We start from the raw sequence: 105,472 nt of genomic DNA, 5'->3' as shown, positions 1-105,472 counted from the left end.
GTCAACTTTGATGAATTTATGAATCGGTCAATGAGTGTATGGAAATATTCAAATCAAGTTATGGACTGTGGAAGAGATGTATGCGACCAGAATGAACACTCATTTCCAGCAGATTTTACCACCTAGTACTTGTCCCTATTGTAAATGCAGCTAACAGTGGAAAAATTATGGAATAGAATATATATATTTTTGTTTGGTTGCAGCAGCAAGGAGTATAAAGCAATAATCCCTGGCAGGATGCATGTAATACGCTATCCATAGTGCGATAGCTCACCCGTACACAAATTGCAGATAAGAGAGGTAATATTGGAGAATATAAAATAAACTTTGACTGTCCCTGAAAGGGTTTATTTTGGACATGGCACTTGAACACATGCTTGTGGAAGGTGGGGACAGCACACTGGGAGAAATAGTGGTGGCTGGGGACAGAGTACTGAGGGATGGCTGCCGCCATGAGGTTGCATAAAGCTTCCCTCTCCACAAGCCTAAAAGGCAACATTTCCAGTGCAAGCAGTCTGGAAATGTGGCAGTTTAGTATTGTGGCCTGTGGGAGGGTGGCTGCGTATTTGCGCTTGCGTTCCAAGGACCAAGGACTTGGGTAGAGACAACTGTATGCTGCGCTGAGACAAGGATGTGGACGTGGTTGCTTATGGTGGTGGTTGTAAATGTGCAACGACAGGTGCAGGATGCGAGGAATTTTCACCTACGTCATGGACAGGGGATTGGCGTGCACGCACAACAGCGGAAGAGGCAGTGGTGTCACCTGCAGACTCTCTTTCTGGACCCTGGCGTTCGACCCAACTAGTCGGGTGCTTTGCTGTCATGTGCCTGAGCATGCTAGTGGTGGTAAGGCTGATAGTTTTGCTGCTCCTGATGATGCTGGTATGGCAGATGTTGCAAATGGCTTTTTTGGGGTTTACTGGACAGTCTTTAAAAAAGAGCCAGACTTGGGAAGACCTAACAGTTGGAATGGCAACTTCCCTCGTGTTGGTGTTCTGGGGTACAGTTGCCCACCTTGTGTCTGTGGCCACCCCACTGCTTCTTCCTTCCTGCCTGTTGTGGTGCTACGGCTCCCTACCCCTCTGCGCTGCTGTCCTCACTATGCATGTCACCTTCCCAGGTTGGGTCAGTGACTTCATTGTGCACCACGTCTTCTTCCAGGCACACACCCTGGTCCTCCTCCTGACTTTCTGGCAATTGTGACTCATCGCCATTCACCTTTTGCAACAGTAATTGCACTTTCCCACTGTCACCTTCTTGTGGCTGTGGCTGCTCAAATATTTGGGCATCGCTACATACGATCTCCTCCTGCCCTGCTTGAAGCAGACAGAGCAAAAGGCCGGAATCTATAAATAGAAATGTGAACAGCTCTCAGGAATGTCCAAATTTGGGATCACTTGTCTCTAGGCACTCGGCATGGTGGGAGGAAGGAGGATCAGGGTGAGGAATATGTGGTCCAGACTCACGACTACTGAGACTGGACCGTGTGGTAAACACGGTGGTGGTGGCAAACTTACTGGAAGCATTATCTGCTAATCAACCTACAAGCTTTTCACACTGGTCTGGCTTCAAGAGTGGTGGTCCGTGGCCCCCTAGAAAGTGGGATAGGAAGCTAGGTCGACATGATGTGCTTGTGGTGCTCCGCAGCAGGCACAGTTTCGACTTCCCCACAGCATCGGCCTCTGCATGCACCATCATCACGTCCACTTCTGTCACGCGTGTGTCAGAGGTGACAGACAGTCACCCTGCAGTGGGTTGCAGGAGATCTCTACATTTGGTATTGCAGACTTCTTAGATAAGAGGCTGTCTTTAGGACCGAGCGGCTACCTCTCTCTTGCTAATTAGCTCTCTGGCCTGGGTGTATATGTACCTGGTGTGTCTGAGAGGGAGTCGCCGGCTATATTCATTTCTACTTGTGAGGCTTAGCAGGAGCAGCACTTCGTCCTCTCTGGAGCTTGAGGCCATGTGCATATTTGGAGTCATCTAAAGCTAAGCAATTTCCCCCTGTTTTGTCTTCCCTTGTTGTCTATAGTGCTTAGTGGAGGTTGACTAGTGCTCTTCTCCTTCCATCCCTAGCAGTAGCCATACACCAGGGAAAGTAGGCCGAGGCACGCATGTGGCGATTGCTGAAGAGGCAATATAGGGACGATAGTTGAGACAGGGTGACGCTAGACCAGACTAGGAAGTCTCCACTTCCCCCTTTCCCTAGTGTCTGGGCTCCCTTTCCATTTTCCCTCTGTGTTGCACTAACACCTGGCGTGACAACTTCCCTGTCAATTACCACATGCCTTGCCAAATTTAAATGGAGTATAATATTTGGCAGCTTGCAAAAAATGTCATAATTATTACCGCAGTAACATTTGATCACCTCTGATGACCAAGTTTTTGTGCAGTGGCAGTATAGTGATGCTATCGGTCAGCGATCAAGTGAGAATATGTTTTGAACACACAACTGGCACACTTTAAATTGAGTATAATATTTGGCAACTTCCAAAAAAACTCAGGATTATTACCGCAGGAATATTTGACCACCTGAGATGACAGACAAGTTTCTCTGCTTGCACTATACAGAAATGCTATTCAAATCAAGCAAATTAGGCTGTATGCTGTTAACAAGCAAATGGAGCAGTATAAATGGTGTATTACAGTGTTGAGCAAGTATATAACATTAACCCTTTTGGCGAGCATGCTCGGGTGCCCGCCGAGTATTTTGGCATGCTCTGCATTTTTTTACTGTCGCCGCGGCTACAAGTGTCACGGCTGTTAGACAGCTGTGACACATGCAGAGATTGCCTGTTCGACTAACTCATATTACCCACGTCTATTCACTTTCAGTCTTTTTACACGATAAACAACAAAGTTGTCATAATTAATAAATTACTAAATGGCATTACAGAAAACAAAAATAAAATTTATAAGATTACAGAGATGTTCGCGAATTCAAAAAGTGAATTGCTCAGGGCAGATCGCGTGAAAACCTACTGAAATAGACACTGGCGTTTTTTTCAGCCACCGCAGGCTAAATTCTCCATCTCAACATTAAAGTGCCTTTTGGTACGCAACGTTCTGAGTGAATACTCTTTCACAATTTTCGATCAATCTTCCTTGTGTGGGGGTATCCAATACCTTCACCCTTACATCTGCTCTCCTATGAACTCTTGAAAAGGCCACATATATATGGCCATGTCCAAACATGGGCTCAGGCAAATAAATGCCGACTTGTTCAAATGTTTGTCTTTGAGACTTATTTGCTCTGCGGCAGATTGTTTGAAAAAAATAGTTAAAAGTGTTTATTTGCTCTGGCTTTAATAAAAGCCAAGGCAAATAGGTGCAGTATAATATACAAAGCACCCTGGCCACACGCAAATGAAAAAAATTGTATATGTGTTTTATGCTAAAGAATTAATTTGGCAGCTTGGATTTCTAGCACATGCATTATTGTAAGATGGAAATCCCTTAATAAAACTTCATATTTCTGGAACCACTTCCAATTTAAAAAAAAACAACTAATTACATTTCTGGATTCCCCGCATTTAAATACGTATTTCATAAACAGCTTGATTCTGTGTTGTAGCATTAAGTTTTGAGTTAATCAGAAAAGAACAGATCAGAAGAAGCTGTGTTGGTAAGTTAATGTTGTTGATTGCAATAACGGCAGAGCCAGAGTAAATCGGACTCACCTCAACATTAAGCTCTTTATGTAGTAAGGTCCGGTCCCCAGGCTCTGAGTCACTTCCCTCGTCAAAGCCAAGCGGCGAAACATAAGTCGGGATTTGCTTCAAATGTGAGGTCTGTATGATTCCACAATATACTTTTCATTTATGTATTGATCACATATTGATTGTATAGTACACTGCTCAAAAAAATAAATGGAACACTCAAATAACACATCCTAGATCTGAATGAATGAAATATTCTCATTGAATACTTTGTTCTGTACAAAGTTGAATGTGCTGACAACAAAATCACACAAAAATCATCAATGGAAATCAAATTTATTAACCAATGGAGGCCTGGATTTGGAGTCACCCCAAAAATTAAAGTGGAAAAACACACTACAGGCTGATCCAACTTTGATGTAATGTCCTTAAAACAAGTCAAAATGAGGCTCAGTATTGTGTGTGGCCTCCACGTGCCTGTGACCTCCCTACAACGCCTGGGCATGCTCCTGATGAGGTTGGGGATGGTCTCCTGTGGGATCTCCTCCCAGACCTGGACTAAAGCATCCGCCAACTCCTGGACAGTCTGTGGTGCAAAGTGACGTTGGTGGAAGGAGCGAGACATGATGTCCCAGATGTGCTCAATCGGATTCAGGTCTGGGGAACGGGCGGGCCCTGGGTTCCTCCTAATGCAGGACAATGCCAGACCTCATGTGGCTGGAGTGTGTCAGCAGTTCATGCAAGATGAAGGCATTGAAGCTATGGACTGGCCCGCCCGTTCCCCAGACCTGAATCCGATCCCGCCCAAACATTCAAAAATACTCGCCGAGTGATGAGCATCTCGAGCACTGTGATGCTCGGGCGAGTAACGAGTAGTGACGAGCATGCTCGCTTATCATTACCAAGTACCCTATGTTCTTTACATGCACTATTACCATTTACTTATTTACTACTGGGTATTTGCTCATTCTGTTTTTATTTCAGGTTTAGTAAGGATAAATGTGTAGTGAGAATGGACTTTTTGGGGCATCATACTATGTGGAGGGCTAGCATAGGTGTGTCATACAATGTGCACGCCCTGGAAGGTATATCGTACTTGGTGGGACACAAGGGAACATAACCACTTTTGCATGAAAAACATCTTATCTGTCTTTAACCCCTTAAGGATGGAGCCAATTATATCCTTAATGACCAGGCCAAATTTTACAATTCTGACCAGTGTCACTTTATGAGGTAATTACTCTGGAACGCTTCAACGGATCCCACTGATTCTGAGAATGTTTTTTCGTGACATATTGTACTTCATGATAGTGGTAAAATTTCTTCGATATCACTTGCGTTTACTTGTGAAAAAAATGGAAATTTGGCAAAAATTTAGAAAATTTAGCAATTTTCAAACTTTGAATTTTCATGCCCTTAAATCAGAGAGATATGTCACACAAAATAGTTAATAAATAACATTTTCCACATGTCTACTTTACATCATTTTTGTAACCAAAATTTTTTTTTCTTCGAAGGTTATAAGGGTTAAAAGTTGACCAGCAATTTCTCATTTTTCAAACAAAATTTACTAAGTCATTTTTTTTAGGGACAACATCACATTCGAAGTCACTTTGAGGGATGTACAGTACAGACCAAAAGTTTGGATACACCTTCTCATTTAAAGATTTTTCAGAATTTTCATGACTATGAAAATTGGACATTCACACTGAAGGCATCAAAACTATGAATTAACACATGTGGAATTATATACTTAACAAAAAAGTGTGAAACAACTGAAAATATGTCTTATATTCTAGGTTCTTCAAAGTAGCCACCTTTTGCTTTGATGACTGCTTTTCACACTCTTGGCATTCTCTTGATGAGCTTCAAGAGGTAGTCACAGGAAATGGTCTTCCAACAATCTTGAAGGAGTTCCCAGAGATGCTTAGCACTTGTTGGCCCTTTTGCCTTCACTCTGCGGTCCAGCTCACCCCAAACCATCTCGATTGGGTTCAGGTCTGGTGACTGTGGAGGCCAGGTCATCTGGCGTAGCACCCCATCACTCTCCTTCTTGGTCAAATAGCCCTTACACAGCCTGGAGGTGTGTTTGGGATCATTGTCCTGTTGAAAAATAAATGATGGTCCAACTAAACGCAAACCGGATGGAATAGCATGCCGCTGCAAGATGCTGTGGTAGCCATGCTGGTTCAGTATGCCTTCAATTTTGAATAAATCCCCAACAGTGTCACCAGCAAAGCACCCCCACACCATCTCACCTCCTCCTCCATGCTTCACGGTGGGAACCAGGCAAGTAGAGTCCATCCGTTCACCTTTTCTGCGTCGCACAAAGACACGGTGGTTGGAACCAAAGATCTCAAATTTGGACTCATCAGACCAAAGCACAGATTTCCACTGGTCTAATGTCCATTCCTTGTGTTCTTTAGCCCAAACAAGTCTCTTCTGCTTTTTGCCTGTCCTTAGCAGTGGTTTCCTAGCAGCTATTTTACCATGAAGGCCTGCTGCACAAAGTCTCCTCTTAACAGTTGTTGTAGAGATGTGTCTGCTGCTAGAACTCTGTGTGGCATTGACCTGGTCTCTAATGTGAGCTGCTGTTAACTTGCGATTTCTGAGGCTACTGACTCGGATAAACTTATCCTCAGAAGCAGAGGTGACTCTTGGTCTTCCTTTCCTGGGGCGGTCCTCATGTGACCCAGTTTCTTTGTAGCGCTTGATGGTTTTTACAGCTGCACTTGGGGACACTTTCAAAGTTTTCCCAATTTTTCAGACTGACTGACCTTCATTTCTTAAAGTAATGATGGCCACTTGTTTTTCTTTACTTAGCTGCTTTTTTCTTGCCATAATACAAATTCTAACAGTCTATTCAGTAGGACTATCAGCTGTGTATCCACTAGACTTCTGCACAACACAACTGATGGTCCCAACCCCATTTATAAGGCAAGATATCCCACTTATTAAACCTGACAGGGCACACCTGTGAAGTGAAAACCATTTCCGGTGACTACCTCTTGAAGCTCATCAAGAGAATGCCAAGAGTGTGCAAAGCAGTCATCAAAGCAAAAGGTGGCTACTTTGAAGAACCTAGAATATAAGACATATTTTCAGTTGTTTCACACTTTTTTGTTAAGTATATAATTCCACATGTGTTAATTCATAGTTTTGATGCCTTCAGTGTGAATGTACAATTTTCATAGTCATGAAAATACAGAAAAATCTTTAAATGAGAAGGTGTGTCCAAACTTTTGGTCTGTACTGTATATGGCAGAAAATACCCAAAAGTGACACTATTCTAAAAACTGCACCCCTCACGGTGCTCAAACACATTCAAGAAGTTTATTAACCCTTCACGTGCTTCAAAGGAACTGAAGTAACGTGGAAGGAAAAAACGAGCATTTAACCATTTAACTTTTTTTCATAAAAATGTTTACTTGAGATCCATTTTTTTTATTTTCACAAGGGTAACAAAAGAAAATAGAACACAAAATTTGTTGTGCAATTTCTCCTGAGCACGCCGATACCCCATATGTGGGGGAGAAAAACACTGTTTGGGTGCACGGCAGGGTTCAGAAGGGAAGGAGAACCATTTGACTTTTTGAATGTAAAATTTGCTTGAATAATTAGCAGACGCCATGTCGTGTTTGGGGAGCCCCTGATGTGCCTAAACAGTGGAAACCCCCCACAAGTGATCCCATTTTGGAAACTAGACCCCTCAGGGAACTTATCTAGATGTGTGGGGAGCACCTTGAACCACCAGGTGCTTCACACAAGTTTATAGCGTAGAGCCGTGAAATTAAGGAATCAATTTTTTTTTTCCACAAAAATGTACTTTTAATCCCAATTTTTTTATTTACACAAGGGTGACAGGAGAAAATGGACCACAAAATTTGATGTGAAATTGCTCCTGAGTATGGACATAACCCATATGTAGGGGAAAACTATTGTTTGGGCGCACGGCAGGGCTTGGAAAGGAAGGAGTGACGTTTGGAAACCAGACTTTGATGGAATGGTCTGCGGGTGTCATGTCACGTTTGGAGAGCTCCTGATGTGCCTCACCAGTGGAAAACCCAGACAAGTTACCCCATTTTGGAAACTACACTCCTGAAGGATGTTATCCAGGGGTATAGTGAGCATTTTGAACCCACAGGTATTACAAAGAATTTGATAAAATTAGGTCGTCATACTGAAAATTTTCATTTTCACAAAAATGTCGTTTTAGCCCCAAATTTGTAATTTTTGCAATGAATAATAGAAGAAAACGGACCTAATTTGTTATGCTATTTCTCCTGAACGCGATGATGCCCCATAGGTCGTCAGAAATTACCCTTACTGGGCTGAGAATGAAGGAGCACTATTTGGCTTTTGGAGCATAGATTTTGGTAGAATAGTTTGTGGGCGACATTTGCTGAGCCCTGAAGGTGCCAGAACAGCAGAAAAACCCCAAAAGTGACCCCATTGTAGAAATTACACATCTCAATGAATTCATCTACTGCTGCAGTGACTATTATGTAACATCCATGACAGGCTTTATGCTGGAGAATTCCAAATATGCCAGTTTAGTGCCCATGAATGTTAAGTTATGAGTTGAACTAGATTGATGGACTTAGTCTTCCTTCAACCTTAAAAACTATTTTACTATGTACATTATGACCCCATGAAGTGTAGTGCGCCCGTACATTTCACCTGGTGACACACACCTCATAAATTAAGTGCTCTCCCAACTACAATAATGCCAAACGTGTGGCCGCTTACTGCGGTTTAGGCACGGTGGGGCTCAGAAGGAGGGGACATTTGGGAGTGCAGAATTCACTGGATTTCATTTGAGGGGGTGGGAGCCATGTCGCTTTTCCAGAGTCTTTGTTCTACCAGTAACATGAGACCCCCTCCCAGTAACAGATGACGGACCTGAGAGGGGGCTGATTTTGTGTGGGATAAATTAGGGGTTTTATTGGTAACATTTTGGGGTACTTAATTTTCGACTGCTTCCAGAATAAGACTGGATCGCCAGCCTACGCTGAGCACTTACGACAGGGTTTCTGTGTAAATCCCACAAAAATGCGATTCAGACTATACCCTCAACGGAACCACCCACCACAAAGAAGAAGACGGAGACACTTTGGAGTCCGTTTGACATCTGCTCCGGTGGTCTCCATCTTTTTAGGCATGCACAGATCTGTGGTCGTCCACACTTGTGCGCTAAAAAAAAGCCTAAAATGATGGTACGCCGCCGGAACAGAGAACAGTCCATAGTGACTCCATCGGCCTCATAAGTGAGTGGCTTCATTTGGGCTTTTTGTCTGAATTGCAGTTTTGGTGACTTTACACGGAAACCCCAACTTAAGCTCTCAGCGGAGAGTGCAGGATAAACGTAAGCCGAGCCTTATTCCGATATTTTTGGAGGCAGAATGAAGGAATAGACAGCAGTGCGAGAATAGTTCTTATTTTTATTTTTGCGCGGTTCACAAAAAACATTGTTTTACATAAAAAGAACTTCATTTTGCATCGTCATATTCTGAGAGCTGCAACTTTTTTTTGTTTTTGCCGAATAAGATATATTATGCCTTGTTTTCTTGCGGGACAGCTTGGCGTTTTTATTTCTATAATTTTGTTTTACGTACGACTTTTTGATCGCTTTTTATTCACTTTTTTTGGAAGCGAGTTTGATGAAAAAGCGTCATTTTTGGTGTGTTTATTCATTTTTTTAACGGCATTCGCCAAAAGGACTAAATAACGCAACAGTTTTATAGAGCGGGTCGTTCCAGACTCGGCAATACCAATTATATATACGTTTTTTTCGTTTATTTTTGTTTTATCATAAAAGCTGCATTTTGAGCAGCGAAACTGATTTTAGCGATTTGTGTGTTCTGTGTTTTTTTTTACTTTTATTTTACATATTTTATACTTTTTTTTTACCTTTTCACTAACTCACTCTGCCTGTGAGATCCAGTTTATTGCTGAATCTCACAAGTCACCGTACCCTGGCATCATCACATGATCTCAGGGTACCGTGGCAACCATTGGGACCCGAGATTCTCATGGGGGGAGGTCCGATGGTTACTAAGGGGGTCGTAAGACCCCCTTGTGAGCACTTAAATACCGCTGACAAGGCGCTGTGGAATAAGTACCCTTAATGACCGCCGTAAAAATGAGCTATGGCGGTCGTTAAGGGGTTAAAAGTTGTGAATTATATTGTTCATGACCGTTGTAAATAGTTGTTTTGTTTGGGAGGGTGAGGCGTTTGAAAGAGTTTCTAAACCAGATTTTTCATTTTTTATTTGAGACCCCATGTTTTCTATAAAGACTCCTGGTCACATCAAACTATCAGGTCACCCGGGGGGCGTGGCCTGGGCTCTGGCATGGCTGGTTGTGTTTGATCATTGCTCCTGCTCCCAGGTTACGAAAAGTGCTAAAAAAAAACGGCTTTTTTTATTGTTTTGGGAGCTGTAACCCCTGGTGACCTCTCTGTGGAGACACCGGATCGTTTTTGCCTCGGTGTCGGCTGGGAAGAGCGAGGAGGACATTGAGGAGACCTTGGAGCGATGCGGCTGGAGCAGTTGTGGGGCTCCCCGCCCGGTCTGTACTGCCTGCTCCACACCGGGTGAACTGCCGGCGCAGCTGTGAGACGTGCAGCTCCGGGAGTCCCTGAGAGATTGTTCCGGCCGGTCCACCAGCAATCAAGGAGAGCCGGCGCGGAGGGCGGCTGCAGGGTCCGAGCTACCTGGTGAGCACGAGACAAGAGGGCGGTGACGACTTACCCGACTTTGCTCCCTGAACGGAGGAGGAGCCGTCGGCTGGTGTCCGGGGTTCTGTGCCCGCAACGGACAGAAGGGGAACAGTAGGTGAGGCCCGGTAGTGGATGTCCCTGCTTACCCTGGAGTGCGGGAATCCGGCGCCATCTCCCCCTGTATAGCTCCGCCCATGAAGCCCAAGGAGCGGGAGAGGCGCCATCATACTGGTGCTTCAGTTCCTGTTGCTGTTCTCTTCAGCTGAGGGCTCAGTTAACCTCCAAGCGCCTGGAGAGGAACTTGCTAAGACTTTGGCACCATTTCATAGTCACCTGAACCCTGCGAACAACTGAATTGATTATTCTTTATCCCCTAACTACACGGTGGGGAAGCAGTCCACAGTGTCTGAGGCAACAATAAGATATAAATTCTGATAGCACTTTTGGAGGTGCACATCTGTGTGATAGTGACAATCTGCAGGAGGGGAAGAGCCGAGACCCTCTTATTGTGCTTTGACCATATACAGGCAGTTTCCATTTCAGATTCTCTTATACACATCTTCTCTGACCACGTGCTGGGTCTCAACAATTTGTGGAGTGTGAGCTCCACCTGCTGGAAGAACTGGGTTACTACATTTCTACAATGTTGGGTTTATAAACTTCATAATTATGCCCAAAGCCGCATAAATATGCTGATATATTGACTTTTTTGATGTAACCAAGTGGTGTCTATATCCGCCCGTAATCAGCCGCTTTATAATGGTTCGCACAGATCAAAAAATACGGGCAAAAAGCCTTCAACGACAAACCTCTACAACTCTGTCTACCACATCTAAGGGAGACTTGGATAAATTCCTAAAAAAAAAATTGGGAATGTCGCAACCATCAGACAAACAGAAAGACCGTAATGAGGAGACTTCTGTGGCTAATGATTTCTCTGACGAAGGCCCAGGCGACTCGGACTGCGGGTCCACTTCGGAAGACTCTGCTCCTCTCTTTAGGTCTTATATGAAATCTTTGCTGGAATCTACTGTACAACCCTTGCTCAAGGAATTGGCTGAACTTAGATCGGATGTAAGACATATAGGGCATAGGGTTGAAACACTTGAGAACACACAGACGGACTTAATAGACTCCTCTAACACCCTTGGTGAACATATCCTTGTCCACCAGCAACACCTTAATTCCGAATATCTGGCGCTGGAGGACCAAGAGAACAGGAGCAGGAGAAAAAACGTGCGCCTCCGCAGCATCCCCGAGTTGTTTGCACCAGAATCCCTTAAAAAGGTGTCCAAAGAAATATTCACGGCTATACTGGGCACTGAAAGGGCGGACGCTATTATCATCGAGAGGGTTCATAGGGCTCTTAGACCAAAACCCAAACCTAATGAACTCCCAAGGGATATAATTTGTGGTCTCCTCAGCTATGTCGACACGGGAAAAATCACCCCTGACGTATGGAGACGTCAACTTTCAAATTTTCCAGGATATCTCGCCAGCTACACTGGTCAAGAGAAAAATCCTCAAACCATTGACAGATGCAGTATTAGGCCAAGGCCTACGATTCAGGTGGTTGTTCCCCTTTGGAGTGGGTATCACTAAAGAAGATCGTCAGATCATCATCCGCACCCCGGAAGACCTGGAAGCAGCCTGGGAACCTTTACAAATGGATCCCATATCCATTCCCTCGTGGATGCCACTTGACATCGGTTTACCCATTCCACGGCTTGATAAGCCCGACGACTAGTCGAACAAAAAAAAGTCGACAACACTTAAGGCCAAAAAGCAAGCGAATAGGCAGCAACATACATGAATGTGACTATCACCTTTCTTTAATTGGACTTCAAGACCGATCGCCCATGCTGTCTTTTTCCCCTCAGGGGTTACTATGTTACGGTGGGGATTTCTCATACTTTTGCCTATAACATGTATAGAATTCTGTTTTGAATTTGTTTCATTCCCACTACAGGTCTATTTTGCAGGTTGAGATCACCGATGATATATCTGAATATGGCTAGTGTCGCTGGGAAAGGCTCGCTCACTGTGGCGTCCCTCAACACAAAGGGACTGAATAGCCCCTCCAAACGTAGCCAGATCTTGTCCCTTCTGAATAAAGCTTACTCCCAGGTAATTTTTTTTTTCCAGGAAACACATTTTAAGAGGGGTAGATCTCCCAACATGTCCTTCTCTAAATACCCAATTTGGTTCCATAGCTGTCCAGGGTCGGCTTCTAAGGGGGTCAGTATAGCCTTAAAGAGGGGACTTCCTTTCACCTTAAAAGATAGCATCACGGACTCGGAGGGCAGATACGTTTTTGTGAAGGGTTTTCTGACTAATACCCCAATTACATTTGCAAACGTTTATGCTCCGAACAAGGGCCAGGTGGAGTGGTTGTCAGATACTTTGGACACGCTCTCACTGTTCATGGAAGGACTATTAGTTTTGGGGGGAGACTTTAATTTGACGTTACAACCAGACCTGGACTCTTCCTCAGGGAAGTCTAAAATCTCTCATAAAGACCGGAGAAAATTGATTAATAAATTGCAAACTATCCACTTATTAGATCCCTGGAGATTGGCCCACCTCAATGAAAAGGATTATACGTTTTATTCTTCCCCTCATGACACGTACCATAGAGTCGATTATTTATTAGTTCAATCCTCGGCCATTAAATTGATCACTTCTACTTCAATCGGATCCATAACATTATCAGATCACGCCCCCATCTTCCTGTCAGTTAAAATAGATTCTTTATCGCGACATCCTCCCTCTTGGCGTCTGAATGAAACACTCTTAGGTAACGCTGATAATGTTTCCCAGACTGCCTCCTCACGCAAAGGTTCTTTAGGGAGAATAAGGTCAATGGGAAAATTACCCCCATGGTATGGGAAGCCCATAAAGCTGTCTTAAGGGGGGAACGGATTTCCCTGGGTTCCCACATAAAAAAGAAAAGAGACAAAGAAATTTTCTCTCTTTTGAATCAAATTAATGTTATGGAGCGTTTACATAAACAAAAAAAAAAACGGATAGCAGATCCTTACGATCTGTGGTCCTCCTTACCACTTAAACCCATTTTACATCTGCTTCAGGGGAAAATTCCGTGTGTTAATGGTTGGCCATTGGCTGCGGGGAAAAGCCCCCTCAATTTTCTACAACACTTACATATTGCCCACTATATGAACTTGATCACAAAATTACCTCAACCCCACACCAAATGGCTTTGGCTTGAGATTCTAACAAAAGTCAATCATCTTGTTCTGAAAATTGTTTCTAAACTTTACTCTAATTTCGCAAACATGACAGACAATGCCCCACCGATATTCTTACACTCTTGGGAATCTGAACTGAATATCCAACTCTCCCCAAAAGATAAACAAATGATATGCCTCAATTCACATGGTTTTTCATGATGTGTGGTGTCCCAGGAAATGGCGTACAAATTGCTCTCGCAATGGTACTACACACCGGATAAACTTTATCATTTGGGATTATCTAGCTCTCCTCAATGCTGGAGGTGTGAGGGGTCGCGAGGTACTTTGTCCCATGTCTTCTGGTTCTGTCCGGTCCTTCAACAATTTTGGTCTGAGGTTTTGGGGGTTATGCATTTTCTCAAACTACTTGTTACAGATTTGACGGCAGTAGAAGTGCTTTTGTCCCTTCCACCCTAAAAAGCATGAGTTGGCCCCACTGATGTTAGGGGCTGCGAAACAACTGATAGCCTTCAACTGGAAGCAGCAAACCCCACCAACTTTGGATGAATGGAAATGTAAAATGAGAGACCTATTTAGGCTGGAGGAACTGACGAGTTGGGATTCCCGGATGCACGAGAAGTTTAAGAAGATCTGGGCCCCGTGGATACAATATATGGGGGGCATCGCCTCTTAGTCCATGAGTGTCTGGGGGGCACCACAGTGGTCAGTTTAGTATCAAATCACTGTTAGGTGTTGTGTATAATAATACTAACCCTTCACATATATTGCCAAATTTTGCAGGGAAAATTGGGAGTATGCTGCCCTTTGGGCATTGGTCTAATGGAGGACGGGAATTGCAGATTTCTCTAATGTATACTCAACATCGGTATATCTCAAGAATTACTTAATTTCTAGGAATGAGCTATGCTTTATTGATAATCTCCTGTAATTGGGAATGTTTTGAACTGTTTCGATTAATATTATTTCTCTGCTTGTTAAGAGAAAATTGTTAAAAACTGTATTTACTGTATTAAGACTGTGTAACGCAGTGATTTTGTCTTCTTTACTATCAGTACCGATATGTGTCTCTGTGTTGCATAGTATTCCTTCTTTATTGCAAAATTAAAATAAAGAATTGAAAAAAAATACCTATCAGGTCACCCTATGAATTGGATGAGTATTGGATGATTACCTTACCAACTGTATTAATCATGTATAGGAGCAGCTCTTGATTGTTGATGTGAAACAAGATGGAAAAAAGCATCACTTGACACCCTTTTTAAGCTGCAGTTGTAATGTAATGGTAAAATATATTATACACATTGCTTATATATAACAGATTCAATTGGATACTAATTAGTTTTCAACAAAAAATGGTCAAAGGTAATTGTGTACATTTTTAAAAAATTACTGCTCTGAATAATTTTCCCCTTCATTTGGAAAATTTACTGTGACATGTATTTAGATATTTTTTTTACATTGTATCAATAAAACAATTAAAAAAAGAAAATGACTGGGTGGAGGGGGCATATGTGCATATGACCGAATGAGGATGCACATCATCAGCATTTTCCGTATAATCACCGGCATCCACTACCCAACATGGGTAGTGGAAAACACCTCTAAGATGACAAGGACCCATTCCTTAATGAGGGCACCTCCCCTCCAGGGGTCATTGAAGTTTTCATAACACTCATCAGATGCCACCGGACTCCGATGCCCCTGATATCTGTGCTACTGCTGTGACAGAGAAACCAGGTGAGTCATCCACAAGGTATCCCTGCCAAACACCCTTGTGGAGAGGCTCTCTCTGATCCCACCATCATCCAATATCCCCAGCAGACCGTCACTGTGATGATTGCGGGTAGAGTAGCACCATTACAAGATGGCTGTCGCCCCATGCCAGCAGCGATGCAGGTACAGCAACCCACAATCTCTTACTGCACATCGGCTCAAATTTCCTCTGATCCTCAGAGCCTGACTTCATCTTTGGGAGGGCTGACATCACTGCTGAGGTATGGGGTTTGCCTCATGGAAAACATCCTTTGCCCCTGGGAACCAAGGGGTCCACCTCTTCACAGTCAGTGTCACCAAGCATCAGTCACAACAGGGAAGCACAGGTTCCAGAGGGCTCCATCCAAATTAGAAGGTACATGCATCACTAACATGGGGTTGAACTCGTATCATAGGTTTCCTCTCTGCAATTACCTATATCCCACATCCGTGGCTTTAACCCATTGCACATTAGAGACCTGACCTGGCACACCACCATTGGTGAATCAACCCCACTTGCCAGCACGGTGATCTACTGTTTCCTAATGGGGCACCTCACCTCTACACCCCTCTGTAACTACCACCCCAATTCCAGAACCACACTGTGGTACATTTACTTATTTACCATTGAACCCCTTCCAACCTGTGCGTGTCATATGTGCAAGGGGAGGGCTTTATTATATAAGCCCGTTATGCAATTCCATCCAGCTTTATAAGACCAAATTCATCTGGCTGGCCTCCTACCCCTCATGTCCTCACTTTTGGACAAAAACAGGTCTGCATCTCTAGCTTCTTCAAGGGCATCTCCGCTTTGGCCAATCAAGTAATAGTCGAATGTGAACAGGAATTTACCCAGTTCCAGTCCAAACTTTCCACACTCACAACCAGAGTGGACACTTGCAAGACTTACAAGAAACAGTGAGAAGTCACTTCTATCACTTCAACAAAACCTAGATGACTTGAACAGTAACAGGAGGAACAACCTCCAAATTTGGGGATTACCAGAATAAACTGCCTCCTCTGACATTCCCTTCATCATTCTATGGATCTTCAATGGTCTACTTGGATGTCCTCTGGGGGCCCCAATAAAGATTGACAGAGCGCACAGGGCTCTCCGCCCTCCTAACCCAGAAGATCCCCAACCCAGAGACGTAATTTGTCATATCCACTTCTTTGCCATCAAGAAATCTATCCTTCAAGTGGCACGGAAGAAGAAAAGCTCACAACAGGCCAATCCAAATTTTTCCAGATATTTCTTGCTACAGCTGCGAGACAAGAACATTCCCTTTCGTTGGTGTCCCCTTTTCCCTGACAGTACAGAAGGGATCTCAATTAGTGATGAGCGAGTATGTTCGGTTAACCCTTTCGCCGAGTATACTCGGCCGAGCACCGAGTATTTATAGAATGCTCGGGCTTTAAGTTTTCGTCGCTCCGTGAACATCATCAGCAACTCTTTGACAGATTTAATACACGTGAGTAATGCTGGAAAAACAGGCATTTCTCACATGCATTAAATCTGTCAAACAGTGAAACCGAAAGGGTTAACCGAACATATTCGCTCAACACTAATCTCAATCAATTATGTTTTGCTCCCCCAGAGGAACTTCCAGCAAGTTTCCTGGGCTCCGGAGGTCGACAGAGAAACCACATGACCCATTCCGCAGCTTCTCTATGTGGAGGACTCCCACCAAAGGAAGGCCAAAGGTAACAAAAGGCAACCCACCCCACTGATCCTTTAGTGTTTGGCCTCCTATTTTACCTAACCCCACACTAATAGATGCATTATGTAAAATAGGAGGCAGGTCACTGAAGGATCAGTAACCTGTCATAAGAGCATACAGCTGAATAAGAAAGCAGAGCACCAGATAGAGCCCACCCCACAACCCACCCCAGAGAACGAGAATATCATTATCTCCAAACTGAAAGTAAAGATTATACAAAAACCACAGGACAGATTTAATCAACCAATGTATCATTATAATCAGTGTAATGGCACCCACCTGACAGTGTCTGTAGTTTACTTAGCCTAATCCTGCTGAGAGGTGCGCTTTAAAGCATATGAGTAAAGATAATCATGGTATAAGTATCATGAAACCAATGTAGTATATGGACAAGCAGGACAGATTTCGTCAATCAAGGTATAATAATTTTAATCAGTGTAATGGAGCACTCCTGACAGTGTATTTCGTTTACTGAGCACAATTCTGCTGACAGGTGCACTTTATTGCTTTATGTAATCAAGTCTATATATCCCTTTTGATTTTCTGTTTATTGTTACATTATGTTGTTACAAAATCAATAAAACTTTGAATTTAAAATAAGAAAATGGCTACTTTCTTTTATGAGTTTTTAGATGTGCAACAAGATTTCTTTTCCGATTAAAACATTTCCCACATTCTGAACATGAAAATGGCTTCACCCCTGTGTGAATTCTCTGATGTGCAACAAGAGTTGATTTCTCTGTAAAACATTTCCCACATTCTGAACAAGAAAATGGTTTCTCCCCTGTGTGAATTCTCTGATGTGTGACAATATATGATTTGTGTGCAAAACATTTACCACATTCAGAACAAGAAAATGGCTTCTCCCCTGTGTGAATTCTGCTATGTATAACAAGTGCGGATTTCTCTCTATAACTTTTCCCACATTCTGAACATGAAAATGGCTTCACCCCAGTGTGATTTTTCAGATGTGCAACAAGATTTATTTTCTGATTAAAACATTTCCCACATTCTGAACATGAAAATGGTTTCTCCCCTGTGTGTATTATCTGATGTGCAACCAGGTGGTGTTTCATTGCAAAACATTTCCCACATTCTGAACATGAAAATGGTTTCTCCACTGTGTGAGTTTTCATATGTACATCAAGATGTGTTTTACGATTAAAACATTTCCCACATTCTGAACATGAAAATGGCTTCTCCCCTGTGTGTATTATCTGATGTCTAACAAGATGTGATTTTGTTGTAAAATATTTCCCACATTCTGAACATGAAAATTGATTCTCTCCTATGTGGGCTATGTCATGTTGAACAGCCATCCTGTGACTTTTGATTTCAGCAGATTCTTGTCTCATCAAGGACAAATATGCAAAAGGATCAGATGGCAGATTTTTTCTGATAACATCTTGAGGTGTATCTGGTATAATGACATGTTCTTCACATTTATCAGATAGGATACCAAGATTATCTGCTGAAAAAGTTGAGTGTATCAAACGTCCCTCTGAGCTCCTGGTACAGTCACCTGCTAAGAATAAAAATTATTTATATTACTATTTATATTATATACTTTATAGCATTTCTGTGCAAACTGCAATATAATTCAATTATTAATAGACTAAGACACTAGACCACAAAGAGGAACTGAGACTACAGTGATAGTACAGATAGAAATCTGTAGACATCTCTCATTATGCTCATGGCTGATTATTTTCTAACTACAAGGGTGACGGGTGGCTTTTTACTTTGGAAAGAACACTTTATACTAATAATGTCTTAACCCCTTCCCGACCTTTAACATACCCAGTACGTCGTGGAAGGGAAGTACTTCCCGACATATGATGTACTGGGTATGTCATGGCGATTTTACTCGCACAGAAGCTGTGCACGTGCGATAGCCGCTGGGTGTTCAGTTAACATCATAGCTGACACACCCGGCTCTCGCTGCCAGGAGTGGTGCCCGCAACACTCCTGGCAGTTTACCCCATAAATGCTGTAATCGATATCCCTCCCTCTCCCCCCCCGCCTCGGCGCCCCCGCGACATCATTGCAGGGGCCCGATCACTGCCATGATGACCAGAGGTCGTCATGATGACATCCAGGTCACCAGGATACAGCAAGCCACTTAGACCATGTGCAGAATATGGTCTAGGGGGCTTGGGTCACTGAACAACTGACAGTTATAAAGCGTTATAATGCTCGTACATTGCAGTGCTTTATAACTGTGTTCAGACTGTAAAAAGTGAAAGTCCCATAGAGGGACTAAGTAATAAAGTGTAAAAAAGTAAAAAAAATAAAATAAAAATTGTTAAAATATATATTTAAAAAAAAAATAATCACAAAATAGAAAAAAAAACTAAAAATATATTGTACCTATAAATTTGTATTTGTATGTAAAAAAAACAAACATAAGTATATGTTTGGTATCACCATGCCTGAAGGACCTGCCCCATAAAACTGTCACACTAGTTAACCCCTTCAGGTAAAAAAAAAAACAAAAAAAAAAACAAGGCAAAATAACTTTTTTCATCATACCACCCAACAAAAAATGAAATAAAACCCGAAAAAAGAACGTAAATAAAAATGGTGCCTCTGAAAACATCTCGTCCCGCAAAAAACAAGCCGCTATACAACTCTATCAGCAGAAAAAAAAAAAAAAGTTATAGCTCTTAGAATACAGCAATGCAAAAATAAGTTATTTTTTTCTATAAAATCGTTTTTTATTGTGTAATAGCACCAACACATAAAAAAAACTATATAAATTTGGTATCGCTGTAATTGTACTGACCAGAAGAATAAAGCGGTCTTATCAATTTTACCACACGCAGAACGAAATAAAAAAAAAAATAATAATAATTCTTGAACGGCTGGTTTTTGTTCATTCTGCCTCCCAAAAATCGAAATAGAAAACGATCAAAAAAACAATATGTGCCCGAAAATGGTACCAATAAAAACATCAACTCGCCCCACAAAAACAACAAGCCGTCACATGATTATCGGCAGAAATATGGAATAATTATAGCTCTCAAAATATGGCGATGCGAAAACTTGTTTTTGCAGTAAAAAGTGGCAGTTGTCACACACTAAGACCATCATAAAAACTCCGATATAAATCTGGTATCGCTGTAATCGCACCGACCTGATGAATAAAGACGCCTAATCACTTATACTGCAAGAGGAACGGCGTAAAAAATAAATAAAACCAATTCTTCACCTGCTGATTTTTTCATTCTGCCTCCCAAAGATCGCAGTAAGGCTTGGCTCACATTTATCCTGAGCTCTGCGCTGAGTGCTTTCATCGAGGTTTCCATTAAAATCTCTGAAATACGCGATTCAGACAGAACACCCGGTGAAAGATTCTCTATAATGTGGCAGATGGAGACACTGTGGACGCCATCTGTTTCTGTGAACCAGCGTGTTCATCTTTTGCGCACCTATGCAAAGGACACCGCTGAACAGAGGCCAGACGGAGTCCTGTGTAACTCTGCTAACTCATCATAGTGAATAGATGCCTCGGGAGTTTCATCTGAATCACAAAACCATACCGTGAGATTTAGATGAAAACCCCAAAGTGCTCAGTGTAGAGCGCAAGATAGATAAATGTGATCCAAAATGTTATGTAAAATGTTCCTAACAGAAGCATCAGATGGGCACAATGTAATGGACTACAATATAATGGGCACTACAGGGGCAGTTTCATTCAGCAACATCCACTGCTGCTTGTTTATGGAAAATACTCATGGAGACAAAATCGTTACTACACTTGTAGACAAATTCCCAAATGGGTATAATTTCCAAAATAGGGTCAATTGAGGGGGATTCTGCTCTTCTAGCACTTAGGGGCTCTATATATGGAGTCCGCAAACAATTCTAGGAAAATCTGTGCTCCAGGAGGCAAATAGCGCTTTGTCGCTCCCGAGTCTCGCTGTGTGGCTAAACAGTGCTGTAACGGTATTTCCATGTTCAGCTGAAATTGCGTGACAAATGTTGGCGCCATTTTTACCCATTTCCCCTTGTGAAAAACTAAAATCTGATCCTACAACAAAATTTTGGTGGTAAAAATGTAATTATTTTTTCTTCACTGCCAAATAGTATAACATTCTGTGACACACGTGTGGTGTCAATATGATCACTGCACTCCTTCATTCATTGAGAGGTGTAGTTTGTAAAACAGGATCACTTATGGTGGGATTCTGCTTTTCTGGCACCTCAGGGGCCATGACCTCAGTGGGTCATGGCACCAGGAAACCAGAACAGTAAATCTGCACTATAATATGGCACTCCTCTTCTGAACTTGGCACTGTGCCTGAAAAGTATTTCCCGATTACATGTAGGGTATTGGCGGAAAAATAGCACTTCAAACTGAGGTCTATTTTTTTCCTACTAGCGCTTATAAAAAATAAAAACTTGGGGCTAAAACAACATTTTAGTGGTAAAAATGTAATTATTCTTTCTTCACCGCCCAATGGTATAAAATTCTGTGAGGAACATGTGGTGTCAACATGCCACCACACTCCTAGATGAATTCATTATGGGGTGTAGTTTATAAAATAACGTCACTTATGGGGGTTTCTGCTGGTCTAGCATCTCAGGGGCTCTGCCAAGGTGACATGGCACCCTTAAACCAGTCCAGCAAAATCTAAAAAGTAGTTTTCGACCACATGTGGGGTATCTGCGTACTCAAGAGAAAGTGCACAACACATTTTTTTGATCCATTTTCTCCTGCTATCCTTGTAAAAATGAAAAATTTGGAGGCTAAAACATTTTTGTGGAAAAATATATTTTTTCATTTTCACAGTTCAACATTGTAAAATTCTGTGAAGTACCTGTTGATACAAAGTGCTCACCACACAATCTATATAAATTCCTTGATGGGTCTAATTTCCAAAAAGGGGTCACTTGTTAAAACCCATTACTTGCCAAATTATCAATTTTCTTTTTTGTTTTTTTGGACCTAATTGGACCTAATTAGAAAATCTTAGTTGCTAGAAGCAAAAAATTAGGCGTACCAAAAAAAGGACATTGGTAGATAATGGGTTAAGGCGTTTCCACTGTTGAAGCACATCAGGGACTCTCCAAAAGCGGCAGGACCATTCCTTCCTTTCTGAGCCCTGCTATGCGCCAAACAATAGTGCTCCCCAACATATGGGATATCTGCGTACTCGAGAGAAAATGGAACCCAAAATTTGTTGCGCAATTTCTCTTGTTACCTTTGTGAAAATAAAAAAATTGGGGCCTAAATACATTTTTGTGGGAAAAATTTGATTTTTTATTTTCACTGATCTATGTTCTAAATTTCTTTGAAGCACCTGGGAGTTAAAAGTGTTCACCACACATCTAGATAAGTTCCTTGAAGGGTCTAGTTTCCAAAATGGGGTCACTTGTGGGTGGATTCCACTGTTTAGGCACATCAGGGGTTATCCAAATGTAACATGGCTTCTGCTAATGATTCCATTTTGCGCTCCAAAAGTCAAATGGCGATCCTTCCCTTCGAAGCCCTGCCAGGGACCCAAACAGTGGTTTTTCTCCACATATGGGGTATTGGTGTCAATCCTCTCATCCCCTCAAGATGGCTGTACCATCATTGTAAATAAGCCCCTGTACTTTGAGTCACCCAGCTTTTACGAGCAGGGTCGTCATTATTTTTGCTTTAATTATTGTATTATCTTTAGCTATCGTATTTTTCGGACTATAAGACGCATCGGACCATAAGACAAACCTAGGTTTTAGAGGAGGAAAATAGAAAAAAAATTTAAGCAAAAAATGTGGTCATGATGCCCTGGTTAAGGGGGAGGGGGTCTGCTGTTGAGACTGTTATAGGGGTAAAGTCCCCCAAATCTGTTAATATCCCCCATCATGGTATATATGGCCCCCTCCTTCCTGTTATATGTGGCCCTCATCCCCATCCTGGTATGCATGGCCCCTCTCATCCCTCTTCCAGGTATGTATGACACCCTTCATCCTGGTATATATGGCCCCCGCCCATCACACCCATCCTGGTATGTATGGCACCTTTATTCCTCTTCCTGGTATGTATGGCACTCATCATCCCTGTATGTGTGGCCCCCCTCATCCCTCTATGTATGACCCCCCTCATCCTGGTATGCTTGGCACCCCCTGGTCCCCGTCGTGCTGCACAGAAAAAAAATAAACAATTATACTCACCTCCTGTCTCCTCCAGCACTGTGTCCTGCTCTGTGCCAGAATAGTCACTGCTCCCCACACCGGGACTGTGTGCGTGGGGAGCAGTGACCATTCATTCTCTTAAAGTCCATGAATATTCACCACACCCATGGGAGTGGTGAATATTCATGGACTTAATAGCGGACACACTGACCACTGAGCGCAGCAGGAGCCGCGCTGCGGCTACAGTGTGGGTGCTATCAGAGAGAATGAATGGTCACTTCTCCCCACGCGCACAGTCCCGGCGTGGGGAGCAGTGACTATTCCAGCACAGAGCGCCCCATGGGCGTGGGAAGGAGTGAATATTCATTTTCTTTAGTAGCGGGCATAGTGTAGGCTGCAGCAAACAGCTGCTGCCTCCTGTGCCCCGCCGCTGTCGCTTCCCCCACCACCCACAGCCACAGTATTTATGTATATCGGACTATAAGACTCACCCCCCACTTTCCTCCAAAATTTTGGAGGAAAAAGGTGCGTCTTAGAGTCCAAAAAATACGGTATGTTACTTACGACTGTTGTATATGAACCTCTGAATAGTAAAGCGCTGCGGAATATGTTGGCGCTATATAAATAAAGATTATATTATTGGTGCACTCAGGAGAAATTATACAACAAATTGTATCGTGCATTTTCTCCTGTTACCCTTGTAAAAATAAAAATTTGGGGCTAAAAGAACATTTTTGTGGGAAAAATGTGATTTTCTATTTTCACAGCTCTACGTTATAAATGGAGACGAATGAATCTATCAAAGTTCGGTTCAGATTGGCGAACTTCCTGATGTGCGCCGAACAGTTCGTTGAACATATCCGAACCCCAATGAATTCAATGGGAGGCAAAACGATTAGAAAACTACACTTCCAGGGGGGGCCAAAAGCTGCCAAAACAGCTCAAATTGGGGGCAGACACCAGGAAAAGTGGCATCAATTGACCCACAGTAGAAATGTTATAATAGCACAACAGCAGTCAGGCATGGGCCATGCATGAGACAGGGTCTGGGCCAGTATTTACAGCTTTGAATTTAATTTAAAATTAAGACGAGGTGGGTGAGGGACCAGTGTAGGCCTGCTGTGCTGGGAGCCCTGATACCTCATGCAACATCTCAAACTGCTTTTCTGCTCAGCCACACTCAGGTGGAACAAACATCAGCTTCGTAGACTACTACTGTTAGAAAAATTTAAGGATAGTAACACAGGTAGTGGTCTGAAAGTAAGTGCTGGCCTGCTGGTCTGGAAGCCCTATAGCTACAGGCAACACACATGAAGGAGACCCAACTTGGAATCCAAACATTTCCAAAAATTATGGGCAGACACCACTAAAGTGGCATCAATTTCACCAGAGTAGAAATAGTATAATGGGGCTCTGACACCCCTTCCAATACAGGCAATCCACCAGAAGGAAACCCAACTTGGAGTCTCCGCATTTCAAAAAATTTCTAGTAACATCAGCTGCAGTAGCAACAGCAGGCGCAGAAGCCATGACAAAGTTGTCACAGACAGCAATAACGCGAGATCAGTGCAGCACAGTAAAAACTACACTGCCCAGTCTGCGACTGGGGTGCGAAAGTCATTGGAGATCCATGACTTGTTCATCTTGATGAAAGTTAGGCAGGCTACACTTTCAGGGGACAGCCGGAAATGCTTATCCGTCAGGATACCATCAGCAGCGCTTAAGACATGTTCTTAGAGAACGATGGCTGCTGGGCATGACAAAACCTCCAAGGCCTGACATGCAAGATCAGGCCACTATTCCATTATTGAAGACCAAAATGCAAAAGGGTCCAATCCACACCCCTGATGGCATTGATATCGAGCTTTAGATACTCCTCCACCATCCTCTCCAGTCGTTCACTATGTGTCAGACTTGTACTCTGTTCTGCTGGTGCACGGACTGGTCTAAAAAATATGTAGGAAAGACTCACAGAAATTGCTTCGGCCACTTACACTGTTGCGGCTGCTAATGTTTTTGCGTTGACTACGCGACGTTCCCAGGGTTGGAAGTCTAGAACTGTGATGCACACTGTGTGCCTCACTGCTGTCTTGGGGAAAACCACTCTTAAGATTTTCTACAAGTGTGTTTCGATACTCCAGCATGCACGTATCCTTTTTCAGGGGGGAAAGCATCTGGCCAAATTTTCTCTTGTACTACGGATCTAACAGAGTGACAACCCAGTAGTCAGCACTATTTCTAATCCTAACAATACAGGCATCATGTTTTAGATAGTGCAGCAAGAGGGCGCGCACGTGTCGGGCTTGTCCATGAGGTCTAAGCCCATGGTGTGTTGGTGGCAGGATAACACTGAAGATTGCTTCCTCCGTCCCCTCCCAGCAACCACAAACAAAGAGGGGATCGTTATCCTTTTCATCTCCTGACTGTTGCACACCCATCACCTCTTCCTCCTAGTCCTCCTCCATTTGTTCCTCAGCTACTGCACCTTCACTAACAGTTTGTCTGGTATCATGAGCCCCCCTCGATTGTGTTCCACCCTCCCCTGGCATCTGCCGGTGCGAAGACAGTCCAGAACTCAGATATGGTTATCCCTCCCTTCTGGGACCACCACCTCCTCCCGCAGAGTATTCTGTGCTCCAGCATGTAGATGACCAGAATTGTGATGCGGATGACGGCATTGTCAACGCTAACCATCTAAGCAGCCCTTTTGAAACTGTGCCCACTCAGCAAGGGTGATTTGCACCACATACGTATTGCATTGGCCCAGGATATGCAAAATGACATACTGCACCAGGGCTCATCGCTGCAACACGTGCAAAGTGGAATTCCACCGTGTTGGCACATTGCATATCAATTGCTAAACCGGTAGGCCGAAAGACCCCTGTAGTGATGCAAGTCGATGACCCACGAGATGCGAACAGAGAAAGTGAGCACACAGCGACCGTGTTTTCTGCAGCAGCGCATCCAGGCCTGAATAGGGGCGGAGAAATTGCTGTACCACCAGGTAGAGGATGTGAACCATGCAAGACGTGTGTGAGGTTGCCCCAGCGTAGGGCCGCCACCAGGTTCACACCATTATTGCACATGGCATTCTCTGGCTCCAGGTTCATTGGAGACATCCATTGCTCAAACTGGGCCTGGATAGCTGTCCACAACTCTTGAGCTGTGTGACTGCGATCTCCAAAGCATATTAATTTAAAAACACTGCCTCATTGCGGTGAGCCCTGACTGCGCAGTCTGGAGGTGGGGGGGATTCTCTCTGCACTGTTGGAACGCGTGTCTCATTAATGGAACAGTTGAGGGAGCAGGAGGAGGCTCTAGAGGAGGTGAATGAGGCAGAAGCAGTGGAGGAACTGTTAAATGCAGAGGTTTGTGCCGCAAGCCTTGGGGATTCCAAGACTTGTGGAGCAATACCTTTCTCGCCTGCCCCCAGAGCCACCAGTGCAGAGTCAGCGAGATTTTAACACCCCTGGCCATGCTTGCTCATCCAGGTGTCAGTGGTGAAATGTACCCTGTCAGACATAGAATTTTTCAAGGAATGAGTGATGCTGTCTGCGACATGCAGGTGTAGCACAGCTTTCATAGAGAAGTAATGGCGACTGGGCAACAAGCAGAAAGGCAGCATTTCCATGGCCAACAGATTGGAGATGGTGAAGTTCAAGCTCTTGGCTTTGGCATGTGTAGGAGGAAACAATCTTTTATGTGACCACAACTACAGGACAGAGGGCTGGATGCTGTGCTGAGAGAAGGTGGACTAGGGTGATCATGAGAAAATGCTGGACTGTGAGTAGAGTGCAGGTGGAGATGTTATGGTGGATTGAGAAAGATGTGGTGTGCTCTGTGTCTGAGATCGGTCAAAAACAGTAGGCACGTCCACTTCCGTAACAGCTGACGGGCTCCCACTCACCCCGACTGTAGCGAGTAAGCAAGGAGGTTCTGCAGCCAGAGACCTGTGTGAGAACACTTGGCACGGTGATGGAGGAGGAATAAGCAGCAGATGCGGTTGATGGGGCGGCCGGTGGTTGGTGAAGCCCACTAGTCTGCATTTTATCGCAGGGAGATTCCCAGACTAACATGTTGATCGTGCATGTGCCAGTTCATGCATGTAGTATACAAAATGAATGGATTTTTTCCTGTACTGAGTCTTTGTACCAAGCCGGCAGATAACGCGAGTTAGGTCATCCTTTGTGGTCTCAAATAAGGCCCAGGCTAGGCAAGCCTTGCTGCTCCTGCAAACTGCAGTTAAGCAAACCGCTGCTGGCCACAGCCAGAGTTGTGGCTGATGATGCAGTGCTTGCTATGGTTGCATCACTCAGTATCTGTGCAGGAAGCCGCAAAATAACCTCCTCCTCCTCTGCGGAGCCACAGTGCAGCGTGCCTCAGGGTTCACACCAAGTGGGATCTACAACCTCATCATCTTCCTCTCTATTCTCCCACTCCTCGCCCTGAGAGTCACCCTCCTTTTCTTTCTGCTCTGACAGCACAGTCCACGTGCACCTCAGGTATTTGAGTCTCATCGGGATCATCTCCATCCTCGGGGGTTAATGTCTGGTGATGAGGGTCTAGATTCTCCTTGGACCCTACTATGTCCAGCCCCGGATCCAACTGAAAAAAATTTGGGGCATCGGAGCCAGGGCCGGCTCCAGGTTTTTGTGGGCCCTGGGCGAAAGAGTCTCAGTGGGTCCCTTTAACAGATACCACAATTCACAATGCACAGATACCGCAGAGAAATATAGCTATAGTACAAGGCCAAAGATTTGACTTGCTTCTTAAATTTAGTGATATCTATTGTAAATTCTACAATAGCTCAGAAACCAGCGAATCCTCACAGCGCAAAGTGCAGACAGGACAATATAGTCCTCCATACAGTATTATGGGCCCCATATAATACTCCATACAGGATACTGGCCCCCATATTATGCTCCATACAAAATACTGGCCCCCTTCCAAAGCTCCATGCAGAATACGGGCCCCCTTCCAACGCTCCATACAGAATATTGGCCCCCATATAACGCCCCATGCAGACTGGACCCCCATATAACGCCCCATGCAGGCTGGGCCCCCATATAACGCCCCATGCAGGCTGGGCCCCCATATAACGCCCCATGCCCCCATACAGGGCCCTGGCACTTGCGCCGGGTTCTGACCCCGGGCCTGATCGGAGCAGATGCTTTCCCCACAGTTAGTTGGGCGGTTGGAGAGTTGTGACGTTGGGGAAAACAAGGGTAATTGGGGTGCCACCTCTGAGGACTGTACTGTGTGTGATGTTAAGGTGGAGGAAGAGGAGGACAGGCCACTTGATGCAGCGCTTGCCATCCAGTGGCACACGCTTTCTGGCCCTCATCTACAAGGCTTACTGCTGTGCCGCTGCCGAAGAAAGGAAGTCGAGTTGCCCGTCCAGTAACAAAAGTTGTCAGTTGTCCTTTAATAGGATGAGACGCTGTTTGTTCAGAAGAGCTTTCAGTAACATTACCACCTACCCCACATACACCTCGAACACCAAGCCTATTCCCCCTTCCACCAGGACCTCACTTTTTCCCCACTCATTTTGGATGTACTCTTCCCCTCTTTTTTTTTTAATCAGATCATTTTTTATTGTGAAAGATATTAAGATACATTTTAATTTTTAATTTGTTTTTAGAAACAATCAAAACTAAATAACAGAAACACACAAATAAAAAAACATAAGTTAACCAAGTACAAACCGGTTCCTATTAACGGTCATCGTAGGTAGGTATTATAATTCGTTTACTATAAATTACATATATGAATACAAATATAAATGAATACCCTCTGACTACTTGTAGTTAACCATTGTTCCCATATCTTTATAAATTTTTTAAGGGCGTTTCTTTTAATATATGTTCACCTTTCCATACATAAGACATTGTTTAGTTTGGATTTCAATTCTTCTATCGCTGGGGGGGGGGGTTCTATCCAATGTAGTGCCAAAAGTTTTCTAGCTTGAAATAGTACTTGGGAGATAGCTATAGCTATAGGGGAACCCGAATCCAGCCCCTCCTCCAACCGACCAAGTATGCAGATTCTGGGATCCAGCAGTATATGGATTCCAAACACAGATTTTATTAATAACTACCCCCTTCCAATAGTTTCCAATGTTTACACACTCCCATATCATGTGCATTAAATGAGTGTCGTTTTTCCTGCATCTTGGACACAGGTTGTCCACTTGTATACCAACTTTAAATAAGATACTCAGGGTCTTATATACTCAATGAATAAGAAAGATTTGGGACAGTCTTTTTGATTCGGACAAGGATAATTTAGGAATTAGAGCCAGCACCTCTTCCCATTGTTCTTCAGATAGGTGACCCAAATCTCTTTCCCACTTTACTTTGGCTGTGATGGGATACTTTTCTAAATGCACAGCCATAAGCTGCTTATATATATGGGAAATTAAACCCTTCGTGTCTATCACAGAAGCAATTGTATCAATTATAGAGTGTTTATTTATAATGTCATTTGCTCTGAGTTGTGCATTATACGCATGACGTATTTGCAAAAATTGATAAAAAAACATTTTGCGAGTAAGATTGTAGTCTGCTCTTATTTGTTCGAAGTTTTTAAATATTCCCTCAGTTAGAAGTTGCGACAAAAGAAAAATCCCATCTTCCCAATTGCTGAAGCCATTTAGCTTATATACCTCTGGCATGTTGTAGTTATACCATAGAGGGGTGTAGTTTGTGAATTTCCCAATTCCTAGCATATTCTTCCCTCTATCCCATACTTTATATATCAGGTTCAGCGTGGGACAGTTTGGGACATTCTCTCGAGGGGGACCCATGTCTAGCACTGACATTGGCAGTTTCCATATAGTTCCTTCTCTAACTAGTTGACCTGATATTCCATAGTGTTCTGTTGTTCCCCAACCGTGAAACTGTTGCATTTGTGAGGCCAAGAAGTAGATCCAGGCATTTGGGATAAATAATCCACCATTATCTTTTCCTCTCTGCAGGGCCTCTTTTTTAATTCTGGCCTGTTTCTTTTTCCATAAAAGTTCTCGGAACAAGCTATGTATTTTATAAAAGAAAGTTGTGGGGATCCATACTGGGGTATTATGTAGGAGATATAAAAGTTGAGGCATGAGAATCATTTTTATTAAATTGCCTCTCCCGATTACGGACATTGGAAGTCGACACAAAGTGATTATTTTAGTTCAGAATTTTATCAATATGGGAACCAGGTTAAGAGAATAGTATTCCTGGGGCCTGGCGGTAACCACTACCCCAAGATAGTTAAAAGTATTTGCTACCTGTATCCGAGAATTCTCCAGGGATAAATCTGTTGTAAGGGATCTACGGGCATGAGGACTGATTTATTCCAATTAATTGTTAATCCTGACCAAGTTCCAAATATTTTAATAAGATTCATTGCTGGAAAAATGGAGGAGACCACATTTCCTAAAAACAAAAGCATGTCATCCGCATATAAAGAGATCCTCATCTCCAGTGACCCACAACGGAAGCCAGTTATTTCAGTAGAAGAGCGTATTAAACAAGCTAACGGCTCTATGGCAATCGCAAAGAGAAGGGACGACAGGGGGCATCCCTGCCTGGTTCCCCTCCCGATCGTGAACGTCGCTGATACACAACCATTTACCCTAAGTTTCGCCCTAGGAGATACATTTATTTCATATATCTAGCTGTTATATGCATCACCAAACCCCCTGCCTCTCAAGACTGCCCACAGGAAATTCCACTCTATGACGTCAAACGCTTTGGCAACGTCAAGAGAAAAGACCGCTCTGGACCCGGTAGACTCTAAGCTTAGCTGTAAACCCAAAAAAACACGTCTCAAATTAACTGATGTGGATTTGTTTGGCATAAAGCCTGTTTGGTCATCATTAATCACTTTGGTAATTACTTTTGACAGTCTGTTGGCTAATGCTTTTGACAGTAATTTGACATCGGTTGAGAGAAGGGAGATTGGTCTGTAGAAATCAGACTGACAGGGGTCTTTGCCAGGTTTTAATAATAGGATTATTACAGCTTCCTTCATAGGTTCTGGAAGAGATCCAGTTTTAACTGATTCTTCAAGGACATTTAACAATTTAGGTAATATTTCGTGGTACATTTTAAAGAATTCCCCTGGTATCCCATCTAAAACTGGGGCCTTTTCATTTTGAACCCCTTGAAGTGCCTCTTCTAATTCCTCTAAGTTTAGAGGTTTTTCTAGTAAGCTTCTATCTTCAAATGTTAATTGTGTTATGGGATGTTTTTTAGGAACTCTTCGATATCTTCATTTGTGGCAGTGCTTTCAGATGAATATATGGAAGAGTAATAACTATGTAAAGTTTGAAGGATTTCCTCATCCTCTGTGACCACTACGCCATTTTCAGAGATTAGTCTAAGTACATATGATGTTCCACTTTGGACTTGGCAATAGTTGCCAATAAACGTCCAGCACTTTCTCCCTCTGCAAAGAATGCCTGTTTCATAAAGTCTCTTTTGTGTAGCTAAGTCAATGATGTGATCTTTCAACATTATTTGAGCCTTCTCTAGCTCTTTGGCTTTATAAATGGAGGGGTCTGCAATGAATAGTAACTCAGAGTGGATAACATCCTCTTGTAATATTTGCATGAGTTCCCTTGATTTAGATTTTCTTTTACTAATCTCATTTATGTATAAACCTCTGACATATGCCTTCATTGCATCCCAGACGATTAGAATGGAGGCTGAATCTGTGTTCACTGCAAAGCATTCAGTTATCCTCTCATACAGAGAACTTCAAGTCTTCCCCTCTTTTAACCAGCTGTTTCACAATCTTAGGCCCAGACCTGTCACCAAATTAACAATCCGTATATATTTGCTGAGACAGTGTGGCTGGACCACACAATGAGCACAAAGGATTTAGATGCTGATATGTGGACTGGTGGCGGGACCACACAATTTGCACAAAGGTTTGGTATGCTGGAAGGTCGACTTGACACAGGATCCTAAAGTGGGTACAGAAAGTATTCAGATCCCTTTCAATTTTTCACTCGTTGTTTCATTGCAGCCATTTGGTAAATTCTAAATGTTCATTTTTTTCTCATTAAAGTACACTCTGCACCCCATCTTGACTGAAAAAAAAACAAAATGTAGAAATGTTTGCAAATTTATTAAAAAAGAAAAACTGAAATATCACATGGTCATAAGTATTCAGACCCTTTGCTCAGTACTGACTAGAAGCACCCTTTTGAGCTAGTACAGCTATGAGTCTTCTTGGGAATGATGCAACAAGTTTTTCACACCTGGATCTGGGGATCCTCTGCCATTCTTCCTTGCAGATCCTCTCCAGTTCCGTCAGGTTGGATGGTGAACGTTGGTGGACAGCCATTTTCAGGTCTCTCCAGAGATGCTGAATTGGGTTTAGGTCAGGGCTCTGGCTGGGCCAGTCAAGAATGGTCAGAGAGTTGTTCTGAAGCCACTCCTTTATTATTTTAGCTGTGTGCTTAGGGTCATTGTCTTGTTGGAAGGTGAACCTTCGGCCAAGTCTGAGGTCCAGAGCACTCAGGAAGGTTTTCATCCAGGATATCTCTGTACTTTGCCGCATTCATGTTTCCTTCAATTAAAACCAGTCATCCTGTCCCTGCAGCTGAAAAGCACTCCCATAGCATGATGCTGCAACCACCATGTTTCACTGTTGGGATTGTATTGGGCAGGTGATGAGCAGTGCCTGGTTTTCTCCCCCCATACCACGTAGAATTATCACCAAAAAGTTCTATCTTCATCTCATCAGACCAGAGAATCTTATTTCTCATAACCTGGGAGTCCTTCATTTGTTTTTGAGCAAACTCTATGTCGGCTTTCATATGTCTTGCACTGAGGAGAGGTTTCCGTCGGGCCACTCTGCTATAAAGTCCCAACTGGTGGAGGGCTGCAGTGATAGTTGACTTTGTGGAACTTTCTCCCATCTCCCTACTGCATCTCTGGAGCGCAGCCACAGTGATCTTGGGGTTCTTCTCTCTCACCAAGGCTCTTCTCCCACGATTGCTCAGTTTGGCTGGACGGCCAAGTCTAGGTAGACTTCTGGAGGTCCCAAACTTCTTCCATTTAAGGATTATGGAGGCCACTGTGCTCTTAAGAACCTTGAGTAATGCAGAAATTCTTTTGTAACCTTGGCCAGATCTGTGTCTTGCCACAATTCTGTCTCTGAGCTCCTTGGACAGTTCCTTTGAGATCATGATTCTCATTTGGTCTGACATGCACTGTGAGCTGTGAGGTCTTATATAGACAGGTGTGTGTCTTTCCAAATCAAGTCCTATCAGTTTAATTAAACACAGCTGGACTCCAATGAAGGAGTAGAACCATCTCAAGGAGTATTACAAGGAAATGGAAAGCATATGACTTAAATAAGAGTGTCTGATCAAAAGGTCTGAATACTTCTGACCATGTGATATTTCATTTTTTCTTTTTTAATAAATTTGCAAAAATTTCTACATTTCTGCTTTTTTTCAGTCAAGATGGGGTGCAGAGTGTACTTTAATGAGACAAAATAATGAACTTTTTAGAATTTACCAAATGGCTGCAATGAAACAAAGTGAAAAATGTAAAGGGGTCTGAATACTTTCCGTACGCACTGTATCTATCTGAACTAGCTCACAAACCACCCAGCTAACTATTTGACTACTTGCAGCAGCAGCCTCACTACTGTAACACTGACAAAATTGCGCAGAAGCCACATGTCCGCTTTTTATATGTAGAAGGACATGTGACTTTGGCAGCCAATGACACAAATCCTTGTGTCTGGGTGTTATGGATGGTTTCTGTGCCTTGAGTGGCTGCTGGAATTTTCCACACATTAAGTTAATAAAAAAAAAAACAGAATAATAGTCCGCCGTTTCTCTGACTTCTCCCCACCCCCTCCCCTCATTAAACAAGTCTCTCCCACTCACCATACAGCAAAACTATCCTAGCCAAAGTCCTAACACAAAAGCATTAGTGGAAACTCGATCACTTACAAAACTTAGGCCGAATTTTGCAGATCTTGAGGAAAATGCTCTGGAATCCTAACATGAATCCGAATGTGCAATGTTCATGCTGACTTTGAAATTGGCAAAAGTTTTCCGAATAAGTTTGCTCTTCTGTAGTTATAAACGTCTGTGAAGCAACTGGGGGATCAAGGTGCTAACCACACATCTAGATATATTCCTTGAGGGGGTCTAGTTTCCAAAATGTGGTCACTTGTGGGAGGTTTCACATTAAGGGCTCTCCAAATGCGACATAGCGTCCGCTCTAGATTCCAGCAATTTGTGCGTTCAAGAAGTCAAACGGTGCTGCTTCCCTTCCGAGCCCTGCCATTAGCCCAATCAGTAGTTTTCCCCCACATATGGGGTATTGGAGTACTCAGGAGAAAATACACAACAAATTTTGTGGTCTATTTTCTCATGTTACCCTTATAAAAAGTAAACAATTTGAGGCTAAAGCAAAATGTTTGTGAAAAAAAGTAAAAATATTCATTTTTCCCTTAATTAATTCCATTAATTCCTGTGAAGCACCTGAAGGGTTAATAACCTTCTTGAAAGTGGCTTTGAGTACCTTGAAGGGTGCAGGTTTTAAAATGGTGTCACTTTTGGATATTTTCTGTAAATAGGCCCCCCAAAGTCACTTCAAATGTTGTCCCTAAGAAAAATGGTTTTGGAAATTTTGTTGTAAAAATGAGAAATTGCTGATAAACTTTTAACCCTTCTAACTTCCGAGCAAAAAAAGAAAAATTAAGTCTAAAAAAGGGTGCAGATTAACCCTACCACAGCTCTGATGTTGCCCTACCTTACTGCGGAGGTTGACACCTTATACACGTGCAGTGGCGCCCCCTCTCGGACGTCGTCTCTCCCTATCTGACCCTATAAGGCCCTGAAAAGGGAGACAAGGTAAGAAAAAGGAATAATTAAAACAACAGGTAAACCAGATATTACTTGATGATATCTAGAGAAGTGGAATAAGATATAACCAGATATATTCAAATAAATCCAATGTTTCAAAAAAATATATATCAAATTGATGATCTAAAGGATCAGAAAGATAATAAACCCTAGATTTTGGTCTAAAATATCCTTACCTTGCTGTGGAGGTTGGCACCCTACACCTGCAGTGGCGCCCCTGCTTGACGTCGACTCTCCCTAACTGACCCTAACGGGCCCTAGGAGAGAAGGTGAAAGAAAAAGAAATGAACAAAAACAGACTATGCTAATATCCTATAGTGGATTAAGAGTCGGTTGTTGGTGGGATATTGGCAACTCCTACAAAATATAGAATGGGTTCTTAAGTAGGTAGTGTATATACTCGTCCAGAGGTTATTCAAACAATATTGAACAATATAAGGTACAAAAAGGTCTAATGTCCCTATTTTAAGGTGTATATCACACAAGGTTGAAAACCACATGTCATAGTGGTAGGATATTCACCAGTGTCCCTATATACAGGTGTATGTTACACAAAATTGGGGATCACAAGTCATAGAGACTTCTATAAATATTGCATTTAGCGAAGATGTAGACAAAATACAAAATCACTCAAGTTATTGCACCTAATCCCACTCAGTTATGACATAGGCTATAAAGATATCTCAATATTGATCTCTACAAGCCTAATAATCACAGCAAGGTCTACATATACACAAAACCCATCCAAATAGTCATAATTTGCACAAAGTATGCATATACTGCTCGATGCGTTTCCCCTTCAATGAGTTCATCAGGAGAGCATACTGAAAGATAACATGCATATAAAGCTTTTGAAAATGACATGCAATATTTATAGAAGTCTCTATGACTTGTGATCCCCAATTTTGTGTAACATACACCTGTATATAGGGACACTGGTGGGTATCCTTATAGCCGATATCATAACCCAGCAAAATAAGGTGCAACAGCTTACAAGACTATATATTTTTGTACAGTCTAGGGCTAAGTGCAATATTTATGTGGTTTTCAACCTTGTGTGATATACACCTTGAAATAGGGACATTAGACCTTTTTGTACATTATATAGTTAAATATTGTATGAATAACATCTGGACGAGTATATACATTACTTAAGAACCCATTCTGTATTTTGTAGGAGTTACCACTATGACACCAACGGTCTACTCCTGGTCCACTATAGGATATTAGCATAGTCTGTGTTTGTACTTTTTGCTCATTTCTCTCTTTCATCTTCTCTGCTAGGGCCCGTTAGGGTCAGTTAGGGAGAGTGGGGGCACCAGTGCATAGGCGTAGGGTACCTCGGCAGCAAGGTAAGGTTATTTTAAACCAAGATCTAGGGTTTATTATTTTTCTGATCCTTTGGATCATCAATTTGAAATATTTTTTGGAAACATTGGATTTGACTAAGGGAATATATCTTGTTCCACTTCTTTAGATATCAATTAATATCTGGTTTACCCATTGTTAAATTATTCCTTTTTCTTACCTTGCCTCCCTTTGCAGGGGTCATATAGGGAGAGACAACATCCGAGCGGGGGCGTCACTGAGTAGGTATAGATTGCCAACCTCTGAGGTAACGTAAGGCAACATCAGAGCTGTGGTTATCTGCACCCTTTCCTTCTCAACTTTGCCCTTAAGAGTAGTGGATAGTATTGGCCATTATAATACTGTGAACAACATTAAGATATTTAATACATCTTTAGTAAAAGTGATGTTTTATGATTACATTGTTATATATTGACATATATCCAATGCCCCGTGTTGACGAGCCTATTGAAATGCTAGGGTCAGCCTGATACATTACTACTCTGGACCTCATGAAAGGGTATTGGCAGATTTCTCTGTACAAAGAGGCCAAGGAGAAGACAGCATTTTTAACAGCAGATGGTTGTTTCCAGTATGGCAGGTTGCAATTTTGGTTTCAAGGTGCTTCAGCCACCTACCAGAGAGCCATAGACCGAATCTTAGATTCCCACAAGACAAACACTGCAGCTTACCTGGGTGACATCATGATCTCAAGCCAGAATTGGGGAAGCCATCTAGGCAAAGTCCAGGCAATATTTGATGATTTAAGGAAGGGACGGTTTTCCATCAACCCGAAGAAATTGCCATGGGGATGGAAGAAGCCAATTACTTGGGCTATGTCATAGGGAAAGGCGAGAATTGGCCACAGCCGCTCCCAAAGAAGAAGGTCAGAGCGTTTCTAGGCATCATGGGCTACTATCGTCAGTTCATTCCTAATTTCACCATGATAGCAGAAACTCCGACAGACCTACTTAAGTGTACGAAGTTGGCAACAGCCAAGCAGTCTCCATAAGCAGAGACAACATTCCCAGAACTGAAGCTAGCTCTGTGTAAACAGCCAGTGTTCGTAGCTCTGGACTCCTCCAAGGAGTTTGCGATCCAGACGGACGCATCAGAAGTCGGATTAGGTGCGGTCTTGTCTCAGGAAGTGAACAGAGAAGAACACCCGATAATGTACCCGAGTTGGAAACGGTCTTCCTCCAAAGAGAGCGACTTCATCGTGGATAGGGAGTGTTTGGCCATAAAGTGGGAGTTGAACACTTAGATACTACCCATTAGGCAGGAAGTTCAGGTTAGTGTCAAACTATGCCCGCTGAGATGGATGCGAGAGAATAAGGGGAACAATACCCAAGTGACCAAGTGGTTTTTAGCTCTTCAGTATTTTAGTTTCCATGTAGAGTTTAGGCCCAAAAAACTATATGGTAATACTAATCCTTGGTCTAAAGTCCACTACTGTATGATGGCTGAAGGTGCCATGTGGTTGACCTCAGTGATGTAAGCCCAAAAGCAAGCTCCAGCATGTATGGTGCTGAGATCATTAATAAGGCGTGGCAACTGCCAGATTTACAAGCAGTCAGAGAGATGAGTGCTCACATCTCCCCTCCTCAGAGTGTGGTATGGAGGGTATAAGTAAGTCCAGATGAATCATTATTGCACAATGTGTGGAGGTAAGAAGGCCTCCTGTGTGATGTCTCCAGACTAAGATGGTATACTGGATGCTATCCATCCTGAGTGTCCTAGACTATCACTAAAGTGCCGTTATTTGAACTGAAAGGCCATTTATTTCCTTTGCTTGTTGCATGGTTTATGGAGTCTTAATAAACCAGCCTGAACTTTTTACTTAAACCGCTTCCTGTGCCTACCTCAAGCATAACAGAGTGAGTAAAAACTTTACACTTCTCCCATCAACTGCTCAGTGAAGAACAAACAGCACTCAGATGAGACACAGATCTCAGAAGAAGATACAAAAGGAACATTGGGGTCCTTCTAGCTTCCGATATGTGTCCAATTTTAGAAAACAAAGTTGTGCAATGATGATCTTATTTTATAGTTATCCAAATTGACACGAATAAAAAAAATCAACTATTTTTAGTCACACAATTTATCGATCACCATAAATAATTTGTTCGCTTAATTGTAACGATTACACAATGTCCTATTTATTGTAATTGCTTTGCATCTTTATTGTATCTTCTAATGTACTGGAATATAGAGATCTGTATAGACCAGTATATTATCACATGTAATGAAGAATGCTATTGAGGTTTTTAGGCTGAGAAAATTCTCTTGTACATAACAGTGAAGCCTGTGGCTGGTAATGTTTCTGCCTTATATATCAGAGGTCACCAACACTAACATACTTCAAAATATGTTTAGAGACATCCATTGTGCACAGTGACCTGTGATGGACAGGACTGTGAATACAGAGCGTATCTCCTCTGCAGCAGCTCAGAAATGTGCTATGGATGCAGTTGAGAAACATTCGTACAAAATGCTGTAAAAAACAAAGTGAAACACTGAAAAGTCACAAACTTTTTGCAGAACTTTTTGGCATTTTCACACCATTCTAAGGAAGGTGTGCCAAAGTGGTGGAGCATGAACAGGGCTTGCTGGTGCCCACTAAATTCATCGCTAGGGGCATAACTTACACCCATCAGAAACATTGCTCCAATCCATCCTTGACTTGGGTACCATTTCTGGCGAGGCACACAGAAGGGCGCACCACTGAGAAGTAGTGTGTGCACGTCTGAATAAACTCAGCATTACTTACCCCACCGCCCCCCTTCATTAAAGGCTGGTGTGCATAGTGCCAAGACTTTTTTTTTCTTTTTTTTTTTTTTACTATGGGCGGAAAAACTAAATAGATAGGTATTTGCTAACAGAGGCAGTTACCTCCCTGCTGCACTCTGTGCTGGGTCAGAGTAGTCACCAACCGCTCCTGCCGGTGATTCAGCTGCTCCACGTCAGCGAGCAGCTTTTCTTCTGCCAGGCTGCTCTTTCGATAAGGTATTACTTCCGATATTATGGTGATTAACAGCCGGCTTCCAACAATTAAACTATCAATCAGCATGACATCAGCAGTCACACCCCATCAACAGAGCAGAGTGGAAGAGAAGCCGAATCACCACTAGAGCCGTCTGTGTAGTTAGAGATCGGCAGCAGGCACAAAAGGTAGGAAGGAAGAGATTACCTGCGTGATAGTTCTTAGCACATTGTAAAAATAAAAAAAAAAGAATAGTCCTGGATAACTCCATAATAAATCAGCCCCTACATCCACAACAAAAGTATCATGTGAACACACCCAAAACCACCACCCCCCCCCCCCAAACATCTAATGTTACTCTACAAGTCAGTGACTGATTAGAACCTGTAACTTCTCGGCATTTAGTAGTCACTACTCACCTGTGCGGTTATCTGTAGGAATCTCCTCTTTACACCACTCATCACCCCTCACATATGTCTCTATAGTATTAATATGGGGCAGATCTTCACCCTAAAAGAAATATTGTAAACGTTACAGACTGATGGAGACATTTGAGAAGATCCAGACAACATCTAATGTCTATGATCAGCTTTATCCTATCATCTCCACCAGAAATAAAACATACACTGAATGGCCACTTTACTAGAGACACCCATCTAGTAGCACGTAGGATCTTCTTTCCCCTTCAGAACCTTAATTACGTCATAGATTGCACAAGGTGCTGAGATTGTTCCCCAGGAATACTGAATGGCCCATGCCAACAGGATAGGTTCTTGCAGTTGCTGAAATTAGATGAAGGTGCTGAGATGCTCTGAACAACCCATTGTACCTCGTCCCAGAGATGCTTTAAAGGGTCAAATCTTCCTAACTACCTACTAGGTAAATGTAGCAGTGGCAGGACCTGAGGCAGAAGGCATTTTGGCACATGTCCTACCACCACGAGAATTGCTGGATATTTATCTGTCTAGGTTGCCTCCTCCTCCTACTCCGGATCATCCAATGCCTCCTCATCCGATCAGCTAACACTTGCACCACCAACTGCAGCGCAGCCAGGGGGAAATGACAGCAGGCTGTTCTTAAAGTCATCTATTTGAGCAAAAGATCCCACACCGTGCAGGAGCTGTGTAGGGGTAGAAAACATAGAAATATAGAAAGGTATAGTTGGAAGGGACCTACAGGGTCATCTGGTGCAACCCACTGCTCAATGCAGGATTCACTAAATCATCCCAGACTGATCTCTGTCCAGCCTCTGTTTAAAGACTTCCATTGAAGGAGAACTCACCACCTCTTGTGGCTGCCTGCTCCACTCGCTAATCACCCTCACTGTGAAAATGTGTTTTCTAACATCTAATCTATCTTCTCCCATTCAGTTCTTCTCCCAAACAACAGAACGATGAGCGATTTGTGTCGCTGAACCTCAAGCCAGGCCTGGTAGTGTGAGATAACGGGCAAAATCTCTTAGCAGCTCTGAGCCTAGCCAGTGTGATGCACATCCATTGCCTGGCGTATGTGCTGAACTTGCAGAGCTTCCTTAAAAATTATCCACATGTCAGAGGTAAAAGTGCAGGCCGTCTGTGTGCACTTACGGCGTTCTCACCCTGCTGTTGCTCGCCTGTCTGCACTGCAACGTCACCTCTGCCTTCCTGTTCACAGCCTCATATGCAACGTATCCACAAGGTGGAACTCCATCTTGCATATGTTGGAGAGACTGCGTGAGCAACAGCAGGCTCGGGGGCGCCGGCACCACCTTGGAAGGGAGAATTAGTATGGCCGGAATGTGGAAAGCCTTCCTCAGCATGTCACAACACCTTGCCCCACCAACTGATACTGTCCGTATTAGCAGGAGGCAGCATTTCAATAACACGGTGGAAGGGTACGTGTCCACAAGTCTCCACGTACTAAGTGATGGGTCTGCCCCATTTACCTTCTGAGTCTCCAAATTGCACACATGGCCTGAGCTTGACTTTTACGCCTTGGATGTGCTGGCCTGCCCTGCGGCAAGTGTACTGTTGGAACATGTGTTTAGCATGGCACGGGGTGTGATCACAGACAGGCGCATCCACCTGTCCACAGCCAACGTGTGCAAGCTCACAATCATTAAAATGAACCAGGCATGGATCTCACCAGACTCGTCAGTACCTTCAGCTGACTAGAGAAGTAGACCAGCTGCACGCAGTCATTGTTATAGTCCACGGTAGTTTGTTTGATCTATTTGCCATTCCCAAAGTTTTGTGGCCTCCCCAAATTTTAAGAAAAAAAAAAGAAACCATGGTGTCATGCTTGGGCCGGGAGAGCCGCCGGCCAGTTTGAGCATTGTGATGCAATACCAGTCTGAGTTATACGGCCACCTGAATCTTCAATTATACTGGTGGATAATAGAAGACTGAACATAAAACCTTCACAGCCGTCTACACATCATAGGGAAGATCTCATGACACTTTCTATCCATCTACCTGATGATCCTGAGAAACATTGGGATCTTCTTGTTTACAGTCCTGTGGAAGAAGAGGATGGGGACATCTCTCTGGTGTTGTCCTCTTACCGGATACAACTGGAGGAAACACATACAGGGACTGAATTCATTCTTTACATACAGATTATAGGCAGTGTGTATTTAATCCTGTCTATTACCTGGTGATGTGAGGGGCTGGGGAACCTCCATCATGATGTCCTTGTATAGATCTTTGTGTCCTTCTAAATACTTCCACTCCTCCATGGAGAAATAGACGGTGACATCCTGACACCTTATAGGAACCTGACACATACAAAGATACAGTCATGCCCCGATCCCTTCATAGCGTTACTGTATAATGTCCCAGCATTCCCAGTAGTGTCACCTCTCCAGTCAGCAGCTCAATCATCTTGTAGGTGAGTTCTAGGATCTTCTGGTCATTGGTGTCCTCGTGTATCAGCGGGTGAGGTGGAGGCCCTCTGATTGGGCTCAGGGGTCTTCCCCATCCCTCAGACACAGGGGCCTGACAGCGCTCCCTAGAGGTCTTCTTCACTACTGTGTAATCCTGGTTATGGAGAGATACATTAATAAATCTCACTACAGACATTTCCAGAGTCCTCACCTCTCCAGTTCTGTCCATCTGTTATTCCCATAGATAAGAATGATGTAATGTGACGTCATCAGAATCTCTCACCTCTCCAGTAAGCCGGAAGAGGATCTCTAGGGTGAGGTGTAATATCCTCTCCACCATCTTGTCCCTGTCCCTATCCATCCTTGATGGGTCAATCAGGAAAATTCTCTCATAAAGAAGATCTCCACTGAGAAAATCTGATATTCTAGGGACCTGAATGGGGAGAAGATGACGATGTAACATCATAAAGATCCCATGTAAGAAATCTCCGGAGCTGTTACCGGCTTCACATGATCACTACATCCAGTCATGGCCCCGTCCTGCCCCCGGTATAACACACAATCACATTATAGTCACACACAGAGATTTAGCACAGAATATCTCCATTCCAGTACCAAAAACACAGAACAAATCTAAGAAGAAAAGTCTAAATGATGTGAATCTTAATTTTGTTCTCGTGGAATATTTAACAAAGTCATAAAGTCCCGGGAACATCCACAGAGATCGGGACGGCAGAACCGGGGACGTCAGTAACAGATAATGATAGAACATTAATATAAAACGACAGAAAATTGTAATTCCAGTAAATGTGATTGATGCAATGCCTTTCTGGGACAGTCGAAAAAGAAAAAAAAAGGGGCAGAAATAATGATAATTTTTTAGTAATTAGTCTCAACACAACAGTATTAAACTGTGCACACACAGAGCGGCCAAGATAACTAACAATGCAGTACAGGGTCAAAGATATCAGGATTAACAGTAAAGAGGGCGGGTGTTGAGGATATTAACCCCATATATAGGAGTTAGCCCAGTACAGGTAGTAGAGTGGGATTGGAAGGAAAGCAGGAAAAAGAAAAAAAGAAGGGGGGAAGAGGGTGGAAGATACTAAAGAGACCATACAAAGAGAGATAAAATTAATAAAGGATTTATGCTATGTGCCCACGACGCAGAAATGCTCCGGATTTTTTCCTGAGCGTTTATGCATCTCCCTGGCAGGAAAAACGCATGCGGATTGTACATGCGGATTGTACATGCGGATGTGAAGCGTTTTTGCATGCATTTCTGCATGTGGGTTATCAAGCGCTTTTCCAAGCGATTTTAGCATCACTTAGAAAGTGGTTGTCAACTTGGTCACACTATATAAATCCGTGCAAACGGCAAAAAAGTTGGTGAGTGCTGCTTTTCCTTCACTTCTATTTACTTGGACAAGTTTTCCCCTATTTTTTAAACTACTTGTCTTTTTACGTACTATTTTTATTTAATCAAATATAGTAATTTAGTACCTTTTCTTGGCTGTACACAATTCTTGCAGGTTCTTTGTATATTAGTTATTCCACAGTCACCCATTATTTTTTGTTACAAGCAGAACTTTGGTGTTTTTAATTAAAGGGGTTGTCCACTTTAATAACTCCTTCTTAAAATAAATGTTCAGCCCCGATAAAATAAAAAAACCTATACTCACCTCCAGTGCTGGCTCCGTTCCAGCATTGTCGGCACTCGTGGTCCCAGGATCAGCTACAGCCCTGGCTTCCTCTCCATGTTCAGTTTGTCTGAAGGCGGGGACAGTGACACCAGCGATGATTGGGCGCTGGGCATCATGTGTCATTCCACCGCATCACAGCCCCGGGACCGCGAGTGCCGACACAGCTGGAACGGAGCCAGCACAGGAGGTGAGTATAGGTTTTCTTATTTTATTGGGGCAGAACATTTTTGTAATAGTAGTGGACAACCCCTTTAATGTAACCCATTTATTACTACTTTATCACTATTTATGCACCATTTTGCGGTACTGCCCCTTATGTTCCCAGTACAGGTAGTAGAGGGGGACTGGGAACTGAGAAAAAAAAGGGGGTGGAGGATGATATTGAATAGACCATACAAAGAAATATATATATATTACTTTATGAATTCTAAAGAGATCAGCAATAACATACAGACAAACTGACGTCATTGTGATCTCAATGTAAAAAGTAATACAAAAAAGATTAACCCCTTCACCCCTGGGCGATTTCCAATTTGTGCGCTTTTGTTTAATTAGCTCCCCTTCTTCCAACCATAATTTTATTGTTTTTCGGTCAATATGGCCATGTGAGGGCTTATTTTTTATGGGACAAGTTGCACTCTTGAAAAACATATTAGTTTTAACATATTGTGTACTGTAAAACAGGGAAAAAAATTAAAAGTGCGGTGAAATTGCAAAAAAAGTGCAATTCCAATTGTTTGTTTTTTTACCACGCTCACTAAATGCTAAAACTGACCTGCCATTATGATTCTCCAAATCATTACGAGTTTGTAAATACCAAACACGTATAGGTTCTTTTTTATTTAAGTGGAGAAAAAACAAAACAAAAGTTTGTTAAAAAAAAAATACAATGAAAAGGACGCAATTTTCCGAAACAGGTAGCATCTCCATTTTTCGGGATCGGAGCCTGCGTCAAAGGGAGAGACACGCCTTGTGCCGTAAATGTATGGCACGTCATAAAGGGGTTAAACAAAATAATAAGCTTGCAGAGATACCTTTTAATGGCTAACAAAAATAAAATAAATGATGTTTCAAGGCAAGCTTTTGAGACTTCTTAGGTCCCTTCATCAGGCATGGTAGAACAAAGTATCTGAAAAGGGACGAGCGAACCCAAACTGTTTAGTTCGAGTTCCGTATCAGACACCTAGTCCTTCATATAGTATAATGCAACCCCATGGTCCTCCACACAATATAATACATCCCCCATGGTCCTCCACACAATATAATGCACCCCACATACTGTATTATGGCTACCAGTCACTGATTTTGAAAAAAAAAAAAACTACTCTTATCTCCTGGTTCCATCTGATGCTCCAGTCTCCTTGCCGAAAATCTCAGAGCAGCGAGCGCCCCGTAGTGACATCATCGCGCCCGTAGCTCTGAGAAGTCGGACGCCAAGAAACAATGATGGGGGTTCATGGGTCTGCTGATGCTCCCTCCCCCATCATCATAGCTTGCCCTGGTCCCCCCTCCGGCCGTCAGCGCAAGCAATGATGATGGAGGAAGGAGCATCAGCAGACGCTTCCTCCCCCATCATTCTGTGAGGACGGGTAGTGCAGGTGCTGAGGTGGGTCCCTTCGGCTCATGGGCCCCATAGCAGTGGCGTGGCCTGCCACCATTGGTGGTACGCCACTGATGAGTTATCTATATTCAAAGCACTAGCTGAAGTGGAGTACACACCAGAAAAACCAGGGAAGATCTGAGACTCCTCCTGCTCCCTCTTCTGCTGGAGTCTCAGCCACTTCCTCCCGCTTCCAATGAACAGGGACACCTGGCTCCACGCAAAGAGAGCATATAAGATCACCATCACCACCAGCGGTGTCATCGAGCATCTCAACACCATCCCATGGAAGCCTTTGGCTGTCCATCCCCAAAACACTGGAGAGAAAACACTAAATTACTTACCGGTAATGTGATTTTCCTGAGCCCATGACAGCACCACAACGAGAGAGGGACAGGACAGGAAACCTACAGCATTTCAAAATTCCTGGCCTTTGAAATGCTGCCATTCTGGCAGGTGGAGCAGGAAGCACGGCAAAGGACGTTATATGTCACTAATTACCCACTGGGTAAATGTAGTAGCAGCTGGGCCTGAGGCAAAAGGTGTTCCTGAAAATGTACTAACACCAAGGAAGACTAGACGTTTCTCTGTCCATGTTGCCTCCTCCTCCTACTTCGATTCCTCCAGTCATCCTAACACCTGCACCACCAACGTAAGAACAGGCAAGGGGGAAACGACAGCAGGCTGTTCTGAAATTAACCTGGGGGAAAGATTACACACCACGCAGGAGCTGTGGAGGAGGATCAAACAATAGAACGATGAGTGGTTGGTGCCTCAAGCCCGGCCTGGTGATGTGCGATAACAGGCAAAATCTCATAGCAGCTCTGGGCCTAGCCGTTTTTACACACATCCCTTGCCTGGTGCATGTGTTGAATTTAATAGTGCAGAGCTTCCTTAAAAATTACCCCACTATGTCAGAGCTGCTGCTGAAAGTGCGGGCCATCTGTGTGCGCTTTTGGCGTTCTCACCCTGCTGCTGGCCGCCTGTCTACGCTGCGTCACTTCTACCTTCCCGCACACCTCCTCCTATACGACATAGCCACAAGGTGGAACTCCACCTTGAATATGCTGGAGAGACTGTGCAAGCAGCATGCAATAGTGGAGTTTCAGCTACAGCATGCACGGGTGAGTCGCACTGCTGAACAACACCACTTCATCACCAACGAATGGGCCTCCATACTGGACACGTGTGCCATGTTGCGCTATTTTGAATATTCCACCAACATAGCCAGCGCTGATGAAGCCAGCATCAGCGTTACTATCCCACTTCTATGCCTGCTTTAAAAAATGCTCCAGGCGATGACGGATGAGGTGGTGGCACAGGCGGAAGAGAAGGAAAGACAGGGAACATTCACACCATTATCGGGCTAGTTGCCCACACACGGCTTGGAGGGTGGGTTCCTGTACCAACAGAGGAAAGGTACACAACTGTTGAGCCAGCGTCAGCTTTGGAGGATGGTGAGGAAGAGAAATTGGGTTCACAACATGGTGGCACTGAAAGAAACTCACGGGCATGACTGTAGCTTGGTTGTGGGGATACAGAGGACCCATACGATATAACTCCCATCGATGACAGATTGTCGTTGCCTCTGGGCAGCCTGACACATGTGTCAATACATGTTGCTGTGCCTGTGCAACGATCACCAAGTTGCCAGGATTGTTGCCAGTGCTGATTACTGGGTGGCCACCCTGCTGGATCCCCGCTACAAGGACAATGTACCATCCTTACTTGCGTTACTGGAGCGGGATCGGAAAATGAGGGATTACAAGTGCACGCTGGTAGATGCACTACTAACAGCGATCCTACTTGACAGCGGGGGGCTGAGTGAAAAAAACAAAAGGAGTGAAAAATTAGGAAGTCGCCAACACAGCTGGGGCACCAGCACCACCACATAAAGGAGGGTTAACTTTGCCGGAATGTGGAAACCCTTCCTCAGAACATCACAACATCTGGCACCATCATCTGATACAGTCTATATTAGGAGAAGGCAGCATTTCAACAACATGGTGGAAGAGTAAATGTCCACACATCTCCATGTACTAAGTGATGGGTCGATCCCATTTACCTTCTGCGTCTCCAAATTGGACACATGGCCAGAGATTGTCCTTAACACCTTGGAGATGCTGGCCTGCCCTGCGGCAGGTGTACTGTTGGAACGTATGTTTAGTACGGCCGGGGTGCGATCACAGACAAGTGAATCCGCCTGTCCACAGCTAACGTGGGCAAGATCACAATCATTATAATGAACCAGGCATGGATCCCATGGGACTTTTCCGTACCTTTGGCTGACTAGAGAAGAGGACCAGCAGCACCGATCCACCTCCTCCTCCACTTGGACTCTACCTCCTTGTTTAACATTATTATTTATTATTATTATTTGTTATTTTATGTATTTTTTCCTATCCACATTTATTTTCAGAGCAATTGTCATACTCTTACTCCCATTTTGCTTCTTTTAGCAGCCCTCTAGCCCTTACTACGACCATTTTACAGCACAAAAGTTCAGGTCCCCATTGACTTCTATTGGGGTTGATTTGGGTTTGGCGAGCACTTGCACTCAACACTAATCGTTATATTGTCAAATTTTTTTTAACTTTTAAAAAAAAACTAATACAAACCCAAAATGCAAAGAAAGAAATTAATAAAAATTAAACAAAGGGGTTGACATACCAATTATTGGCTTTTGATCACAGTGATCAAAATTAACCCATAAGAAAATTTACTGCTGTTGCTGGGTGCCAGTCGATAGATCTCTGCAAACGCACTGAGAATGCGGCGCCTTTTTTTTTCAGGAAGAGGATGCGGACGGCCGGTGCAAGGAAAAGGAGGGACCCTGTTCCCTCACTACCAGTCCCCAGTGCAGAGTCCCGGTGCTTCCCCCAGGACGGAGTCCTGTCCCCTCTATCACACAGTCCCAGCTCCCTCATTACTGGTCCCCAGTGCAGAGTCCCGGTGCTTCCCGCAGGACTGAGTCCTGTCCCCTCTATCACACAGTCCCAGCTCCCTCATTACCGGTCACCAGTGTAGAGTCCCAGTGCTTCCTCCAGTACGGAGTCCTGTCCCCTCTATCACACAGTCCCTACTCCCTCATTACCGGTCCCCAGTGCAGAGTCTCGGTGCTTCGCCCAGGACTGAGTCCTGTCCCCTCGATCACACAGTCCTTGCTCCCTCATTAACGGTCCCCAGTGCAGAGTCCCGGTGCTTCCCCCAGAACTGAGTCCTGTCCCCTCTATCACACAGTCCCTGCTCCCTCATTACCGGTCCCCAGTGCAGAGTCCCGATGCTTCCCCCAGGACTGAGTCCTGTCCCCTCTATCACACAGTCCCTGCTCCCTCATTACCGGTCCCCAGTGCAGAGTCCCGGTGCTTCCCCCAGGACTGAGTCCTGTCCCCTCTATCACACAGTCCCTGCTCCCTCATTACCGGTCCCCAGTGCAGAGTCCCGGTGCTTCCTCCAGGACTGAGTCCTGTCCCCTCTATCACACAGTCCCTGCTCCCTCATTACCGGTCCCCAGTGCAGAGTCTCGGTGCTTCGCCCAGGACTGAGTCCTGTCCCCTCTATCACACAGTCCCTGCTCCCTCATTACCGGTCCCCAGTGCAGAGTCCCGGTGCTTCCCCCAGGACTGAGTCCTGTCCCCTCTATCACACAGTCCCTGCTCCCTCATTACCGGTCCACAGTGCAGAGTCCCGGTGCTTCCCCCAGGACTGAGTCCTGTCCCCTCTATCACACAGTCCCTGCTCCTTCATTACAAGTCTCCAGTGCAGAATCCCGATGCTTCCCCTAGGACTGAGTCCTGTCCTCTCTATCACACAGTCCCTGCTCCCTCATTACCAGTCCCCAGTGCAGAGTCCGGGTGCTTCCCCCAGGACTGAGTCCTGTCCCCTCTATCACACAGTCCCTGCTCTCTCAATACATTACCGGTCACCAGTGCAGAGTCCCGGTGCTTCCCCCAGGACTGAGTCCTGTCCTCTCTATCACACAGTCCCTGCTCCCTCATTACCGGTCCCCAGTGTAGAGTCCCGGTGCTTCCCCCAGGACTGAGTCCTGTCCCCTCTATCACACAGTCCCTGCTCCCTCATTACCGGTCCCCAGTGCAGAGTCCCGGTGCTTCCTCTAGGACTGAGTCCTGTCCCCTCTATCACACAGTCCCCGCTCCCTCATTACCGGTCCCCAGTGCAGAGTCCCGGTGCTTCCCCCAGGACTGAGTCCTGTCCCCTCTATCACACAGTCCCTGCTCGCTCATTACCGGTCACCAGTGCAGAGTCCCGGTGCTTCTCCCAGGACTGAGTCCTGTCCCCTCTATCACAAAGTCCCTGCCCCCTCATTACCGGTCCCCAGTGCAGAGTCCCGGTACTTCCCCCAGGACTGAGTCCTGTCCCCTCTATCACACAGTCCCTGCTCCCTCATTACTGGTCCCCAATTCAGAGTCCCGGTGCTTCTCCCAGGACTGAGTCCTGTCCCCTCTATCACACAGTCCCTGCTCCCTCATTACCGGTCCCCAGTGCTTCCCCCAGGACTGAGTCCTGTCCCCTCTATCACACAGTCCCTGCTCCCTCATTACCGGTCCCCAGTGCAGAGTCCCGATGCTTCCCCAAGGACTGAGTCCTGTCCCCTCTATCACACAGTCCCTGCCCCCTCATTACCAGTCCCCAGTGCAGAGTCCAGATGCTTCTCACAGGACTGAGTCCTGTCCCCTCTATCACACAGTCCCTGCTCCCTCATTACAGGTCCCCAGTGCAGAGTCCCGGTGCTTCCCCCAGGACTGAGTCCTGTCCCCTCTATCACACAGTCCCAGCTTCCTCATTACCAGTCCCCAGTGCAGAGTCCCGGTGCTTCCCCCAGGACTGAGTCCTGCCCCCTCTATCACACAGTCCCTGCTCCCTCATTACCGGTCACCAGTGCAGAGTCCCGATGCTTCCCCCAGGACTGAGTCCTGTCCCCTCTATCACACAGTCCCTGCTCCCTCATTACCAGTCCCCAGTGCAGAGTCCCGGTGCTTCCTCTAGGACTGAGTCCTGTCCCCTCTGTCACACAGTCCCTGCTCCCTCATTACCGGTCCCCAGTGCAGAGTCCCGGTGCTTCCTCTAGGACTGAGTCCTGTCACCTCTATCACACAGTCCCCGCTCCCTCATTACCGGTCCCCAGTGCAGAGTCCCGGTGCTTCCCCCAGGACTGAGTCCTGTCCCCTCTATCACACAGTCCCTGCTCGCTCATTACCGGTCACCAGTGCAGAGTCCCGATGCTTCCCCCAGGACTGAGTCCTGTCCCCTCTATCACAAAGTCCCTGCCCCCTCATTACCGGTCCCCAGTGCAGAGTCCCGATGCTTCCCCCAGGACTGAGTCCTGTTCCCTCTATCACACAGTCCCTGCTCCCTCATTACCGGTCCCCAGTTCAGAGTCCCGGTGCTTCTCCCAGGACTGAGTCCTGTCCCCTCTATCACACAGTCCCTGCTCCCTCATTACCGGTCCCCAGTGCTTCCCCCAGGACTGAGTCCTGTCCCCTCTATCACACAGTCCCTGCTCCCTCATTACCGGTCCCCAGTCCAGAGTCCCGATGCTTCCCCCAAGACTGAGTCCTGTCCCCTCTATCACACAGTCCCTGCCCCCTCATTACCAGTCCCCAGTGCAGAGTCCCGGTGCTTCTCCCAGGACTGAGTCCTGTCCCCTCTATCACACAGTCCCTGCTCCCTCATTACCGGTCCCCAGTGCAGAGTCCCGGTGCTTCCCCCAGGACTGAGTCCTGTCCCCTCTATCACACAGTCCCTGCTCCCTCATTACCGGTCCACAGTGCAGAGTCCCGGTGCTTCCCCCAGGACTGAGTCCTGTCCCCTCTATCACACAGTCCCTGCTCCTTCATTACCAGTCTCCAGTGCAGAATCCCGATGCTTCCCCTAGGACTGAGTCCTGTCCTCTCTATCACACAGTCCCTGCTCCCTCATTACCAGTCCCCAGTGCAGAGTCCGGGTGCTTCCCCCAGGACTGAGTCCTGTCCCCTCTATCACACAGTCCCTGCTCTCTCAATACATTACCGGTCACCAGTGCAGAGTCCCGGTGCTTCCCCCAGGACTGAGTCCTGTCCTCTCTATCACACAGTCCCTGCTCCCTCATTACCGGTACCCAGTGTAGAGTCCCGGTGCTTCCCCCAGGACTGAGTCCTGTCCCCTCTATCACACAGTCCCTGCTCCCTCATTACCGGTCCCCAGTGCAGAGTCCCGGTGCTTCCTCTAGGACTGAGTCCTGTCCCCTCTATCACACAGTCCCCGCTCCCTCATTACCGGTCCCCAGTGCAGAGTCCCGGTGCTTCCCCCAGGACTGAGTCCTGTCCCCTCTATCACACAGTCCCTGCTCGCTCATTACCGGTCACCAGTGCAGAGTCCCGGTGCTTCTCCCAGGACTGAGTCCTGTCCCCTCTATCACAAAGTCCCTGCCCCCTCATTACCGTTTCCCCAGTGCAGAGTCCTGGTACTTCCCCCAGGACTGAGTCCTGTCCCCTCTATCACACAGTCCCTGCTCCCTCATTACTGGTCCCCAATTCAGAGTCCCGGTGCTTCTCCCAGGACTGAGTCCTGTCCCCTCTATCACACAGTCCCTGCTCCCTCATTACCGGTCCCCAGTGCTTCCCCCAGGACTGAGTCCTGTCCCCTCTATCACACAGTCCCTGCTCCCTCATTACCGGTCCCCAGTGCAGAGTCCCGATGCTTCCCCAAGGACTGAGTCCTGTCCCCTCTATCACACAGTCCCTGCCCCCTCATTACCAGTCCCCAGTGCAGAGTCCAGATGCTTCTCACAGGACTGAGTCCTGTCCCCTCTATCACACAGTCCCTGCTCCCTCATTACAGGTCCCCAGTGCAGAGTCCCGGTGCTTCCCCCAGGACTGAGTCCTGTCCCCTCTATCACACAGTCCCAGCTTCCTCATTACCAGTCCCCAGTGCAGAGTCCCGGTGCTTCCCCCAGGACTGAGTCCTGCCCCCTCTATCACACAGTCCCTGCTCCCTCATTACCGGTCACCAGTGCAGAGTCCCGATGCTTCCCCCAGGACTGAGTCCTGTCCCCTCTATCACACAGTCCCTGCTCCCTCATTACCAGTCCCCAGTGCAGAGTCCCGGTGCTTCCTCTAGGACTGAGTCCTGTCCCCTCTGTCACACAGTCCCTGCTCCCTCATTACCGGTCCCCAGTGCAGAGTCCCGATGCTTCCTCTAGGACTGAGTCCTGTCCCCTCTATCACACAGTCCCTGCCCCCTCATTACCAGTCCCCAGTGCAGAGTCCAGATGCTTCTCACAGGACTGAGTCCTGTCCCCTCTATCACACAGTCCCTGCTCCCTCATTACAGGTCCCCAGTGCAGAGTCCCGGTGCTTCCCCCAGGACTGAGTCCTGTCCCCTCTATCACACAGTCCCAGCTTCCTCATTACCAGTCCCCAGTGCAGAGTCCCGGTGCTTCCCCCAGGACTGAGTCCTGTCCCCTCTATCACACAGTCCCTGCTCGCTCATTACCGGTCACCAGTGCAGAGTCCCGATGCTTCCCCCAGGACTGAGTCCTGTCCCCTCTATCACAAAGTCCCTGCCCCCTCATTACCGGTCCCCAGTGCAGAGTCCCGATGCTTCCCCCAGGACTGAGTCCTGTTCCCTCTATCACACAGTCCCTGCTCCCTCATTACCGGTCCCCAGTTCAGAGTCCCGGTGCTTCTCCCAGGACTGAGTCCTGTCCCCTCTATCACACAGTCCCTGCTCCCTCATTACCGGTCCCCAGTGCTTCCCCCAGGACTGAGTCCTGTCCCCTCTATCACACAGTCCCTGCTCCCTCATTACCGGTCCCCAGTGCAGAGTCCCGATGCTTCCCCAGGACTGAGTCCTGTCCCCTCTATCACACAGTCCCTGCCCCCTCATTACCAGTCCCCAGTGCAGAGTCCCGGTGCTTCTCCCAGGACTGAGTCCTGTCCCCTCTATCACACAGTCCCTGCTCCCTCATTACCGGTCCCCAGTGCAGAGTCCCGGTGCTTCCCCCAGTACTGAGTCCTGTCCCCTCTATCACACAGTCCCTGCTCCCTCATTACAGGTCCCCAGTGCAGAGTCCCGGTGCTTCCCCCAGGACTGAGTCCTGTCCCCTCTATCACACAGTCCCTGCTCCTTCATTACCAGTCTCCAGTGCAGAGTCCCGGTGCTTCCCCTAGGACTGAGTCCTGTCCTCTATATCACACAGTCCCTGCTCCCTCATTACCAGTCCCCAGTGCAGAGTCCCGATGCTTCCCCCAGGACTGAGTGCTGTCCCCTCTATCACACAGTCCCTGCTCCCTCATTACAGGTCCCCAGTGCACAGTCCCGGTGCATCCCCCAGGACTGAGTCCTGCCCCCTCTATCACACAGTCCCTGCTCCCTCATTACCGGTCCCCAGTGCAGAGTCCCGGTGCTTCCCCCAGGACTGAGTCCTGTCCCCTCTATCACACAGTCCCCGCTCCCTCATTACCGGTCCCCAGTGCAGAGTCCCGGTGCTTCCCCCAGGACTGAGTCCTGTCCCCTCTATCACACAGTCCCTGCTCGCTCATTACCGGTCACCAGTGCAGAGTCCCGGTGCTTCTCCCAGGACTGAGTCCTGTCCCCTCTATCACAAAGTCCCTGCCCCCTCATTACCGGTCCCCAGTGCAGAGTCCCGGTACTTCCCCCAGGACTGAGTCCTGTCCCCTCTATCACACAGTCCCTGCTCCCTCATTACTGGTCCCCAATTCAGAGTCCCGGTGCTTCTCCCAGGACTGAGTCCTGTCCCCTCTATCACACAGTCCCTGCTCCCTCATTACCAGTCCCCAGTGCTTCCCCCAGGACTGAGTCCTGTCCCCTCTATCACACAGTCCCTGCTCCCTCATTACCGGTCCCCAGTGCAGAGTCCCGATGCTTCCCCAAGGACTGAGTCCTGTCCCCTCTATCACACAGTCCCTGCCCCCTCATTACCAGTCCCCAGTGCAGAGTCCCGATGCTTCTCACAGGACTGAGTCCTGTCCCCTCTATCACACAGTCCCTGCTCCCTCATTACAGGTCCCCAGTGCAGAGTCCTGGTGCTTCCCCCAGGACTGAGTCCTGTCCCCTCTATCACACAGTCCCAGCTTCCTCATTACCAGTCCCCAGTGCAGAGTCCCGGTGCTTCCCCCAGGACTGAGTCCTGCCCCCTCTATCACACAGTCCCTGCTCCCTCATTACCGGTCACCAGTGCAGAGTCCCGATGCTTCCCCCAGGACTGAGTCCTGTCCCCTCTATCACACAGTCCCTGCTCCCTCATTACCAGTCCCCAGTGCAGAGTCCCGGTGCTTCCTCTAGGACTGAGTCCTGTCCCCTCTGTCACACAGTCCCTGCTCCCTCATTACCGGTCCCCAGTGCAGAGTCCCGGTGCTTCCTCTAGGACTGAGTCCTGTCACCTCTATCACACAGTCCCCGCTCCCTCATTACCGGTCCCCAGTGCAGAGTCCCGGTGCTTCCCCCAGGACTGAGTCCTGTCCCCTCTATCACACAGTCCCTGCTCGCTCATTACCGGTCACCAGTGCAGAGTCCCGATGCTTCCCCCAGGACTGAGTCCTATCCCCTCTATCACAAAGTCCCTGCCCCCTCATTACCGGTCCCCAGTGCAGAGTCCCGATGCTTCCCCCAGGACTGAGTCCTGTCCCCTCTATCACACAGTCCCTGCTCCCTCATTACCGGTCCCCAGTTCAGAGTCCCGGTGCTTCTCCCAGGACTGAGTCCTGTCCCCTCTATCACACAGTCCCTGCTCCCTCATTACCGGTCCCCAGTGCAGAGTCCCGGTGCTTCCCCCAGTACTGAGTCCTGTCCCCTCTATCACACAGTCCCTGCTCCCTCATTACAGGTCCCCAGTGCAGAGTCCCGGTGCTTCCCCCAGGACTGAGTCCTGTCCCCTCTATCACACAGTCCCTGCTCCTTCATTACCAGTCTCCAGTGCAGAGTCCCGGTGCTTCCCCTAGGACTGAGTCCTGTCCTCTATATCACACAGTCCCTGCTCCCTCATTACCAGTCCCCAGTGCAGAGTCCCGATGCTTCCCCCAGGACTGAGTGCTGTCCCCTCTATCACACAGTCCCTGCTCCCTCATTACAGGTCCCCAGTGCACAGTCCCGGTGCATCCCCCAGGACTGAGTCCTGCCCCCTCTATCACACAGTCCCTGCTCCCTCATTACCGGTCCCCAGTGCAGAGTCCCGGTGCTTCCCCCAGGACTGAGTCCTGTCCCCTCTATCACACAGTCCCCGCTCCCTCATTACCGGTCCCCAGTGCAGAGTCCCGGTGCTTCCCCCAGGACTGAGTCCTGTCCCCTCTATCACACAGTCCCTGCTCGCTCATTACCGGTCACCAGTGCAGAGTCCCGGTGCTTCTCCCAGGACTGAGTCCTGTCCCCTCTATCACAAAGTCCCTGCCCCCTCATTACCGGTCCCCAGTGCAGAGTCCCGGTACTTCCCCCAGGACTGAGTCCTGTCCCCTCTATCACACAGTCCCTGCTCCCTCATTACTGGTCCCCAATTCAGAGTCCCGGTGCTTCTCCCAGGACTGAGTCCTGTCCCCTCTATCACACAGTTCCTGCTCCCTCATTACCAGTCCCCAGTGCTTCCCCCAGGACTGAGTCCTGTCCCCTCTATCACACAGTCCCTGCTCCCTCATTACCGGTCCCCAGTGCAGAGTCCCGATGCTTCCCCAAGGACTGAGTCCTGTCCCCTCTATCACACAGTCCCTGCCCCCTCATTACCAGTCCCCAGTGCAGAGTCCCGATGCTTCTCACAGGACTGAGTCCTGTCCCCTCTATCACACAGTCCCTGCTCCCTCATTACAGGTCCCCAGTGCAGAGTCCTGGTGCTTCCCCCAGGACTGAGTCCTGTCCCCTCTATCACACAGTCCCAGCTTCCTCATTACCAGTCCCCAGTGCAGAGTCCCGGTGCTTCCCCCAGGACTGAGTCCTGCCCCCTCTATCACACAGTCCCTGCTCCCTCATTACCGGTCACCAGTGCAGAGTCCCGATGCTTCCCCCAGGACTGAGTCCTGTCCCCTCTATCACACAGTCCCTGCTCCCTCATTACCAGTCCCCAGTGCAGAGTCCCGGTGCTTCCTCTAGGACTGAGTCCTGTCCCCTCTGTCACACAGTCCCTGCTCCCTCATTACCGGTCCCCAGTGCAGAGTCCCGGTGCTTCCTCTAGGACTGAGTCCTGTCACCTCTATCACACAGTCCCCGCTCCCTCATTACCGGTCCCCAGTGCAGAGTCCCGGTGCTTCCCCCAGGACTGAGTCCTGTCCCCTCTATCACACAGTCCCTGCTCGCTCATTACCGGTCACCAGTGCAGAGTCCCGATGCTTCCCCCAGGACTGAGTCCTATCCCCTCTATCACAAAGTCCCTGCCCCCTCATTACCGGTCCCCAGTGCAGAGTCCCGATGCTTCCCCCAGGACTGAGTCCTGTCCCCTCTATCACACAGTCCCTGCTCCCTCATTACCGGTCCCCAGTTCAGAGTCCCGGTGCTTCTCCCAGGACTGAGTCCTGTCCCCTCTATCACACAGTCCCTGCTCCCTCATTACCGGTCCCCAGTGCTTCCCCCAGGACTGAGTCCTGTCCCCTCTATCACACAGTCCCTGCTCCCTCATTACCGGTCCCCAGTGCAGAGTCCCGATGCTTCCCCCAGGACTGAGTCCTGTCCCCTCTATCACACAGTCCCTGCCCCCTCATTACCAGTCCCCAGTGCAGAGTCCCGGTGCTTCTCCCAGGACTGAGTCCTGTCCCCTCTATCACACAGTCCCTGCTCCCTCATTACCGGTCCCCAGTGCAGAGTCCCGGTGCTTCCCCCAGTACTGAGTCCTGTCCCCTCTATCACACAGTCCCTGCTCCCTCATTACAGGTCCCCAGTGCAGAGTCCCGGTGCTTCCCCCAGGACTGAGTCCTGTCCCCTCTATCACACAGTCCCTGCTCCTTCATTACCAGTCTCCAGTGCAGAGTCCCGGTGCTTCCCCTAGGACTGAGTCCTGTCCTCTATATCACACAGTCCCTGCTCCCTCATTACCAGTCCCCAGTGCAGAGTCCCGATGCTTCCCCCAGGACTGAGTGCTGTCCCCTCTATCACACAGTCCCTGCTCCCTCATTACAGGTCCCCAGTGAACAATCCCGGTGCATCCCCCAGGACTGAGTCCTGCCCCCTCTATCACACAGTCCCTGCTCCCTCATTACCGGTCCCCAGTGCAGAGTCCCGATGCTTCCCCCAGGACTGAGTCCTGCCCCCTCTATCACACAGTCCCTGCTCCCTCATTACCAGTCCCCAGTGCAGAGTCCTGGTGCTTCCCCCAGGACTGAGTCCTGTCCCCTCTGTCACACAGTCCCTGCTCCCTCATTACCGGTCCCCAGTGCAGAGTCCCGGTGCTTCCTCTAGGACTGGAGTCCTGTCCCCTCTATCACACAGTCCCCGCTCCCTCATTACCAGTCCCCAGTGCAGAGTCCCGGTGCTTCCTCCAGGACTGAGTCCTGTCCCCTCTATCACACAGTCCCTGCTCCCTCATTACCGGTCACCAGTGCAGAGTCCCGGTGCTTCCCCCAGGACAGAGGCCTGTCCCCTCTATCACACAGTCCCTGCTCCCTCATTACCGGTCCCCAGTGCAGAGTCCCGATGCTTCCCCCAGGACTGAGTCCTGTCCCCTCTATCACACAGTCCCTGCCCCCTCATTACCGGTCCCCAGTGCAGAGTCCCGGTGCTTCTCCCAGGACTGAGTCCTGTCCTCTCTATCACACAGTCCCTGCTCCCTCATTACCGGTCCCCAGTGTAGAGTCCCGATGCTTCCCCCAGGACTGAGTCCTGTCCCCTCTATCACACAGTCCCTGCTCCCTCATTACCGGTCCCCAGTGCAGAGTCCCGATGTTTCTCCCAGGACTGAATCCTGTCCCCTCTATCACACAGTCCCTGTTCCCTCATTACCGGTCCCCAGTGCTTCCCCCAGGACTGAGTCCTGTCCCCTCTATCACACAGTCCCTGCTCCCTCATTACCGGTCCCCAGTGCAGAGTCCCGATGCTTCCCCCAGGACTGAGTCTTGTCCCCTCTATCACACAGTCCCTGCTCCCTCATTACCGGGCCCCAGTGCAGAGTCCCGGTGCTTCTCCCAGGACTGAGTCCTGTCCTCTCTATCACACAGTCCCTGCTCCCTCATTACCGGTCCCCAGTGTAGAGTCCCGATGCTTCCCCCAGGACTGAGTCCTGTCCCCTCTATCACACAGTCCCTGCTCCCTCATTACAGGTCGCCAGTGCACAGTCCCAATGCATCCCCCAGGACTGAGTACTGCCCCCTCTATCACACAGTCCCTGCTCCCTCATTACCGGTCCCCAGTGCAGAGTCCCGATGCTTCCCCCAGGACTGAGTCCTGTCCCCTCTATCACACAGTCCCTGCTCCCTCATTACCAGTCCCCAGTGCAGAGTCCTGGTGCTTCCCCCAGGACTGAGACCTGTCCCCTCTGTCACACAGTCCCTGCTCCCTCATTACCGGTCCCCAGTGCAGAGTCCCGATGCTTCCTCTAGGACTGAGTCCTGTCCCCTCTATCACACAGTCCCCGCTCCCTCATTACCGGTCCCCAGTGCAGAGTCCCGGTGCTTCCTCCAGGACTGAGTCCTGTCCCCTCTATCACACAGTCCCTGCTCGCTCATTACCGGTCACCAGTGCAGAGTCCCGGTGCTTCCCCCAGGACTGAGTCCTGTCCCCTCTATCACACAGTCCCTGCCCCCTCATTACCGGTCCCCAGTGCAGAGTCCCGGTGCTTCCCCCAGGACTGAGTCCTGTCCCCTCTATCACACAGTCCCTGCTCCCTCATTACCAGTCCCCAGTGCAGAGTCCCGATGCTTCTCCCAGGACTGAGTCCTGTCCCCTCTATCACACAGTCCCTGCTACCTCATTACCGGTCCCCAGTGCTTCCCCCAGGACTGAGTCCTGTCCCCTCTATCACACAGTCCCTGCTCCCTCATTACCGGTCCCCAGTGCAGAGTCCCGATGCTTCCCCCAGGACTGAGTCCTGTCCCCTCTATCACACAGTCCCTGCTCCCTCATTACCGATCCCCAGTGTAGAGTCCCGATGCTTCCCCCAGGACTGAGTCCTGCCCCCTCTATCACGCAGTCCCTGCTCGCTCATTACCGGTCCCCAGTGCAGAGTCCCGGTGCTTCCCTCAGGACTGAGTCCTGTCCCCTCTATCACACAGTCCCTGCTCCCTCATTACCAGTCCCCAGTGCAGAGTCCCGGTGCTTCCCCCAGGACTGAGTCCTGTCCCCTCTATCACACAGTCCCCGCTCCCTCATTACCGGTCCCCAGTGCAGAGTGCCGGTGCTTCCCCCAGGACTGAGTGCTGTCCCCTCTATCACACAGTCCCTGCTCCCTCATTACAGGTCCCCAGTGCACAGTCCCGGTGCATCCCCCAGGACTGAGTCCTGCCCCCTCTATCACACAGTCCCTGCTCCCTCATTACCGGTCCCCAGTGCAGAGTCCCGGTGCTTCCTCTAGGACTGAGTCCTGTCCCCTCTATCACACAGTCCCCGCTCCCTCATTACCGGTCCCCAGTGCAGAGTCCCGGTGCTTCCCCCAGGACCGAGTCCTGTCCCCTCTATCACGCAGTCCCTGCTCGCTCATTACCGGTCCCCAGTGCAGAGTCCCGGTGCTTCCCTCAGGACTGAGTCCTGTCCCCTCTATCACACAGTCCCTGCTCCCTCATTACCGGTCCCCAGTGCAGAGTCCCGGTGCTTCTCCCAGGACTGAGTCCTGTCCCCTCTATCACACAGTCCCTGCTCCCTCATTACCGGTCCCCAGTGCTTCCCCCAGGACTGAGTCCTGTCCCCTCTATCACACAGTCCCTGCTCCCTCATTACCGGTCCCCAGTGCAGAGTCCCGATGCTTCCCCCAGGACGGAGTCCTGTCCCCTCTATCACACAGTCCCTGCCGCCTCATTACCGGTCCCCAGTGCAGAGTCCCGTTGCTTCTCCCAGGACTGAGTCCTGTCCCCTCTATCACACAGTCCCTGCTCCCTCATTACCGGTCCCCAGTGCAGAGTCCCGATGCTTCCCCCAGTACTGAGTCCTGTCCCCTCTATCACACAGTCCCTACTCCCTCATTACCGGTCCCCAGTGCAGAGTCTCGGTGCTTCACCCAGGACGGAGTCCTGTCCCCTCTATCACACAGTCCCAGCTCCCTCATTACCGGTCCCCAGTGCAGAGTCCCGGTACTTCCCCCAGGACTGAGTCCTGTCCCCTCTATCACACAGTCCCTGCTCCCTCATTACCGGTCCCCAGTGCAGAATGCCAGTGCTTCCCCCAGGACTGAGTCCTGTCCCCTCTATCACACAGTCCCTGCTCCCTCATTACCGGTCCCCAGTGCAGAGTCCCGATGCTTCCCCCAGGACTGAGTCCTGTCCCCTCTATCACACAGTCCCTGCTCCCTCATTACCGGTCCACAGTGCAGAGTCCCGGTGCTTCCCCCAGGGCTGAGTCCTGTCCTCTCTATCACACAGTCCCTGCTCCCTCATTACCGGTCCCCAGTGTAGAGTCCCGGTGCTTCCCCCAGGACTAAGTCCTGTCCCCTCTATCACGCAGTCCCTGCTCGCTCATTACCGGTCCCCAGTGCAGAGTCCCGGTGCTTCCCTCAGGACTGAGTCCTGTCCCCTCTATCACACAGTCCCTGCTCCCTCATTACCGGTCCCCAGTGCAGAGTCCCGGTGCTTCTCCCAGGACTGAGTCCTGTTCCCTCTATCACACAGTCCCTGCTCCCTCATTACCGGTCCCCAGTGCTTCCCCCAGGACTGAGTCCTGTCCCCTCTATCACACAGTCCCTGCTCCCTCATTACCGGTCCCCAGTGCAGAGTCCCGATGCTTCCCCCAGGACGGAGTCCTGTCCCCTCTATCACACAGTCCCTGCCCCCTCATTACCGGTCCCCAGTGCAGAGTCCCGTTGCTTCTCCCAGGACTGAGTCCTGTCCCCTCTATCACACAGTCCCTGCTCCCTCATTACCGGTCCCCAGTGCAGAGTCCCGATGCTTCCCCCAGTACTGAGTCCTGTCCCCTCTATCACACAGTCCCTGCTCCCTCATTACCGGTCCCCAGTGCAGAGTCCCGGTGCTTCCTCCAGTACTGAGTCCTGTCCCCTCTATCACACAGTCCCTACTCCCTCATTACCGGTCCCCAGTGCAGAGTCTCGGTGCTTCCCCCAGGACTGAGTCCTGTCCCCTCTATCACACAGTCCCTGCTCCCTCATTACCGGTCCACAGTGCAGAGTCCCGGTGCTTCCCCCAGGGCTGAGTCCTGTCCTCTCTATCACACAGTCCCTGCTCCCTCATTACCGGTCCCCAGTGTAGAGTCCCGGTGCTTCCCCCAGGACTGAGTCCTGTCCCCTCTATTACACAGTCCCTGCTCCCTCATTACCGGTCCACAGTGCAGAGTCCCGGTGCTTCCTCCAGGACTGAGTCCTGTCCCCTCTATCACACAGTCCCTGCTCCCTCATTACCGGTCCCCAGTGCTTCCCCCAGGACTTAGTCCTGTCCCCTCTATCACACAGTCCCTGCTCCCTCATTACCGGTCCCCAGTGTAGAGTCCCGGTGCTTCCCCCAGGACTGAGTCCTGTCCCCTCTATTACACAGTCCCTGCTCCCTCATTACCGGTCCACAGTGCAGAGTCCCGGTGCTTCCTCCAGGACTGAGTCCTGTCCCCTCTATCACACAGTCCCTGCTCCCTCATTACCGGTCCCCAGTGCTTCCCCCAGGACTTAGTCCTGTCCCCTCTATCACACAGTCCCTGCTCCCTCATTACCGGTCCCCAGTGCAGAGTCCCGATGCTTCCCCCAGTACTGAGTCCTGTCCCCTCTATCACACAGTCCCTGCTCCCTCATTACCGGTCCCCAGTGCAGAGTCCCGGTGCTTCTTCCAGTACTGAGTCCTGTCCCCTCTATCACACAGTCCCTACTCCCCCCATTACCGGTCCCCAGTGCAGAGTCTCGGTGCTTCACCCAGGACGGAGTCCTGTCCCCTCTATCACACATTCCCAGCTCCCTCATTACCGGTCCCCAGTGCAGAGTCCCGGTACTTCCCCCAGGACTGAGTCCTGTCCCCTCTATCACACAGTCCCTGCTCCCTCATTACCGGTCCCCAGTGCAGAATGCCAGTGCTTCCCCCAGGACTGAGTCCTGTCCCCTCTATCACACAGTCCCTGCTCCCTCATTACCGGTCCCCAGTGCAGAGTCCCGGTGCTTCCCCCAGGACTGAGTCCTGTCCCCTCTATCACACAGTCCCTGCTCCCTCATTACCGGTCCCCAGTGCAGAGTCCCGGTGCTTCCCCCAGGACTGAGTCCTGTCCCCTCTATCACACAGTCCCTGCTCCCTCATTACCGGTCCACAGTGCAGAGTCCCGGTGCTTCCCCCAGGGCTGAGTCCTGTCCTCTCTATCACACAGTCCCTGCTCCCTCATTACCGGTCCCCAGTGTAGAGTCCCGGTGCTTCCCCCAAGACTGAGTCCTGTCCCCTCTATTACACAGTCCCTGCTCCCTCATTACCGGTCCCCAGTGCAGAGTCCCGGTGCTTCCTCCAGGACTGAGTCCTGTCCCCTCTATCACACAGTCCCTGCTCCCTCATTACCGGTCCCCAGTGCAGAGTCCTGTCCCCTCTATCACACAGTCCCTGCTCCCTCATTACCGGTCCCCAGTGCAGAGTCCCGGTGCTTCCTCCAGGACTGAGTCCTGTCCCCTCTATCACACAGTCCCTGCTCCCTCATTACCGGTCCCCAGTGCAGAGTCCCGGTGCTTCCTCCAGGACTGAGTCCTGTCCCCTCTATCACACAGTCCCTGCTCCCTCATTACCGGTCCCCAGTGCTTCCCCCAGGACTGAGTGCTGTCCCCTCTATCACACAGTCCCTGCTCCCTCATTACCGGTCCCCAGTGCAGAGTCCCGATGCTTCCCCCAGGACTGAGTCCTGTCCCCTCTATCACACAGTCCCTGCCCCCTCATTACCGGTCCCCAGTGCAGAGTCCCGGTGCTTCTCCCAGGACTGAGCCCTGTCCCCTCTATCACACAGTCCCTGCTCCCTCATTACCGGTCCCCAGTGCAGAGTCCCGATTCTTCCCCCAGTACTGAGTCCTGTCCCCTCTATCACACAGTCCCTGCTCCCTCATTACCGGTCCCCAGTGCTTCCCCCAGGACTTAGTCCTGTCCCCTCTATCACACACTCCCTGCTCCCTCATTACCGGTCCCCAGTGCAGAGTCCCGATGCTTCCCCCAGGACTGAGTCTTGTCCCCTCTATCACACAGTCCCTGCTCCCTCATTACCGGTCCCCAGTGTAGAGTCCCGGTGTTTCCCCCAGGACTGCGTCCTGTCCCCTCTATCACACAGTCCCTGCTCCCTCATTACCGGTCCCCAGTGCAGAGTCCCGGTGCTTCCTCCAGGACTGAGTCCTGTCCCCTCTATCACACAGTCCCTGCTCCCTCATTACCGGTCCCCAGTGCAGAGTCCCGGTGCTTCCCTCAGGACTGAGTCCTGTCCCCTCTATCACACAGTCCCTGCTCCCTCATTACCGACCCCCAGTGTAGAGTCCCGGCGCTTCCCCCAGGACTGAGTCCTGTCCCCTCTATCACACAGTCCCTGCTCCCTCATTACCGGCCCCCAGTGCAGAGTCCCGGTGCTTCCCCCAGGACTGAGTCCTGTCCCCTCTATCACACAGTCCCTGCTCCCTCATTACCGGCCCCCAGTGTAGAGTCCCGGTGCTTCCCCCAGGACTGAGTCCTGTCCCCTCTATCACACAGTCCCTGCTCCCTCATTACCGGTCCCCAGTGTAGAGTCCCGGTGCTTCCCCCAGGACTGAGTCCTGTCCCCTCTATCACACAGTCCCTGCTCCCTCATTACCGGTCCCCAGTGTAGAGTCCCGGTGCTTCCCCCAGGACTGAGTCCTGTCCCCTCTATCACACAGTCCCTGCTCCCTCATTACCGGTCCCCAGTGTAGAGTCCCGGTGCTTCCCCCAGGACTGAGTCCTGTCCCCTCTATCACACAGTCCCTGCTCCCTCATTACCGGCCCCCAGTGCAGAGTCCCGGTGCTTCCCCCAGGACTGAGTCCTGTCCCCTCTATCACACAGTCCCTGCTCCCTCATTACCGGCCCCCAGTGTAGAGTCCCGGTGCTTCCCCCAGGACTGAGTCCTGTCCCCTCTATCACACAGTCCCTGCTCCCTCATTACCGGTCCCCAGTGTAGAGTCCCGGTGCTTCCCCCAGGACTGAGTCCTGTCCCCTCTATCACACAGTCCCTGCTCCCTCATTACCGGTCCCCAGTGTAGAGTCCCGGTGCTTCCCCCAGGACTGAGTCCTGTCCCCTCTATCACACAGTCCCTGCTCCCTCATTACCGGTCCCCAGTGTAGAGTCCCGGTGCTTCCCCCAGGACTGAGTCCTGTCCCTTCTATCACACAGTCTCTGCTCCCTCATTACCGGTCCCCAGTGCAGAGTCCCGGTGCTTCCCCCAGGACTGAATCCTGTCCCCTCTATCACACAGTCCCTGCTTCCTCATTACCGGTCCCCAGTGCAGAGTCCCGGTGCTTCCCCCAGGACTGAATCCTGTCCCCTCTATCACACAGTCCCTGCTCCCTCATTACCGGTCCCCAGTGTAGAGTCCTGGTGCTTCCCCCAGGACTGAGTCCTGTCCCCTCTATCACACAGTCCCTGCTCCCTCATTACCGGTCCCCAGTGTAGAGTCCCGGTGCTTCCCCCAGGACTGAGTCCTGTCCCCTCTATCACACAGTCCCTGCTCCCTCATTACCGGTCCCCAGTGTAGAGTCCCGGTGCTTCCCCCAGGACTGAGTCCTGTCCCCTCTATCACACAGTCCCTGCTCCCTCATTACCGGTCCCCAGTGCAGAGTCCCGGTGCTTCCCCCAGGACTGAGTCCTGTCTCCTCTATCACACAGTCCCCGCTCCCTCATTACCGGTCCCCAGTGTAGAGTCCCGGTGCTTCCCCCAGGACTGAGTCCTGTCCCCTCTATCACACAGTCCCTGCTCCCTCATTACCGGTCCCCAGTGTAGAGTCCCGGTGCTTCCTCCAGGACTGAGTCCTGTCCCCTCTATCACACAGTCCCTGCTCCCTCATTACCGGTCCCCAGTGCTTCCCCCAGGACTTAGTCCTGTCCCCTCTATCACACAGTCCCTGCTCCCTCATTACCGGTCCCCAGTGCAGAGTCCCGATGCTTCCCCCAGTACTGAGTCCTGTCCCCTCTATCACACAGTCCCTGCTCCCTCATTACCGGTCCCCAGTGCAGAGTCCCGGTGCTTCTTCCAGTACTGAGTCCTGTCCCCTCTATCACACAGTCCCTACTCCCCCCATTACCGGTCCCCAGTGCAGAGTCTCGGTGCTTCACCCAGGACGGAGTCCTGTCCCCTCTATCACACATTCCCAGCTCCCTCATTACCGGTCCCCAGTGCAGAGTCCCGGTACTTCCCCCAGGACTGAGTCCTGTCCCCTCTATCACACAGTCCCTGCTCCCTCATTACCGGTCCCCAGTGCAGAATGCCAGTGCTTCCCCCAGGACTGAGTCCTGTCCCCTCTATCACACAGTCCCTGCTCCCTCATTACCGGTCCCCAGTGCAGAGTCCCGGTGCTTCCCCCAGGACTGAGTCCTGTCCCCTCTATCACACAGTCCCTGCTCCCTCATTACCGGTCCCCAGTGCAGAGTCCCGGTGCTTCCCCCAGGACTGAGTCCTGTCCCCTCTATCACACAGTCCCTGCTCCCTCATTACCGGTCCACAGTGCAGAGTCCCGGTGCTTCCCCCAGGGCTGAGTCCTGTCCTCTCTATCACACAGTCCCTGCTCCCTCATTACCGGTCCCCAGTGTAGAGTCCCGGTGCTTCCCCCAAGACTGAGTCCTGTCCCCTCTATTACACAGTCCCTGCTCCCTCATTACCGGTCCCCAGTGCAGAGTCCCGGTGCTTCCTCCAGGACTGAGTCCTGTCCCCTCTATCACACAGTCCCTGCTCCCTCATTACCGGTCCCCAGTGCAGAGTCCTGTCCCCTCTATCACACAGTCCCTGCTCCCTCATTACCGGTCCCCAGTGCAGAGTCCCGGTGCTTCCTCCAGGACTGAGTCCTGTCCCCTCTATCACACAGTCCCTGCTCCCTCATTACCGGTCCCCAGTGCAGAGTCCCGGTGCTTCCTCCAGGACTGAGTCCTGTCCCCTCTATCACACAGTCCCTGCTCCCTCATTACCGGTCCCCAGTGCTTCCCCCAGGACTGAGTGCTGTCCCCTCTATCACACAGTCCCTGCTCCCTCATTACCGGTCCCCAGTGCAGAGTCCCGATGCTTCCCCCAGGACTGAGTCCTGTCCCCTCTATCACACAGTCCCTGCCCCCTCATTACCGGTCCCCAGTGCAGAGTCCCGGTGCTTCTCCCAGGACTGAGCCCTGTCCCCTCTATCACACAGTCCCTGCTCCCTCATTACCGGTCCCCAGTGCAGAGTCCCGATTCTTCCCCCAGTACTGAGTCCTGTCCCCTCTATCACACAGTCCCTGCTCCCTCATTACCGGTCCCCAGTGCTTCCCCCAGGACTTAGTCCTGTCCCCTCTATCACACACTCCCTGCTCCCTCATTACCGGTCCCCAGTGCAGAGTCCCGATGCTTCCCCCAGGACTGAGTCTTGTCCCCTCTATCACACAGTCCCTGCTCCCTCATTACCGGTCCCCAGTGTAGAGTCCCGGTGTTTCCCCCAGGACTGCGTCCTGTCCCCTCTATCACACAGTCCCTGCTCCCTCATTACCGGTCCCCAGTGCAGAGTCCCGGTGCTTCCTCCAGGACTGAGTCCTGTCCCCTCTATCACACAGTCCCTGCTCCCTCATTACCGGTCCCCAGTGCAGAGTCCCGGTGCTTCCCTCAGGACTGAGTCCTGTCCCCTCTATCACACAGTCCCTGCTCCCTCATTACCGACCCCCAGTGTAGAGTCCCGGCGCTTCCCCCAGGACTGAGTCCTGTCCCCTCTATCACACAGTCCCTGCTCCCTCATTACCGGCCCCCAGTGCAGAGTCCCGGTGCTTCCCCCAGGACTGAGTCCTGTCCCCTCTATCACACAGTCCCTGCTCCCTCATTACCGGCCCCCAGTGTAGAGTCCCGGTGCTTCCCCCAGGACTGAGTCCTGTCCCCTCTATCACACAGTCCCTGCTCCCTCATTACCGGTCCCCAGTGTAGAGTCCCGGTGCTTCCCCCAGGACTGAGTCCTGTCCCCTCTATCACACAGTCCCTGCTCCCTCATTACCGGTCCCCAGTGTAGAGTCCCGGTGCTTCCCCCAGGACTGAGTCCTGTCCCCTCTATCACACAGTCCCTGCTCCCTCATTACCGGTCCCCAGTGTAGAGTCCCGGTGCTTCCCCCAGGACTGAGTCCTGTCCCCTCTATCACACAGTCCCTGCTCCCTCATTACCGGCCCCCAGTGCAGAGTCCCGGTGCTTCCCCCAGGACTGAGTCCTGTCCCCTCTATCACACAGTCCCTGCTCCCTCATTACCGGCCCCCAGTGTAGAGTCCCGGTGCTTCCCCCAGGACTGAGTCCTGTCCCCTCTATCACACAGTCCCTGCTCCCTCATTACCGGTCCCCAGTGTAGAGTCCCGGTGCTTCCCCCAGGACTGAGTCCTGTCCCCTCTATCACACAGTCCCTGCTCCCTCATTACCGGTCCCCAGTGTAGAGTCCCGGTGCTTCCCCCAGGACTGAGTCCTGTCCCCTCTATCACACAGTCCCTGCTCCCTCATTACCGGTCCCCAGTGTAGAGTCCCGGTGCTTCCCCCAGGACTGAGTCCTGTCCCTTCTATCACACAGTCTCTGCTCCCTCATTACCGGTCCCCAGTGCAGAGTCCCGGTGCTTCCCCCAGGACTGAATCCTGTCCCCTCTATCACACAGTCCCTGCTTCCTCATTACCGGTCCCCAGTGCAGAGTCCCGGTGCTTCCCCCAGGACTGAATCCTGTCCCCTCTATCACACAGTCCCTGCTCCCTCATTACCGGTCCCCAGTGTAGAGTCCTGGTGCTTCCCCCAGGACTGAGTCCTGTCCCCTCTATCACACAGTCCCTGCTCCCTCATTACCGGTCCCCAGTGTAGAGTCCCGGTGCTTCCCCCAGGACTGAGTCCTGTCCCCTCTATCACACAGTCCCTGCTCCCTCATTACCGGTCCCCAGTGTAGAGTCCCGGTGCTTCCCCCAGGACTGAGTCCTGTCCCCTCTATCACACAGTCCCTGCTCCCTCATTACCGGTCCCCAGTGCAGAGTCCCGGTGCTTCCCCCAGGACTGAGTCCTGTCTCCTCTATCACACAGTCCCCGCTCCCTCATTACCGGTCCCCAGTGTAGAGTCCCGGTGCTTCCCCCAGGACTGAGTCCTGTCCCCTCTATCACACAGTCCCTGCTCCCTCATTACCGGTCCCCAGTGTAGAGTCCCGGTGCTTCCTCCAGGACTGAGTCCTGTCCCCTCTATCACACAGTCCCTGCTCCCTCATTACCGGTCCCCAGTGTAGAGTCCCGGTGCTTCCCCCAGGACTGAGTCCTGTCCCCTCTATCACACAGTCCCTGCTCCCTCATTACCGGTCCCCAGTGTAGAGTCCCGGTGCTTCCCCCAGGACTGAGTCCTGTCCCCTCTATCACACAGTCTCTGCTCCCTCATTACCGGTCCCCAGTGCAGAGTCCCGGTGCTTCCCCCAGGACTGAATCCTGTCCCCTCTATCACACAGTCCCTGCTTCCTCATTACCGGTCCCCAGTGCAGAGTCCCGGTGCTTCCCCCAGGACTGAATCCTGTCCCCTCTATCACACAGTCCCTGCTCCCTCATTACCGGTCCCCAGTGTAGAGTCCTGGTGCTTCCCCCAGGACTGAGTCCTGTCCCCTCTATCACACAGTCCCTGCTCCCTCATTACCGGTCCCCAGTGTAGAGTCCCGGTGCTTCCCCCAGGACTGAGTCCTGTCCCCTCTATCACACAGTCCCTGCTCCCTCATTACTGGTCCCCAGTGTAGAGTCCCGGTGCTTCCTCCAGGACTGAGTCCTGTCCCCTCTATCACACAGTCCCTGCTCCCTCATTACCGGTCCCCAGTGCAGAGTCCCGGTGCTTCCCCCAGGACTGAGTCCTGTCCACTCTATCACACAGTCCCTGCTCCCTCATTACCGGTCTCCAGTGTAGAGTCCCGGTGCTTCCTCCAGGACTGAGTCCTGTCCCCTCTATCACACAGTCCCTGCTCCCTCATTACCGGTCCCCAGTGTAGAGTCCCGGTGCTTCCCCCAGGACTGAGTCCTGTCCCCTCTATCACACAGTCCCTGCTCCCTCATTACCGGTCCCCAGTGCAGAGTCCCGGTGCTTCCCCCAGGACTGAGTCCTGTCCCCTCTATCACACAGTCCCTGCTCCCTCATTACCGGTCTCCAGTGCAGAGTCCCGGTGCTTCCCCCAGGACTGAGTCCTGTCCCCTCTATCACACAGTCCCTGCTCCCTCATTACCGGTCCCCAGTGCAGAGTCCCGGTGCTTCCCCCAGGACTGAGTCCTGTCTCCTCTATCACACAGTCCCCGCTCCCTCATTACCGGTCCCCAGTGTAGAGTCCCGGTGCTTCCCCCAGGACTGAGTCCTGTCCCCTCTATCACACAGTCCCAGCTCCCTCATTACCGGTCCCCAGTGTAGAGTCCCGGTGCTTCCCCCAGGACTGAGTCCTGTCCCCTCTATCACACAGTCCCTGCTCCCTCATTACCGGTCCCCAGTGTAGAGTCCCGGTGCTTCCTCCAGGACTGAGTCCTGTCCCCTCTATCACACAGTCCCTGCTCCCTCATTACCGGTCCCCAGTGTAGAGTTCCGGTGCTTCCTCCAGGACTGAGTCCTGTCCCCTCTATCACACAGTCCCTGCTCCCTCATTACCGGTCCCCAGTGTAGACTTCTCCTCAGCTTCAGCTCTTACCTGTGGCCGCTTCCTACACAGAAAACCCTTCACTTCCTACAAGCCCCATCCTGCTCCTCCCCCCATGTGACTGATCACATGACTGTGACATCATCACAGGTCCTGGAAGCAGAACTGCAAAGGTTCCCAGAATAGAGAGAGGGATAAACTCTGCTCGGCTTCGGGCGGTTTCATGAGATCTGCGCTCACTGAACGTCTACAGACTCTGCTGAACTCTGCGGTTTTGGTGGATTTTTTCTCTATAAAGTTTCTTTGTGGAGCCTGAATAACATCATGTAAAATCCGCTGTTGCATTTTTAACCGATTAAATAAAGCTTTTCTGAACTATTAAAAAAGCTTTATAAACGCGGCTTCACATCTGCAGCAGAAACGCATCAAACAAGGGGGAAAAGGCATAAAAAGTGCAACAAAAACTGAATAATCAGAGAAGATTGTGATTCCGTCGTGTGGAGAAATAATAGGAGGATAGGAGTGGTAGTCTGCGCTGCTGATGTTGGAAGGAAGAAACCCAGAAGACGCTGTACAGGATTCACCGTGAGCTTTATTCTCAATGCGTTTCACAGTTGGACCAACTTCTTCATCAGGATCCACAATAGTCCTGTGTGATGAGGACAAGGTCACATCTACCTGCAGAAAACAACTAGAAGAAATATAGTAACTATATAAGGTGTGAACACTGCCTTAGTGTTCCATTTTGTCTCTGCTGAGATGTGATTATTTTTTTTCAAAGCGCATTAAAATGACATTTATGTAATGGTTTTTCATTATTTTTAGTAATTTATAGGAAAAAAAATATCTGACTTTTATCTTCCCTCTAGTATACAGGTATGTAGAAATGCACTGTTATATATACAGTGGTGGCCAAAAGTATTAGCACCCCTGCAATTCTGTCAGATAATACTCAGTTTCTTCCTGAAAATGATTGCAATCACAAATTCTTTGGTATTATTCTCTTCATTTAATTTGCTTGCAAGGAAAAAACACAAAAGAGAATGAAGCAAAAATCAAATCATTGATCATTTCACACAAAACTCCAAAAATGGGCCAGACAAAAGTATTGGCACCCTCAGCCTAATACTTGGTTGCACAACCTTTAGCCAAAATAACTGCGAACAACCGCTTCCGGTAACCATCAATGAGTTTCTTACAATGCTCTGCTGGAATTGCAGACCATTCTTCTTTGGCAAACTGCTCCAGGTCCCTGATATTTGAAGGGTGCCTTCTCCAAACTGCCATTTTGAGATCTCTCCACAGGTGTTCTATGGGATTCAGGTCTGAACTCATTGCTGGCCACCTTAGAAGTCTCCAGTGCTTTCTCTCAAACCATTTTATAGTGCTTTTGGAAGTGTGTTTTGGGTCATTGTCCTGCTGGAAGACCCATGACCTCTGAGGGAGACCCAGCTTTCTCACACTGGGCCCTACATTATGCTGCAAAATTTGTTGGTAGTCTTCAGACTTCATAATGCCATGCACACGGTCAAGCAGTCCAGTGCCAGAGGCAGCAAAGCAACCCCAAAACATCAGGGAACCTCCGCCATGTTTGACTGTAGGGACCGTGTTCTTTTCTTTGAATGCCTCTTTTTTTTTCCTGTACACTCTATGTTGATGCTTTTTCCCAAAAAGCTCTACTTTTGTCTCATCTGACCAGAGAACATTCTTCCAAAACGTTTTAGGCTTTCTCAGGTAAGTTTTGGCAAACTCCGGCTTGGCTTTTTTATGTCTCAGGGTAAGAAGTGGGGTCTTCCTGGGTATCCTACCATACAGTCCCTTTTCATTCAGACACCGACGGATAGTACGGGTTGACACTGTCGTACCCTCGGACTGCAGGGCAGCTTGAAATTGTTTGGATGTTAGTCGAGGTTCTTTATCCACCATCCGCACAATCTTGCGTTGAAATCTCTCGTCAGTTTTTCTTTTCCGTCCACATCTAGGGAGGTTAGCCACAGTGCCATGGGCTTTAAACTTCTTGATGACACTGCGCACGGAAGACACAGGAACATTCAGGTCTTTGGAGATGGACTTGTAGCCTAGAGATTGCTCATGCTTCCTCACAATTTGGTTTCTCTAGTCCTCAGACAGTTCTTTGGCCTTCTTTCTTTTCTCCATGCTCAATGTGGTACACACAAGGACACAGGACAGAGGTTGAGTCAACTTTAATCCATGTTAACTGGCTGCAAGTGTGATTTAGTTATTGACAACACCTGTTAGGTGCCACAGGTAAGTTACAGGTGCTGTTAATTACACGAATTAGAGAAGCATCACATGATTTTTCAAAGGGTGCCAATACTTTTGTCCACCCCCTTTTTTAGGTTTGGTGTGGAATTATATCCATTTTGGCTTTAGGACAATTCTTTTTGTGTTTTTTCATTGAAGACAAATTAAATGAAGATAATAATAACAAAGAATTTGTGATTGCAATCATTTTCAGGAAGAAACTGATTATTATCTGACAGAATTGCAGGGGTGCCAATACTTTTGGCCAGCACTGTAGATGTATCTCTATGTTATGTACCAGTACACACTACCTGTAATTTTTGAGTCTACAATGTACATTCATGTAAAGATAAGTCCACCGTGATTGTCAGTGCAGTCTGTGGCTCATACGTTTTGCTGTTGCCTACAATGATGCAGGTTGGGGGTTTGAATCTCGGTGAGATCAGATCTCAAGGAACAAAAATAATTATCTATTTAAATGAATGTAAGTATGTACAGAGCAGAGAAATCCAGGCCCCAGCCCCTAGGAGGAGCTATGGAGCAATGAATCATCTAAAAACTTTATACTGTCACCTTTTCCACACCATTGCAGCAATTCCAAATGGCGAATTTGTGAGGGGAAAACAATTATTATGCCCCGATGATGATTTATACCAGAGAGAATCATCTATCATAAAAACGAGACTTAGAGAAAGAGGATATACCAATAAAATGATAGACATGGCCAATGTAAAAACATTTATTTTCTCTCTATTCCCAATGTTATGAATAAAATCAAAGAAAAGAAAAATAAACACCTTAATGACACTGATCAGGTTATCACCTTTAGCACCCCTGATAGCACCCAATTCAATAAAATAAAAACCATCATAACAAAATACATTCCTGTCTTATCTCAAGATGAGACGTTACATGATATTTTAAATAGGCGATATAGGGGCGTGGCCTGGACGTTGAGCTAAGAAGACGTGCCTCACATCAGCTCCCGCATCTTGCCTTCATTAGGGGCTTTTGGTCAAACCAAATCTTTGAAAAAAGGACTCCCTGTAACCCCCAGACCCTCTACAGCCCTGTGGAAGCGAGAAGAAAAGACCCCGCAGCCCATAAACAAAGAAAAGGCCATATTTCAATTTGAGGCCTAACGCTGGCACGGACTACTTTTTTCCTCTCACACAGCTCCGGCTCAAGCACTCTGCCCTCCTACCCTCCCTCGCTATTGAAACATCCAACCCACCTACCATCTGTGGAGAAGCCGAGGAGCGGGGCCCGAGCGGCGCCTGCGAATGTGAGGAGACTGTCGAGCCGGTTGGTCCCAGGGTGAGTGGCGCAGGTGTCGGTGGCGGCTCGGTGGAGGGTTCTGGTCGTGGCTGCGGTGGCCTTGCTGTGGTCGTCCATCCATCCCTGGATGTGCCGGGTGGCTTGGGACGGGAGGCACCGCCGTGGAGAACGGTACCCGGACCTGCGGCAACGTTTGGTCCCTGGAGACCCGGTGAACACCAGTGAGCTTGCGGTGGCTGGGTGGAGGGATATGCCCACAAGAGCCACGGCCATTTTATAAAAAATCACCCTCCATACGCAGCCACATAGTGCTATGACCCTGGATGTCAGAACTGTTAGCCCATACAACAAGAAAAGCTCATATTCCACAGATATAATAAAGAACTGACACCCTTAAAGTGTTGTCACATTGTATAAGGATCATCTTTATTCTCATTTGCACAAGGAAAGACTAGAAGCAATGGGATGAAACTGAATGGGAGGAGACATAGATTAGATATTAGAAAAAACTTTTTGACAGTTAGGATGATCAATGAGTGGAACAGGCTGCCACGAGAGGTGGGGAGTTCTCCTTCAATGGACGTCTTCAGAGGCTGGACAGACATCTGTCTGAGATGATTTAGTGAATCCTGCTTTGAGCAGGGGGTTGGACCAGATGGCCCAGGAGGTCCCTTCCAACTCTAACATTCTATGATTCTACTCCACATCTATTTTGATCTAATCAGTGACTCATAGGAGACCCTTGGGAGGCAGACAAAATAGGCTGCATTTTAATAGAGCCTCCTGGCTACAGGAATTGTCTTCCATTTACTCACCAGAGATATGAAGACCGGGATAAGGACCGGACAAGGGCATTAAACATCAGCCCAGATCTCCGGAAACCCTAGGGTCAACAGGCGCAGGTGGCACCATACACACAGCAACAGACATTCCTTTATGTAACCTACCATTTAAAGCTTCTTGGCTGACTGCCTTACAGAGACTCATGTGATTATCAAACCTTAAGTGACGTCACCACCTTTTACACAGAACCTCAATTGGAACTCTACACACCGTGGATAAATTTGTGGGGAAAAACAAAGGAGGTAGAACCTCGACACGCTCTCAAAACGCTAATTCTCCCACAAAACTGGTAAACGAGGCAACCAAAGATGACCCACAACCCTTAGCCCAAGCCATAATGGACCGTCTGATGCCAGAAATTGACAGCAGGCTGACGGCCTTTCAGGCATCACTAGAGGGAATCATTTCACAGGTCAATACTCAAGGGTCACGCCTCGCAGAGGCCAAACAGAGAGTCTCTGACCTAGAAGATGCAGTAAAAGACATTACAGATAGGTTGGCAACCAAAGAAAGAGAGACCTCCTTCCTGCTAGAAAAAGTTGACGACCTTGAAAATAGATCACGTCGCAACAATCTGAGGTTGGTAGGCCTCCCTGAGTCTATCCCAGCGTCTGATCTTATTAATATCACCTCAGCATGGCTTCCTAAATCATTGAACTTGAATCCAACACTAAAGGAGGTTATGATAGAAAGAGCTCATCGTGTAGGGCCACTGAGGAATGGCGAAAAAGACAGACCTAGGCCTGTCATCTTCAAGGTTCTAGACTTTCAAGACAAGCTACGAATACTATCAGCCTTCAGGAAGAAACGAAAGCTAATCTACAACAACAACTCCTTCTCTTTCAGGACTATTCTGCAGCCCTAGCGACGAGGCTCAAAGCCTTTAATGCAGAATCTTGGTGGAGAACAATATTCAGTTTGGCTTACAGTACCCGGCTATTCTACGTTTCATCATATCTGGAAAGATGATCCAACAAAGGCCCTGACCTATCTACGCACAGAAATCCAATCTTCACCTCGTGACCTGGGTGATACTTGAACATTTAGAGTTACATTGTTTATCTATTTCATTCCTTTTATTCTATTGTGATGTCACTGATTTCTCTGTTTTTTCCCAGGCAGTGGCTAAGCCCACATATACCTAGCATTATTGAAATGTTATATCTGTTCATATTACTTTTCTTAAGTAATGTTAGTTTTTGGGAGAATTTTCTGATGTTGGGAGGGAGGGAGGGTTTCTGCATGCTCCTACATAGCTTACGGGTCTTAAAAGCTCTAGCACTTACTCGCTGGGATAAGTGGAGAGCTGGAATACAAATCTTAATAACTTCATGGTTAGTCTGGGGATAGGTTAATGGCGCACACAGCTGATCCAGAGATATTCACAACACAACCTATTCAGTGGTGTTCTTGGAATATGAATGGGCTTAACTCTCCTGTTAAAAGGAAAAAAAGTATTGAATTATTTACAACGCACACATTTCCATGTTATTTTCTTGCAGGAAACCCACTGGATAAAGGATAACCATCCTGCTTTATTCAGTAAAAAATATATTCTAGGTGTAGAAGCCTCTTATAAGAAAAAACAAAGAGGAGTAGCCATACTCTTCAACAAAAATGTCAATCATGAGATTTTGGATGTGTTAGCAGATCCTCAAGGAAGATTTTTATTGGTTAAAGTCATTATTGAGGAAATAACCTACAGTCTGGTTAATATATACGCACCGAATGTCTATGATCCTCAGTTTCAGGCACAACTAATAACACACATAATTGACTGGGAAACACCTAACTTTAATTATAGGGGGAGACTTCAATGAAGTTCATGATACACTATTGCATAGATCTAATCCCCATTCTACACAACAGTCATCGCAGAGTGGTTACATTCAGTGATTATTGAATCAGCTGGGACTGATAGACATCTGGAGACTATAACACCCATTGGAAAGAGATTACTCACATTATTCCCATGTACATAACTCCCACGCCAGAATAGACTGTTGGCTCTTGGGCACATCTATGTTACCACTAGTGCTTCAATCGAATATTCTAAATATTCATATTTCAGACCATGCCCCGGTAATATTCAGCTCACACTTAATCTGCCCAATAAAAAGAGAGAGAAGTTGGAGATTTCCCGCCTACTTATATAAATCAGAATATTTTAGGACATTTCTACAAGCCTCCTGGGACATCTATAAAAATGATAAGGAACAGAGTCAAAATGCTTCCTTGTTCTGGGCTGCATCCAAAACTGTGATAAGGGGACAAATCATTTCTTATACAAGCAATAAAAGGAAGAAATTGATGGAAAAAACTATAGAAACACAGAAACTACTAACACAAACATACAAAAACTTCAAATCCAATAATACTCCCACTAACAAAAAAAAATTTCTAGAGGCAAAAGAAATAGCAGACACATTGGCATATGAAAGTGCATTACATAATTTAGATTACCAAAAACACAAATACTTCAAATGGGGAAACAAACCAGGACGTTTGCTTGCGTCCTTCACCAAACCCTTCAGAATGCAAACTAGAATAAACAAAATCCATAAAAAAGTGGTCAACTAGTATTTAAATATGAAGAGATAGTAGACGAGTTCAGGACATTTTTTAGCTCTTTATACAAGAAGGAAAGAGAAGAACTCGATGAAAGCTCATGCTTTCTCCAAAGCATTGTCACCCCTACACTCACAGAAGAACACAGAACAATACTAAATAGTCCTATTACCCCAACAGAAGTGTTATAAACCATTAACACCTTACATTTATCCAAAGCTCCAGGACAGGATGGTTTTAGAAATGAACACTACAAAATACTCGGAACTACAATAAGTTCACATCTATGCGAGGTATTCAATGGAATAATAAAGAACGGTAAACTACCTGATAGGTTCAATGAGGCTAACATTATTATACTACCCAAATCAGGCAAAGACGCCTTACAGGTTAACGGCTATAGAATAATATCGCTACTCAACTCTGATTTCAAAATCTTTACAAAAATTCTAGCAAACAGGTTTCAACAGATAATCCCTGATTTAATATCACCACATCAAACGGGATTCGTTCATGGGAAATCCATTACATATATCAGAACAGCAATAGGGGCGATATCCTCAGGCAGAGTAAACGGTCACAAACAAAGCATTGTAGTGAGCCTTGATGCAGACAAGGCTTTTGACCGCGTTTCCTGATCCTACCTACTTAAATTGTTAGAAATCCACAACTTCGGTCCACAATTCTGCGAAGCTGTCAAACAAATATATAAAAATCCTACATCCCGACTTTACATAAACAATACATTTTCTGATCACTTCCAAATACAGCGTGGCACAAGGCAGGGATGTCCATTGTCCAGGGCCGGCGTCAGCACCCGGCGCATCCGGGCAAGTGCTGGGGCCCTGAGCAGGCGGAGGGGCCCACTCACTGTCGGGGACCCCTGCGCACTATGAGACCCGTGAGCGGTGCTGTGCCTGCGCCCGCTCTCCCCCCCGCTTGCTCAGGGCCCCGGCACCCGGCACAATACTTACCTCTCCCTGTGCCTCCGCAGCAGCTCCGGTCTCTTCCGCGGCTGCTGCACTGTGACGTCTCAGGTCAGAGGGCACGGTGACGTCTTTACACCACGCTCTATCCTGAGCAGTCACAGGCAGCGCAGAGCGGGAAGACGCCGGCGCGGGTGAGGGGTCCGGAGCAGCAGGTGAGAAGTGAGGTTGAGTGTTTGTTATTTTGTTTTTTAATATATGGAGGCGTGCGGCATTATAAGGGGGGGAAAGATGACATCCTGCATGGGGCATTATAAGAGGGGGTGACATCCTGCATGGAGTATTATAAGAGGGGGAGAGATGACATCCTGCATGGGGCATTATAAGAGCGGGTGACATCCTGCATGGGGCATTATAAGGGGGGGAGAGATGACATCCTGCATGGGGCATTATAAGAGGGGGTGACATCCTGCATGGGGTATTATAAGAGGGGGTGACATCCTGCATGGGGTATTATAAGAGGGGGAGAGATGACATCCTGCATGGGGCATTATAAGAGGGGGTGACATCCTGCATGGGGCATTATAAGGGGGGGGGGGATGACATCCTTCATGTGGCATTATAAGAGGGGGTGACATCCTGCATGGGGCATTATATGAGGGGCGACATCCTGCATGGGGCATTAAATGAGGGAAGACATCCTGCATGGGGCATTATAAGGGGGGTGACATCCTGCATGGGGCATTATAAGGGGAGGGGGTGACATCCTGCATGGGGCATTATAAGAGGGGGTGACATCCTGCATGGGGCATTATGAGAGGGGGTGACATCCTGCATGGGGTATTATAAGAGGGGGTGACATCCTGCATGGGGAATTATATGGGGGGGAGAGGTGACATCCTGCATGGGACATTATAAGAGGCGGTGACATCCTGCATGGGCCATTATATAGGGGGAGAGGTGACATCCTGCATGGGGCATTATATGAGGGGCGACATCCTGCATGGGGCATTAAATGAGGGAAGACATCCTGCATGGGGCATTATAAGAGGGGGTGACATCTTGCATGGGGCATTATGTGGTGGGAACAGTATTCTGTATGGAGCATTATAAGGGGGCCAGTATCCTGTACTGAGCGTAATATGGGGGCCAGTATCCTGCATGGAGAATTATTTGGGGGTCAGTATTCTGTATGGAACATTATAAGGGGGCCAGTGTTCTGTACAGAGAGTAATATGGTTGTCAGTATCCTGCATGGGGCATTATTTTGGGGCCAGTATTCTGTATGGAGCATTATAAGGGGACCAGTATCCTGTACAGAGCGTAATATGAGGGCCAGTATCCTGTATGCAGCATTTTATGGGGGCCATTATTCTGTATGGAGCGATTCGCCGGTTTCTGAGCTATTGTAGAATTTACAATAGATATTGGTCATGTAATGTAAGAAGTGAAATCTTTGGCCTTGTACTATATATATATTTCTCTGCTGTATCTGTGCATCATGAAGTGTGGTATGTGTTAAAGGGGCCCACAGAGACTCTTTCGCCTGGGGCCCACAAAAACCTGGAGCCGGCCCTGCCATTGTCCCCACTATTATTCAATCTAGCATTAGATCCTTTCTTAAGAACCTTACAAAACTCATCTACCTTCCAAGGTTTCACAGTGGGTAATTCATCGGTTAAGTTATTAGCCTTCGCAGATGACATATTGTTATTCATTTCCAACCTGACTCAAGCCATCCCAGTCATAATGAAGATAATAGACCTGTTTGGGAATGATACTGGTTTCAAAGTAAATTCTAATAAATCAGAGGCTTTGCCACTGTTCCGCTCGGGTAGAATATCAGACGAATCTTTCCCTTTCCAATGGAGTGTGAAATCCATTAAATATTTAGGTATACGTCTTCCAGCAGTTCCTGCCAAATTATATTCTATTAACATTAGACCACTTATTGCATCATTGGCCAGCACCCTAAATTCATGGAAACACTTTTCACTGTCCTTTACAGGCAGATGCTACCTGATTAAAATGATTATATTCCCAAAGTTATTATACCTATTTCAAACCCTCCCATTGCTATTGACACAATCAGATCAAAAATGTTTAAATGCAACATTTAAAAAATTCATATGGGGTGAAAAAGGTAGAACACACATAGGCTTACTCAAGCTGCAATTACCTAAGAGAGAGGGAGGAATTCATTTTCCAGATATTGGGAGATACAACCTAGCAGCAAATTTCAGATATATAGTAGGGATTCACGGGATCTCTCACTTTGCTAATGTTCAATTAGAACAGCAGCTGAGCCCCTGGGTTTCGCTAACCGCCCTGATTCGTTTGAGAAATTATGAAATCCATGATGATATCAAAGAACACCCAGTCCTGTGGAAAACTATTTTGACATGGAGAAAGGGGAGAAAAATTTGTGGAGGATCAGGGATTACTTCTCCCTTCCAGCCATTCCTAGGTAATCCGAATTTTATCACATTATGTATCTTTGGAACAGGGATGCACTATGGCGGCCGATATGCTAGATCAAAATTTCTCTCTAAGCAGCACAACGTTTCCCTTCTTTCAGACAGAGACCCTTCCTCTTTCTCCAGGCACGTAGCTTAGCCCAAAAATACATTAGTGGTAGAAAAGAAACTGCTCAGATTAATAACATGGAGATTTTTCTTAAAACTTCGAGACTACAAATTGCCTCAACGAGCAACATTTACTCTATACTACGCCAACGTTGGTCCTGGGAGGGGAAGAACACTGGGCCTTCCAAATGGGAAAGAGATATCCCAGGGTTTGAAGCGGGAGATTTTTTGGATGCCACAATGTCACAAAAAAAATGTATCCCTTACAATAGTTATACAGTCATGGCTCTATTGATCATCCATAGGGCTTACATAACTCCAGAAAAACAGGCTAAAATGACACCTACAACACCATATACAGCTCAAAATGTGGAATACCCAACACGGACATACTTCAGCACCTTTGGAGCTGCTCAAAGATACAGGATTTGTGGCATGAAACCCACATAGAAATGCAAAATACTCTTCATATTACTTTTCCACTTACACCACAATGGGTAATCTTCAATATTCTAGAAGAGGGCCAGAAATCTTTACCCAAACATATAAAAGCAGTTTTGGTAATATGGGCAGGGCCAGGAAAAGCATACTACATAACTGGTTGAACCCGAACATACCATCCCAATCGCTGATACAGACTAAAATAATGTTCTTATTCAAAATGGACTGGTTGGAAACTGATAAAGAAAGATTAACAGGAAGATTTCTCACGACTTGGTCTTTCTTTGTTCCCACTCTGTCTCCAACTGTTTGGGACAGTTTGAGAACCCAATTAAAAGACACCAAATGGTATCTCCTTAAATGCATTGAAGGTTGTGTCCCTATTCCATAGACTCTAGTTCTTCTGTTATTGTTTTCTTCATTTTTGTTTTCCTTCGGGGAGAGCATGCAGAGGGGGTGGGTGGGAGAAGAGGGGTGGGGGGAGTTAATAAAAATAATAATCAAAGCTTGAACTTAAAATATAAATTCTTGATGTACCATGTCATTCACACATTAAGAGGAATATAAAGCTATAACAAGAATCAATTTATAATTTATGACATGTAATTGAATTGAACTTAGTTGTACTGTTTGAAAATCAATAAAAAGAGTTTGAAAAAAATAAATAAATTGCCATCTTAAAACGCTGGCGGCAGAGGTCACAGTTCGATGGATAACCAAGGAGTACAGTCATGAGAGCCACAAATCCAATCCAGCAGGGAAACACTGTCAAAGTTGTGGGACAGTTTTCTCAGACCCTCCCATCGCACAGGCCCTGAGGCGCGGGGTACTCTCACAAGGAGGGAAAAGTTTCGGTAGTTGCTGAGGGAGTACCTTGCTGACCATACCTACGTCTTCCATGATTCCTCTGTGCCTTATAATTATTGGGTATCCAAGCTGGGCACATGGCATGAACTGGCTCTCTACACCTTGGAGGTCCTGGCCTGGCCTGCCGCTAGCGTTTTGTCAGAGCGGGTTTTTAGTGCCGCTGGTGGAAGTATAACCAATAGGCGCATCCGCCTGTCAACTGAAAATGCTAACAGGCTGACTCTTATAAAAATTAACAAGGACTGGATTGGGCCAGACTTCTCAACACCACCGGATGATAGCAGCGTAACATAAACTCAAAACCAGTGTCTTTTTTTTCTTGGGAGGTCTAACTCTATTCCCATTCACCTCTGTCTTTACACCCAGACATGGGTATACGCTTCCTGATTTTGTCTATTTGCTCTTGTCCTCATCCTCATCCTCCACCACCATATCACCATATCTTTGTCTCTTGCAAGGGGCATTGGAGTGCCTCCAAATTTTTGGCAGCCGTTGCAGTCACTGCATATGCAAGAACAGTAAGGGAGATCCATTCCTTTCTAATGGGAACATGTCGTTACTGAGGCCCACCTCTATGTGTCTTTAAATTTTTATTGGGGTTTTTCCCAAATTTTGGCAGCCGTTGTACTCACTGCATACACTATAACTGTATAGCAGACTCGCTCCTTTCTAATGGGAACATGTCGTTACTGAGGCCCACCTCTATGTGTCTTTAAATTGTTATTGGGGTTTTTCCTAAATTTTGGCAGCCATTGTTCTCACTGCATACCCTAGAACTGTATAGGAGACCCGATCCTTTCTAATGGGAACATGCCGTTACTGTGGCCCTCGTCTATGTGTCTTTAAATTGTTATTGGGGTTTTTCCTTAACTTTGGCAGCCGTTGTACTCACTGCATACCCTATAACTGGATAGCAGAACCGCTCCTTTCTAGGAACATGTTGTTACTGAGGCCCACCTCTATGTGTCTTTAAATTGTTATTGGGGTTTTTCCCAAATTTTGGCAGCCCTTGCAGTCACTACATGGGCATTACCACTATAGGAGACCCACTCGTTTATAATGGGAACATTTTTTTTACTGAGGCCCTCTTCTATGTCTTGTCAAAGGGGTATTGGGGTGCGTCCAAATTTTTGGCAGCCCTTTGCAGTCACTACATACGCAATAACAGTATAAGAGACCCACTCTTTAATAATGGGAACAACAAAGCATAGCCGGCTGATGGCCCTCTAACAATAGTGAGGGCCGACTGCTGGCCATTTAAGAATAGTAAGGGCCGCCTGATAGCCCTATAAAAATAGTGTTTGTGACTTTCAGAGTCCCTCCTTCATAAATGAAACAGGATGGGTCTGATGATGTCTCACACACCACATGACAAGATAAGGTAGTAAAATGTAAAAATTACATTTACAGGTGAATATATTTTTTACAGGTGAATATATTTTTCACCGTTGAAACCAATGCAAAAGTGTAAACATAGTCTAAGGTGTGGAGGAGCATTTTTGTTTATTTGTTTTGCCTCGTATTCAAGACATTACCCTGGAAAGGATGTCCCTTAACAATTTTGCCAGGAAAATCTATTTTTGTTTCATTTTTGTATGTTTTATTGTGAGTCCGTAAAAGTGACATAATACTCTGACAACATTGTTGACAGCAGTGACCTTGGAGTAAGAAATGCTTCCAGGGGTCTTCCTCATGCTGTTCCCATGTAATTTGAGCACTGTTCCCATCGATTTGGTCAATTTTTATGCCCTCTGCAGACCGCCGGGGGGCCACCAGAAAAGTGCTTGAGTTTCCCATAGACTTACATTGGGCTTGTTGCTCTGGTCGAGCACCCGAGTATTCCAATTTGCTTGACCCGAGCAACGAGTACCCGAGCATTTAAGTGCTCGTTCATCACTAATGATAATGCGCTCTACAGAAAAAAGAAAAATTTGTTTTATTCAAAGTCTCGCCCCCTATAATTGTTACATATAATGATCTGTAATATCCTGTGAAAAATAGTTTCTTTTGGTTGTGTTTAAAAGGTGGCGCAATGTCAGCCCTTGAACACTTAACGGCTGTTAAAATAGGATTTGGGTAGTTTTAATATAGAGCAACAATAAGGACCCCACCGCTCCTTGAAATCTCTCTAATTTACTTATTTGTAATTTGTATAGCATATTTAATATTATTATTTGTTTATATTTCCTGTTCCAAAGTAAATTTGCCAGATTACAGACAATATTCAGTATTATTCACTGTTTTTGGTAAATCTAATCCCTAATTATTTACGCAGCAGCTTACACCACTCCCATGTTTTTTTTACTAATAAAATTTTTGCCTTAAATTCACTTACATTAATATGTAGTAGTAATTTGCAAGTGTTGATGAGCGATATTAGGGTGATTTGTGGCAACTAGAGATGAGGAAATCCCTGCATATTCGACTTTGGCCGCTCTCCAGCCCGCACTGGAAGTGAATGGAGTGGAGGGCGAGCATGTGGAGAAGCACGCACTCGCGCTCCATTCACTGGCCCAGCTTACGCTCTGGACAATAAAGTTTGTTGAAAGGCTGAGTACAGGGCAGGCAATCAGCAAACTTTGCAGCTATAGCCCCTCCCTCAGTCATTAGCATAGGTTGCTAATAGTGAAGGAGAAGGTGCACAGCCGAATACACAAGGATTCGCTCAACCCTAGCAGAAACATATCAAACTTTAATGAAATGTGGTTTTATGTTTGCTATTTAGGCCTCCTACAGGTTTAGTCACTATTGTCAGGAAAATGGCGTCTTCAAATAGCAGAGATAGAGGAACGTGGTTAATTGAAGGGACAGCAGGCAGTATTACCGGTCCTAAGCTGCCATCGAATCGGTAGGTGTTGGCCAGGTTTTATTTCCTGAAGTGTACAAAATCGCAACCAACATGTACCAATGCTACCTTCGCAACCAATGAAGTACTTCGGTTCTGGGTAAAAGTGAGAATCCCAACAAGGCAAAAATATCACTTGATCAGTAAGGTGAAGAGTCTGTTTGGTCAATGGAAGAGTCTCAAGAAAAATGCTAAACAGCGAACCAAAACACAAGAATCCAAGGCGAAGGATTTTGTTAATAAACTTGATGATTTCTTTGATGTCGCTCATGTTTATGCAATGAAACTTATAAAACTTCAAGAAGACCGTGACTTCTTGCTTTCTCAAAGAGAAAAAGGTCGTTGTGAAAGCATGGTGGGACCATTAGACAGAAAGCTGGCCAAGGTCAAGCAAAGAAGATTTATGAGAGAATTACTGGCAGAGAAACTAAGAAAAAAGGAAACTGAGTGAGTTCAACAGTCAACAGCTTCAGCTGAACTTTGCAGTAGTAGTAGCATTTGTAGTGACAACGGCGCTTCCGACAACAATAGTGATCAAGGCAAAGGGCATTTTAGTCCCATGAAACGCAAGTCGGTAAAAAGTGTCAACATTGTGTATCTGGAAATTGCTGCAGCTCTAGGTAGAACTAATACCAGTGATACCTGTTTGCTGCTGCTTCTCAGTTTCTTGGCCATGATCCAGACAGTTTCACATTGAATAGGGAATGTATCAGACAGGCTCGTCACCTACTTCGAGAGATTGCAGCAAATGCTATCAAAGCTTCTTTCGATTGCAGTGGTCCACTGACTGTACACTGGGATGGGAAAAGGTTTGCAAGCCAGACTCGCAATTAATCTGCTGAGCGACTGGCAATACTAGTGTCAGGAGGAGGAATTCAGAAGTTGTTGTCAGTCCCAGAGATACCTAGCAGAACAGGAGCAGCACGAGCTAAGGTTGTATTCTAGGTTCTGCAGGATTGGCAGCTCTTGGATAAAGTGAAGTTTATGTCATTCGACACAACCTGTAGTAACATTGGTACAAAGCCTAATGCATGCGTCCTCTTGCAACAGAAACTGCAAAAAGAATGACTGAGTTTGTCATGTAGGCACCAAATTCACAAGCTAATTATTGCAAGCATGTTTGATAAATTGTGGCCGGCTTCAACAGGTCCAAATATAAAGTTGTTCTAGAGATTTTCGGCTGCTTGGAATCAACTGGATAAAACCAAATTTTCAGCTGGAATGGAAGATGACAGTTTCAACTGAGCTAGGTCCACTTAAGGAGTGTCTAGTTAAATTTTGCACCAAACAGCTTGCACAATGCCATCCAAGAAATGATTACAAGGAATTGTTAACACTGGAACTCCTATTCCTTTGTTCGCCGGCAAACCCAGACGTACACATCAACACTCCAGATGTATCAGGCCCATACAGAGCGATTCTCACTAGTGGCAGTATATTTTAGCCATTGCAACCAAATGTTGGAGTCAGAAAACCCTGTTTCTAGGGCCAGTTTATCTTCATATGTTAGTTCTGATAGGAATTTGGCCCCCACAATTGGTTAATCTACGATTTCAGTTTGTGTAGGTGAGACAGATCTGCTATAGATTTTCCTTCGCCAAAACATGCCCATTTTGTCTCCCTCCCCCTCTCTCCCATGTTTTGTACTTGAATCTAATACATATAACCCTTGATCACTCTCTGAGGGATTCTCAGTGGTGAGATACAGGGTTATGCACCCATCCTTGGGACAATATCCCGCGGGGATGGGGATTGTTGGATCCAAAAAGCCTCTCCTGCCTTGAAAGCGGGCTTTTGTCAGGGTCATGTGGGGTAATAGACTCTTTCCCCATTTATCCTTGCATTCCTATGTTTGGACTGGTTGATATCCCCAGTCATTTTCACCAGTGTTCCACCCGACAAGCGACCAATTCTTACAGTTCGACCCCTCTCCTATCTCAGCAGTGGTGACGCAGATATATTGTGTACCTAACCATATTTCAAACTACTCCATGGGGAATGAACATTCTACTATGATGCAATAGTCAAATTGGTATGTCACCCTTCGAGCAGAGATATTGCTTTCCTTCAACCTTGACTGCTGTGGTGGTGGTCAACAGGATCTGGAATGCGCCATCTGAGCTCGAGGGTTTGTCTGTTGAATTTCTTGCTAAGGACCCTCTTCCCAAGTTGGATATGGTGAGTCCCTTCTAGGTCTTGAAGATCTGGGATGTAGGAAAAAAATTGAGATTGTATTTTTTTTTTTAAAACCTTGTTTTTATTGAATAGAAAAATTTACGTACATCAATGCAGATATTACCCGAAGCATATATATACTAATCATAAGGATTAACCAAAGCCTACTATCATATGTATGCTATGTTGTTATGAGATGGTGAGTAGCAAAGTGCCTATTCTAGGCATAATTACATTGATTCATAAAAGAAAAGAAATAAACTAAAAACAGGGAGGGGAGAGGGAAGGAGGGGAAAAGAGAATATGTCTGAAAGAGGTACATCTCTTACATATTGATCACCCAACATGGGTGCGTAACCTTAAACCCTCTTTGAGAGTCGAGCAGGACCCACCGACACAAGAGTAGACCCCCAACACCCAGAAGCGTCTCTATGCAGCGGTTCTCCTAAAAATATTTCTATATAGGTACTTCTCCTAATAGTAGTTGCTCTTGATGCCACACTGTTGGTTGAAAACAAGTTCTAATGTCATCCTGAATGTGTTGTGGACTGGAGAGCATGCATATTTATCTGGCTTTAAATATCCAAAGAGGGCCCATAGAGGCTCATCAGAAGCAAAGTTTATCAGATGCATGGCGGTGAACTGTCGCACTCTGACCCAAAAGGGTCAAATGACCGGGCATGTCCACAGGCAATGGAACAAATTGGCTTCGGGGAAGTGGCACTTAAAACACATGGAGGTTGTGTACAGCCCCATTCTATGACCTTTTTCCAGAGTTAAATAGAATCTATGACAGATTTTCAGTCTAATTTCTAGAAAATGAGCTGAAGGGAGGAATTTGAGGGCTTGATCTAGAGCTTTCAGAATGGTGCTGCAGGACAAGGTGGGGTCCTCGATCTGCCATTTTGTTAGCGGAAATTGGGATTGCTCATAATCCAGGGGAACATGTATGAATTCGTAGTTGGTGGCTATTTGGCCAGATGAAGAATTAGATTTAGTGAACCATCTAAGCAGGCATGGTCTCCACTACTGCTCAGGAAGATGTGCTAGTATCTTTGTTACCTAACTCTTACCTTGTAGGTATTGGAAAGAAGGGAATATGGCGGTAGGGTATTTAGACTGCATCTCCTTTATTAAGTATATATGGTGTTCCTCAAAGTGGACCAGGTATTTAATAGATGTTATATCTTGAGAGTGACACTGATAAAAGACAGGGTGAGAATGTCGATGTTGAAAATGAGGGTTACCAACAAGTGGGAGAAGGAGAGACGCCCATGGAGAGAGCTGAAACTGTCGGTGTATTTTCTGCCAAGCCTTCCATGTAGACAACAGGTGTGAGTTTGCTCTTACCTCAGCCGACAATTCAGTATAAGGGAGATGTAAGAGTGGGAAGAGCCAGCCCCGGTGTAAGACAGCACTCGAGGCCGTACTGGGCATAGCAGGACGTCCCTCCCAGCCAGTCCACCTCCACCCGGAATAGTAATACTAGGTTATAGTGTCTAATGTCAGGGAAGTTTATCCTCCCATTTCTCTTTAGTTATTGGAGTAATTTAAAGGCTATGCAGTGCTTTTTCCCCTCCCAGATAAATGAGCGGTATAAATAGTTGATCCATTTCTCCTCTTTAGCAGTTCAATAGATTGGGAGAGTATGAGAAAGATAGAGAAGATGTGGAAATTCTGTCATTTTAATTAAATTGGATCTACCTAGGTATGACAGACTAAAATCCTTCCATTTAGCCAAAGTGGATTCTAAGTTATTGAGATATATATTGATACTGGTTTTGTACAATTCAGCCAGATCACCTGTACTTCCAAGTATTTCAATGAGCTACTCGCCATTGAAATTCCCTTGAAATTGTCCATTGACAGGGGAATCCCGATGTCCATAACGTTCTGGAGGGGCCACGTAACACCATCACCTCTGTTTAATCCCAATTGATATTATAGGCCAATAAGCCTCCCAAGTCTTCTAATTCTCGAACAAGGGAATGCAGGACCTGTTTGGGGTTAGTTACTACCAGCAGAATATCATCCGTAAATGCCGGGACCCTTAACTCTCTAGAGCCCACCATAAGTCCCCTAAAAGTAGGGGTCTGCAATAGGTGGTGTAGTAAGAGGTCTATAGAGAGGTTAAATAAAAGGGGTAACAGGGGGAATCCCTGTTTGGCTCCCCGAAAGAGATCTATTGCTGGTGCACCGCATCCATTAACCAGGGAAAACGAAGAAAAAAAGCATTATGCAATATTGAGAATCTCACAGAAAAATGAAAAAATTTTATTAAATCAACACATGGTACATATAAAGACAACAAACAAGTTAAAAACAATTAAAAAAAGGGGGGGCACAAGGGCCCATTTACAACAACCAATCAACCCTCAATAAGGTCATGGTATACCCACGCTAACAGCAAAAGACATACAGATGTAAATCAATAATTAAATGAGACCCTATGAAGGATGGATTTAGCGTATACAAAATGAATACATCATTTCCCCTGAGAAAACCGCACTTGTGTGCGGTGATACGTGTGGGGTCTTCCCATGACTAAACTTATCAGCAGCGCAGGTTTTGTATGAGCCTATGATATAGGATGGACCCATTGGTCCACATGCTGACTTTTTCATACATAGGTTTAGGACCATCAGATCATGGTTTCCTAGTGATGAGTGAATATATTCGGCACTATTCGTTACTCACACAAATAGTACGGTATTCGTTACTCGGCGAGTAATTAGCTATTCACCTCAGTATATTCGAGTGACCCGCCCAGCATGTTTGTGGTTTTATTTGCAGCCAATGAACTTGCTGGGCTTGCTTGCCAATCACAGTAAAGCCGGCGCCATCTTTGGTGTGGCATTACTGTGATTGGCTGGCCTTACAGCGTCATAGGGGATATTTAATCCCTGCCGGCGCCATATTGTCCATATTACAGCCGGAAACACCATAGTGAGAGCGTAGGGAGAGTAAAAGCAGCATATAGGGAGAGTTAGTGATTACAAAAAAGAGGTACTGAGGGTGAAGATTAGTTCTCTGTTAGGTGGAGATAGCGTAGGGAGAGATTGAAACCGAGGGAGAGTGAAAGTCAGGCACCTGGGGTTTGCAAGTACATGCTGCAGATCTCTGCCACTTTGCATTGTGTTGTATAGTGTAGGAACAGACTGTGGGATTAGGGAGAGAGGCAGGGTTTCATCAACTACCATAACATATAAAACAGAGGCAAATAATATTACTTTGTAGTACCAGCTAATGGCGGCAGGCCACGCGACTGCTATGGGGCCCATGAGCCGGGGGGGACCATAGCAGTCGCCCCCCTCCTGAACCCCCGCTCCGCTACTTGATTGCTGCCGCCACCACGGTCTTCAGGCATGTGCGGCTGTGTCTTGTAGTAATGACATGGCAGGGGCGACACTGCACCTTTAATTGTAATTGTGTCGCCCCTGCCATCATTACTGGCAGACCAGCCATACAGAGCACTGAACGCGGCCATGCCTGAAGACAGTGCTGGCGGCAATCAAACAGCGAAGCGGGGGTGCAGGAAGGGGGACCCCGAGGGGGGGCCCTGATGAAGCGCCGGCAATTAAGCAGCGCCGGCGGAGCGGGGGGTGCAGGAGGGGGGCCCCAATGAAGTGACGGCAATCAAACACCGCCGGAGGTCCTCCCTGAGGAGATACTGGGGGAGCGGTCTGGGCCCCGACGGCGAGTGCGCCTCTCTGATGGTCCAGGGCCAGTGATGGACATCAGACAAGCTGGCGGCCCTGCACAGCTGGAAAGGACATAGGACAAGGGGCAGGTAAGTGAGGCTTGTTGCCAGATTCCCCAATTGCCATATTAAATATATTTCTAATGTGTCTATGTGTATATGACTGTATATATATTTATGTATGTTTTGTGTTTTTAAGAATGTGTTCAAATATTTACGTACGTCTGTAGCGTACGTACAGTATCTGTGTATCTGTTTGTGTATGTGCGCATCTGCGTAATGTATGTGTGCATATCTGTGTACCATGTGCATGTGTGTATGTCTGTGTGGCACCCCAGGGGTCAGGTTGTCACAGTGGTAGAAATACCATGTCTGAGAGCGAGCATGGGTTTCCCTGGTCAGGAGCACATTTGCATGCAACGCCTCCTGCCCCAGTCCAGGGAGGGGAGGAACCTGCCCTTTATAAACTGGATCTGGGGCGAGGTTAGCCAGTCTAGTTCCAGAGGAAGGGACAGAGCAGCAGCAGGGAGCTCTGTAGGAGCCAGGAGCTGAAGACCAGGGACTGGAGCAGCAGAGCTCGTCCTGGCAGAAAGATGCAGGGAACCGGACACTGGAGTCCGAGGCTGTGAGGATATTTACATCCAGCAGCAGAAACCACCTGGCAGGGGATTTCAGGTCCTCTGGCCATAGAAAGCCCGGAGGCTCAGTCACACGCAAGGGACCGCCACCGCCATCGAGGAGCGGAAGGAACCAAAGGCCCCAAGTCACCAGCCATACGGGTGAGCACCACACGGTACACTCAGGGACGTGGGCTACTACACGACTACAGCAGGGTAGCCAGGAAGAGTGCAGTCAGACGGGAAGGCCTATACCTCCACCTGGCCAGGGGGACTCTTGTTCGCTTACAGACTGACCAGGCCTCTAATGTTAGCCAGTACTCCCGGCAGGGCCTTCTTCATTACCAACAGTAAAGACCCTGAACTGCACTGCACGGACTCTGAGTCATTTCTGCTGCGCTCACGCACCACGACCCTCACCATCTATAGACGCTGCCCTGAGGCTATACTCCTCCCGTGGGGAGTTATACTACCCTCTGCTGCACACACAATATCAGCCTCAGCGGTCTGCCCCGCAGCGGCGGTTCTCAGTGACCGCAATCCACAGGTGGCGTAGTCGGACATTTAAACATTGCAGAACCAAATAAACAGGTCCGCCACTGGTTTGACCACCCTGAGCCACGGGACCGGGTCGCCGCCATGGAGACTACAACCCCCAGCATTACACAGAGACCCGGCTCCGGGTATTCCCTACACGCACGGCCCAGGGGGCGCGTCATCTGCGTACTGCGTGCTTGCATGTCTGCGTACCGTGTGCGTGCATGTCTGCATACCGTGTGCGTGCGTGTCTGGCGTGCGTGTCTGCGTACCATGTGCGTGTCTGCATACCTTGTGTGTCTGTGTACCGTCTGTGTGCGTGCATGTCTGCGTACCGTGTGCATGCGTGTCTGGCGTGCGTGTCTGCGTCCCGTGTGCGTGTCTGTATGTCTGCGTACTGTGTGTGTACTGTGTGTGTGTATGCGTGTTTGCATATGTGAAGGATGAGGGGGCAGACTGGGTCATGTGTTGTATACCTATATTTATCTGCTGTATCTGTGCATTATGAATGGTAGCATGTGTTAAAGGGTCCACTGAGACTCTTTCGTCCGCTGCCCACGAAAACCTGGAGCCGGCCCTGGTTGAAAGCAATGATGGAGGAGAGAGCATCATGTGACACTCCCTTTCCAATCATTCCTCCTCTGCTTCTGACACAGCGGCGTGATGACACGCCACGCTGTGACAGACAGTGGAGCGGGCAGCTGCTGAGGTGATGAGAGGAGACACGCTGCCGAGACTGAAACAGCAGGGAACGAGGAGCAGTAAGTATGTATTTACTTATTTTTAAATCAGTGTGTACTGATAATACTGGAGGACTGGGGCTGCATTTTACCCTATGATGGGGGGGGGGGAGCTGCATTTTACCCTATGGAGGGCTGCATTATACTGCGTACAGGACCATGGGGAGTGCATTATACTGCGTACAGGACCATGGGGACTGCATTATACTGTGTTGAGGACCATGAGGAGTGCATTATACTGTGTTGACGACCATGGGGAGTGCATTATACTGCATGGAGGACCATGGGGAATTCATTATACTGTGTGGAGGACCATGGGGAGTGCATTATACTACATACAGGACCATGGGGAGTGCATTATACTGTGTACAGGACCATGGAGAGTGCATTATACTGCGTACAGGACCATGGGGAGTGCATTATACTGCGTACAGGGCCATGGGGACTGCATTATACTGTGTTGAGGACCATGGCGAGTGCATTATACTGTGTGGAGGACCATGGGGAGTGCATTATACTCTGTGGAGTGTGGAGAGGTGTGGGGGCCATTATACATTTTTGGGCCCACTATACTGCATGGAGGGCTTTGTGGGGATCACAGTTGGGGGATCATATTGTGTTGGGGTCACCATACTTTGCCTTGGAAGTTGAGGTGGGGTACAGTAGGGTCATTATACTGTGCATGTGGAGGAATTCACCATCGGGGGGGATCATACTGTGCTTAGGGGGGACACTTGTTGACATCACACTTTATGGGGCAATGAAAAAGGAATCTAGGAATTCAGCAGGAGGAAAATTACAATGTAAAGGCTGGAAGATTGAGATCTGTTCTTCTGTGATCCCGACAATTATTAACATTTTTCTTTTTTTGGGGGGGGGGGGCCCAATTAGAACTTCTGCTATGGGGCCCCATAATTCCTATGTACGCCCCTGGTACCAGCATATACTAAACCAATTTTTTTGGAGCTACATAATATTCCTGCGTATCAGCATATAAAAAAGTTGTTTTTTATACAGCTAAATAATAATAGTCAGTGCCAGCATATAGTGAACATCTTTTTTAAAAGCTAGTTGCTAAATAATATTCCTGTCCTATTGCTGAAATAGCTAATATTTATCTAGCAGTTGTGCAGCTGGAGCAAAACCTGCAGAGATACACAAACGTCACTAGTTACCAGTAATTTCCCTGAGTCTACTGTTGCCCTGTGTCATAAAGTCGATATCTGAAAAAAAAAATACCCACATATTGCTAGATACAGGGAATTTGTACATAACACCTCTGTGAGGGTACTTGTGAAAAATAAAGCCAGGAATTTTTTTTTTCATAACGCATTCAATATGGGAAAGTATGGACATGGATGTGGTGGTGCCCGCCAAGGCCGTGTGACAGATCAGAAGGTGACTGAATCTGGTTCTAGCTTCCTGTCAAAATTCGGTCAGCGCGCTACACCACTGTCGAACCCAGACAAGCGCGAGGAGGTTGTGGGTTGGATGGCAGACAAACGCTCCATTGTGTTGACAAGCAGCACCACTAAGTCATCCACACGGTCCAGTCTCAGTAGCCAAGAGGGTGGGCCTCACAATCCTCAACCTGATCCTCCTTCCTCCCCCCACAAAGAGTCCCTAGAGACATATGACCCCAACGCTGGCCACTCCGAGGAACTGTTTACGTTCCCTTGTAATTATTCAGGCCTCTCAACGTGCACCATTAAAGAGGGGCATGAGGAGGTGGAGTGCAGTGATGCACAAAAATTTGAGCACCCACGGCCAGGAGAAAGCCACGTTGGGGAAGTTCAATTCATGTCTGAAGAGGTCGAGGATAATCATGACTCACAGTTGCCATCAGGTCAGCCTAAAATCGCAACTGAGAAGGAGGATCAGATTGATGAATTGGAAGATGAAGTGGTCGATGATGAGGTCACTAATCCAACCTGGCACGGTGGCACGCCTAGCGAGCACAGCAGTGCAGAGAGGGATGGATCCATAGCACAAAAACAGGCAAGAAGAGGTAGTAGTTTGACTAGAGGGAGAACTCGGTCAACTATTCCACAGAGAACCCATACTCGGCTAGATAACAGGCCAAGGGTGCGTTGTTCCCCTGTATAGCAGATTTTTTCTGAAAGTCCTTAAGACAAAACAATTGTAATTTGCAGTATCTGCCAGAACAAGCTGAGAAGAGGCAAGAACACTGCCAACCTGAGCACCACTAGCATGCAGAAGCACATGGCAGCCAAGCACCCCTGTAGGTGGGTGGAACACCTGGGTACAAAATCTGTGTCTGAGGGTGAAACCACTGCCCCTTCCCCTGTGTTACAGCCCTCCCAATCTGCTGTCTAGGAAGCAGGTGCTGATGCCTCCTGCCCACAACCTGCGGTTGCACAGACACAACAGTCAGCAACCACGTCCAGTTCGTTGTCCCAGCGCAGCGTTCAGTTGTTCCCGCCCCAGACGTTTCACAGAAAGCAGAAATATCCACCCACGGGCCCAAATGCTATACGCCCACATTGCCAGACAAAAAGCCCTGGAAATGTTGCAGTTTCGGCTTGTGGGAACTGATTATTTCCTCGACTTCTTGGCAGTGGCAGCCTCCCAGTACTCGATAACCAGCCGTCACTATTTCTCCCGGTGTGCTGTCCCCGCATTACAGAAGCACATGTTACACAATATCAGCCGTGCTCTGACCAATGAAGTCACAGGGAAGGTCCATCTAATCACAGACATGTGGACAAGTTATTGTGGACAGGCACGCTACATTTCCCTGACAGCACACTGGGTAAACCTGGTTGAATCTGGGACAGAGTGGCCAGCAGGTGCCATGAAACCAGAGTCTGGGAAGGGCCCTCAGGTGGCCCTGTATCATACATTTGGGAGAGCTCTCACTCCTACATTTGGGAGGTCCCGCTCTCATTCAAAATTGTTAGCTAGATAGTGGAATACATATTCCCTAGCACTTTACAATGCCAGCTAAATGCCCATTTGAATTTTGGTCTTCGCCTGGCACCACCACCACCACATCCACCGCCATGTCATTATGCAGCCCTCGCTTCACATTTTCAGAGGGCCAGCAGGTGCCATGAAACCTGAGTTTTGTGAGCTCCACAGTTCAGTTTGGCCGCCGGATCCCAATGGAGCCACTGTCATAGCGGGTGAAGCCGCTGTAAGGTGAATATAATACAGGAGTTGGGGGAGCTGTATGATCAATGTCAGTAAATTAGTTTCTACCAGACAGCAAAAGCATTTGAATTAAATTCCAAATATAGTGTATGTAAGCGAGGGCCTGTATTGTGGTCAGTCTGTCAGGACTGAAACCCATGTCAGGAACATATACAAGCCTCATTTTACTTTGAAGCAGCCTCCTCAAGGGAAAGAGACAGAAGTGTCATTGATCAATCTGCACCAGCCTACGCACTTCTTCTGGAAACTACCCATCCAGGCAGAATGCATCTTTTGCATGGTTTTGAGCAACAACGAAGTAATTACAGAATATGTCCCAGAGAGTGACGAGGTCTGTGGAGTGCATTACTCAGGTGACAGGCAGTGCTACAGAGCCCAGGTAAAGGCCTTATTGTGGCAATGACCATGTTCCAATATGTGTAAGGTTGCGGCCTGGATAGGTCTGTGGAGCGTATTAACCCAGTCTCTTAGACCTGTTTAAATGTACAGAAACTGGTCAATACCCCCCACCATTTTTTTTTTACCACAATTAAAGGGAAGCGACAGTTTAATAAAGAGACACAAATCTAATTTAGGAGCCTGGAAAAGCCAGGAATGGTCTTTGTCCAGCACTGGACAATGTACGGTGCTAACGAATATGTGTGCCCTATCTAACTAACAATTTGGGAAGAGTCATACATGCTGACAAGGGAAAACTGAACACTGCGCTGGGACCAAAAAGTGGACGTGGTTGCTGAATGTTCTTAATGTATGTGCAACTGCAGGTTGTGGGCAAGAGGCATCAGCGCCTGCCTCATGGACAGCACATTGGGAAGGACGTAACACAGGGGAAGGGCTAGTGGTTTCACCCTCAGACACAGATTTTATACCCAGGCGTTCCGCCCACCTTCTGGGTGCTCGTGCTGTGTATGTCAGCAGTATATGGCGTATGATAACAGAGGTATTATGTCGAATTTCCCTTTATAAAGGGATGTGTGGGTAAGATTTTCAAACTAGCAGCATATATATAGAGCATGTTTCATTACTCATATTATTATTCTGTGCAAGGCTGAAACCTGAAGAGGCATGTGGAGCATATTAATGCATTAATGTTCCACAATGTCCAAGTGCAGACCCAAAAATCAACATCAGGCTCCCAGATACATGCTGAAAGAGACCGTGAGAAGGGCAATGCAATAAAAAAATTATAATAATAGAATATATAGAGATTGAGAGTAGATATTTGACCATTGCACAATGTACAAAGGTTTCCAAAAATTACCCACGGGGTCTGTATCATACACACTGAAAGAGACTGTGATGAGGACCTCACAATAAATTTTACAGTTATTATAATTCCTAGAGATGGGCAGTAAAAGTTTCACCATTGCACAACGTACAAAGGTTTACAATTTTAAAAACATTACGCAAGTGGGGTATACATATATGATCACTAAGTACTTGTTGCAGAAGCAGGAGGAGTAGGACGTGATTTCCAGAACAAAATGGGTTTGGATGGTAAGGGATGGACGTAAGACAACTTCTAAAAAAGAACATTTGGGCTGCATTTACGTTGCGTTGCGGTCATCCATAGGGCTTAAAAAGTCAGAGAAAATCCAGCCCATGTTCAATTTTAGAAGAGTCAGCCTGTCTGCATTTTCCGTTGACAGGTGTGTGCGCCTATGAGTTATGATTCCACCGGCCAAACTAAATACCAGCTCAGACAACACACTTGCTGCAGGGCATGGCAGCACCTCCAAGGCGTACAAGAAGAGGTTGGACCAAGTGTGCAGCTTGGACAACCAATAGTTAAAGGGCACTGAAAAATCAGGAAGGACGCTGGTATGGTCACTTAAGTACTCCTTCACCATCTTGGTCAACTCCTTGTCATAGTTACACCCACAGATAGCCCTTGCTGATGTGACGGTTTCATGAAAATGGCCCAGTTGGTGGACATTACCCCCTCCCCCGAGTTGCAACTGGTGTGCGTGTCCCTCCCCTGTAATCCTTGTGGGTGAAAAGAGCCATCACCTCTGCCAGTAGCGTTGGTAATCTTTTCAGCAATTCTTCAACAACGGCCCTCTAGCATGCATGCACTGAAAATGGCACGTCTGCCTCCGACATGAGGGAAATTTCTCCTTATACCGTGGGTCAAGAAAGGTGCACAGGCAGTTTTTAATTGTGGACAAAATGTCTTTCACGTGAGGGTCTTGGGAAAGGCATCTGGACATGAACTATGGAGGTATATTTATTTTATTATTTTTTATTTTATTTTGCGTTAGATACAAGTATTTATGAAGAAAAAATGTTTCTTAGCATTTTTCCCTTTAAAAAAAATTTAGGTTTGGTTTGGTAGGTCTTCTTATAAATCCGTAAAACCGGAGCAATAATCTGACAACATTATTCCCAGATATCATATGTGAGTCAGACAAGCTTGCAGGGATCTTCTCCATGCTGTTCCCATTTAGTTTTAGCACTTTCCTATCCATTTAAGCTTTTTTCACAGGCCACCAGACCTGTTTGTTGGATCCAGCAGAAAAATATTCGGCTTTCCCTTTGACTTGCATTAGATTCGTTATTCGGTATGAATACACGGATATTAGAAATTATTCGCGCCGATTTTTCCGAATATTTCACTATTCGCTCACCACTAGTTGCTACCTCCTCTCTGTGGGAGTCGGCCATGCTACTGGTTGGGGTAGTTGGCCCTGGAAGCCCCAAAGTCGCAAATGTTCTAATTCCCGGCAAGCCAGCGGAAAGATGAGACTCTGCCATTTGCACCATCTTATGAACTTGCTGTGTCTATATTATATGTTATTGTCTGTTGGTTGTTCAATAAAGTATTGTCACACTGTGTTACCCTCACCCTGTGTTGTCAGAGTAGTATTCTGCCCACGAGGAAGAAGTGCAGGCATTCAGTGGGATGAGCCCTTGTCCATGCAGTCTTTCACCACCTACTCACCCTCCAGTCTCCACATTTCCCAATTTTTCAAAGCGACCATCAAATTTCCCATTTCAATGTTAACTTGATTGTGTGGCATGTGATATATACTGTGCTAAAATCATTATTTCTGCATTGTATATCACTCCTCCATACTCCTTGGAGGTTTTAAAGATATTTTCCTTTACAGGGGATTTTCTGGACCTCCCGGTAATTGTGGTGGGGACTTTAATGCCTATACAAATCCCTGTTAGGAAAAGCATTACTCAGGCTCTATCTCTCAAAATGTCAGACCCACATCTCTATACTATTTACTAGAGGAAATGGGAATGGCTGACCATAGGAGTCTATATCACCCAGGAATTAAACAATACTCATGTTACCCCTCATCCCATAGTTCACTGTCCCGCATAGATTTGGCTATAGGTAATGATAGTATTTTGGGTTACATTAAATCTATAGAATTCCTACCTAGGAATATATCTGATCACTCACCACTGATGGGCTCTCCCCCACCATTAACCGTACTATTTGGCATCTACATCCTTATTGGCTGCAGGTCATTAAAGGGTCCCTCCCATGTAAGATTTTGGAAAAAGCCCCAGGGTCCGATGGTATCCCAGGAGAATTCTATAAAGAATATGGTGAGATATGGTTACCAAAATTATTCAGAGTTTTTGAGGGGACTGCATCAGTAGGAAGATTACCCAAATCTGTGAATGAAGCAATTATTGTCCTAATTTTGAAACCGGGAAAAAACCCTGACTACCCAGACTTGTATTGTCCAATATCCCTACTCCCTGTAGATATTAAAATATTAGCCAAAGTACTTACCAATAGGATAAATAAAATGATAACGGAAGCGATCCATGATGACGAACAGGATTTATGCCTAACAAATCTATGGCTATCAACATTAGATGGTTATGTTTTAACCCCTTTGCCCCCGAAGGTGGTTTGCACGTTAATGACCAGGCCAATTTTTACAATTCTGACCACTGTCACTTTATAAGGTAATTACTCTGGAACGCTTCAACGGATCCCACTGCTTATGAGACTGTTTTTTTGTGATATATTGTACTTCATGATAGTGGTAAAATTTATTCGATATGACTTGCGTTACTTTATGAGAAAATCAGAAATTTGGTGAAAATTTAGAAAATTTCAAAATTTTCAAACTTTTAATTTTTATACCCTTAAGTTGGAAAGGACATATCGATATTCATGCTATAGTTACTTCATTTCTGTTGCTTGCTCCTAAAATCATGTTATTATTACTCCTTGCATAGCATACATTCTTTCATTCTTTTCTCCTGCTTCACATGCAATTTTCTCACAAGAACCTTTTCTCTCAAGAACATTCTATGAAACACCCTGCTCCTGTTATCTAACTAGTCTGAGCCGGAATGTATAACCTTGTAACTTTCCATCATGTGCCGAACTAACGATAATATGACCATATGTGTGTTTCCGTAATAATTGTACTAACATTGGTTTAAGCCTGTAGTATGGCTGTAGGTGATTGGCTATTGATATACTCAAAACAATATATAATTCTAAGTAGAATAAACGGGGGTTAGAGATTCTCCAGATCCTCCCATACAGAGCTCTGTCTCCGTCTGGCTTTCTGTTGAATTGCGCAATCAACCTTGTAACATAATAATTTGACACTCACTTGGTCAACTGTGAAGGGTCATTGCTGCCCTCCCTCAACAGCTTGGTGCCATGACTCGGATCCCTAACCAGGGACGCCCCACCACCTCTGGACATCCACAAAGAGACTTGCTTTCAGCCCCCCCCCCCACTGGAATTTGGACTGATCATCCCCCACAAAAGCCACGGTAAGTGCACGAGTTCTTTACTAGTGATACTGACCGTTTGGCGTGGTTTCCATGTGGTGCGTGGTTATTTGCAGCATCTCCGGACGTCTTGGTTGGATATAGGTGAGACTATAGGGGTGTAGTCCCATATTGATAACTTTTAAAGCAGTATCACCTCGGATTGACAAGTGAATATTGTATGAATCTCCCTTAACTTCTGACAAAGATTTTTAGGAGACTGAACACTATTAGTATCAGTCGCGGCAGGTGATCGAAGATTGGGTAGGACACGCACACAGATATAAGTATATTGAGTGTCCTGCAGATGCAAGCTCTCCTCCTTTCACCTAGTACCGTAGGGAGGGGGAAAGTCAGTGGAACAGTTGAGGCCCGCCGGACTCATACTGTGCACAAATCAAGAATCTTTGTCAGTCGGAAGGCAGTAGTGATTAATCAATGTTTCCGTGGAGCAGAAAGAAAGTGTCTCCCCCTCAGGAGGGAGAGGATGTGATGACTATCATGGTCAGTCGAGGAGGGAAAAGATCATTTAAGAATGCACCGAAAGTGTTTAAGTTGTTAAACTTTCCCGTGGAGGGGAGACTTCAGCCTACATTGTGGAACGAAGGAATCCGGCAGAAAAGTGGGAGACTAGTTGACTGTGGATTGTTGGAAGATGCTGAAAAGTTTAGGAAAGTTGCACATGAGATTTGTAGAGATGGATATGTTGAAATAGAGGAGGAGATGAAGCCTGGTTATTTCAATTATTTTTATGTCAAGAAAGGAAAATTATCTAGCACTATAACAGAGACTGTCTGTTTTGTGCTACAAAATGAAGCTGATGGGGAAAAGGTAGAGGAGGAAGCAGATTCCCCTTCCCAACTTATGTGTCCACAAACTGAATCTGAAACCCCTAAAGAAGCATCCCCTACCCCCACAAATGTAGCCGTACCCCAGCCCCTGAATCCAGAAACTGAGCAATTTATACCTAAGGAGATTAAATACCCTGCACTTCCCACTGGTGGCCAGCCACCACCATATAACCCAGATGGCTGGCTCTGTAATGTGTGTTGGGCCACTAATCCGGGATGGCGCGAGACGTGTTGTAATTGTGGAACACGCAGACCCGGTGTTGTAGCACCAACCTTCCCATTACTTAACGCTGACGGTGGGTATTATAAACCATTGCCCCCACCTGCTCCCACCATGATTCATACCCCATTCGGAGAGACCCAAGGTCCTCTGAACTCTACCCTATTCACCCTCCCCCAAACTGGGGAAATAGAACATGGACACGAGTAACAGGAGGTGGCGTCTGTTTTGCTGAATGGTCCTTCGGAATATTCCACTATACTGAGAATAGGCATGGGGAGTATAACGCAACAGCAAGTTGGGATCATTGTAAAAGCAGCAAATGCAAAACTACAGCATGGGTGGGGGCTAGCTGCAGAAATATGTCGTCTTGGGGGACCTACAATACAAACTGCATCAAACGATCACATCCGTGACCAAGGTCCGTTCAGAGAAGGAGAGGTGATGGCTACAAGAGCGGGATAGCTATCATGTCAGTATGTTATACATGCGGTGGGACCAAAATATGATCCCCTGGATGTACCCAGGTCACAACACCTGCTTACAGAAACAATTCAAAACACCATAGCATACGCATCACAGCTTCATGCGGTACCAACCCTAGCCCTGCCATTTATTTCCACCGGTATTTTTGGATATCCAAAACAAGACACGGCCAAAATAATAGTCGGGACTATAAACCAATACATCGCCACGCATAGATTAAGAGAGGTAAGACTCTTGGCCATCGACAAAGATCTCGTCGATTAAGCCGCTCAACTAATCAAACCCACAATCAAACCCGATATCTGGTCTCCCCCAGTGTTTCCCTACCTCCACCTCCTCCCTCAGAGATGGGAGAAGTGGACCAGAATACCGGCCCACCCAAATATACCCCGTTTACCCCAGCACAGACGGATACTCTGTGTAACCGTCTCCCGGATCCCGAACATTGCCCCATGGCTTTTTCCACGGGCATGGCTGCAAATAGAGAGATATATTCAACAACAAGGCAAGATCTTTTACACCTGCTCCGTGTAAAAGCAGGTGAAGGATATTATCCCATGGTAGAGGCTGCTATCCCATATAATAGAGCATTAGACGCCAATACGTATGAGAGTGGGGTTGACTTTTGTCAAGCCCTTAAAATATGGGCTCAGGATAAGTTGGCTGATCAATCCACTACCCTCACAGATGTCACTCAAGAGAAGGTAGAGTCAGCTGAAAAGTTTTATGGGCACCTTATGCAGGTCTATAAGGACCTTGGGTTCTCCTTACATACTAAAACTCATTGCCAGCTGTTAGTGTCCGCCTTTATCCAGGGTTTACGTACTGAAATCAAGGACGCGATATTGGCTGTAAGACCAGATGTTGAGTCAGCCACCCCAAGAGATGCCCTAAAAGTAGCAAAAAGCTTCCAGAAAAATGTTGCCCGGACCGCTTCTGCAGTTAAGCCTAAATCCAAACCCGCTGCAGTGGCAGTTGTGGCACCCGCAGTACCCGTAACACAGTATCCTCCCTTACAGCCCCACTATTACCCCATGGCGGTACCTGATCAGCGAGTAATGTATCCCGGGAAAAGACCAGTAGTGAATTCCCGTCTTCGGTGTTGGAGGTGTGGCCGGACAGGACACTTCCAAAGGGACTGTCACACCCCTGCTAGCCAGTGCACCGCCCAAGCCCCCCTATCTAGAAATAGGACGCCCGGCCCACGAGAAAATGTCCCCCAAGACCGTCCATACTGAAATAGAGGCCAAACAAAGTCTGCCATCGTGATGCCCGTAACCACCCCCGGGCTCTGTTCATCTGTAGTTCTCCCAGTAGGAGGGAATCCGGTGAAGTTCATGGTAGACACTGGGGCGGCCAACTCCATTTTAAAATCCACTTAACTGCCCCAGGGTCTCCCAGTCCAATTTTCTAACGACCATATACCGCAGCCTGGTTTACAGTAATTGATTTAGCAAACGCCCTTTTCAGCATTCCACTACATAAAGACTGTCAGTTTCTGTTTGTATTTACATATCAGGGCAGGCAATTGACTTGGACGGTGATGCCGCAGGGAGCGCAGAATAGCCCTAATCAGTTTGCAAAGAACATGTCTAGCTGTCTGCTGCTGTGGCAGCTGGACAACTCTGAGGTAGTACTATTACAATACGTTGATGATCTTCTTTTGTATGCCCCCACGGAGCAAGTGTCCATCAGGGCCAGTGTTAGCCTCCTCAAGCATCTAGCAGAACTAAATTGTCGAGTCTCAGCCTCGAAACTTCAGTTTTGCCTCAGTCAAGTGGTTTTCTTAGGCCACTGCCTTACTCATGGTGCCAGACATCTCACAGAAGAAAGAAAGACGGCCATCTACCTACTACCATTCCCAAAAGATCCCATAGAGCTGCAACGGTTCCTCGGACTATGTACGTATTGCAGACAATGGATCCCAGATGCCTCACGTCTGATGCAACCCCTATATGATGCATTAAAAGAAGACACTCTGGCTGATGTAAACAACAAGGACCACCAAAAACTGCTGCAACAAGCCTTTGAGCAATTAAAATCAAGGATAATGACAGCTCCTGCCCTTGGAAACCAGGATTATGCTCAACCTTTCCATTTGTATGTCTCTGAGACAGGAGGGCATGCAGCCGGGGTACTCACGCAGAGACACTGTACAAAGCAGCACCCAGTCGGTTATTACTCAGCGCGTCTGGACCCGGTAGCCAGGGCCTCCCCCAGCTGTCTACGAGCGATTCACGCCACACAACAGTTACTTGAAAAAACGGCGGCTATCATCCTTGGACATGAGACTCACATTTATGCTCCACACGATATTGCGGCTGTTTTGGCTTTACAGCAACCTAAACATCTGTCCACACAGAGACACCTGCGGCTGCAGTGTATGTTGATTTTGCCATAAAATGTGAAATTACACTGGTGCACAACCATCAACCCGGCCACCCTGATACCAGCACCTGACGGAGAGGGGAAAGAGGCTCCACCACATGATTGTCTGCGGAGTCAACTCCACTTGTTTTAGTGGGGGAAGTACCCTTGGATGACCCAGAACTTACTTTATATAGGGATGGATCCAGATATGCTGATACCTCTGGCAGGTTTCATACTGGATATGCTGTCACAACTGAAGATACATTGGTAGAGGCTGCAGCCTTACCACAGCTAAGAAGCTGGTCTCTGAAGTTGTTTGCTGGTATGGAGTCCCAGAAGTTATCGAAAGTGATCAGGGACCAGCCTTTTCCTCATGTGTATATCAAGAAATACTTACCATGATCGGATCAACAGTGGCGTTACATACTCCTTACCATCCACAGTCAAGCGGCAAGGTGGAGAGATAGAATGGCACACTGAAAAGGCAATTGACCAAAATGATGCAGGAGACTACGGCCCAGTGGCCTGAGCTCCTTCCCATTGCACTATATCACATACGCACCACCCCCATAGGGAAACAAACTGTCACCCTATGAGATACTATTTGGGTCATAACCAGCTATACCTCGATTTACCCCACAACAATTATCAGAAGAAACAGATCATGTTATGCAATATGTGATTCAGCTTGCCAAAGCCTTCTCTAACACCCATGCGTTAATATCATCTTCTATTCCAGATCCAGCTGATGCAGAAGGTTGTCATACCCTCAAGCCCGGAGATTATGT

General features: G+C 47.3%; 1 protein-coding gene across 1 annotated transcript; it reads right to left on the bottom strand.

Moving 5' to 3' along the window:
* Positions 1-17,355: 17,355 nt before the first annotated feature.
* On the bottom strand, positions 17,356-70,584 carry LOC141270747 (gastrula zinc finger protein XlCGF66.1-like). Its single transcript, XM_073680854.1, has 7 exons — positions 70,490-70,584; positions 42,549-42,698; positions 42,240-42,419; positions 42,034-42,157; positions 41,856-41,953; positions 39,822-39,912; positions 17,356-18,590 (listed from the first exon to the last, which is right to left on the bottom strand). Exons 2-7 carry the CDS (start codon positions 42,624-42,626, stop codon positions 17,674-17,676), a joined length of 1,488 nt encoding a protein of 495 aa, XP_073536955.1. The 5' UTR covers positions 42,627-42,698; positions 70,490-70,584; the 3' UTR covers positions 17,356-17,673.
* Positions 70,585-105,472: the final 34,888 nt, after the last annotated feature.

Source organism: Phyllobates terribilis, unplaced genomic scaffold (genome assembly GCF_046119375.1).
Source record: "Phyllobates terribilis strain yellow unplaced genomic scaffold, ASM4611937v1 Scaffold_5__5_contigs__length_657084704, whole genome shotgun sequence".
Taxonomy (NCBI): domain Eukaryota; kingdom Metazoa; phylum Chordata; class Amphibia; order Anura; family Dendrobatidae; genus Phyllobates; species Phyllobates terribilis.
Note: the sequence above shows the minus strand (reverse complement) of the source record. Positions and strands in the feature narration are given on the sequence as shown.

Excerpts from the sequence above, each read along its gene's own strand:
- LOC141270747 (XM_073680854.1), bottom strand. The coding sequence starts at position 42,626 with ATGGATAGGGACAGGGACAAGATGGTGGAGAGGATATTACACCTCACC. Across the intron at positions 42,158-42,239 it reads TTGAGCTGCTGACTGGAGAG|GTTCCTATAAGGTGTCAGGA; the intron begins GTGACACTACTG and ends TGTATGTGTCAG. Across the intron at positions 41,954-42,033 it reads CCAGCCCCTCACATCACCAG|TTGTATCCGGTAAGAGGACA; the intron begins GTAATAGACAGG and ends TGTTTCCTCCAG.